Below are 143,303 nucleotides of genomic sequence, written 5' to 3'. Positions count from 1 at the left end.
ACCGGCAAACCACCCACAGAAACGCCGCCGAATCCGCGTGACCGCGGACCGCCCGCAGGCATGCCGCCGAAGCCCACCTGACTGCTGTGCTTGGGGCAGCAAAAAACATAGAGCCGCCCCTGGTTCCTTTCCATCGATACAACACAGAACCGGCTCAAGCCCCCACCCAGTAACCTGGGAAAATTACACACCACCCCTCAGCACCTCTGACAGGCAATACTTCCCCTCTCGCAAGCACAGAGTCTGAGTGTAGAAAAGAAACTTTTAATGAAAGGAGAGAAGTCACCCGACATTAATTGGGGAAAATGTCACAAGCAGGATTCATAAACATAAACCTGTGAGCTGGATGCCCACCCCAGAGTGTGTGGGGCAGAGCCTTCCGCCTCCTGTTCTTGAGTTCTACAATTAACAGTTCCTTTACTGTGCCCCCCTCTTCTCCTTCACCATACCCAGGGGTGAAAGTAATATTAAACACCTGTATGGGGGCCGAAGGCGGAAGGCACGGGGCTGGGGATCAGCCTCCCCCAGACAGCCCATCTGCACTGCCTGGCCCATGCCATCTGGGGCTCCGGCCGCTGTCGTGGTAGCAGCAGCCGGAAGCCCTGGGCCCTTTTAAATCACCGGCCCTGGGGCAGCTGCCCCTTTTGACCCCCGGTGACGGCGGCCCGGGGGGGGGGCAAAAGGGGCAATGACATTAAAGTGCTGCCACAGCAGCGCTTTAAGGAAGGTCCTTTGCTGTGGCAGCATGTTAACGTCGGCTGGGTACGGGCCGGTACGGGCTTTTTACCGGTATGCCATACCGGCCCATACTGGCCTACTTTCACCCCAACCATACCCACTCACAGTGATTGTCCTTGGTCAGTGAGGACTCAGGGTTCAGAGGTACATCTCTGTGCGTTCACCTCCCACCTGGGGAAGAAGACACCTGGCTTGCTCTGCCATCTAAGCACTTGCTCTGGCCAGCCGCTCCTGCCCATCAGTCACCTTCTGCTGCTACCTACCTCTCTGCTGGGGCCTCTACAGGTCAGTCTCTTTGTGATTTTTAGCTCTTTGCAGACTGGGTCCCACCACAAGTGATTTCAGCTCTGAGTGAACATTTAAAATAACAAAGAGGCTCCTAATAAAGCCTATTTAGCTCTTTCTTTGAATAGTGGGGAAAAACAAGTTAAACCAGACTGAGACACTTAAGGGCAATCCACACCTTCTGACTAGGCAGCATAGCCCAACCCATTCTCTGCTTGCCTACCTTTCCTAGGCCTCTGGCATTGGAGCCCCTGGCTTAATGAGGTCCTTTCAACTGAGGGCGACCACCTCATTTGGGACAGATTAAGCACAGTTCTGCTTCCCTTTATTCTTATAATAATGACAACAACACTGATAACAGCATTTCACTACCCCTGCATTCAGTACTAAAGTGATTTGTAATCCAACACCAGCCAAAGTTGAGCACTTTGAGCAGCACACTGCTCTATCTGCTGGATATCTAAGTACAGTAGGTGTGTTCATGTAAATACAGTTTGCTCCTGAAGTCTCTCCCCATCCCAGCTAGCTGTCAGGGGAGAATTCATTCAGACTGTGCTTACATCAACTAACTTCTGGCATGAATGTTTGTATAAATAACCATTCATCCTCAACTTTATAAAACATCCAAGTTTACAGACTTTATAAAACAGCTGGCAGTTGCCTGAATATGCCCAATTAATATGAAGATCCCATGGATACTAGTGTCTCATTTGCTCATATTCAAAGCCCTCCCTCCAGCTTTCTCACAACTCCTGTAAGACACACACAGGTATCCAGAGTAACTGCACCTTTTGCTGGGTGTTATCCCTTGCCTTGTTCATGGAGGACATGGAATAGAGATGGATTTTAAGGCGGAAGGGGCCATTTTGACCACCATAACACGGCCCAGCGAGAGAAACTCACCCAGTGAGGCCTAGACCCTTTGCTAGAACACTGATTCTCAACCTTTTGGGGCACAGGACTCATTTGTAAATGTTTATAGCCTGTTGTGGCCTAGTAAATAGTCTGGGGGTGGAAGGCTCTGGGGTGGTTTCAGTTAGGTCCTGCATCCCAGGAGGGTTGGGCTCTGCCTGGCATACACGGCTGGCTGGGCTTGGCTCTCTGCTCTGGGTGTTGCAACCTGTCTGAGCAGAGTTGTGACCTGGCTCATGGGCTCGCAGTGCCACTCCTGCAGGTTTGGCCTACCCAGACTCCCATCGTCCTGATGGCTGGGCCAAGCCTGAGTGGTGCTGGGACCATAGGCACTGACACAGTGGGTGGTCCGGGGCTGGAGCACCCATGGAAAAAAAATAGTGCGTGCTCAGCACCCACTGGCGGGCCCTGCCGATCAACTCCTCCCCTTCCCCCAGTGCCTCCTTCCTGCTGCCGATCAGCTGTTTAGCAGCAGGCAGGAGGCGCTGGGGGGAGAGAGAGGCACAAGGGCAGGAAGAGGCGAGGGAGGGAAGGGTCCGCTTGGGGGAGGGGGCAAAAGGTGGCGAGAAGAGGCAGGGCAGGCGTGTAGCTGGGGCAGGAGGAGGCAGGGTGGGGGTGGGTCCTTGGGGGAAGTGGTGGAGTGGGGGCAGCACTTTGGGCAGAGCGGGGGTTGAGTGCCCATAGGGAACCGCAGAGGTTGCAATTCCTGGGGCAGGGAAGGAGAGCCCAGCTGGCCCCAGGGGACAGGAGCTGTCAAGGGACCCTTTGAAACACCCCGGTATGCCAGGAGCCCAGCCCGAGACACACCCTGTCTCTGGCCGCCCATGGGCTGCACTGCAGCAGCTGGTGGCTCGCAACCCCAGGTGCCCAGCTGCGCGGAAGGCTGCGCGGACCGGACCCCGGTTGCGCGCATCGCCCTTTTAAGAGGCGGGCCGGGTCGCCACGTGCTGCGTGTGAGTGACGGCGCGACATAAACAGCAGCAGCCGGGAGCCGTGTTTGACCGATAATAACCTCCCCGCGCGGCGCTGCCGGGGCAGCTATAAAAGGAGCGGCGGGTTCGAGCCCCTCGTCTTGCAGCAGCGTCCGGGCGGCCGCGCAGCTCACCGCACTGCTGCGCGCACGGGGCCGGGGCTCCGCGCAGCGGGGAGACCGCAGTGGCAGCCAGGTAGGGCTCAGCTGGCGCTTGCTGTCCCGGGGGGAGGGGGGGTGTCTGTTTGAACTGGGGTTCTCCGCCCGCCCTATGCCCCGCGGCCAGCAAGGGGCTGTGTGGGGAGGTGCCAGGAGCTGGGCTGTGTCTGGAGCGGCGCGTCTACAGCTTTGTTTGCAGGGTCGCTTCTCTCCGCTCACCTCCCCCCCGTTGTGGGGCAGCCGCCCCAGTCTCTCCCCTCTCGCCCCGCACGGGACACGCTCCTTTGTGGCTTGCCCCGTTCCCCGCTTCTCCTCCTCGCCGGGATTTGTTCACTTCTAGTCACTGAAACGAAATGCCCCGGGTTTGCATTTCTTCTGCTGTCCTCACCGGCTCGAGCAATCGCTAACCAGGGCCAGTCTGACTGGGGCAGGGGGACCCCTCTTCACGCCCGCCCGGGGGGGGGCAAGTGGGGCAGTTTGCCCCGGGCCCTGAATTGCAACTTTTTTGTTATGGAAGGGGCCCCTGAAATTGCTTTGCCCCAGGCCCCCTGAATCCTCTGGGCGGCCCTGCCCCTCTTTGCCCAAGAACTGCTTTGCCCCCCCCCCACTTCCCCTACTGCTTTCTCAGAAGGGGCCTCAAGCTGGGGCTGCGGAGGCAGGAAGGGAGGGAAGCCCGAACAGACAGACTAGCTCGAATTGACCGAGAGTAACCCCAGGCGTGTGAGCTCTGGTTCCTTAGAAAAATAACAATTGAAGACCTCGTCCTGGCCAAGTTGTTTTTGCACACACCGGCCTCGCTTGGGGACCGGGCATTCGCTTCAAGGAGAAAAATGATTCTTGCAGGAGAGAAGCTAGCTCCAAGGAATGTGGTTTGCAAGAAAAAAAGGATTGAAGGGATCCAGCGAAAGAGAGGGGGAAATGGAAAAATAGCCTTGAGTTGATCAGCGGCTATCTTGTGAATTTCATGGTTTCCTGTTCCATTTCCCGCCTGGGAGGATGTTTGTGCAGAATAGAAAGAAGTGCTTGGGACGAGGGGAGTGCTTTTTATTTTTCTGAACAGCGTAGTTCACTTTATTTGGGTGTTCTTGTGGGGTACATATTTCATGCTCCCTGCATTTATTCCTCCATTGCGCGATGTGAAAGCCTAATGGGTCAGAATCTGATCTCCGCTACAGCAGTGTCAATCCATTAAAGTCAGTGGAATTACTCCAGACGCATACAAGATCAAAATCTGTCCCAGTACTTCTTTGAGTGACAGCAACTTTAAGGGAGTGTTACATCCTTTGTTTCTACATTATAGCGGATTACTCTAAATTGGTACACTATAACCCATTATCAGCCTATTATAAAAACTGATGTTTGATTTCTATGGAGTGTAAACATATATTTTTTTAAAGTATCAAAATAAAGCAACGAGATTTAAGTTGCAACTTGAAAACCGCTGATATTTTTCACCAAAAATTCCTTTTAGTTCTAGCACAGATAATGCATTAAAAATGCAAATGAACATTTCCCAATTCTTTTCTATGATAAAAACATAAATAAAAATAAAGACACAAAATATAGTTTTAACCTAAATACAATTTTTTTTTAACCTCAGGGAAACATTTAGGGCAGATTCTCCGGGGGGGGGGGGGGGGGTGAATCTGGTAAGCCAGTGTGTTTAAATGCTGGGTTGAATTGGGGCCTAAATGGAAACTGAGATTTCTTGAAAATCTGGCCACGTTAATAAATTAAAATACTAAAACCCAACCCGTGGATCCTATGTACAGCCCAACACTAGTCACAGTAGAAAACAGACGTGCTTTAATTTTCATGATGTTTCATTAATAACTGGTGTGATAAAGACCCTTGTGCAGTGCTTTATTAACTGCAAAGAAAGCATTGTTACAGCACAACCAAAATCCAGCTCCGTGAGGTTTAATAGGGATTATAGTGAGGGAAAAAGAAACTAAATGCAAACGTGCCTTGGGCCTAGCTCTTACTGCACATTTTGCATCTTTTAAGAAATCCGAATGGAGGTATGTGATGAGACATCCTGGAAACAGATGGATCATTGTGAGCTTCTGCGGTGCCCTTGCAGACTGTTATGCTAAATACATACTATCAGGGACTCTTGGTGTACTAGATTAATGACATGACAGATGTAACGGCACTTTCTGAGCCACTACAATCCATTGTCAATGGGAGCCTGAACGTATGCAAAAATAATGCTGTGCTATCTGTGCCTTGTATTGCACCTGCCTATAGTCACACTAAGTAGCCCCTTACTCCACAAATAGCCCAACTTCAGTGGGGCTCCATGGGAAATAAATTTCTACTCAACTGTTTGAGTCGTGCAGTAAAGTGCAATGCATAGCTGCAATGGGTAGCTAACCACTGGAACAGATTACGAAGGGGATAATATCGCTTGGAGTCTTCAACTTGAGATTGTGTGTCTTTTTTAAAAAGAGTTGCTCAGTTTTGACCCGATATTACTAGATTAGATGCAGGAATTGCTGGGTGAAATTCTCTGGCCTATGTTCTGCAGGTCAGGTTAGATTATCGCAGTGAGGTACAATCTCTGAGTCAATGTAAGTAAGCTGCCCCCAAATAGTCACTTAAAATTCTCCTTAAAAAAAACAAACTATTTAAAAAAAAAAAATTCAAATCCACTCATCTCCATTATGTTTGTGTTCTAAGTGTGAAATAAGCATCCTGAAATGCAGTTGAATCTCGACTTTTTTGCATTTGCAAAAGTTGTGATGGCCTAATATACATATTATAAAGTTCCCAAGTATGGCTCAATATTAAATAATGCAAACAAATATTTTAAAGTACAGAATGACCTCTTCATCGCAGATGCTAATTGTGCCATCTATCCGATAAATAGGTGTTTTTGGAAAAATCTCTAAATACCTATTTACAGCATAGACAGTAGAGATTTTATAGGATTAAAATCTAAACATTAATGGTGCCAATCACTGGCTGAATACTGTGGCCTATTTCTCATTTACATTAGGTCCTTCAGTATAAATTTCAACCCAGTCTTGTATGTTTTAGAAGTTGTTTCAACTCTCCAATATTTCCATAATAATTAAATTTCAGCCTGCTTATTCCAGCCTGCTCCCCTGAACAAAGAAACAAGCAAATGTGACATTCACAATGTCTTTAAAAAAACAACATCAGATCTAAGGGCCAATCCTGCAGTCTTTACTCAAGCAACATTCCTATTGACTTCCTTGCAGCAGGGTTTATGGAGTTTTTGTACTGAGGTTTTGTTCTCATTTACTGCAAGGTGAATCAGAAGTAACCTCACTGACCTCAGGGTAGAATCTAACCCGGAGTATGAGTGTGCAGGGTTCAGTCATAAATTAATCAAATGAGATGTGATTTCAAGGAAAGTCTTCTCTAAGGCTAGGTCTACACTACCCGCCTGAATCGGCGGGTAGAAATCGATCTCTCGGGGATCGAATTATCGCGTCTTGTCGGGATGCGACAATCGATCCCCGAATCGACGCTCTTACTCCACCAGCGGAGGTGGGAGTAAGCGCCGTCGACGGGGAGCCACGGAGGTCGATTTTTGCCGCCGTCCTCGCAGCGGGGTAAGTCGGCTCCGATACGTTGAATTCAGCTATGCTATTCGCGTAGCTGAATTTGCGTATCTTAAATCGACCCCCCCCCCCGTAGTGAAGACCTGCCCTAAGCTACACATGGGGTGCAATGCCATTGATGGAGAGTTCCCAGGTGTGTGAATGGTGGCAGAATTTGGCCCACAAAAGCATGGAAATACGGAGTTTTGCCTATAGGTCTATCATTTTAACCCATCCCACCATGTCTGAGTACTGCATTGCTTATAGGCTTTGGGCAGTGGGTAACATCGTTTACCACATGAGCTGCACTGCCTAGACACTGTTACCTAGGACTTACATGGGGACTTGTGTTGCACAGGGTTGGAATTTCACCCCCAAATGAGGAGTTAGGCACAAAGGGCATGATTGTGATCAAACTCCAGTGTAACTCCATTGACGTCCACGGTGTTATTTTTGATTTACCTTGGTATAAGTGAGAGCAGAATCAGTCCTAATCTTTTAATTTAACTCCAGATTTCCTTACTTTCCGTGGTGATGCGGGGGGCCAAATTTTCTCTTGGTGTAAATTGGCAGAGCTCCATCGACTTCAGCAGAGCTCTGCTAGCTTACTGAGAATTTGACCGTGGAACTTAAATATTATTTTAATCTATTTTTGTGTGACATATCCGGTGGGTGTAGTTGCGGAGTATGTCAAGAATATACATTAGATATGTATTATTGATCCTGCAAAAGAGAGAGGGATACTATAAAAATACATTCCAGACTTTAGCCATACTTCTAAACTTCAGTAGATTTTTCTGTCACACACAGTAAGTCATCTGAAAATGCTAGACATCAAGAGAGTGTTAATGTCACCATGTCCCGGTTATTGATGGAATATGTTAATAGATTTTTCCCCCCTGTGTTCTGTTATGGGTAGGTTTTATAAAGGGAAAAGGCTAGTTCTGCCTTTTTATTTATTTTTTTTAAGCATTTGTCATTGGACGAAGATGTGATCTCACCTCAAGGACTGTGGCAGAGAGGCAGAGTAGGATGGAAAACTGTTGATGCAGCTTTTCTGACAAAACAGCCTAACATTATGGACAGATAAAGAACACTCAGAGCACTTTATTCTTCTGAGCAGTAGGGTAAAAGGTTGATTAAAGATTATAATAGGAAAGAACATCAGAGCCTGTAGTTTAAACAGGATAAATATCCACAATCAAGCTGACTTCTTACGCCCGTTAGTTATTTTCTGTGGGAGTGCTGCTTAGAAGAATGCTAGCTTAATCCAATAAAGGACCATTTTGCATTATGTTAACTTCATTAGGGAACAATTGGCATTAGACAGGAAAAAAAGAAGAGTAGTTCCAAGACTGTACCAGTTTGGGCTAGACTGAAAGGTATATGCTCTGGGAATAAGCAAACAAAGCCTGGGACTCTGACCACAGAATCAAGAGAGCATTTCAAAGGAAATCTGATATTCTCTTTTAATTGGGAGACCAAGTTAGCAGTGCCATAGAAAAGATTTGTAAGTGACCAAAAGTTATTACCCTCAGATGGTCATTTGTCCCAAGTGAAATTACTTGTGGAATATCACCCCAAAAACCTCTCACTAAATTTTATACTAGTTAAGCCTGGGGGTTTGGGGTGCAGCAGGGGGTTTGGGGTACAGGAGGGGGTATGGGGTGCTGGCTCCAGAAGGGGGCTCAGGGCTGGGGGTTGGGGTGCATCCTCCCGCTGGGCAGCACTTACCTCCGGCAGCTCCCGGTCGGCGGCGGGTGCAGCTAGGCTAAGGCAGGCTCCTTGCCTACCCCAGCCCCACACCACTCCCGTTGGAAGGGGCCAACGTGCCCCTGGGGGTGGGGGGCACATGGCTCTGTGCACCGCCCCCACAGCTCTCCTGGCCAATGGGAGCTGCAGGGGTGGTGCTTGCAGGCAGGAGCAGCGGGAGTGGCTGGACATTTCTGGGAGTGGCGTGGGACTGGGGTAGGCAGGGAGCTTGCCTTAGTGGCAGCCACGTTGCGCCACCGGAGATCACAATTGACCGGTTGGTGACCACTGACTTAGAGACAGAGATTGAGTCTGCTCTACAGCCTTAGCTACGAGCCAGTTGGCTTTTAGCTCATGCACTAAGCTCCAGAAGTCCCTGGTTCAATCCCGCCCGCTGATATGTACAATGCTTAGCACGATGGCTGCTCAGTTTCAGGCTTCTGGCTGTCATAATACAAATACTAAAGTTAAGATGACACTGTGCCAGACACACATGAGAGCACAATCTTTCTCAGAACTGGGGGAACTGCATATCTCGGAGGGGGTATCTCCTTGAGGACAGTGGTCAGGGAGATCTTTGTGTCCGCGTCCTCTTGCTGAGTTTAAGGCCCAAGTTTTCCAAAAGGAACTCTGCTTTCACAGGTGCGGTGTGTGCCTGCACAAAGCTGCATCTGTATAGTTGTCTTCCGAACTCACTGTGGATGCAAATATTAATTAACTTCTTGCCTGGAATTTTCCAAAGCTCTCCGCATTGGCTTAGCTCTGCTCTCTCTGAAGTCAAGTTTCACCTGGTTGATTTCAGTGGGAGCAGAGTTAGGCCCAAACTCCCATCCCTACCTACCATTTGTTGTGGGAGCAACAGCTCTGGCCCCCCTATTTGTGGGTGCACAAATGAAGGCCATGTGGAAGCTGGTTGACAATCAAGCCCTAAACAGGTAGCTTGAAAAGGTCAAAGTGACCACTGTTTATTAAACAGAACTGACCTTGTCCTGTAGTTACATAACTCTACTTTTTAACCTAAAAACTGTTTCTTTGCGAGAAAAATGTTTCCCTTCCTGTTAACCAATTGTCTTCCTTTTAAATACTGTTTTTTTAATTATGATTTGCCTCATTAAACTGTGTTGGCAATTCTTGCTGTCTAGGAATTTTTTCCACTGACTTCAATGAGGTCAGGTTTCAGAGTAGCAGCCGTGTTAGTCTGTATCCGCAAAAATAACAGGAGTACTTGTGGCACCTTAGAGACTAACAAATTTATTAGAGCATAAGCTTTCGTGGGCTACAACCCACTTCTTCGGATGCATAAAGAGTGAACCATATATTGAGGAGATATATATACACACACATACAGAGAGCATGAACAGGTGGGAGTTGTCTTACCAACTCTGAGAGGCCAATTAAGTAAGAGAAAAAAAACTTTTGAAGTGATAATCAAGATGGTTCAGTACAGACAGTTTGATAAGAAGCAAGTGTGAAAATACTTACAAGGGGAGATAGATTCAATGTTTGCTTTGAACTTTAGGGTACAAATGTAGGGGCCTGCATGAAAACTGCTAAGCTTATCTACCAGCTTAGCTCTGGTCCCGCTGCCACCATTCTCGATGGATTCCCTCCCTGGGAAGCCTTGAGAAACCTTTCACCAATTCCCTGGTGAATACAGATCCAAACTGCTTGGATCTTAAACAAGGAGAGATTGACCCTTCCCCCCCTCCCTTTAATCCCTGTTTGCTTACAGGGGATGGACACCACCTCCTCTTTTCTTGATGTGTCTTCTGATTCCCTCAGACTGCCTCTTACTCTCCCTGAAGCCTTTTCCCCCCTTTCGTTTCCTGTCCTCTTGGTTCTTTTTTTTCTTTTTTCCAGAGCCTCCATCCCAGGTTCATGTCGTCATTTCACTGATGCTACATTCTAGACCCTTCTCCTCAGTCCCAGTCACACATGGTAAGGTCTGGATTTACTGCAGTATTCAGACACTTATAAGCCAGATCCTCAGCAGATACAGACCAGGTTAGCTCCTTTGACTTCAGTGGAGCATTGCGAACTCAACCAGCTAAGGATATCTTGCTCTCAGTATTTAAAAATGGATGGAGCCTATTTTTCTTTTGTGAAAACAAACAGCCTCCTTAACAACTTGGAAATGCTTGACTTTTATGTGTATTTTCATTTTTGAAGCCAGTTGTTCCCCGTTCTTTTATTCTTTCTTTTTATAAACTCCATCTGGTATTTTATACTGGTATTCTGTGCTGGATTTCCCTCCCTTTTGAACCTCACCGTCCTTCTGCATAGGCACAGAATTATGTAGGTGAAAAAGAAAGCAATAGTGAAGCAACACTGTTTTTAATTGACCAGACTTGGTCTTTTCACCTCTCTCTATATTTTTGTGTGTGAAAGTAAAACCCCAAACTCCAGAAATTGAAGTATGTGTCAGAAAAATGAGGTTATATCATGTATTAGATGTAAGAGGAATTTTATGTATTGTAAGTAAAACAAATTGTCCTGAGCCAGTGTTTAGGCTTTTAAGTTAATGGAGAAAATTCTGCTCTGTTCTGAATCTGAATCTTTCCTGTGCCATGAGATGTAGCTTAGGGCATGAACAAGGCTCCGCCATCCTTGTCTATCCTGGGCTACTCTTAGTAGGTCCTCTGTTAAGTCCCATAAGTTTTCCCTGTCTGGGTCTTGTTTGATGGAGGGATTCTTTCTGTTGGAGCCTTTTGCATGTTCCTCCAGCTGCCCAATGGCACACTTGTCATGGCAGATGTTCTGGCTTCATTCTTAATTGGTGTCCCAGATCTTTCCATCTTCTTTTCTGGATAACTTTAGAGATCATTCTTTAGAGATAAGGGGTTGTTGAACTCTGACAAATCTTGGCATTGGTTATAAATTCATTCAATTTAATACCTTGTAATTTCCTGAGCCATTTGCTTTTGAAGGCTGCTGGATTTCCAGCATTCACATCTATATGTTAAGGTAGAAATAACATTTGAGTTGAGTATCGGGGTAGCCATGTTAGTCTGTATCTACAAAAACAACAAGGAGTCCGGTGACACCTTAAAGACTAACCAATTTATTTGGGCATAAGCTTTTGTGGGTAAAAACCTCACTTCTTCGGATGCATAGAGTGAAAGTTACAGATGCAGGCAATATATAGTGACACATGGAGAGCAGGGAGTTACTTCGCAAGTGGAGAACCAGTGTTGACAGGGCCAATTCAATCAGGGTGGATGTAGTCCACTCCCAATAATAGATGAGGAGGTGTCAATTCCAGGAGAGGAAAAGCCGCTTCTGTAATGAGCCAGCCACTCCCAGTCCCTATTCAAGTCCAGATTAATGGTGTTAAATTTGCAAATGAATTTTAGTTCTGCTGTTTCTCTTTGAAGTCTGTTTCTGAAGTTTTTTTGTTCCATGATAGTGACTGTGACGGGTTGGATCACAGAAACCCCCTTGGGAGCTGCCACCCAATGTACCAAGACTATCTCTGCTCCTGTTTTCCCTGCCAGCTCAGGACTCCAGCACCCTGTCTTGCTGAGCCAGACACTCCAGTCTGCTCTAACACAGACCCAGGGTCTGAATCACTTGTCCCAAAGCTGCAAGTTTACCTGAAAACAGCTCACAGTAGTGTGCTTGTCTTTAGCACTCAGATGCCCAACTCCCAATGGGGTCTAAACCCAAATAAATCCGTTTTACCCTGCATAAAGCTTATGCAGGGCAAACTCCTAAATTGTTCGCCCTCTATAACACTGATAGAGAGATATGCGCAGTTGTTTGCTCCACCAGGTATTAATACATACTCTGAGTAAATTATTAAATAAAAAGTGATTTTATTAAATACAGACAGTAGGATTTAAGTGGTTCAAAGTAGTAACAGACAGAACAAAGTAAGTCACCAAGCAAAATAAAATAAAATGCGCAAATCTATGTCTAATCAAACTGAATACAGATAATCTCACCCTCAGAGATGCTTCAGTAAGTTTTTTCTCAGACTGGACACCTTCCAGGCCTGGGCACAATTCTTTCCCCTGGTACAGCTCTTGTTCCAGCTCAGGTGATAGCTAGGGGATTCTTCATGATGGCTCCTCTCCCCCTCTGTTCTCTTCCACCCCTTTATATATCTTTTGCATAAGGTGGGAACCCTTTGTCCCTCTCGGTTTCCACCCCCCCTCACTGGAAAAGCACCAGGTTAAAGATGGATTCCAGTTCAGGTGACATGATCACATGTCACTGCAAGACTTCATTACTCACTTGCCAGCACACACATATACAGGAAGACTCACAGGTAAACACAGTCATCTGCAGACAATGGTCCTTGTTAATGGGAGTCCTCAAGATTCCAAACCATCATTAATGGCCCACACTTTACATAATTACAATAGGCCCTCAGTTATGTTTTATATTTCTAGTTTTAGATACAAGAGTGGTACATTTCTACAAATAGGATGATCACACTCAGTAGATTATGAGCTTTGTAATGATACCTTACAAGAGACCTTTTGCACAAAGCATACCCCAGTTGCATTATATTCACTTATTGTCAAATTTTTCTAAAACTATCCCAGTTACATTATATTGACTTATTATCAAGTTTTTATAAAACCATATAGACTGCACAACGTCACAGTGACTTTTAAATCTGTAATAGAATGACCAGGGAGATTGAAGTGTTCACTTACTGGCTTATGTATGTTACCATTCCTGATGTCCGATTTGTGTCCATTTATTCTTTTGCGGAGGGACTGTCCGGTTTGGCCAATGTACATGGCAGAGGGGCATTGCTGGCACATGATGGCATATATAACATTAGTGGATGTGCAGGTGAATGAGCCCTTGATGGTGTGGCTGATGTGGTTGGGTCCTCTGATGGTGTCGCCAGAGTAGATATGGGGACAGAGTAGGCAACGAGGTTTGCTACAGGGATTGGTTCCTGGGTTGGTGTTTCTGTGGTGTGGTGTGTAGTTGCTGGTGAGTATTTGAGTTGAAGAGTCCTCGTTTTGATCTTTAAATTCTAGAATTTTTTTTGACCAAATCTTGTTTAAGCTGGTGAACACAGCTGCCCTTTTGTCAGTTCATTACTTAATTTCCTTTTGGATATCCCTATCGGCTTGCATGTTACTGCCAAAGTATGTGAATTCAGTTACCGCTTATATTTCTTTGCCTTCCAATGTAATGCTTGAGTTGGGAGTTGCTGGGATTTTCATTAGATTGTTTTTCTTAACAAATTATTAGCTCTGTCTTTTCTGTGGTGCTATAAAGCTTTCTGGTCTTTACTTTCATGTTGGTTGAGCAGTTAAAACTGCTATATTGTCAGCAAAATCTAGATCTTCTACTGTTCTGTTGTTGAGCCATGTGATGCCTGTGTTGTATTTGTCTACACTTTTTCTCATAATGAAGTCAATACCAATGCCAGACAGTAAAGGTGAGAGAATACATTGTTTGACGCCAGTGTCTCTTGAACTGTTTGCTCAAGCCTGCCGCAGTTTACTTCAACTGTGCAAGCTGCCCCTTGTAGAAAGCCTTGATGATAACTGTATTTGTTGGCATACCACTACGCTTCAGGTCGTTCCAGAGTGAATTGCCATGTTAAATGCTTTCTTGAAATCTGTGAAGTTTGATGAGTGGCTTTTTGCCATTGGATGCTCTCTTCAAAGATCATTCTTAGGAGGGAAATCTGGTTGATACATGATCTTCCGGGTCAAAATCTAGCCTGCTCTTCCCTCTAGTTTTGTCTCTACCACTTCCCCTATTCTGCTTAAGAGGATACTGCAAGGAGAAAGGAGTGTAGCACCTTCCAGTTGTTACGATCACTTAGGTCACCAGGCTTTGCTATTGTAACTATGATGCCATCTTTCCACTGCTCTCGAGCCATTTCTCACTGTTGATGAGTTCAGTGATTCTTATCAATGGTGACACCCCTGCGAGTGGACTGACCTAAATGGAATTGTGTGGGTGTGCTTAAGAGCAGAATGTATCCCCATAAATGTAACTGACAAATTATTAATAGTGCCAGTGAATCCCAAAAACACCACTAAAGAATTCCCTCTTCACCCAAAAACGACGTGGTGTTTCTGCTAGTTACCGCAGTTGACATATGATAGTTTATGGCATATTGGTCCCAGAGGGCAAAGCCCAAGACAAAAATGACTGATGTTTGAACTTCAGTGGGTGAAGCCTGCACCGAATACTGCAGTGTGATGTGCACCGTCAGTTAGAGGTCGGTTTTTATCAGGATTGTGCAGTAAAGATTTTTGTGAACGATACATTGGCTCTTTTAGGCTAGAGTTACTCGGAGATCAGTGCTGAGCCGAGTCCAAGCTTTGCGATTCTGGGCTCAGTAGGATGTGCACTACTATTTTCAGATCCTGCTACAGAGGCTAGCACATTCATTGACAGTAAAAAGAGAGATTTTCAGCTAATATGGACTCTGGATCTTTGGACACTGGCTGTGATTGACTATCTTATTTGCTTTTGTCTTTTGGACAGATTGGAACCTTGCTTTTCTTGTGTTTTATCTGGCACAGAGAATGAACTAGATTTTGGCCTTTGAGTTTAGGACAGCCAGGGACTTTCGTTTATAATAAGAGAGCTTCAGTATCTCAGCCAGTTATAGTCTTTCTAGTGGCTTTAGGAAAGTGCATGATCAGTTAATGAATTTCATTTGGGGTGTAATATTTTAAGTTCAATGATGTATGCAAGGGCAACTCCTTTGAGCCTATTGGAGCTGCACTTGTTTTCACCAGAGGAGGCAAATGTGGTCTTGGAGAATATATGTATGGATATCTTCTAGATGTACCTATATGTTGATAAAAGCTGGGCTGGTTTGCTGCTATCACATAATGAATGTAGGATCAGGTCCTAAGCCAGTAGGAGTGCTTCTCTTCAGTACATGAGGTAACGGGCATTATTGCATTGCAGAATTAGGAATTTGCTTGCTGCACTACATGCTGGGAGCAGAAGGTAGCTTGCTGAATTCATTAGGATATAGAAAGAAGGCCTGGTTCTCCATTGCATGTGCTGTGTGCAGTCATTCACGCTGGGGCAAAGTGGGTGTAAAATTCTATCAATCTGATTTGGTAGCACTTTGTACTCCCTTTGCACTCCCATCGCACCCATGTAAACACTGCACACGGTGCAGAATAGTGCCGAATCAGGCCCAGAATGTTGCACTGTACACATGTCCTATGTGCTCTGCTTTTTTACCTCTCCTCCAATTGTTTGTTATGCAGTGATCTTTCCTATGTGTTTCAGATGGAATCCTTTAAATGACGTTACGTTAAGTATGCCATTAAAGTGCAGCTATAAACAATAACTATAAAAATGATATTCTGGGGTCCCCTATTGATTCTGCCTCAGTGATTTCCAGCTCACATTTGCTCAATTTGTAAATCAAAAGATGGATTTTTTTTTCCCTAACTGCCACCACTGCAAGTTTAATCTGGGATCTGAAATGTCAAGCTGCTTCCTTCCTGTCTCTAATGAAGACTCTAGTAGGAGAATTTGCCTGACCATTTTCTTGATGCATGAGGCAAAACAGAACCTAGCTCTGCTTCTCAGAGCTAGATGGGCAACAGTGTGTCTTGCAGTTCCTATCTACAAGTCTGACCTAGTCTCCTTGTACATTCCCCATATAACTCTAGCACGCCTCTATCTCTGACCTCATCTCCTCATGCTTTCCCCATGCCACTAACACTCTCCTTTCTCTTTCTATCTCCTTCTCCCATGAACATTTGTGTCTTGGTCAGCACTAATCCCTTACATGTGCAAGATCTTGTCCAAAGACCTATGCACCAACTACCATCCTTGCTGCATTCAAATCCTGTTCATTTCTGCCACAAGCCAATACAACAGTGCCCCTGGTTTTGTCATCAGTGGGACTTGAACACCAATCTTGTGGCTCTAAAGCCATAAGGCTCTACTACTGAGCTAAAACCTCTGAACAGTCCAGCCACTAGAGGGAGTCAGAGTTCCCTGTGTTAGCACAGATTATGTTTACAAGAAACAATTTGATTAAATTTAAAAGATTAATCATCAAGAATTGTTAATCAACCAACTGTGGAACCATATGATCTTATTTATGTAACTCCGTCCTCCTTCTCCACATTATCTTTGTTCTCTCCTTCACTCGACTATGTCTTGTCTGAATTCTACATTGTAAACTCTTCAGGACAATGGCTTTTTGTTTGTTTATATATGTATTTTATTTAATCAATTTATGTTTTGTGGGCTGGGAGAGGTAGGTGGGGAAGGATCACTAGCCTACCAGTCAAGGCAGCCACCAGGAACCAAGCACCATCCTCTGGCCAAAGGAGACAGAGGAAAAGGCCTGGGAGCTCCCTGCTTAAGAGAAACCTGGTGACAGAAAACCAGAGAGCTTGTGGGGTTCCAACCTCACCAAACTTACATCTGCCCCACCGGGAGGAACCTGGGACCACAACAGGATGCCACCCAAGGTCCACAAGGGGGCATTACTAGCGACAAATCACCACAGGAACTTGGACTATAGGGGCCATGCCGCAAACTTAAAGGATGGCGGTAGGAAGTAGCCCAGGGCAGTGAAGGTAGACTCAATGCTGGGAGCATCCTTACTCAGGAGTTGATGTCCACAGGCTGGGACCTAGTGGAGAGGGAGGGTCTGGGTCCCCCTACAATCCCCCCCCCCCACCTTAAAGGCTGGGGCACATTTACCAAACAGAGGGCCGGAAATGAAGTGCTCCAGTCACTAGGCAACCTGGCCATCCAACCCCCAAAATAACCAGACCGCTCAGGGCAGGTGGGGATCTTCTGCCCAGGAGGGCAGCCTACTTACTGGAAGGAAAACTCTGATCTCAACCCCCCTGTGGAGTAAATGATGCTCGGTGCTGGGCAGCAGCGACACTGGTGCCTCCTGTAGGCGATCCACCGGGTCTGTGGCAACAAAGTAGGAAGAATGGGCATGTACCTAACTCAGCGGGGGGAAAGGCCCTCTCACTGCGGTGTATGTCAGGGACATCAACCAAAACTCGATAGTTCTTTGTGGGGTGAGGTGACTAAGTCAGTGCAAGCAGTCTCATCTTTTTGGTGAGTTACCCAGGGCAGTGGTAGATATTGTTAATGAGGAGGGGTGAGACTGGCCTGTATGCTTCTCCACCAGGGACTACTGCTAATGGCGAGAGGGCATCTCAGCCCTGTGCCAGAAGATCACCTGGCAGCCCCAGGCCAATAGGATTTCTAGCGGCCAGTGTCTGAGCTGTCAGAGTTGGCGAGACCAGTGGTCCGAGAGAAGAGTCTGATGAAAAGCAGTGACCTGTGCAGCCAAAGAAATCCCACATCATAAAAGCAGCAAGGCTGAATGTATCCAGTTTGGTAAAAGGCGTGGAAGTAGCTGATATGATGGTAGAGAGAGATTGATGTTCTGTGCCTACAGGAAATGTGATGGATGGGGGACACAGTGAAAGTGTTGGGCTTCGATTATAACTTTGTCTATGTAAACGACAAAAGGTGTGATAACGGAATCTGGCTGGTAATCAGAGGAGAGCTGAGGAAAAGGTGAGAAACTGCTATATAGCAATAAGGGCATCCTCAAAAGAAGACCTGGAGGTACTAGTAACCCAGTGGTTAGGGCTGCCAACTTTCTAATTGCACAAAACTGAACACCCTAGCCCTGCCCCTTCCCTGAGGCCCTGCCCCCCCTCTACATTCCCCCTCCCCCACCTCACTTTCATTGGGCATATGTATCCCAAGGGGTCCTATTTAAAGTGATTTGGGCATCAAGCCAAGGAGTTTTGTTTAGATCAGAGAGACTGAATCACTATGTGAACTGAGATTATTTAAGCAACTTCCTGTAATTTTGTCATTGTGCTTCACGTTGTAAACTTCCAGTCTGGTGAGAGGTAGGGATACAAGAAAGTTACCATACACACTGCAGGTTAGTGCAAAGCTTTCTTTCCTTTTTTAGTAGCCTACAGCCAATTTCAAGCTGCTTTCATTGTTTGACTTTCACAGCAATAAAAATGCATACTATTAAGACAGCAGGCAAATCACTTTAGTCTTGGTTAAAATGTGAATTTGTTTTTATTTTTAGGCATTAGAGAACAAGACTTGGATCTGTTTATTAACACACATTGGCCCAGATTGTTAGCTGGCATGAAATGATGTAAACTAGCTGAGGATCTTGCCCATAACTATCAACCAAGAGTAATTATTGTGTGATTAATCTCTTCCCTATTGCCTGCTGAGTCAGCAGTTCCCTGGTTGTGCTGCAAAAAGGAGAGTTGCAAATACAAACCAGTGATTTAAGCTGGACGGGAGCTCTTGCAGAATGAAGTTTTAAGGCTGTATAGGAAATTGGGGGGGGGGGGTTGCCTATTTGGAAAACCTAAGTGATATAGAAGCTAGTGTTTGGGAATTCTGAAAGAGCTGTTTCCAGTGACTGTCTGTTCAGTGGATAGCAGTCCTGTGCTGCAGCTAGAGGGTTGTAGGTTCGAAGCTCTTATCTACAGCTGATACTGTTATGCTGCTACAGTGCTTTCTAGCACTTAGGCCAGGAGACTGAGAATTGGGATCCGTTGATTGTATTCCCAGCTCTGCCTCTGGTTTACTGGGTGATCCTGGGTAAGTCACTTAACTTCTGTGTCTCAGTTTCCCAGTTTGTAAAATAAGGCTAGTGATGCTTTAACAACTCTCTGTAACTTGACTCTGCTTCATTAGAGGAAAGAGGTTCTAAAAGCACAAAGTATTTTTTTTATTGCCATCAAAGTACCATTGTTTGACTGACTTGTCAAACCGGGGTCCTGACTCCCTATCTCCACTGGCCCTCCACGTGGAAATTGACAATTCTGTGGCACTTCTAGAGAAGGGTTTTGGAGAAACCCAGTGCTCAGTCCAATTGAAAGCTGCACACTTCGGAAAGTTGTTCAAGAGTTTCCAAGTCTTTGTGGTGTTGAGCACATAATAGATACTGCCACTCAGAGCTCTCTATTTGTTGTCCCAAAGAATTTCACAAACACCTTTGCTATGGAATCCATTACTGTTTTAGCACCAGTACAAATGAAAGCTTACCTTGTGTACACATGCTGTTAGCGGTCCTTTCTCTCTTGACTTGAACAGAACTAAGTCTAAAGCTGTCTGCCTTAAGTCCATTGGTCCAATTAAAGTTGAGGAGTTTACTGTAACTATTAGAGTTTTAATAAGCTTTTCTCCAGATTTCTGCACCTTGATATGGTAACTTCTTGGAAGCTACCCTCAGTCATGTCCTGTTAAAGGCAGTGATCGCATGTGTAACTATGTAGAAAAATAACAGGAGTACTTGTGGCACCTTAGAGACTAACTAAGGTGCCACAAGTACTCCTGTTATTTTTGAGGATACAGACTAACACGGCTGCTACTCTGAAACCTATGTAGAAAAAGTTCTTCGTTGTAGCTGCTGGATCCCATTGTGCTGGGAGAAGCTGGAATTTGACATCGGATTTGAAGAGCTTTCAGGCAGATGGTAAAGGTTGAAGACAGTGATTTAGGAGAGCTGCATATAATTCCCAGGTCTGTGGCAGGCGCCTTATGTGACCTTGGGAAAGTCACTTAGGCCCAGATCCCCAGAGGTATTTAGGCACTTAACTCCTATGGACTCCAATGGGAGTTAGACACCTAAACACTTTTGAGGTTTAAGGCCTTAATCTCTCTGTGCCTCAGTTCTCCATCTGCAAAATAGGGATAAGAGCACTTCCTTTGACTTGTTTATTCGGAATGGTAACTCTTCATGGCAGGGATGGTCTCTTATTTGTGTGTACAGCACCTGGCACAGTGGGGCACCGATCTCAGCGGGGAGCTCTAGCATTACCACAATACTACAAGTAAGGGCTTTGCAATGCTAATCCTAGAACCATAGGGATAGAAGGGACCACAAGGGTCACCTAGTCTAACCCCCTGCCAAGATGCAGGATTTGTTGTGATAATTTATCAAATGCAGCCTGGAATTCCTTAAAGGAAAGTAAATAAAAGACATTTCATGCATTGAGTCAGAGTTTAAGGCCAAAAGGGACCTTTAGTTCAGTTAGTCGGTATCTGACAGGCCATTAAATTTCACCCAATTACCTTATGTTGAACCCAGTAACTTGTCTTTGGCTAAAGCATAACTTCCAGAAAGGCATCAGAGATGGAGACTCGACTGTTTCCCTTAGTAGCTTGTTCTAGTGGTTAATCACTATCACGGTTAAACTCAAATTGGAAATAAGGCACACATTTTTATCTGGCTTCAGCTTTCAGCCATTGATTCTTGTGCCTTTGCCTGCTAGATTAAAGAGCCCCTTAGCCTTTCTCTCTCCTGCTGATGATAGCTCATCTCAATTGATTGGCCTCTTACAGTTGGTATGGCTACTCCCACCTTTTCATGTTCTCTGTATGTATAAATATTTTCTTTCTGTGTGTTCCATTCTACGCATCCGATGAAGTGGGCTGTAGCCCACGAAAGCTTATGCTCAAATAAATTCGTTAGTCTCTAAGGTGCCACAAGTCCTCCTGTTCCCTTAGCCCTCAGTATCTTCTCCCCAGGAGAAGGGACTTGTACACTGTAGTCAAGTCACTTCTCAATCTTCTTCTTAATAAGTTAAACCGGCTGAGCTCTCTAAGTGTCTTGCTGCAAGGCGTTTTCTCCAGCTCTTGAATTGTTTTTATGGCTACTCTGGTTTGATTTGATAAGATTCATTTTAGAACCGGATCCAAAGTCCACGAAGTCAACCATTGATTTCAATAGGCTCTGCATTTGATCCTCACTGCCTCATGCAAGAGGCTGAATAGATAACTCAGGCGGCTCAGTCTCCTCAGGGACAGCACAAGCAGTGACAGTGCAAACCCATGCTGTCTGGCCAGCATGCTCAGGGCCGGTGCTACCATTTAGGCAAACTAGGCGGTTGCCGAGGGCGCCAAGATTTGGGGGTGCCAAAAAGCGGTGCCCCCAATTTTTTTTTTTTTTACAGCGTTCCTACACCCCCTCCCCGAGCGTGCAATCGCTGTTCCACTTCTCCCGCCTCCCAGGCTTGCAGCGCCAATCAGCTGTTTGGCGCCGCAAGCCTGGGAGGGGAGGAGAATTAGAGCGGGGGCGGTGTGCTCGGGGAGGAGGCGGAGCAGAGGTGAGCTGGGGTGGGGAGCTGCCGCACGGCTCCCTGGGCCGGGGGGGGTAGGAGGGGAGCTGCCACGGGGGGGTCGCCTCAGGGCGGAGGGGGGCCAGGGACCTGCTGCAGGACTGGGGGGAGGGGGCGCAAGGTGGCAGTTTCGCCTAGGGCGCCAAACTTCCTTGCACCGGCCCTGAGCATGCTTCAAACTTGCCCTGGTGGGTCCATATCAGTCTCCATGGCCCCTCAGTCCTTGGTCTCTGCAGAACTGCCAGCTGTAGTAGTTGCTTTTATGGTGTGGATTCTTGCCCACTAACAACTGGTCTGAGGCCACTGAAGTTATTTAACATGGGCCACTGAACTCTCATCAGCTGGTAACAGCTGTCAGTCACTGCTGACCAGGGCTGGTGATCTATAGGCTAAAGGCTCTGTAGCCCATTATCAATATTCTGAAACATCCGGATCCCCTGGGATTTGATTAGTTTGCTATGTTCCCTGTCTAAATAGTGATTTATTTTCTAGAGGAAAGGTCTTTCCCTGTCCTAGAGCAAACAGCTGCATTGTTTGCAGACCGATTCTTTTGAAGGCTGTTGTATGTTTGCTGAGTACAGACCCCAGGAATGGAAGGGGGGAGGGAAGAGAGGCAGGGATGGATTCTCTGCCACAGCAGCTTTTTTCGCTGTTTAAATTCTAAATCTGTAAAATCCAGCTTTCTGTTCGGACTGGGTCTGTCTTTGGGGACTCCTGGCTGACAGGGTTACAGGCACTTAGGAATACTCTGATTCTGAGCAGTGGAGAAGTGTTGTGCCAATAACAAATGGGGACTCGAAGCACACATTTTGCTGTCAATGCGCCTGCAGCACTTACGGCAAAGGTGGTCCACTGTGATAGTTTATTGCTAAAATTAACGATTTCTGCTGCACTGCAGGATCGTCCCTCAGATGGCATGTGCAGACGGGGGGGGGCCTCTGCTCTGAAATCTCTCCTGCCATCTGTAGGGTTGGAGAGCCACTCAGAAGAAAGAGGTATAGGCGACAAACTGGGGAAAAACAACAAGGAGTCCGGTGACACCTTAAAGACTAACCGATTTATTTGGGCATAAGCTTTCGTGGGTAAAAAACCCACTTCTTCAGGTGCAGGAAGTGGTTTTTTTACCCATGAAAGCTTATGCCCAAATAAATCTATTAGCCTTTAAGGTGTCACCGGACTCCTTGTTTTTGTGGATACAGACTAACACGGCTACCCCCTGAAACTGGGGAAAGGGCATGGACAGTTCTGTGGGCTGCACTGTGACAGATATGGCAATTTCCTGCAATATCCTTTGGAGACCTATTATTAAGCTACAAAAAGATGGGGTTTTCATAACTGCAGGAGGGGTATTTGCATTCACCGTCCCTTAGCCATTCCCCAGGCAACCCACTCTTTTTTTTGTTCCAAAAGTCCATTCTTATCTGGCACTTTAAGGGTGATTTCTGTATAAAGAAATAGGCTGATCTGCCCAGCCAGGGTTCTGTTTCTTAATCTGAAACAGTTATGAACTTGTAACCACAGAGAGAACCCTGTTGTGAGTTTGGAAGATCTCACACCTACCAGAGACCAAGGTTGAAGTTAGGGTGATCTCTGATAAGCTTTTTAGCATGCATGTAGGATTTTTTTTATAGTTTTTAATAGATTTTTCTCTCTAATGCTTTCATCTTAAGAATGTGGGCTTGCTTGTTAGAAAGGGCTGTGTAGTAACTTATAACTGTGGGCCATTATAGAGTCTGGAGGGAAAGTGAAGTGCAGACACTGGTTTAGGCAGGATAGCTTGCTCCAAATATCAGTGTAGGCAGGGAGCTGGGCAGCCTGGAAACTGGGGTCTCTACCCAAGAGTAGGTTTCAGAGTAGCAGCCGTGTTCGTCTGTATCCGCAAAAATAACAGGAGTACTTGTGGCACCTTAGAGACTAACAAATTTATTAGAGCATAAGCTTTCGTGGGCTACAACCCACTTCTGCATCCGAAGAAGTGGGTTGTAGCCCACGAAAGCTTATGCTCTAATAAATTTTAGTCTCTAAGGTGCCACAAGTACTCCTGTTACTTTTACCCAAGAGTAGTGATGAATGAGGAGCTGGGAGCCTGCAGTGTCCTGGGCAAGCCACAGAGGGAGAATACAAGTACAGTTGCCTGGAGCTGTGACATGAACCACTCACTCATTTGGTGATGGGGGGGGGGGGGTTAACACCCAATGGAATGATCTGGGGGATGCTGTGAGAGTGGGAAACTTACAAATTTCTCTCTCCTGTGGATTTTTTTGGTGGGTGTGGATGATATTCAGCCAATTGCTGATAGGGCAGACTGCACCCTGTACAGACAAGTGGCCAGAGATCTGTCTTCTCATCCTCACCTCGGCTAGTATCAGAACAGTGATGTGCACAGCCGAACCCATGGAGCTGTGCATGAGCTTAGGCAGAGTATTCTCCGCCAAATTTTTTGCATAAAATCCGATAAACACTTGTTTCTCTGTGAGGACAGAGAATAGCCTCCCCCACCAGAGTTCTGGATTGAGTCTTGTCGTGTTTTCCAGTGATCAAATGCAAAGGGGCCTCCTGACCATTGATTTGCTCTTGCTTGTTCTTTAGCAGAGACCTTAGATTGTACTCAACCCTCCCTTGCATCTACTAAGATGACTGGGCTCTGTGCAGAGAATGCTCTGTGCAGAAATAACGCTGCTCCAGATGTGCAATCACAGCCCAATTCCATGCTCCAAGTAGCAATCAGTTCTTTTTATTATTTGAATTCTGGTAGCACCTAAAGGCTCTAACTGCAATCAGAACTCTGTTATGCAAGGTGCTGTACAGCCACTTTAGTAAGAGACACGGTGTTTGTCCTGAAGGTCTTACAATCCTAAATAGGCAAGACCGCCAAAAGAAGAATGATTATCCCAATGTCTCATTGAGGGAACTGAAAGAGAAGTGACTTGCCCAAGGACATACAGGGAGCTTGTGACAGAGCTGGCAATTGAGCTTGTCTCTCTTGAGTGGGTATGAAAATGAAGGTTATGCAGATACATCACAGAATCTTTTCTACCGGCCTGTTCCTGTTCATTCTTGCACCTGGGAATAGCTGGATTACTTGCAGTAGTAAGCCCTGTGCATTGTGATGAGTGTATGCAGGACAGTTGTAGACAATAAAGCTCACTCCAGACCTCACCATCTGCCAGAGTTAAGGGACTTCTTGCTGTCTTGTTGGAGAATATGGGATATAGAAAAACGAATTATGCCATAGATTGAAAGGACCAAATTCTCTGTTGGTGTAAATGGGTGGCTATCCATTGACTTCAATAGAGTGGCCTCAATTTACACCGAGAGAATTTAACCTGTAGTAGTGAATGCATAGAACAAAAGTTTACTCACATGCCTCCAATCCTGCATTTAGTACTTTTAGGGTTCATGGTATGTACTAATGGCTCATGAAATGTTACTTGAAGTGGGGAGGCAGAGGGTTGAAACTGGCTGAACTCTGTTGTTGTAGCATTGCACTCAGGGCCGGTGGAAGGATGTTTCGCGCCCTAGGCGAAACTTCCACCTTGCGCCCCCCCCCCCCGCGGCAGCTCCCCCCCTCTGCCCTGAGGCACCCCCCCTGCGCCAGCTCACCCACCCCCTACCCTGAGGCACCCCCCCCTGCCCTAGCTCACCCCTGCCCCGCCTCCTCCCCGAGCACGCCATGGCTGCTTCACTTTGGCGCCACAAGCCTGGGAGGCGGGAGATCAGTTTAGGCGCTGCAAACCTGGGAGGTGGGAGAAGTGAAGCAGCCACGGCGTGCTCGGGGAGGAGGCGGGGCAGGGCTGAGCTGGGGCGGGGAGTTCCCCTGTGTGCCGCCCCCCCCACCCTTGCTGCAGGCGGCCCTCCCCACGCTCCACTGCCCCAGCTCCCTCTGCCTAAATGCCGGCGGGGACCGGGGCGGCCGAAGATCTGGCCGCCGCGGTCGCTGCCAAAGAAAATGGCGCCCCCCAAATCCTAGTGCCCTAGGTGACCGCCTAGGTCGCCTAAATGGTTGCACCGGCCCTGATTGCACTTCTCTATTGCAAGTCGGACTGGATTTTTACAGCTGTGCTGAAAGCCCATCAAAATAGGTGAGGGTGGAAATGCTGATGGACTTCAAACTCTAGCTGACCTAGTGGTGTCTGCTATAGCAAGGGTCTTCCCGCAGGTTGTGTTTTAATTCTCATCCTTTGACAGTTGGAAAAACAAGTGTCTGAAATATCTGAAGGAGGCTAAGGGGGGTCATTTTGCACAGAGATTCTTACCCACTAGGAATTTTCTGATGCATTAGTAGTGAATTTGGGGAGCTACCTAAGTTTTATGTCACAAATGAACCAGATCTGTCAGCCTCTCAAGTCCGTTAAAATCCGAGCCAGCTTTAAGCATGCACAGAAGTGTTTTGCCCAATCTCTGATGTCTGACAGATACTCAGGATGTCTCCCTGTATGTAGTCATCAGATTAGTAGTTGTAGATGGCTGAGAGGTGGACGTGAACAGGTTTGTACAGTTTGGAATAACACATGCAGCACCCAGTTTATCTGGCAAGTCCTGGCTTTGTCCATCCTATAGATTTTTGGCCCAAACTTCCCCCTGTTCAGTTTCACTCCGCTGAGTGAATCTCTCGCGCCTAATAACGTCAGTTCTTGCTGTTTTGCCTCCAGATTCCAAGCGCAGGGTTCTGGACAGTGGAGCATGGGCCCTGCCTGTTGCCCTGCTCCCATTCCAGGCCTCTGGTTTTCCACTGAAGTGGATTATCCCAACTACCTAGTGATTAGTTCTCAGCAGAAGCATCCCATAAATTACTGCTTGAATTTCCATACTGCCTCTGTTGTGGGACCTGTGAGTATTGGAGCCAACGAATCTGGGCTAAGCTCAGTTGTAAACTCTTGTTTACTTAATGGGTGCAAGATCGGGCCCTATGCAAGAAAGGGATGAATCCTTTTTGCTGTGCTTCTATGGTCATTAGGAAAGAGGGAATCATGGATTCCTGGCCCAGTGACTGTGTGGCAAATGCTTGGAAAAACGAGTGTTCCATCTAGTTGCTAGGACATTTCACTTGAGTCTACTTTGTACTGTTACTGATCACAGAGTCGGTGTCTGTTGCATTAAGATACCAGTCATGTTCCGATTGCTCACTGAGGCTTGGAAAGAATGCTTTCAGCTGCCCTGCAGCAGGAGCAGCGATGAGTGGGTCGAGGGGGTGGTAATGTTCCTACTTAATTCCTTTCTTTTCTGGATTGTTTTGTTACAGCTTGAAATATTTAACATTGATACTTAACAGAGCCACGCTGCAATCTCTCTGTGATCCAGCAGGAAAGTAAGCATGCTGTTGGTGGGAGGTGTTTGAGGGGAGTCCTTGGAGGCCAAAGCTTGTCCTTTGACCTCGTTGTCAGAGGCCAGATATTTCCTTTGGATGTTCTGCGGAGCCTGTCAGCACCTCGCTTTTAGGATGTCTCTGGTGAGTGCTACGAACCAGATGTATGTGCAGCTGGAACGTCAGAGGCAGCGTTGTCCAACCAGAGGGAATCTAGAGTGAGGCATTCCCTTTGCAGAGAGCACTGAGGCATTTTCTGATTATGGAGAGGGGCAGCTGTGGATGAAGAATATTTCTAGGTCCCGCGGAATCCAATGACTTAAATGGACCTATACTGACTATATACTTGAGGTGATTATGTGCTGACATTGATCACTTCTCTTAGATCCATGTTGTTTGTTGGTTCTTGTAGGGAGCCTCTTCTCTTGTTCTCCTGCTCATTTGCTAGTGTTAAGCAGCACTGTTGTCCTACAACAGCGTGATCATCCCAGGAATTTAATATAATAGCAGTTTGGTTTAATTCGTTTTGGTAGTTACATTATGAAAATGTCACTTTTCTCATCCAGGTTTTAATCTGAAGGTCACTGTGATGTGTAGCTTTTTGATAATGATGTTTAGTCTTTGCCGAGATTAAAAAGAACTGATTGGTCTGGATGTTTGTAGATTCAGATTTTTAAAGGCCAGATTATGATGATTTAGTCTGACCTCCTGCATAACACAGGCCAGAGAATTTCACCCAAGTTTTATGTTCCTATCTTGTTTATGAATTTTGGGAATGCTTTCACTGCACTTTGCAAGCAGGAATGCAATTTAGAATCACTCTGCTGAGGCACTGGTATGTCTGAAGATTATCAAAAGCATATGTGTGTGTTCTCCATGTAACTAATATCAAGGAGCGGTAGCTATAGCTCAGTGTGTTTATATAACCAGCTAAAGCTTTGATAACCTAGAAAATCCACCCTATTAACTTATTGTACTATTAATAAATTGACAGCAAAATAAATACTAGGGCTTTGATTCTGTATTATCCTGCACCTTGTGTAGTCACTTACACCAGTGCAAAGTGAGTGTGAAATGCTACAAGGTCAGAATGCACCATGCTCACAATTGCTATGTTGATTTGGGAGCATTTTACATTCAGCACCGCTGTGAATGACTATGCAAAGTGCAGAACATGGGTTGATCAGACCTCTGTGTTGAGGAAGGTGCATCAGTGGCATCTTAGCAGGCATAGCACTACACCTCCCTAGCAAGGTTGGGAAGAGATGCTTTTCTACTGCCTTCACCCATCAAGCGTAGATGCATTTGCTATTGCCTACGCCCTGGCCGGCTCCAGGGTTTTTGCCGCCCCAAGCAGTGCGTGCCAAAAAAGAAAAGCCACGGTCGCGATCAGCTCTGCTGCCGCTTCAGTCTTCGGCGGCAATTCGGCGACTGGTCCTTCGCTCCGAGAGGAAGTGAGGGACCCGCCGCCGAAGACCCGGACGTGCCGCCCCAATAGCGGCCGGAGTGCCGCCCCTCTCCGTTGGCCGCCTCAAGCACCTGCTGGCCCTGGTGCCTGGAGCTGGCCCTGGCCCTGACATGCCTATTGTGTGCCATACGGAGAAGTGCTCGACTGACCCAATGTTTTCCCCCACTATGGGCACTTCGGCCACTGATCAGTGCGTAGCGCTGCCTTTTGCGAGTGATGCAGCTGCCAGAGTCTGGAGCTTTTAAAATAGCAGAACTCCCATCCAAATGGCCAGGTTTTCACCATTATAAAGAAATGTGGAGGGGAACACACAAAGCCATTTTATGAGATCACTATAGGGTTTAACCTGAAACGAGAGATTCTCCAAAGCAGCTGTAAGTAACTAGAGCTTTGTCTCCTAGTTTTGTTTTGGTTTTCTTTCAGATGTGATGGGCAGGAAGCAGGGGAATTGCCCTCCTGGGGATGGTGGGGTTTTAGTTATTTATTTTAGTCTAGGAACACCATGGGTCAAAGGCCGCACTCATTTGCACCTATCACTGTCTGCAGGGTTGGACGGGGGTAGGATGGAACAATTTGGCAGCAGCCCTGGATTCAGCAGGGGTGCGTGGGTGCAAGTGAGATTAGAATGTGGTACTTGTTCATTTGCTTTTTGTTTACAACTTAGTTTTTCCTCTCCTAATTTTTGCTCTCCAGTGAATGCCCAGCCACAGTGTCCCTGCCGTGTCCTGCCGCTGCTGCACAGGGGGAGCTTCCGGGGCTTGCTGAAGGAAGATGGCTTTCTGGACACAGTTGGGATTGCTGCTATGGAAGAACTTCACGTACAGGAGAAGGCAGACAGTAAGTTCAAGCCATTCTTTTTGTTTGCCTGCCTAAGTTGTAGCCTCATAACCCACCAGACATAGAAGAAAGAGCAAGACACACTGGTTCAGGATGTATCATGTAAAAATGTCCATATTCATATAATGGTCAGATTTGAGGCCTCTGAAAGGCCCCAATCCTGCAAGGTGTTGAAGTGACCTTAGTGAGGCTAAGCTAACCTTAGCTTTTTCTGTCTGTCTCAGTGATGCCAAGCATGCTGATGAAGACAGGAAGTTCTGTGTAGTTGAGATTCTCCCACTTTATGCATTCTGCATCAGGTCCAATCATACGGAGCCTGCTCTTCTAGCCCATAGGTTCTCAACCTGCAGTTTAAAACCGGTGCCCGTCATGTATTGATAGATTGAGGGGGATCCTTCCATGGAAAAGGCTGAGAACACCTGCCCTAGACTTTGTCAGGGGTGGGAAAACTATGGCCCGGGGGCCGCATCCGGCCCTTCAGACGTTTTCATCCGGCCCTCGAGCTCCCTCTGGGGAGTGAGGTCTGGGGCTTGCCCCATTCCACATGTGCCGTGGCCATACACGGCTCCCGGAAGCAGCAGCATGTCCCCGCTCAGACTCCTACACGTAGGGGCAGCCAGGGAGCTCCGCACGTTGCCCTCGCCCCAGGTGCCACCCCCGCAGCTCCCATTGGCCAGGAACTGTGGCCAATGGGAGCTGCAGGGGCAGCGCCTATGGACGGGGCAGCATGCAGAGCCACCTGGCTGCGCCTCTGCGTTGGAGCTGGATGGGGGACATGCCGCTGCTTCCAGGAGCTGCTTGAGGTAAGTGCCACCTGGAGCCTGCACCCCGACCCCCTCCTACACCCCCAACCCCCAGCCCTGATCCCCCTCCCACCCTCTGAACCCCTCATCCCCAGCCCCACCTCAGAGTCCACACTCCCAGCTGGAGCCCCCCCCCACACACACACCCCAGCCCGGAGCCCCCTCCTGCACCCTGAACTCCTCATTTCTGGCCCCACCCCAGAGCTTGCACCTGCAGCTGGAGCCCTCTCTCCCTCCCGCACCCTAGCCCTCAATTTCTTGAGCATTCATGGCCCACCATATGATTTCTATACCCAGATGTGGCCCTTGGGCCAAAAAGTTTTCCCACCCCTGCCTTATGTGATTTCAGCAGAACTGCTCATATAAGTAGAGGGCTGCAGCGTGGCCAATAGTGCTATTCTGTCCATTCATCTCTATAGCCCTATTTCTCCTTCTTATGCAAAACATGTACAGGTCCAGATCCTCCCTTGGTGTAAATTGACGGAGCTTCATTGATGTCAGTGGAGCTATGCTGGTTTGCACTAGCTGAGGAATTGACCCCTGTATCTCAAGAATTTCTTATACCCAGGCCTTCCGAGAGTCATGCATTCTGAACAAAATAGAAGGTGGGTAAAGGAATTTAGTTTGCTTTAATCTGTATTGACCATGCAGAATAGACCAGTTTACTGGGCAACATGGATATAATTAGACATCTGGGGATACCACAAAAACTTAGTGACCTATATAGAAAATTAGTGAACCGTGTGACTGCCAATGAAAAAGGCCTTCTGGCTCTTCTCTTGGGCTGTGTTCTTGGTTGTCTTAATCCACGTTTTTTGGTACCGTCTGGATAGCTTTTGTGCTGTAGTTTTCCTGGTTAGTAGCCCATTGGATGAGAGAGTGCTAATTTGTTTAATGAAGAGTTAGCTTATAATGAAGGCCTCAAGCAGAGTAATTTTAGTGCCGTCTCTGGTGCCTGTCCCCAAGGCTTTTATCTTGCTAATGATCCAGCTGTGGGATCTGACTGGCAATACCAAGAGGGGAAAAATGTTACATGATAGAAACAAAAATGAGAGGAAAGGGCTCCCCATTGCACCACTTTCATGGCTAGCTTGAGAATTCTCTGTCTGTATTGGTGTTGGAGGCTAACGTAAATGAACATAGGCACATTGAAGTCATTTCTGATTTACACCAGCCAAAGATCTGACCCAGAAAAGAGTTTGTGGGGACACAGATTAAATATCCTTTTTACATCCCGCAAGAACTCCTGTAATGAGCCAGCACCGCCTACGTTTCCTATCACAACTCTCCTATCACAACGTCCAAGTTGGAGTGAGTTTGAGCTGCATTGCAAAGGCTGGGTTCAAAGCTCAGCCTGACGTGTGCAACTCAAGTGTTACGTTTGTGCTGTTGGAAGTTGTCCAGTACAAAGTATCCTGACTGCTCCCAGGGCAGGGGGAAGGAAAGGAAAACCAGGGGCAGGGGTCACAGTTGTGCAAAAACGCACTGTTCTGATTCAATTCCCCTTATTCAGCACCTCCTCCTGCTCCTCTATTCCTTTGCAAATAGCTAGCTAAAGATCAGACCGATGTATGCAGGCCTATACACCCTGCTAGATCTCACTATCTAACTGGCCCCTCATATTGAGTTAGATCCTCGGCTGGTGTCCAGCAATGCGAAAACGCCCACTGATTTCAGTGGGAGCAGAGTTAGACCCATGCTGGGAGTGTGCATGGCAATTCTGTCCCTGATGGAGTCTGGACTGGAGCTGAGGACGTGTGTTTAGAAGCTTTTCATTGCTATCTGCATGCCACGGGAGGCAACATCATCTAGTAGTTATCGCGGAGTCCTGGCTTCCAGTCTAGACTTCCTGTGTGACCTTGTGCCTCTGTCTTCATGTGTAAAGATGGGGTTATTTACCCACCTTCGTAAAGGGAACTATTGATGAAAAGTGATGCATGTAATTAGCAGCAGGGAGACCCACTGAGCTTTAGAAGCCAAAGGAGGATGTTTAGTTTTTTTTAGTTGATTGACGGGGAATGGAATGAAGCCAGCAACCAAAACCATCTTCTAAAACGCCATCCTAGGCATACGTTTATCTTCTGTGTATGCCTTTATTAAACAAGTATTTCAACGAAGTGGACGTTATCCATCCAGTCTGTGCTAGGCTTGGCAGACCAATGTTCCCTCTTCTTTTTCCCATGCATGTGCAGAATGAATTTTGTTAAGTGCACAATATGGAGGTGATGTGTGGTGGGACTGGGGATGAGAGGTTCAGGGTGGGGAGGGGGCTCAGGGCTGGGGCAGAGGGTTGGGGTGTAGGGGGGTGAGGGCTCTGGCTGGGGGTGTGGGCTCTGGTGGGGCCAGGGATGAGGGGGTTGGGATGCAGGCTGCCCCAGGGCCGTGGCGGGGGGAGAGGACTCTCCCCAGCCCTCTCCCCACAGCAGCTCTGGGGCGGGGGGGTGGGGGGAGAGGCACCTCTCCCTGGCCGCAGCCCTCCGCGCCTGTGCAGCCCTTGGTAGGCGGCTGTGCAGCCGTGCAGCTTAGAGGGAACTTGGGTGCAGACCCTCGGCTCCAGCCAAGCTCCATGGCTGCTGTGATAGAGCAGGACTTCGTTATAACGTGCTTCAGTGAACTGCAAGTTGGCCCATCAGCATCGATCGCCCCATTTTCAGACCGTTAAAAGCCTGGCACATTGCCCACCATGATGTGCACCATTACCTGTCTAATTCTGTCATTACCACAATTGCTTGTGCAAACGGAGGGTCTGTGAGTGACAATGGCAGCTTGATGCCATGGGGACAGGGCTAAGAAACAGACATCTTGTGCCAGCTGGGGGAGCTCTGTTTGACCCCTGGTCTGGCTCAGGTCTCTCGGTAGTGGGGATGCTGAGTGACTCCTGCTTCCTCCCCCTGGCTTCTGCTCATGCAAGTCCCGTTGCTGCAGGAGTGAAGGGAAGCTGGTTGGTAGCCTTCATCCTCAGCGAGGAGCTTCAGGAATAGCCACCCCCACCACTGTGCCCCAGTCGTCTTCAGCAGCGGGGAGCCCAGCCGCAGACGATAGTAGGGAGGAGAGGATAACCTAGTGCTACCCCTCCTGTTCCTTCTTGCAATGGAAAGTCCGACCTGCCCAGCAGCAGCAGGACCCAAGGAAAGGAAGCGAGAGGCAACTATGAACTTCCTAGCTCTGTTTCCGGGGATGCCTGAGTGGGACCATGGTGCGGCGTTGTGCTGCAGGAAGCATGTTCCCATTAGCGCCTCTGTCCCCCTGGCACTCGCTGACTTGTAAACCCAAGTAGCCCGAAAGGAGGCTCTGCCATATTTATAGGGGCTGGTGAGCTTCTCCTCCCTTTGCTTTGTAAAGGTGGAGCTCCAGGGTTACTGCCACGCCCTGTGAACGTCACTTCAGCAGTAAATAGGCACAGTGTGCTTGTGGCAAGTAGTGGTTAGGAAACAGTGCTGTTAGCCTGAGGCAAAGCCTCCTAAGAGACGTAGATTCCCAACTTCCATTAATTGTAATGGGAACTGGGCCTCCAGGGCCAGCTGTGGGAATCTCGGCCGGAATGGCTTCCCTGGCAGGTGCAGATAGCATTTGGGTTAATGCACCATTGCCTTAATGCACAGGGTGGGTTTAGCTTGAGTGATGGTAAATACCCTGACTCTGCCTGGAGTGTCCTGTATTGAATGGCAGGGGACTAATTTTGGTGGTTCATGATCTAGTATGTGGACACTGAGCAGTATGTGGGGTTCTACCTTGCAGTGTGATCCTGACCTTGTCCCACTGACTTGTGCACATGTGTAAGGACAGAACTGAAATCTTGCTTGAGGGGTTTAAGTGAGGGGTAAGGCCTGAGCCAACAAATGATCTCCATGTTTGCTGTAAAAGTGGGAGACGTTTGAAAAATGCAAAAGGAGAACAACTTTAAATTCTTCGTTTTGATCTTGCCTTAGGGCTAGCGTGTGTAGACAAGCTTTCTGGGCAGCAAAACTTAGGGGAGGAAGGAACTAGACAGGGACACTGACACTCTAGGTTCAATTTCTGGCTCCAGCACAGACATTCTGCATGACCTTGGGTAATTCTGTGCTTCAGTCCCCCATCCAGATAACACTATAGGGATAATACTCTCTTCTCCCACCCTTTGTCTGGTCCATGTAGATTGTTGCAAGCTCTTTGCATCAAGAACTCTCTCTCACTATGTGTATGTGTAACGCTGACAGACCCAGGTCGTCATCAGGTGGGATCAAACCTGGGACCTCTGAAGCCTAGTGCATGAGCCTCTACCGCAGGGGTAGGCAACCTATGGCACGTGTGCCAAAGGCAGCACGCGAGCTGATTTTCAGTGGCACTCACACTGCCCAGGTCCTGGCCACCGGTCCAGGAGCCTCTGCATTTTAATTTAATTGTAAATGAAGCGTCTTAAACATTTTAAAAACCTTATTTACTTTACATACAACAATAGTTTAGTTCTATATTATAGACTTATAGAAAGACCTTCTAAAAACGTTAAAATGTATTAATGGCACGCAAAACCTTAAATTAGAGTGAATAAATGAAGACTCGGCACACCACTTCTGAAAGGTTGCTGACCCCTGCTCTACCGCATGAGCTAAAAGCCAACTGCCTGTTAGCTAAGGCTGTAGAGCAGACTCATTTTCTCTCTGTCTCTAAGTGGTCTCAGTGGCACTAGATGGGACAGAACACCACACCCAGGAGGTGTGTGGGTTACATATGTACAGTGTCTAGCACAATGGGCCCCCAGTCTGCTGGGGGCCTGTAGGGACGAACAAGGTATAAATAATAATTTGTAGACTGAAAACGACAGTATGGGATCAATTGTGCCCTAATGTGTGCCATCAGTGGTGTTATTCGATACACCCCACTGTAACTAACAGCTGGAACTGAGTCCCTAGTTCTTGGGTAAAGGTTTAGGGCTTGGGGGGGGAACTCCACTTCTCAGCTAACCCTAACATAGGAGGCCAAACTTTCAGCTAGTTGGCTGTGAGATGCATTGGGGGTAAGCATCATTTCTTCGCCCAACAGACTGAAGTTAACAAGAATGAAAACCAACCAGAAGTAAGCCCTCTACGGTATGTTTTGCATAGTCAGTGTAAGTGGCACTTAACCCCAAAAGACTCTTGGAATACATAGCAAACAGAGTAGTCACTGACTCTCTGAGAGCACCTAGGCAGCGAGAGCCGGTGTGAAGCTTACAATATTTCTACTGACTTATACATGGATTGTATGGTGATCTCAGCTCCCTCGGTATTTTCAATATGAAATCCTAATACTTTGTCTCTTTTCTTTCCAGTTTCAGCTGCTGATTGAAGTTGCTTGGCCTCTCTTTATCTTTTTTATACTGATCTCCGTACGCCTTTCATATCCGCCCTACGAACAACATGAATGTAAGTAACAAATGAGGCTTCTGTACCAAGGGCGGTCGATTGTTTCATGGCTTGGAGGGAATGCAGTTTGACACACTGTGATCAAAGCTTAATCAGGGCTGTTTACCAACACCTTTCCTTCCCCCTCCAACTGCCACCATAGGGAATCTTGGGGGGTCATGCCACTTGGGGCCTGTTGCTCCAGCATTGTACCTAGCTGCTGCTTCTCTTGGGAGCATTTGCCATTTATATTATGTTGGCCTAAGCAGGTGCTGTATGAAAACATCTAGCTCAGGGATCGGCAACCTTTGGCATGTGGCTCGCCAGGGTAAGCCTCCTGGCGGGCCGGGCCGGTTTGTTTACCTGCCGCGTCTGCAGGTTCAGCCGATCGCAGCTCCCAGTGGCTGCAGTTCGCCGCTCCAGGCCAATGGGGGCTGCGGGAAGCAGCAGCCAGCACATCCCTCAGCCCGCGCCGCTTCCCACAGCCCCCCATTGGCCTGGAGCAGTGAACTGCGGCCAGTGGGAGCCGCGATCGGCTGAACCTGTGGACGTGGCAGGTAAACAAACCGGTCCGGCCCGCCAGGGGGCTTACCCTGGCGGGCCGTGTGCCAAAGGTTGCCGATCCCTGATCTAGCTTGTGGGAATCCTCTGGAAAGCCCCTCAGCCTTATTCTCCATCCTTGGTTGGTGAGTCTCCCTTCAACAAAAATAGACACATTCAGAGCAGCATGTGACTGGAGTGGCTTTAAGCAGTCTGGCTCCTGCTACGTGACAGAAAATAGTAACCTGGGTTCCAGTTGTAATATGGTAGTGCCCTAGCATGACTGATGTACGTTTTGGGACCAGTTGGTATAGCCCAGGTGTTAACCATGTTCCTAAGCAGTATAAAGGCCTGCAGTATGCTGTAGCACAGACGTTCAGGGGCGTGCTGAAAACATGGCTCAGTCTCCTCAGGCCACAGACTGACCCAAATTGTGCAAGGGCACTGCTGTGCTGTAACTGAGCCGAGCCCTCCCCCCCCCAGATGGGACTTTCACCTGCCCCTCTCCCAAATGGCAGACGTCAGCAGTTGGACTCTGCTGCCCCACAAGGCTGTCTGCAGGCAGTTCATATGGAGGAGCTTGCAGGGCTGAGCACTTCCTTGCAAGCTTGCTGACACAAGCAGAACCATCTTCCCCATGAAGCGTTCAGAATGCTGACTGTGTCAGCCTGTTGGGAAAGGGGACAGTGCAACTTCCAGCGAGGGTATGGGAAAGATAAGACCGTGTGGTCCAGTGGATAGGGCACAGGACATGGAATCTGGAAACCTGGGTTCTGTTTCTAGCTCTGCTGCTGTCCTGCAGTGTGATCCTGGGCAAGTCACTTCCCCTCTCTGTGCCTCCGTTTGCCCTCCCACCAGCTGGCTGTCTTGTCTAGTTAGATAAGATCTCTAGGGCAGGGGGGGCAGTTTTATATGTGACTGTACAGCGACCAGAACAGTGGGCCCTGATCTCAGCCGGGGCTAGGGCTACTGCAATATACATATTAAAGAATATAAAAACACCAGGGACTATGATAGTCAGCTTATCTTAGGGGCATTGCTTCCCATCTTGAATCACGCGCAGCTTTTTGTCTGGGGAAAACCGGTTTGCGTTGTCTTTTTAGATCATCTGTGGACATAGAGTAGTCCTCTTTAGCTTCCTCTTGCCTCTTTAAAAGACTTGCTATCCTCCCTTTAGTTCCAGTGACCTCTTCTTCAGTCCTCTGGGATGCTCCCTGTTTAGTGAGCCTGATTTGCTGGTCAGCACTGTGCCCAGTCTTCTCATGATAACCTCCGCTAGTCAGCTGTCTGGGGAAGGGCTCCTTGTTTATCTTTCCTTTACCGGATTACTCCTAGGTTAGGCCTAGTGTCCAAGTTAAGAGAATTTTGCTCTCCACAGAATGCACAGGGGAGTCCCAAGTGCTCGGTTTCTAAAATGCAATATAACAATGGATTATTATGAAAGAAGCTTTGCTGCATTAACACAATATTCCCACACGTGTGCCTGCTGTACAGAATGCACACTGCCTGGTAGAGCTTCAAGCCAGCTGGGAATCCCTTCACAGAGAAATACTTTATTCATGATCTGGCTTCCAGCAAAGCTGAAGTGCTGATGTTTGCAGTTTTCCATTATCCAGCAAACTCTGGACATAGTCAGCCTTGTGGGTTTTCTTTTTTGGCCTAACTAGCCTATTGCTGTCTTTAATGCTTGGCAGGCACCGGCAGTTTCCCTGGGTGAAATTTCATGCTTTTGCACTCCTTGAGACATTCCTACTGTCTTTCCTTACAGAGCCTTAGGATGGTGTTAGTGGAGACAATGGCATTAGGGCATCTGAAACTCAGGGAAAGCAGATGGGCTCGGTCAGCCAGAGCCTCAGTTGGTGTAAATCGATGTAGCTCAACTGATGCCCATTTACACCAGCTGAAGATCTGGTCCTGTGTGTAGCCTGAAAGCCAGAGGTATTTTCCCTGTTCAGACTTGCACTCAAATTTGCATATACTGCCCTAAATCCTTTCCTTTAACACCGCTGGCAGGAGCTGAATTTTAATCAGCCATTGTTTGATATGGAATCCTTCCCTTTTATTTAAGAACGTTTTATTTTTTGAGGCTTTTAGCAGGAAGTGTGGAGTGGCATCCGACAACTTTTAATTCACTCTTTGAGTTAACGTCTTTCCTTTCATTTAATAGCTTCCGAGAATAAGTAACTGGATTCTTTTTTTTAAGCCTCTCTAGTGCAGTTCAGTTTCATTGAACGTTCACTCATTTGCAAATAGACATGGATGAATCTTGTAAAGTGGAATGTTCTCTTGTTGAATCGGGAGCTGGGCTAGAGAGAAACCTTGAAATCAGGTCACAGTGAACTCTGTGGCAACTCTGCATATGTCTTTAGAGGAACCGAGTTATCTGCAGTGGTGATCCTGTACGGTGTATGAAATGACTTGCAGACAATTACAAATTATAATAGTAACTAGGCAATGTGAAAACACTTTCAAACTGAGAGATATTAAATATTTTATTGTGCTGAGCATGGTTAAAAACAAAAAATTGTCATCCGTCTAATCTTATCTGAAAAGGACAAGAATGTAACCAAGGGTTGAGTCATGTATTAGTCTAAGCCTTTGCCATTCAGGATTTTGATAATTTTTAACAGCCTTGACTGGTTGAAGCACTCTTATCTGATCTAGTCAGCAAGATTTCCCCCCCCCCCCCTTATATAAGTGATCGTTATGACTTCCACCATAGTCAAGTGATCGTTATGACTTCCACTATAGTCAAGCCAAACAGACCACTGCAAATGTAGCTCTGTGGTGAGATTGCTGTCTTTATCTTGTGGAAGCTTACTTTTTAAAAAATCTGCCTCCTGAGGATTTCAAAACATGTTGTGCTCAGAAAAAATCTGCATTACTTTAAACATTACTGAAAAAGAAGAGCAGTGTTTGCAGCTATGTCACTGAAGGGGAATGCTGGCATTCTGTGTGCTGCACTTCTAAATGTAGAGGATGCCTGCTTGCTTTGTGTTTTGGTTCACATGCAGAATGCAACAGAGTGAATCACAATGTACACGCCCTAGTGGACTTCGCATTTGTTCTTTCTTTGCTAATTTTCTTAATCTGAAATGGAAGTCAGAGCAAAATAAGTGTTTTGCTCTGTGTCTGGGGAAATTTAAAAAAGGAAACTGGTTTGGTTTAGTTTAAATTCCATCGTTGTTGCCAAAGAGCTCCGAGACGGTGAAGAAGCTTCCTGGTTTATAAAGAAGAAAATCTGAAAAAGTGAAAGTCCCACTCATGGGACTGTGGAAGGTTTTCAGTTTACTAGAAAGGGGTAAGAACTTGAATAATAGAATCCCAACCTTCAATAGTAATTTTATGCCAATACTATTAAAGATAACGGCAGGTGATGATCTCTTTTCCTAGCACTGGTGGGAAAAGTCATTTTGCCTTCTGTGTACTGTAAATGTCCCAGCATTTCCTTTCAGTTACATGGCCATAAGAAGGTAGCCTCTATCGTCCCATCATTGGTAGGAGAGAAGACTCAAGATATCCCTGTGAAACACTGTCATAAAGCTCAAAGCCATGAGTAATTTACATCATTGCCTTAATAGTTCTATATGAGGCAGTATGAAAAACTTGAGGGGTGATTTTTTCCCCCCCTTTGTCTAAAAAGACCCTCAGTAACAAGAGCTGGGGTTTGCAAAGGAGCCAAAAAGCTGGAAGCGAATGGGAGTTGGGTTTCTAACTCTTAGGGTACGTCTTCACTTACATCCGGGTCCGGATGTAAGCAATCGGTTTTCTGAGTTCGATTTATCGCGTCTGGTTAAGACGCGATAAATCGATCCCGGATCGATCCCGGAAGTGCCCCGGATCGATCGCTGGTACTCCAGCTCGGCGAGCGGAGTACGCAGCATCGACGGGGGAGCCTTCCTGCCGCGTCTGGACCGCGGTAACTTCGGACTAAGGTACTTCGAATTCAGCTACGTTATTAACGTAGCTGAATTTGCGTACCTTAGTCCGAAGTGGGGGGGTTAGTGTAGACCAGGCCTTTGGTGCCTTTGAAAACCCTGCCCTAGAGGTATTGCCCAGAAGCCAAGTCGTGGTGAGTTAGTAGTGACACGCCCACCTCACTGGTGGACCAGTGCAGAAACTCTCCTGCTTTCCTGGCATTGCAGTGGTATGGGCTGAGTTGAAAGTATCTTTAATAGATTCCCATTTTATTTTTTAGACAGTGGCCCGAATGTTGAATCCAAACACCCCTGAATGCTATAGGGGTTCAAAACCAAAACGCAAATTCAAATATTGCATGCAGCCCTGAGCCAAATTCTCCTCATTAACAGCAGGGTAAATCCAGAATGACTTCATTGGCTTCAAGAGACGTGTGTGCACACAGAGCTGCCAAGCTCTGTGAAGTTCTGTGTAGAGTCACTTATTTCCCTGCATGGCATGCCTGGAGTGACCGGATGAGGGCAGGGAGGAGTCTTTGGGTACATCTTCACTACGCGCCGTATCAGCGGGTAGCAATTGATTTGTCCGGGATCGATATAGCGCGTCTTGTTAAGATGCGATATATCGATCCCCGAACGCGCTCACCGTAGACTCTGGAACTCCACCAGAGCGAGCGGTGGTAGCGCAGTCGACGGGGGAGCTGCAGCCGTCAATCCCGCGCCGTCTGGACCCCAGGTAATTCGATCCAAGATACTTCGACTTCAGCTACGCTGTTCGCATAGCTGAAGTTGCGTATCTTGGATCGATTTCCCCCCCCCCCCCTCAGTGTAGACCAGCCCTTTACCTCAGACATGGCAGGAACAAGGGGTAGGAGGGACCCAGGGGCAACTTGAAAGGTGGAGGGAGCCAGGGCTGACTGGGGAGCCTGAAGAAGTTAGTCTGCCTCTAGTTCCTACTGTGGGGAAGAGCCCAACAACCTACTTTTGCCAAGGGGCAGAAAGGGGGGGAAGAGAGCAGTTTTGTTCCCTTCCCCTGCACAAAGTGCAGACCTTGCTTCTCGCCCCTTCTGGCTGCCTGCCAGCAGCAGTGGCTGCTCTTTTCTAGCCTGCAAGGGAAGCTGCTCCCTTCATCCATGCATCTGAAGGGAGAATTTACCCTGTGAGCTTTTCTTTGCTCTCCGACTGCTCTCTCTGTGTTAAAGCATCTGCTAGGACATGAGAAACCAGGGATTGATGAGGAGGGAATTTGGAGAACATTTTAGCTCCAAATTCGGGGCCAGGTCTTGCATTCCTTGTTCACTCCAAATGCCTGTCAATTCAGTGTTGCCAAGTCTTGATTATTTATTTTAAGTGTGTGTCACAATTTTTGGTGTTTTTCCCCCCCTGGAAGCTCCAGCTCCTGGAATCCTGTGATTAAGTGAGAATTTCCACTTTCAATCCAAAAAAAGAAGTTTCTAACCCTTATGGGAGACAAGCTTGAAAACAACCCAAATGCCCTCAAAAGGCTCAAACCTGAAGGCAAAGAAAAGGAGTCCCATATTTATTATTTTTAAAATCTCATAAGTTTTGGGGGCTGGACTCCTGATCTCTCAATGCTTGGGGTTGATGTATTGTTGACTTCAGTAAGAGGTTACCGTACATAATGAGCACGGATTGGGCCCTACGCTGTCGCACATCTCTCCCATTTCCTGGCTACGTTTCCAATTTTGCAAGTGTAGAAGGTTCGTGCCGGGGCTCAACCCTCCAGGGCAGGAGGGGAGCCACACTGACTCACTACCGGTGGGACAGCGGTACAATTCGCTGGGTCCGGGCTCAGGTCCTTTGGCACAGGAGCTGCGCACAATATAACAGTTTGGGGAAGCTCAGACCCTTTGGTGCAGGGGCTGAGCAACAGTACAACAGTTAGTTCAGAGGCTCAGGCTCTCAGGCAGGGGCTGAGCAAACAGAATAGGGGTCAGGGTAAGCCCAGAGCCCTATACCTGAGCGTTGGGTGAGGGGGAAGCCTGCCACCCGTGAGCGGGGTGGCAGGGGGGGGACGCAGGCCCACCCACTCCACTGCGTCCCAGCCCAGGGCCCTAGCAGCGGCCACTGCCGCTGCGGGTCAGTGGGGTGTCCTGACCGAAACACACTGACATCGGCTCACATGCGTCTACAGCCTGACCGGGGTCGGCTACCCCCGGGCTACTTCCAGGTTCCCCCTCAGGGCCTACCTCATCCGTGGCACCGGGCCCAGTCCAGTCCATCAGCATGGGTTCCTCCCAGCCGGGGCTGGGTGGCAGGTCCGGCAGCTCCTCAGGGAAGTCCGGTGTGGACTCAGGCGGCTCCTCCGGGTAACAGCAGGGGCGGAGGGGACCTGGTGGCGTCTCGCCTTCGGGGTTGGTGTGGGGGAATTCCACTGGCTCCTCCCAACGACGGGAGCGGGCGGGCTCCGGTGGCTCCTCCTCGTAGTGGGCTCGGGGCAGCTCCGGCCAGTTAGGGCAGCGGCCACGGGCCTCGGAGGTCTCCCGGCCGCGAGCTCCCCGCCGCACGTCTGCTCCCTGCGGTGGCTGGTTCCTCACTGAGCTCTGGCGGCCGGCTTTTATACTTCTTGTCCCGCCCCTTGACTTCTGGGGGGTGGGAACAGGTGGCGGAGGCTCTGCCCACTTGGGTGTCTGTAAGGGCACTCCCTCTGCGGGGCAGGAGGGGAGCCACACCGAGTCACTACAGCGACAAAGGTGTAACTTTTCCTAACATTTGCCCCTCTGTTCTAGGTCACTTTCCAAACAAGGCCATGCCTTCAGCGGGAACCTTGCCCTGGGTCCAAGGGATTATCTGTAATGCCAACAACCCTTGCTTCCGCTACCCAACGCCTGGGGAATCCCCAGGTGTCGTCGGAAACTTCAACAGGTCCATGTAAGTACAAGATCTTGCTTTTCCTTGTGACCGTTCTCAGGGGACAGCCAGTCAAGCATAAATTGAGAGTTGTGGGAATAGCAGCTGGGGGTTAGATTGGAATTCAGGGCTAGATTACTTCAGTCACCACCAAGTGCTGTGTTCTGTAATGGTGCTTTCCTGCAGCTGGACTCTGAAGGAACCATACAAAGAACCCATGGCTGCAGGACACAGCAAGTCATGTTATAGATAGCAAATGATTGTGCAAACCCAGTATAATGTATAGGAGCAAATCCTGCCTTCCTCACTCAGTATTTACTTGGGCAGAGCTCCCAGTGAAATAAGGAGTTTTGCCTGAGTAAGGAATGAATATAAACAGAGGTAGAATTTGGCCTATAGAGAGACGAGTCAGGCCTATTCCTTGACTGAGCAGCTGTTTAGTTTGGGAGATGCCAGGTTATGGACAGGGTGTGGCCTTTTCCCTGATTTCCCTGCTACAGATAAATCACTGGCCAGTTGTAACAAAGGCACTAAAAACCCCACCAAAGCTGTTGCATCTTGTACGTGTAAGGGCAGGAACAATAGTGGTGGTCTGGAACAATGGCCACTAAGGACTCCTGAGCAATGAGTGGGTGAGTGAGACGGAGGAGTGTGCACCTTCTGCTAGTCACCAAGGAAAATACACAGATCATACGTACGATGTGCTATGTATGTAACGTGAATAGCTTTCGAGTACAGCCTTATGTTAGGGGTTGGTGTGACTCTGCATTGCTCCCAGGGGAGCACTGGGAAGCATTGCTTCTCAGAGATACACCGTATTCCCTGGGTTCCCCAGTCTGTGGGGGAAATTCACAGCATATGGCACCATGGAGAAGCCTTGTCCAAGTGGTCCCAGTGGGATGACATGCCAAGGCAGATGTGCTCTGCTGAGTGCAGGGACTCCAGCTGTGGTTGGCATCCTTGTGCCCTTCCCTTACCATCTCACTGTGCCCACGGGATGGTCTGCCCCAATCTGTCCCTAAGACCACGGCTATAATTGCAGAACAATCGGAGTTCAGGGTCAGTTGACTTTGTCTACCTGGAAAAGAATTGTAAAGAAAAGGGGATGTATTTGTCGAGGTGCTCTACAAGCAGTGTTTACAAACAGCTGAGTGTTTTATCGTAGCAGAAAAAACAGACAAACCTACCAGAAGTACCTCACATCCCCCTCATCTTAAATAACTGCTTTCAAATAACTTGAAGGGTCCCAGTGCAGGTTTTTTTGTTTTTTTTGTTTTTTAAAAATCTTTCATTCAAGGCCATTTTTATTTACGCTTCCTCACTTTGGCCCCTGGAGGTCACTTAGCAAAGGTTTCACGGTACAGGAGAGGGTTGTCTTTGAATATAAACGAATTCAGACATAAAACTGAGCCTGTGGAAGTTGGTGCAGACGGCACCACATGGCTAATGATTGCATTGTTTGCTTTTTTATACTTGTCCTGCAGCATTTCCCGCTTGTTCTCTGATGCCAAGAGGTTACTCTTGTACAGCCAGAAGGACAGCAGCTTAAAGGATGCTCAGAAACTCCTGGGAAAACTGCAGAAGCTTGGGAACTCTGGCTCAGGTAACTCAATGGGGAAAAAGAACCTTGTACATTTGGCAGTAAAGTTTGCTGCTGCTGTTAGTTGGCACTTTTTAAAATGTGTATTATTTATTTTTGCAACGGGTGGAAAGGGCATAGTGTACGTTCATTGTCCTTGCTCATCAGAGCCCACCCTAAAAACATGTTTCTCCAGGATCAGTGTTCTGTGCTCTTTCAGTCTTTCTTTCTGGCCTACGGCAGCCAACTGCAGCAGCTGGTTTTTTTTTAATGTAAAATTGCCGTCCTCAGAGAGCTGAAGTGAGCCTCATTTGAGAAATTGCCAACGTTGTCGCCTGTTGCATGCATTTTTGGAAAATACAAGTTTGTTAGGGATTTCAAAGGCAAATGGCAAAATAGCAAAGCACGTTTTTCCAATACGGCTGGCTCTGGCAGGGAAAAAACCAAACAACAAATCAAAGATGCAAAAGAACATGGGTGTGAAACAGCTGAAGCTGAGCCATAGCATGCTAAATCAAAGCAGAATATTATCTAAAATTAATTACCCCACTTTCCTTCTAATGTCTATTTAGGGCACTTAATTATGATGTAGTCTAGAAGGAGTTAGCATTTTGTTTTGGAAACTGATCAATCTTAGGTACTTGTATGCCCTCCATTACTGTAGTATCTGAATGCCTTATAGTGTTTCATATATTTATCCTCACAACACACTGAGGGGGGAGGGAAGTGCTATTTTCCCCTTTCTCAGATGGGGAACCAAGGCACAGGGAGGTCAAGGGACTTGCCCAGGGTCACACAGAAGGCTATGGCAGAGCAGGGAACTGAACCAGAGTTTCACGCATCCCTGGTTAGTAACATCCTTCCTCTTGTCACTGTAAATGCCATCTAATTGGGCAGCCTTCATTAAGAGTTGTGTACTCCCTTTTAAAGGAATAAATATTTATTCTAGAGATTATTTTTCATATACTGCCTATGTTCTGCCTCTCCTATTAGAAATGGTGATGGGGGGCAGGGGTTGGTTTAAAAAGAAGTAACCTTCTAAAAACAAATGGAAGCATCAAGTTGTGGACATGCCTCTAGGCCTTGATCCTTCAGCTGCCTCTGCACAGCCAGGCTCCTGCACACGTGTGGAGCCCTTCTGAAGTCAGTGGGATTTAAGTAGATGCGTTAAGTTAAGCACATGCTTAAGTGCTTTGCAGAATCTGGGTCTTAATGAGGAACTGCATGATTTTATTACTGTGACATTTCTCCTACATGCACTATTTGGTGTCCGTTCACGGTTCTTGTTTAGGCCCCAGTCCTGCAAAGACGTACCTTGAGGCACTGCAAGTAGCTTATGTCAGAGTTAGACTCTATACTCTTTGGAGCAGGGCTTGTCTCTACTTCATTTCACATCCTTGAGCACTCACACAGGTGGGGGTATGCATTAGGACTCGATATATCCACTAATATATCCGGGGGCGGGTGACTAGAGTAGAACTGTGCACAAGGTTCATTTAGAGATTCAAAACACCCCAGATCAGGGCTCTGCAGCTTCTGGGCTCTAAGCAGACCAACAAACACCAGCCTAGGCCTACAACATTTCCAGCTTGTTTCCTTCCCTTCTGTCATAGGCCATGTCTGCACCCTTTTGCTTTACCTTTGTCTTTGGGGCACCAGTTGTTGAAACCCCTCCCTGTCAGGCTTGGTGCCCCTGCCTCAGGTTTCTAGGGGCCCTAAATGGCTGCTCCCCCTTGTTTCTCCTTTGGGGGCTGACCAATAGGGTCATTGTCTTGTGGATTTTGGGCGCCAGGTCTCTAGAGCACAAGGAAGCAGCTTGATTTGCTTGCTCAGAAGGAGAAACACACACTCCTTGCTTCTTCCCACCCCCGCCACACTAACTAGGGGGTCCCAAATCTTCATGCCCCAGGTGTGTTCAAGACAGCTGCTTTTGACAACTACCCAATGCCTCCTGCAGAGTGAGTCTATGCCCTCGTCCTACGTGCGTGTGCTTGGAGAGGAACTAAGCCCGAGACTTTCTAAAGTGATTTTTGGATGCTTCCATTTTTGGGTGCCTGACTTGAGACCCCTGAAAGGAGCTGGATTTTCCAGAGGGTGAGTGCTTAGCACTTTGTGAACATCAGCCCCCTTTTAAGGTGTCTCAAGTTGGTCACTGAAAATTTGAGGCACATAAAACTTTGGAAAAATCTTGTCTACATTTTACTGGTATGTCTTGTCCCCCTTGAAAATCAATGACTGAACTCCTGTTGCCTTCAGATGGTGCAGAAGCAAGCAGTGTCCTAACTGGGAAGAACAGTACTTGCCAAAACCATACCCAGAGGGCGTGCTTTGATATATTTTGTGTAGGGAAACTTGCAATGTGAATCCAGTTTGGACGTTTAAAGAAATCTAATCAGAGCCACAACGCTGAACTAGAGGCTGCTGGGAAGGCCAGAGGGAGGGGTTATACTCATGAGTGGCTCACATAGAGGAGCTCTGTCAGTACAAGTCAAAGCAAGGATGCTCCTATTGTGTGATTATAATGCTTGGTGAATTTATTGCAAAAACACAGCTCAGAGCAAGAACAGTAAAGCGCTTCTTTCTATAATAAACTAAGTGGGGGAAAAAAATCAACCAATTCAACTGTGTAAGTAAAACACCCAACAGATTAGCCATGATTCTGAATGTTTTGAACATGACAGACCCTCTATTGTTGGTGTGGCAGAGAGAACAAAGCCTGATTGTCCCTCCCATGTTACACTCACTTACAAACTCTTCATTAAAACAAGTCTGGAAGTTCCCTGTCAGCCCCTCCTGGGCCTGACCCTTTCTTCAGCCACATACAATAAAAGATCTTTCAGTTTTCTGACACGGATGACCATTTCTTGCAGGACCAAGAGGAGGATGAGAGATATAGGGGGTGCCCTACCAATCCCCGCTACCCACCATTGGCCTCTTTAATGGGGTTCACTGATTCTGTTTTGATCAAAGCTTCTTGTTAGAAATTTGTTGGGGTTTTATTTATTATTATTGATCAAAAAATTTCAAAGCTTTTATTAGTAGAAAAACTGGTCTTTTTGCATGGAAAACATGCAGAACACTTTCACCCTTGAGGTTTTTCATCTAAATAAAACATTTGTTTTAAAATCAAAGTGAATTTTTTCACTTTCTGATCAGTTCACGGTTTCTCTCCCTAGTTTAAAAAAAGGGAAAGGGGGAAAACCCTAAAAACTGAAGTTAAAACAAATTTGAATCAAAACGAATATTTGTATAAATTGAACATGTCCATGAAAAATTTGGAAAAAATGCAACCTTTTAGGAGAAAAATGAAAATACTTAGCGTTTTGACTAGTCCTCGTTTATTATGAATGATTAACACTTACCATAGTAATTAAAGGCCTGAGCCAGCTCTGGGCCCCATTGTGCGAGGTGTTGGACAAATATCTAGTATGGGGCAATATTGCATCATAAAGGTTTTTATGTCAGTTATAGGAAAGGGGTGAGGTCGCAGCTTATCCAGGAAAAATCCCCTACTCTCCCCTCTCACCCCCCAAATGGGGAACTATTTAAGGTTATTTTCTTCTTCCAGCCCCTTGAATTAAAACGTAATCACTATGGACCTGCCTCTATCTCTTGTACTAACATGGCCCTCTGTACTGTTGTGTGTGAGCACCACACAATCTTAAATAGCCACACAACATGCCTGTGAGATAAGGAAGTGCTGTAATATCCCCCTTTTACAGCTGGGGAACTGAGGCAGAAAGAGTGAGTGACATGCCCAAGATTATACAGGAAATCTGTGGCAGACCAAGGAACCGAACCTGGGTTTTACAACTGGACCAGCTTTCCTCTGCTTTGTCACGCACTGGATTTATACCACTGTAACTCCATTGACTTCAATGTATGCTTAGTCTAATAGAGAGGAGGAGCAGGCTCCATAGGTATGTTCCCTCTCTGTGTTGATGTTTTCTAAAGGACACACACACACACACACACACACACACACACACACACACACACACACACACCCACACACACACACCCCCCCCCCCTTAAGTCAGCAAGATCTACTTGTCTTAGTGTAAAGAAGAGAGAGCCACTGCTGTGAAATGGCATGGCAGGGTGACGGGGTATTTTTAACTACTGGCTGAAGAGGAAAAACAGTCCTCATGAGTGTTGTGTGGTGGTTTCTCCAGGATCATTTTGATGTTTGTCTCGTGTTACACTTAAGTAAATACACCATAACTCCACTTAGGTCAGTGGAGTTATGGAGGATTTACAGTGGTGTAGCTGAGGCCAAAACCTGGCCCTGTTGTCTTCTGCCCTCTTGCAGCGCATGGAACCAAATGCTCAAAGCACTTGCAGCTGTTTTCTGTGGCCCATTCAGCCTCATGCTTCTCTTTTCCTGGCTCAGCTGCTGGCACGGAGCCAAACCTAAGACTCTGGGGAGCACAAAGAGATATTGGTTATCACTTGTCTGCAAAACATAGAGGCTCATTAAAGATTTTTACATTATGGCATGAAACTTGTCAGAGAGAAGGACAAATGAGAGCTGCCCATGGAGCTCAGGCCAATCCTAACAGACTAAACGGCAGGAATTCTGGCACTCTGCTGGTTGCATCTCACGTATGAGCATCAAGTCCTCGACCTTGTAAAGGCATTTTGTTGGTTCTTGGCAGGATTTGGGGTGTTCTTAGGAAATAGACAAGAGGGTTAAAGGGAGGGAGTAGGCAGATATAGAAAGGGGTCATACGGCATTTTGGTTCTATTCAGCTTGCCAAGCGGGGCTCCCTGGCTATTGCACACTCATGACTAGAGCATGTCCTCACTTTCCAGAGCCCATGGGCCATCTGTGTTTCATTGGGTGTCAGATATCCACCGATAATCCAGGCACCTTTCCTCCTCTTGTGCAGCTGTGCCCCTTTCGTTCAGCACAAGCTGCGTCTGCACCAGCCAAAGGCAGGGCAGAGTCCAGAGGTTGCATCTGACCCTGGCTGACCCCTCTCAGCTCCTAGCAATATGCAGGACTCCATTGGCACAGCCACTGCCTCACAGCCGCCTTCACGTAGAGCAGGTGCTCGGCAGTGCACTTCTAGTAGCTGTTGCATCTTTATCAGCAGCTGTTCAGCTTTATCTTGCTGAAAAGACACACTGAGTTGGGAGTAAAGGGCTCCGTGCCCGGGAGTCATACTCTGAATGCGAGAACCAAAAGCTTGCCTGATAAACAAATGAAGCACCAGCTTCTAAATTCACTGTGTGGGTGTGGGCTGGGGTGGGGGGATGGCACCTTATTTAATCTGCCCTATCTTTTGTCTTTAAGGCTGGGGCTGCTCTCAGGCATCAGTAGTAGCTGGGCCTGTTGCCCACTGAGGCCACACAAAGTTAATTATTTAAAAGTTCTGTATTCCCCTCCCCGCTCCAAAAATGGTCCGAGGCAATGCCAATTGAAATCATGGGGGCGGGAGAGGGGCTTGCCTTTGCCTCCGCTGGGTTTTGGCGTAGGCCCTAAATCCATTTAATAACCTTCAGTTTTTTTAAAAAAAGGAAGCCCTGCCTCTTTTTTCTGTTTGCTCTATGAAGTGCACCCTGGGGTGTTTTCTGGCATTGCTAATGCTGTCTTTGTCTAAATCCGGGAGCTTGTATCAGCTATTGAGTCAGCATTTGCCAGAGTCCTTTGACTTTGGACCTCACAAGAAGTGAGCAAAGTGGGTCAGTTATATCATCATTGATCTGAAAGAGCCTTCGTGTCCAGGGCTCGCCCTGGGGGGGGGGGGGGGGAGGATGCCCCTAGAGTGAGGGATGGGGAAGGCCAGTTACCAGTGGTTGTGATCGTTCTGTTCCTTTTCCCCTGTCCACATCTTCCCCTCAGATTTTTTTAATCCAGATTTATTTAGAGCAACCGAGCCCTTCCACTGGCTGCCATCAGTCTGTCTCTCTCCTCCTAGTCCGCGGGTCCATTCCTGCCACCCCAGCTCCTGGGGTAGTGCTTACTGCTGGGAGTTGTCCCGTTGCTCCCAACGACAGTAATTAAGCATTGCGGTTCTGTTCATTTTAAGCACGTGCTTAGCTTTAGGGGTGTGAGAATGTCACTGAAGTGGGCCTGCTTGCATCTTAAAGCCAGCCCTGTGCATGAGCCGAACCAGGGCTACCTCTGGAGCATGCGGCCTCATGCTTTCGCACTTAACCTAGAAGGTACTGAGCACCTACTGCAAGGCACGCTGCAGCCTGAATGCCTTTTGTCCTCAGGGAGAGGGGAGGGTACTCAGCACTTCACAGGGTTGGGCCCATTCTCCAGAAGTTATGGAAGCAGCTCTCCTCCCCCCTCCCCCTGCTGCAGGGGAAGGGAGAAACGAGTGTGATCCGCTGGAGAGCGCACGGCTTCATTTTACAGCCCAGCCAAAGCTCTTTGCACAGATACATTGTCTCATTACAAAGTTGAATGCTACAGAAGGCTTTCAAATGCTGCTTAAAGTCCCTGGTAGCGAGTGGGCCATCAATCACCAACAGCTGCAAATCAGTCAGCAGTTGATAGTCAACTCATGGCTTCCACGGTCTAGGGACACCAGACTGACCGTCTGCTTTTTCACTATGCATTCTGTTCACTTCTTACAAAAACAACAGGGCAATGAACCAGACAGACCCACAGAAATATCCCCCTCAAGATGTACGTATACCTCAGGCTTTCATTGTGGGCTGCAACTTGCCAGACAAGGTTTCAGCATGGACTGCCCTTAAAGTCTTGCCCTCCCCTTTCCATATGGAATCACTTGCTCAATTAACATTACTTAGTAATAATAGAGGCCTCTACTGAGATCAGTGCCCCATTGTGTGAGGTGCTGCATGTGACAGTCCCTACCCCAAAGTGCTTAAAATGTAAATAGACAAGGGCAATACTATCTTCTTCATTTTGCAGGGGGAGAACTAAAGCATAGAGAGAGGAAGTGATTTGCCCTAGGTCACACAGTATGACTGTAGCAGAGGCAGAAAATGAAGCCACGTCTCCTGAGGTCTACGTTAGTGCCTTCCTGTATTCTCAGTACTGCCCAAAAGAGCAGCTTTTGATTGTTTTTGGAAGTGGAGGTTCCTCTAGCATCTCACTTTTCTCCATCTTCTATCCACTTGCTTCAGAGGTCACATTTTTGGTGACCCACTGGCTAAGGGAAGGGTTGGATCTGACTCCTTCCAGAGCCCACAAAAACTGGTCCGATTTAGAACAAGGGTGGGCCTAACCTCCACTGGCTCAGGAAGCAAGCTGGCAACCTGAACGTAGAACCTCCCCACCTCAGCATCCGAGGCTCAGTCCTGCAAGGTGCTGCGTGCCCACAATCCCCATATGCTAGCCGGCAATGAGGATGCTCAGAACTTCACCTCATCAGGCCAGTTTTACAACTACTTGATAAAAATGGGCCCAGTAAATTTGAATTAAAAATGGAGATGAGGCAAGTGGTTGGTTGGTTTGTAGTAGAGACAGCTTATTATTTGTTGTTTATTTTCTCAGGGTAGAAAACAAGTGTCCCATATCCATGTGCCACAATCCCAGTACTTGATATGGGGATGGAGGGACTTGTTATGTTTTCTGAGTAGTTCACATCTCGGTTCTGCTTTGGCACCACAGATGGAATGACTTCAAATTCTAAATAATGCACTGATTGAAGAGGTATATAAGTAGGCAATTAAATGATAAACCAGGTGGATTCAATGAGACTTGAAAACAGAACAGAACTGCACACCTTCTGAGAGCATGAAAGCAGAGAGATGTTATATCCTTTAGTGGGCTAGATGCTTGCCCACATTTTTCCAATGTTTAATATTTCTTTGGATTTAAAGAAGAATTACCCCCCACCCACCCACACAAAGCTTTAGGCATTCTAATGATTAGGCTTACAAAACTGATGACCATCTAGCAATGAAAATAATTATATAAATAGTGAATTATTTGTATTGCAATAATGCCTGAAATGAAATGATGGAGATATCCTATCTCTTAGAACTGGAAAGGACCTTGAAAGGTCATCAAGTCCAACCCCCTGCCTTCACTAGCAGGACCAAGTACTGATTTTGCCCCAGATCCCTAAGTGGCCCCCTCAAGGATTGAGCTCACAACCCTGGGTTTAGCAGGCCAATGCTCAAACCACTGAGCTATCCCTGGTCCAATTGCAGTAGAATTTATAATTAATTGATACATTGGATATACTGATTCATACTTTTTGTTTACAAGTGTAACAAGGGTTGTCTACATAGAGTTTGAATAGAGCAATGATGCTAATTACCCAGACCTCCATGAGCCTGGGTAGTTGCATTTAGGAATGTCTGAGCCCATCCATAGAGTATTAAATAACTGAAAAATCTATAAACAAAATAGTAAGTAACATTATGAAATTTGCATTAAAACAACATCAGAAACACACACTTCAATTATATCATCTGTAACTTTCACTCCATGCATCTGAAGAAGTGGGTTTTTTACCCATGAAAGCTTATGCCCAAATAAATCTGCTAGTCTTTAAGGTGCCACCGGACTCCTCGTTGTTTTTGTGGATACAGACTAACACGGCTACCCCCTGATACTCGATGCTTCAATTGACTTACCTTAAAAGGGCTGCACCTTTTTGCTTTGCAAATCCCAATTTAGCACTCTCTACCAACCCATTTTATCAGAGCCCCTTTATACAGGTTTCAACATCAGGCATGCTTAACTATGTTGCCTATGCAATTTTGGTGCAGCTGAGAGCATGGATCTGGTCCGGCATCTACTGCAAGCCAGAGGAGTTTTTGCATTGACTTCAGTGGACACTGAATCGACATCACATTATGGCAATAGCATAGCCTCACAAGAAACTTTGGTGGCCCCAGAGTGTGGCCACCAACTCTTGCTGGTGATTGCACTGAAGCTTTTTACTAAAATACTTAATTAACTTTAGGAAAAACAAATATGCCTGTAAATATGCACAGATACACGTCCAAATCATTGTAATTTATTTATGTGGGTTTTTTTTTGCAGACTCAGTAATAAAAAGAAGGCTGTGAAAAGAGATATTTGTATGTGCATTAATATCACTGTTCCCAGCACCCTTAGTAGCTAGCTGGAGGGCTGTGATAAGTGATATTAGCTAACATGGAAGTATCACTTATCACAGCCTCCCAGCTAGCTAGTAAGTCTGCTGGGAAAAGTGATAGTTGCATGTTTGTCAATATTACTTTTCTCAGCAAGCCCCAAGACAAATTAAGCCCGGATGGGGGGATTATAAGGTAGTGGCAGATGGGGCCTGGGGCAATGGGGGGATGGATGTGGGGTCAGGGGGAGGCAGCGGGGGCCTGGGGTGATGGGGGGGGGTGAGCTTGCATGGCTGGAGCCAGGGGTCAGAGCCTGCTGCTGTGCGGTCAGAGCGAGGGGCCGCGCGGCTGGAGCCAGGGGTCAGTGCCTGCTGCTGTGCGGTCAGAGCGAGGGGCCGCGCGGCTGGAGCCGGGGGTCAGTGCCTGCTGCTGTGCGGTCAGAGCGAGGGGCCGCGCGGCTGGAGCCGGGGGTCAGAGCCTGCTGCTGTGCGGTCAGAGCGAGGGGCCGCGCGGCTGGAGCCGGGGGTCAGTGGCTGCTGCTGTGCGGTCAGAGCGAGGGGCCGCGCGGCTGGAGCCGGGGGTCAGAGCCCGCTGCTGTGCGGTCAGAGCGAGGGGCCGCGCGGCTGGAGCCGGGGGTCAGTGGCTGCTGCTGTGCGGTCAGAGCGAGGGGCCGCGCGGCTGGAGCCGGGGGTCAGAGCCTGCTGCTGTGCGGTCAGAGCTGGGGGCCGCGCGGCTGGAGCCGGGGGGTCAGAGCCTGCTGCTGTGCGGTCAGAGCGAGGGGCCGCGCGGCTGGAGCCGGGGGTCAGTGCCTGCTGCTGTGCGGTCAGAGCGAGGGGCCGCGCGGCTGGAGCCGGGGGTCAGTGCCTGCTGCTGTGCGGTCAGAGCGAGGGGCCGCGCGGCTGGAGCCGGGGGTCAGAGCCTGCTGCTGTGCGGTCAGAGCGAGGGGCCGCGCGGCTGGAGCCGGGGGTCAGTGCCTGCTGCTGTGCGGTCAGAGCGAGGGGCCGCGCGGCTGGAGCCGGGGGTCAGAGCCTGCTGCTGTGCGGTCAGAGCGAGGGGCCGCGCGGCTGGAGCCGGGGGTCAGTGCCTGCTGCTGTGCGGTCAGAGCTGGGGGCCGCGCGGCTGGAGCCGGGGGTCAGTGCCTGCTGCTGTGTGGATGGGGCCGGGGTCAGCACTCAGAGCTGGCTGCCGCCGCCGCCACACAGCTGGAGCATGGGACCAGAGCCGGGGACCAGGGGCTGGTGCCAGGGGCCAGAACCCAATGCCAGGACCACATGGCTGGAGCTGGGGATTGGCACCTGAATTCCTGTGGCCAGGCTCCTGACGTCGCACCAGTGGAGCCTGCTGCCCAACCACCCCAAGCCCCTCCCCTCCTTGAGAACTCCCCTTGCTTCTGCAGCAGTGTGCCCCGCCTGTCTCCAGAGGCAATGCAGGGTGGCACATCCAGGAGCAACAGGAGGGGCGGAGGCTGATACTTTGCCCCCTTCCATTACCCCTCAGGAGGGTGTAGTGGCTGCACGAAAAGCCCGTGGTGGCGCGTTTGAGAAACACTGGGTAGGAGACAGGGTTTTAGACTCACAGAAATATGGGCAAGAGAAAGGGCAGGGAGACACCAAGAGACTACTGAAAGAAACGGGTTTTAACCGAAGAGCTCATTCAAAGAAATACATTAACAAAGTGTCTGTAGTGATAGCTGTATGAAATAGTCACCCCCCCGTCACGTCATCAAACCCACATTTAAGGACTGACACAGCTGCCTTCAAACCCCACTGTTCGTGCTCAAGTCTAACCAACCCTTCATCCTGACCTGATGAGGCCAGAAACCAGCATTATAAATCCTTGGCTCCACTCTCTTTTGGTTTCAGCTAATCAGCCCCCTCCACCTTTTCTCTCTCTCTCTCTCTCTCTCTTTTTTTTAATGTGTATCTTTTCCTCCTCTCTTCCTTAAAACACTTTCCTTTCTCACTTTGCCCTGGAAGGGACCACCACCAAAAACCAAACAAATCAGAATGAGAACAAAGCAAGCAACAAATATATGTAGCATTTTCCCACTCTTCAGTGGGGAGCTGCCTGCCCAACACCACATGGGGCTATGTAAAGGTGTAAATAGCAGCACTCACCTGAGGACCCAAAATGGAGTCTAGCAGTCCCATCATGCAGTTTGGCTTCTCTTGGTTCTAGAGAACATTTTTGCTGCCCAACACACTGCTCTCAGGCATGAAAGGATAGATCTGTGCTCTGGGATAAGGCAACTGAAAGTAGTTAACTCTGCTGTGTGCACTTTCCATATCACTCAGGGCTGGTCTACACTGCCGCGCTAGTTCGGCGGCTGGGGATCGAAGTTCCGAGTTCGATTTATCGCGTCTGGTCTGGACGCGATAAATCGAACCAGGAAGTGCTCGCCGTCGACTGCGGTACTCCAGCTCGGCGAGAGGAGTACCGCGGAGTCGACGGGGAGCCTGCCTGCCGCGTGTGGACCGCGTCTGAACCGCGGTAAGTTCGAAGTAAGGTATGTCGAATTCAGCTACGTTATTCACGTAGCTGAATTTGCGTACCTTACTTCGACTTGGGGGGCAAGTGTAGACCAAGCCTCAGTGGGAGGTTTCCATACAGTTAATCCCATTGTGTGCTTTGCTTTACCTACCAAAACGAACACCTTGGTGACCAATTCAAGCAGTTTTTAGAAATACACTGCCTGTCTCAGTCCCAGTGGTTGAGGTTTTCAGAGCAGTCAAGGGTATTGAGACATACAGGGTGGAAGTTTCAAAAGCAGTCCATGTGGGCTAAAACTCTGCTCCTGTTGAAAGCATGGGGAGCAGAGTTAGGCGAATGCTGAGCGCTTTTGAAAGTCTCGCTCAATTTTTCTGTTAAAATGACTGGAAGTTGAGTCTGAATCCCTGGGACTGCTTTAAAAATCCCAGGCAGTGCTTGCATGTTCGCCTTTGTGGTGGCATGTCTCTGGGACCCCCTCCCACAGGCAGTGGACCCAGAATCTAAATGAATCCTGTTGTTTTTCTGTTTTATACCAAAACAAGACACCCTGCCAGAAAATGCAAGTATGAAGCCTGCAAGTGAAAGGTTTCTTAGGTATGTCTACATTGCAAATAAAAAGGTGGGTTCTTAACTCAGGTTAAAATAGCAGTGAAGACATGTCCGTTCAGCTTTTAACTTGAGTTAGCAGCTTGAGTTAAAGTTTATAGGGGAGTCTGAGGTTGAATGCAAACTGCTATCTAAGTTAAAAGCCAAGTTGCTGTGTCTTCATTGCTATTTTAACCTGAGTTAACTAACCCAAGTTAAAAACATCCCTTTTTTCCAGTGTAGATAGACCCTTAGTATGATATTGGTAGAACTGTGTGTGTTGGGGATTAAATATATAGCTCCTTTAGCTAGCCTTTATTGTATATACTGAATTCCCCATGTTCCATGCTGAGAATTTATCCCTTTAAATGTAATTAACTTCTGCTTTCCCCTTTTATTTTTCCAAGTCAATGGTAGGATTTGTGTAGGAAATTATCTCTGCAGCAGTTTGGATACAAAGGTCTGGTGAAGCGTTAAATCTCTTTTCCCCATGGAGCGCTCTGTGGGTCAGGATGCCCCTGAACTTTCAAAGCATCTGTTTTCTTTAACAGCATAATTACATGATCCACAATCAGAGGTGGAGCTTGGCAACACGGCACAGGGTGGTACAGTACAATGTGCACTGTACTCATGCGATTCTAGCAGAACTGGACTCAGATGTGTAGTTCAGATCTGAACTTCCCGAGCAGCTCAAGGGGGCCCCCTATTGATTAGTATGTGTTGTGGGAGCGGGGGGAGGCAAAATATTCCTACTTAAGGCCCCTCATGGGCTAGCACCGGACTGCGTGTGTGTGTTAGCAGAACGGAGAGTCTTAAGTGTAATACTATTCGCCGGTATTGGCTGGCAATTCTGTTACCTTCTTCAGTATGTTCTGCATTGCCAACTTACTGATTGGCTCCAGGCCCAGGAAAACTGATAGTTTTTGTTTTTTTTAATGATAGCACTTACAATACATAACAGTATTATTCCAGTAGGCAACAAAATACTGTATCTTAAGGACACTGTTTTTATCTTTCCATTAGCTTGTCTTTACTGCCTGGATACAGCCATAATAATAGAGAAAACAAGCACTTCCCAGTTCTGATGTTAGTCAGTGTAACTAGTATCTGCCTGCATAAGACACTGCTGGGGTTGTTTCTGAAAGCTCTGTGCGGCTTTGCTTTTAGTCAACTAAAGTACCTGCTGTAGCCTTATCTGTAAATACAGATTCTATCTGGAACTGAGAAGTAAAAATTGTACTGAGTAAACAATAGAACTTCCGTGGTTTCCCATTATCTATATAAACTTGACAGCATAGTTTATTACACACTGGTATTGTGTAATCAGAAATATATGCACATGGTTATCTTCAGTGTGCAGTTATTTTCTCTCTTCAGGCTGTGTTGACAGAATTTCTGGGTTTGTTTCTAGTAACTTGTAACCCCCCAAATGTTGAAATGTAAACACTGGCTAATTTGCTGAATGTTGCATTTGGCTTCAGCTGAGTAACTAGAGCTTGGACCTGGGCTAGGGTTCATGGTTTCGGTTTGACCCATGGCTTTGATTCCAGTGTGGGTTTGATAGCACCACTGTCTTGTGACATTTCTGCCAAAAATGGTGAGAAAGTGACCGTGGGAAGCTTATGACATTTTGAATGATGGACAGATCAGCTGTTTTGGGGAGACTTCCACCATCTGGAACAGAAAACTTGTGCAAATGGTTGTTTTTGAGAGATCGCAGCCACCTGGCTAGAACATAGGTCCCTTCCACGTTTGCATCTCACCTGGAACCAAATCCGTAGGGAGGGATTTGGTTTTGAGGCCCTACCGCCCCAGATTCAGTGTTCAGATTTGGGAACTTCGCCATTCAGAGCACTTTCCATCTTCTAAGTGCTCTACAGACATTCACTAATCAATGTTTACAATATCCCTAGGAGCGAAGTAACAGCTGCCAAGGGACTTGAGTCCTCACTCCAAAATACAGGGTGCAGTGGCATGGATTTTAGTGTAACAGTGGGGCAGTAAAAGACTGATGTGTTGGAAATATGATCTGTGTTGAATCAAAGGTCAGCTTTAGCCAGGCAGGGACGTGGAGCATACTTTAACCAAAACATCTATGAAATCCATGGAAAATAGATTTTTGCAGGCTGCTTCTTCATGGAAATCAAATGCCTTACCTTTTTAAATGTTATTGGTAATATAAATAGGGGAGTGTTAACCCCAGGGTTCCGGCTAAAATCCAATATGTGTAATTACGTTCTGCCTCCTGTTGCTAAATGCCCTTGCAGTTTCAGCTAGCTACAGCATTCTTCCTGACTTCTTGGTCTAAACTGTTGTCTGTTGTGTTGTTGCGTGTTAAGCAGTGGTTGTATTTCACCCCAGAGGTAGCTGCATTTTAGTGAAGTGATTCCTCCATGTACTGTAGCCTGTATATTGAGTCACATTTCCAAAGAACTATGGACTAATTTGAGATGAAAGAGTACTATAGACATGCAGTATATTGTAAATCAGCTGAATGCATGCAACTTGCCTGCATGTGGTGGGTTAGAGCCTCAGCTGGTGTAAAACTGTGATAACTCTTGAAGTCAACATAGCTGTGCTGATTTACACCAGCTGAGGATCTGGCCCGTGGAGTGTGTACTGTACATTGGCAGCTATGAAGGGGATACTGTTGTGCAGATTAAATTACAGGCTGATCTGGGAATTAGAAATCCTCCAGTGCTTTGGGAACCAAAACATCCAGTTTCCAACCAGCATTTGCCCTCTTGTGCTTGATTTTAAAGGACATATGGTAGGAGTGTCTTTCCCTGCTTAAACGAGCATTGCCTACTTCTGTCTTGCTTTTTTTCAGAACCTTACTGTTCCTTTAAAGTAGTTTTTAAGGCAGTGTGATAATGGGAACTATTGCGCAACCCTAAAAATAGATGATGCTACCAGCCCTGCCTATAATAATAATAATTAATAAATACTAACTTTAGGATGCACGCAGGTAGTTCTTGTTGATGTTAGTAGCAGCTTTGCGTGTGCATCTGAAGGCAGGACTTACAGTGGACCTTCCCCTTATGAATCTCTGTGTGTTGTTGTTAACAGGACCTTCTCAGATGATGGCTGAACACAGGCATGTGCCAGAAGTGGGTTCATTCCTGGGGCAAGACTAGCAAAGGCTTTGAGCTTGGCTGAGTAGTGTTTTCCTAGCTGAGTCTCAGTGCTTGCCCTGTCTGTGCCATCCAGCTGCCATAACCCAGACCTTTCCAACACTACAGATGCAGTTCTCTATGCGTTTTGTGGGCTGCATCCACACAATATATATATTACATGTATGGCCCTGAGGATGTCACATGGGCCGCAGCTGTGTGCTGATTGGGCTGCGGGGTGAGAACCACTGCACTTGAAAGTGACATAACAAGCCCTGGAATGATTAGACATTCTAGGCAGCAGGGGGCAGTGGCATGAAGACACAGGGTATGTCTACACAGCAAAGAAAAACCTGTGCATAGTCCACAAGCCCAAGTTGGCTGGCATGGGTCAGCCGTGGGGTTTTCTTTGCTGTGTGGACATACCCACACTTTCCAGTATGTTCTAAACAGCGTACTACTAGTGCTGAACTCCAGCGTGTTCTGCTCTGATTACAAAGTTGTGCTCCGCAGTGGGATAATCCTGATTTGAATGGTGATACCTTTTCATGCAGTTAGTGCATATTTGCCCTGGTTTTCATCAGGACTCCCAGGAAATTGTCAGGAACATAGAAATTGCTGTATCATCAGATCAGACCAGTAGTTTTTCTGGTCCAGTATACCGTCTCCAATGATGACTGGTATCAATTACTTCAGAAGAAGTTGCAAGAGCCGTTGCAGTAGGCAGTTTATGCAATAACTTGTCCTGGAGAAATTTCCCTTCTGACTCCCAATAATCAGAGGTTGGCTTAAAAGCCTAAAGCATAAGTGTTAAAAGTGGTTGATTTTGGGGGGGGACAGGTAGTCGGGGGAGACAAGCAATGGCTTTTCAACCAAAACAAACAATTTTGGGGGGAATTTTCATTTTAGTTTAAATTTTCTGCCCACCGGGGCTTGTACCGTATTTACACACACTCTCTCTCTGTTACTTCCCAGTACCTCATAAGCCTGGTGTTTTTTTTTTAAATCGTATCAAGTTTAATACTCTGTTAGAAGCTTGAAAATACGTTTTTCTCTTTGTTTTAGTCTCCATTTGGCAAACCTTGTTTTACCCTTGTTTGTACTAATCACAGAATCTGGTCCAGGGTGGAAGAAGAGATAATAGAGCATTTGTCACTTTCCCTGCTTGTCTGCAGTATCTAAATAAGGAGAATGTTCTCTAGTGGGTCGGATGCAGGACTGACAATCTGCAGACCTGGCTTCTAATCTCAGCTCTGCCATTGACCTGCTGAGTGACCTTGGACAAGTCACTTCACCTCTCTGTGCCTCTGTTTCCCCTCCTGCCCTTTGTAAGCTGTTTGGGGCAGGGACTGTCTGTGACTATATGTATAACCACTGGGGACCCAAGGTACTACCAGCAGAAAAAAATAATTTGTTTCTATGGATTGGTCTGGCGGCTCTATGCCAGATTCTCCACTGGTGTAAATTGGTGTTGCTCCACTGAAGCCAACAGAGCTACACCAGTTCATACTATTTGAGGATCCGGCCTGTGGTGTGCAATCGTTCGTGAGGAGCTCGTGCTCGCTGTGGGAAATGAGGAACTCAGAGGGAAGAGGTGGATAACATTTTGCAGTTTGCCTCTCACTAATGCTGTGGCTCTATTAGTCCCGTGAGGTGCTCCAGGATTGCCTGGCTCACACTCTGTAGCGTGGAACTGCCCGTCTGACTGAAACCTTCCCAGCATGACCTCCAAAAGAGGAGGAGGAGGAGTGAGCCATTCTCCAGAGTTCCTGTGGAGAAAGGGTGAGGAGTCTGCACATAACCTTTCCCCCCTCTCTCAGAAGAAACTTAGCAGTCAGACAAGTAAATGAAACAGACAGGAGAAAGGGAACTGCTTGAATCCTTCTTAAACTCAGACTCATAGAAATGTAGGCCTGGAAGGGACTTGTAGAAGTCATCAAGTCCAGTCTCCTGGGCTGAGACAGGGCCAAATAAACCAACACCATCCCTGCCAGGTGTTTGTCCAACCTGTTCTTAAAAAACCTCCAGTGATGGGGATCCCACAACCTCCCACAGTAGCCTGTTTTCCAAAAAGGAAGATGTGTGAAGGTTCTGGATGGGCCTTAACGTAACTGGTTGTCTCCCCTGACAACAGGCTGAGGCACTTTATGGCTTGAGAGCAGATAGGCCTACCACCTCCCACAGCAAACGGACAATACGTTTACATGGGAAAGGGACAACTGTTGGCAGATTAGTCTGGCGTGTTGATGCTAGCAGATCTTGCACCACAGGCCTTCCGAGCTGCTCAATTTCCTGTCAGCAAATCAAGGTAATGTTGTGTAACATGTTCCTATGACTGTTTTAGCTCCTGTCGGCATCAGCTAGGAAGAGATTTAGCTGTGAGAGCTATACCACCTGTACAAGGGAAGGATGCCATGTGGAGGGAAGAAAAAATGAAAAGCCAAATGAGCCCATAAAGGAGGCTTGTGTGACGCTCCAGCACGCTGCATGGATGTGTTGCCAAAAGTTTAATCATGGGAATATAACACGGGCAAATGAAAATTGCCCAGCACTGGCTGATGACTGGGAATCAAAAGGTTTTGTTTGTAGCATAACAGAGCTGGGTCACTGGATCAGTAGGTCCTTTGCTAATATAGTCTCCAACATTACTGTGATTGCTGTTTCCTCTGGATAAGCAAGAGACGCTGAGAGCTCACAGGTCCTGAGTTCTATTCCCAAATCTGACATTGGTAATTTACTAGCCTGTCTTAGGGTTTCATGTTGCTGTCCATCACCATCATATCTAAATGCCTTCCTCAGAAAATAGATTATCATTAGTGAAGTCGCTATTCTTCTCTCTTTTCTAGGTAGAAGAATTCTGATTGGGGTAGGATTATTTTGTTTGTTTGGGTTGTTTATTTCAGGTCTTTATTTTTGTGGGGGCTGATGGAAGGAGTGGGTGCTCAGCTCTGTGATGGAGAAGTTTCACCAAAGAGAATGTTATCTCGATTTTATATGCAGGGAAATTGAGGGTAAGAGACTTGCTCAGTAAATCAATGGATGATCCAGGCTGAGAACACGATGCCTCCTGGATCGCAGTCCTATGCCATGTCCCACTGGGTCAGACTGTCTACCGGACAGGTCAATGCACTTTTGTGTCTCTGGTTTTCCATTTGTGTAACGGGGAAGGTAAAACGCTGCAGCGCCGCTTACCCTATGGCCATCTTGCGTGATGCAGAAGTGGTCCTTAAAATACATTTTCATTTGCTGGGTTGGGGATCTGTGTGGGAAGAGACAGCTCACCTTGCAACAAACAGGTGGACCAGACGGCTGATGCTGTCTGTATTGGTGCAGTGCAAGGGGCAGCTGTGGGGGGAGAGAACTTGTTGGGGAGGGCAGGGATCCAGAAGGATGGTACGCAATGCAAGTGCACTTTGGTTGCTCCCGGCTTTTGGAACAGCTCCTTAAGGTCTTTGGCAGCCTGGAGTATGATAGACCAGTCCTGTCACTGCTCTGACTTATAAATGGGCTTAGCCCCAGTATACCAAGAGGTGCAAAGGTGTCCCCCTCCTCACTCCAGTTTCTGTATCAAGTGCAGCTCACCCAGAGCTGGGAATCAGGCCCCATAAGTCTGAACCCTACCTAGTGGGTATCTTTGTGCCTTGCAGCCTCTTCTCAATCACATCACAAGGAAAGAAACATCCACTGATCGTTCCCATGGATTTCTCAATCTTGCATTGCCGCTTTCGTTAATTGAGAGAGGCAGGCGTGTGATTGCTTTGTGCCGGGAAAGGAATCCGCTCGCCTGCAGGCACTTACAAGAATCTGCCGATGCTAAGGAGCAAAGTAAAGGCTTCCATAACTCGTCTGGTCTTGCCACTTGATCTTGCAGTGATGCCTTAATGCTGTTTTTATGGCAACACAATCACTTTTCTATTAGCAGCCTCTGAGATAATAAATAAAGGGTTATGACTGCACTTCAGGATCAAGGGAAAGGAGTGGCTGAGCTGGGAGAAATGGAAGTTCAGCCAAAAGCTGATCAATCCAGTAATAGCAAAGGAAGTGCAGGAAATAACATAATTGTTTTCTGTCTTGAATGTCCCACTAGACAGCTGAAGAAGTGGGTTTTTTACCCACGAAAGCTTATGCCCAAAGAAATCTGTTAGTCTTTAAGGTGCCACCGGACTCCTTGTTGTTTTTGTGCATACAGACTAACACGGCTACCCCCTGATACTTGACACCACTAGAAGAGTATCTGCAGTTGCTGAAGGTGCAGTCATGGCACATGGACTGACTGGCTGCCTTGTTTTCTTCAGACCTTTTAATTAACAAAGAGCAGCAGAGAGCAAGCCTCCAGTCCTGAGCTCAGCACAGCTCCTTGCAAGATCCAGGCCTTAGTGTGGGTAGACTGGGAATTAAAGAGCAAAGCTGGCTGTACAGTAGGGAGAGGAGCTCCTTTCACATGTTAGGTTAGATCCTCAGCTGGTGTAAATCAGCAAAGCTCTATTGACTTCAGTGGTGCTAAATTGATTTACACCAGCTGAGCCTGCACCCAAACTCAGATCCAAGTTTCATGATTAGGGCTCATCTCTAACTTTATTTATTTTATACGTTTCAACCTTGAAGGGCCTGATCTGCTGCCTCGTTTGTCAGAAGCACAAGCCGTACTCTGGTACTGAACTCGACTGGCTCTGTTGGCAGCAAAGGGCGGGACGAAGGGGGTGAGCTGTTCCATCGCAGTAGAACATAGATCATCCCAACAGGGGGTGAAGAATTTCTTTAATGGCAGGGATGCATTTTGGTGATTACGCTGTAATTCCAGCACCTTAAGTGCTCCCATTACTTAGTATGTTGTTAGCGCATTCAGGAACTATGACTGTGTTGTTTGCGGGCATTGTGGCAGTTTTGAACTAACAATCTTGCATTGTTTGCATCGGTTGTGTTATGCTCTGGTGGGTAAATAGCCTTGGACAGAATGATGGGTGTTTTGAAAGGGACGCCTTTAAAAAAGCCTCGTCTTCTAAGGCTATGTCTACGCTAGCACTTTCGTCAGTATAATTTATGTCGCTCAGATGTGTGGAAAAAAACACACCCCTGAGCGACGTAAGTTACACCGACAGAAATGCCAGTGTGGACAGCTCTGTCAGCTACCGCCGCTCATTGGGAATTGTGTAGTTATGTCAACGGGAGAGTTCTGTCCCTTTGGCACAGAGCAGCTACACGGGAGATCTTACAGCGGCACAACTGCGTCAGTATAGCTGTGCCGCTGTAAGGTCTGTAGTGTAGACATACACTTTGACTGTGCAGTGCTGGAGTTTAGATTGATTGCATTGCTCTGCTCCCCTCCCCACCTGTGACTGGCTTCAGGGGCAAGTCAGTGTGTGGGCCTCCGTGATTTGAAGAGCGGGGACTCTGTGGGGTGGCTCAGTCTGTCCTGATGGAAAGAGGACCAGAGGCGGGGTGAGCTCACCAAGAAGGAGGTTGGCCTTTTGGTTCAGGCACTGGACTTGAGGTCAAGACAAGTCATTGCTTTGCTACAGGCTTTCTGTGGGACCTCAGGCATGTCAGCACAGTTGCTTGTGGGAGAAAGATTAATGTCGCACCAACCTGAAACAAAATGTTTTGGAATTTCTGAATCAACATTTTTTTGAATTTTCCGTTTGGTGAAAAACTTTGACTCTTTGTCAGGAATCGGGATGAAAACAAATGTAGAAATATGCCTGGGATGGGAATTTCAGCCAGCACTGTGTACTTTTGAAAATGCTGGCTGATAATGAGGAAAGAAAACACCCGAGGGACATTGTGTTAGTTAATTTATAGACAAGTAAGAAGACAAGGTTCCTTCGCAGTCCACATCATCTTTACAGACAGGGCAGTGGGAATCCAAAAATAGCTTCTTTACATTCTGTAATAAGATGCACGTTGCTTTGCTGCAGTTGTCCAAACACTTTGAATTAGACAAACTAAAGAGAATGTTCCTAACTAACAAAGATCCAGTTTCCGAGCAGCAATCAAGAACAAAGGAGGAGGAAATACAGGAAGAGCAGGAGAATTGTTGTTCAATAACATTTTATTAAAAGAGCAACTAGAAAAATAGACTCTATTTAGAATTGGGCTAAATGAAAAAGCTTGCAAATGTCTGATCTTTAAATGCCACTGTGGCCTGGTCTACACTACCCGCCTGAATCGGCGGGTAGAAATCGACCTCTCGGGGATCGATTTATCGCGTCCCGTCAGGACGCGACAATCGATCCCCGAATCGACGCTCTTACTCCTCCAGCGAAGGTGGGAGTAAGAGCCGTCGATGGGAAGCCGCGGAGGTCGATTTTGCCGCCGTCCTCACAGCGGGGTAAGTCGGCTGCGATACGTCGAATTCAGCTACGCTATTCGCGTAGCTGAATTTGCGTATCGTAAATCGACCCCCCCCTGTAGTGTAGATGTAGCCATAGTCTTTGTCCAGCTAATCTCTTTGTCCATTTGAGTTTCAGTGCTGTTGATGATCTCACCAAAACCCAAACATACCGAGTAATTCTTTAGCCAATGCAGTGCAGTTAGGAAGTAGCCAGAAATCAGGAGGAAGGAGATTTTTGAATCAGAGTAATTTTGGGGGGCAAAGCCCTCAGCTGGTGTGAATCAGTGTAAATGGCTTATGCTGATTTGCACCAGCTGAGGATCTGGCCCACTTTTCTTAGTGCCAGTCTTGGCTGAAAAGAAAACTAGGCCTGTTTGTTTGCACGAGCCTGTTATGTTTTTTTTCACAGTATGATCAATGGGCAGGTTATTAAATCATCCTGCCTGGGAGTGGGGAATAAAGCTTTCACCCTGAAGTAACCTCCTGTCAACGTTAGCTCCAGCTTTCCTCAGCCTAGCTGATGGTGGCGATTATTTTTCATGTAGAACAAAAAGGCTACAGGGAACTTGTAACCAGAGATGTAGGCTAGAGAGCAATGACCGACAGTAACCCCGGCGTGCTCGTGCTGCAAGGAGAATGGGGAGTGTTGCTTTTCCTCCTCCGCTCTCGCCTCATAATTCTTATACCAGACTGGTGTCCTGCCAAGTCGAGACAAAAGAAACCCTGAGAGGCATACAGAGAGTGGGACTCCATGTTCTTGGGACCAGTGGCCGCCCTGGCGTGCTCCCCATCCCCTCCCAGCGCTGTGGAGATTTGCAGCAGGCTCTCTCCGGTGCCTTCTCAGAACGGCACTGAGTGTTTCTTGTAAGCAGTCAAGCTGATTAAAACAAGAACGAGAGCCCTGTGCCACAGTGGCTGCTGCTCCCTCTGGGATGAGCAGTGCAGCCGTGAGGGAATACAAGCTATTAGGAGTCCATTGCATTAGGGCTTGGCACGTGGGTTTTTCTCCCTCTTTGCCATCAATTACCAATTTGTTTTGTGCCTCTGCTCTTCCTTAAGTAGAAAAGGCATCAGGATATCTACCTAATCAGCTTAGCCTATGCCTATGAATCTTCTCTAGAGTCAACCATGTCAATTCTCTTCATAAGAACATAAAAGCGGCAGGGCGGGTGCAAGGATGTTTAACTCCCTAGGCGAAACTTCCACCTTGCCCCCCCCCCCCAGCCCTGTGGCAGCTCTCCGCCCCCCCTCCGCCCTAAGGCACCCCCCCGTGGCAGCTCCCCCCCCCCCCCGCCCTGAGGCGCCCCCCCCCCCCCGCAGCAGCTCCCCCCGGCCCAGGGAGCCGTGCGGCAGCTCCCCACCCCAGCTCACCTCTGCTCCACCCCCTCCCCGAGCCCTGCGGCAGCTCCCCACCCCCCCGGGGAGCCGTGTGGCAGCTCCCCACCACAGCTTACCTCTGCTCCGCCTCCTCCCCAAGCACGCCGTCGCTGCTCCACTTCTCCCGCCTCCCAGGCTTGCGGCGCCAATCAGCTGTTTGGCGCCGCAAGCCTGGCAGGGAGAGAAGCAGAGCGGGGCGGCGTGCTCATGGGAGGAGGCGGAGCAGAGGTGAGCTGGGGTGGGAAGTTCCCCTGCATGCCGCCCCCCCCCCTTACTTGCTGCAGGCAGCCCTCCCCGCGCCCCCCTGCCCCAGCTCCCTCCGCCTAAATGCCGACGACGACCGGGGCGGCCGAAGATCCGGCCGCCGCAGTCGCCGCCAAAGGACCCGAAATGCCGCCCCCCAAATGCTAGCGCCCTAGGCGACCACCTAGGTCGCCTAATGGGTTGCACCGGCCCTGAAAAGCAGCCATACCGGGTCAGACCAAAGGTCCACCTGGCCCAGTGTCCTGTCTACCGACAGTGGCTAATGCCAAGTGCTTCAGAGGGAATGAACAGAACAGTTAATTATCAAGTGATCCATCCCTGTCACTTATTCACAGCTTCTGGCAAACAGAAGCTAGGGACACCATCCCTGCCCATCCTGGCAAATAGCCATTGATGGACCTATCCTCCATGAACTTATCTCCTTCTTTTTTGAACCCTATTATAGTTTTGGCCTTCACAACATCCTCTGGCAAAGAGTTCCACAGGTGGACTGTGCGTTGTGTGAAGAAATACTTCCGTTTGTTTTAAACCTGTTGCTTATTAATTTAATTTGGTGATCCCTGGTTCTTGTGTTATGAGAAGGAGTATACAACACTTCCTTGTTTACTTTCTCCACACCAGTCATGATTTTATAGGCCTCTATCATATCTCCCCTTAGTCATCTCTTTTCCAAGCTGAAAAGTCCCAGTCTTATTAATCTCTCCTCATATGGAAGCTGTTCCATACCCCTAATCATTTTTGTTGTCCTTTTCTATACCTTTTTTCTATACCAACATATCTTTTTTGAGATGGGGCGGCCAGATCTGCACACAGTATTCAAAATGCAGGCATACCGTGGATTTATATAGAGGCAATATGATATTTTCTGTCTTACTAGCTGTCCCTTTCCTAATGATTCCCAACATTCTGTTAGCTTTTTTGACTGCCACTGCACGTTGTGTGGATGTTTTCAGAGAACTATCCACAATGACTCCCAAGATCTCTTTCTTCCCTCAACTCCCCACTGCTTAGCGTTTGCACCTTTCATCTCAACTGCATTCCTTTGTATTGCCAACATCAAGCATTCAAAAGCCCTGGAGTCAGGCCCCCCAAATCATGTGATTGGTTTAAAAATCATGAGTTTTTTAAAAAAAAAAATCAGTGTTGGGGTTCTGTTCTTTACTCTCTGGTTTCTAAGACTTCAGGGTACAACATTTTCCAGCGTTTCGCCTCAACCATGAAGATTCTGCTTTAAAAAGAAAAAGAAAAAAGCTGAGATTCTCATATAATCACATGATTCCAGGAACTGGGGCTTTTAGAAAAACACTAAATATCATAAGACTTACCAAAAAAAAATGTGAGAGATGGCAAGACTACTTCCTAGATCTATCTGTGCTATCTGTATAAAGTAACCTCTGGCTCCAGGCACACTTGTGTCTGCCTGTGCTTGGCCTGGAAATGTCTTGTGGTAGGTTACAATGATGGTGATTATTAGTAGTACTCGTATTATTAATGATCAAACATTTTATATAAGATTTAGTAAGTTTCTTATTGCCCTGTACACCAGTTCAGTTCTGCTTAAGCGTACAAAATAGAGTTCAAGTGGAAACCTGAACCTCTTGTGCCTAGCTTTCTGCACTGGAGTGAATTTCCCCAAAACTGAAGAGCAATTTATTCTGAACCATTGAGCTCCCCTTGCATCTCATGTGCCTGGCAGCTGATTAAATGCAACAAATCAGGTGTTAGTGAAGGGGTTGGAGGGAGGTTGTTTTCAAAGATTCTATTTTTGGTGTAAAAACATGGCAGGTCCAATGTATCTCTGCAAGCTGCTGTATTTCAGAGCACATTGCCAGCAGCTACTGTTTTCCTTTTGTGTTCTGCATTGTCATCGTCCCTTCCCCTTCCCCCCAACCAGGTTTTGCTATTTTAGTTTGAAGATTTCACATTCTTTCTCCTTTTTGGATTTGCACTAAATAAAACCGAGTGATGCTTGCTTCTCACCTAACAGGTTTGAAACTTCGGGATTTCCTGGTCGACAACGAGACCTTCTCAGACTTTCTCCATCATAATGTTTCCGTGCCATCGTTTGCTGTGGATGAGATACTGAATGCAGAGGTCAACCTCAAGCGGGTGAGGAACTCTTTCAAGCATTATTATTATTATTGTGGTAGCATCTAGGAGCCCTGCCCCATTGTGCTGGTTGCTGTACCAATGCAGAAAGATGGTCCCTGCCCAAAGAGCTTACAATCTCATCTTGGTTGGTTTGCAGCAAGGTGTAAGAGGACTTGAAAATCCATGTAGAGAGTCTGGAAATGCCTAAAAGGCACAGAACACTTGAAAAGCCAAAGAGAATTTCTCAAGTCCTGCTTTCCAATGAAAATGCATGGCCAAGCAGTGTTGTTTGGACTGTTTTACTTTTCTTTCTCAATGACAAAGAAAAGATGGCCTTGTGGGTAAGTCACAGGAATGGGACTCAGGAGCTCTGCTGCAGACTGCCAGAGTGACCTTGGGCAAATCACTTAATTTCTCCATGCCTCAGTTCCCCGTCTGTCCGATGGGGAAGAAGAAGGTTCCTTTTCCCCACCCTTTGTCTGTCTTTTGTTTAGATTGTCAGCTCTTTGTGATAGGGACAGCGTGCTTGTACAGAACATAGTGGAACTAAGAGAATAATTGACTTTTTTTCAAAGGATCTGAAGAAAAATTGATTCAGTTTGACCCCAAATGATTTTTTTTTTGACATTTCATTTTGGTTAATTTTGGGGTGCTTTTTACCCTTTGTTATGGTTTAAAAAATTAGCCAAATTTCTAAACAGAATGCTGTTTTGAAAAGAAAAGTCAAAACATGTTGTTTTGAAATGGTCAAAATGAAACATTTTGATTTTTGTGGGAAAAAATCAGTTTTTTTTTTTTGGCTGAAACTATTCACCAAATCGGACCCAAATTCGTAATGGTGCCTGGTACAATGGTGATCTGATTTTGGCTGAGATGTGTGAAAGCTACTGCACATAATACAGGAAGGTGCAAATACTGGAGTCCTTGACATAATTGTTTTCTTTGTCAAACTCAGAACATTGGGCTTACTACGCTGCAAAAGCCCAATGGCCCACCTAGCTCATGTTTCTCTTTCTGACATTGGCCAGGGCTGGTTGCTTCCGATGTCAGAGGACGACGTATGCTCACAGTAAAGCAAGTGCCCATGCAGTTGTCTAGCATAGAGGGAAAATTCTTCCTCTTTCTCAGCCCTGTTCTTGATCAGTTTATATCCTGAAGGATGGTGACTTAACCCTTTTAAACTTTGATCCTTCTTAATTTCGGATGCTGGTCTCATTCATACAAATGTTTGATGCTTTCTAGAATTTGACAAAGCCATCTGCTTTGGATAGTTAATCCTATAAGTTAATACATTACTCTAAAAAAATTCTTTGTATCTATTTTAAGGAATCTGTCTGCAGCCCTAATTTTTCTGAAGCTCAATATAGAATCAAAGAGAAGCACATAGTAGATGTGAACATGGGACACCTAATCAGAGAACTTTAACAACGTGTGTAGTGCTGAGTATTGGGAATGTAGAGACAGCTTTTAAAGAGATTAATAATTAAAAGATAAATGAAATAAAACTAACTGGCGCCCAGTCTTTTGACAAACTTGAACTTGATTTGGTAGCCACAGTAGCCATTAGGAAGGCAGTAGAAGTGAGAGGGAAAGTAATACTTTTAGCAGACCAACATATTAGAGCTACTCTGGTGACACTAGAGGGGAAAACTGCTAGCTAGGTTTCTCTTGAATCACTTTAACTTACACCTTGATCTTGTCAATAGAAGAACACGTTTTGTGTGGACTCTGTCAGTATTGTTGAATGATGTTTTCCAGCCCCATAATATTTTCCATTGAAGTACAGTAGTAGCCATAAACCAAAATCAACAAGTTGTACCGTCGCCCAGTGGGACTCCGGAGCTTGGTAGGGGGCTTCAGGGACTACCGTAATATAAATAATGAATCAAAGCAGACGTCTTTCTTCCTGGAAAACTTCATGATCTGACTTGTGACTCAGAAAAAGCATAAAATGTTCCCAAGTGATTTTGCTGGAGAGTCGTGTGAGAGGCCTGACTTTACCGCTGGATTGAATATTGATTGTGAGGGGAAGGTTTGTTAGGTTTTGGTGGGTAGGAATGGAGAAGTAGAGGGGAGGATCTCTGCAGAGAGAATTAGTGCCCACTGCAGGTATACAGTCCTCTCCCCGCTCTGTATTGAAGTTAGGACTCTGTATCCCCCTGTGTGAGATCTGGGATTATTTCCAGGTGCTGCTTTCTCTTTCATTCGCCTCAGAAAGGTAGGAGCTGGCAGTGCCAAGGGGACATTATTGGTATATAGTTAAAGCTCCAACCAGGATTGTGTACTCTATAGGTACTGTACAGATACAAGTGATGAGATACAAGGTCTCTGCCTTGAAGAGCAGTCTAGTCAGCTCTTGGGGAAAGACGACACCAACTCAGATCACTCTATAGCACTTCTCAGACCAATTAGGCTGGGATTTTCAAAGGAGTGTTGATTAGTGCCGAAGAGATAGCCACCCCGACCTCCTCAGCCAGAAGCTGGAGATTTGAGCCCTGAAAACATAGAAAGCTGTAAAACCACTTAGACTGCAGGTTTGTGGGGCAGGGACCGTCTCTATGTTCTGCATTTGTACAGCACCTAGCACAATGGGTCTTGGCCCATGACTGGGGCTCCTGGGTGCTACCACAGTGTAACTAACAATAGGACTGAACAATTGCACTTAGGTCACCTAAGCCACTTCTGATTGACTGTACAAATCTACGGAACAAATCTCCCAATTTTACATACCTGGTGCTTAGTGGACAGGAGAGAAAGGATACTGTGATCCATGAGCCTGAAATAAAGTGACCTGTGTCTTGTTTTTCAGATACAGTCCCAACGTCTACAAAAATGATCTTGACATTTTAAGACTCCTTGGGGGAATTAGCCTGTCATTTATAATTTATGCTTCTACCTGAAGTCACCACAATTTCAGACCGATTGTAATTTTCATGAAGTTGTGACTTCATGTGTCTGGGAGGTTTTTTTTGGTCCTGTCTGCTTGTTATTTTTGTTTAATACAGATATTTTTGTTGTTATAAGTGTTGTGCCCCAAGTCGCACAGGAAATCTGTGCCAGAATTGGAAACTAAACCCAGATCTCCTGAATCCCATGAGGTCCGCTGCCTTTAACCACAAGACCATCCTTCTCTGATATTGCTGTGGTGCTGGTGGTAATGATTTTGTGAAGTGCCACCATTACAGATCACAAAACACATCCCATTTACTCAACAGAGAACAAAGCTTGGATTCATCCTGTTTCTGGAGTGCAGATGTAGGCAGAAGTTAAGGTTCTATAACTCTGAGTCCATTTGCATCCTTCCTTAGATAGGCATCTCTCCACTGGATGGTTGACATGTTTTTGCCTTGAAAAATATGAAAGTTCTTGTACTTCGTTGGCTCAACATGATACAAGAGATTTTAGTGAGACTCTGTCACAGTGTGGCTGGCCCCAAAGAGACCAGGTTACTGGAGGAGTCCTGGAAGGAAGCTGAAGTTGGTTCCTTAGAGAAGGCTGAAGGTAGGAGGGCATCAAGAGAGGTTTGCTGACTGGTGTCCCCAAACCAGAGAGCCAGGGCTGGAGAGGGCTGAAGGCAGGAGGAGCAGCAGCAGAGGGAGTTGCGTGCTTGGGAGTCTGCAGAAGGGAAACTGAGACAAGCATTGCTTGTTGTGCCACAGCCTGCCGCAAGAGGATGCTCTGAGCAGGGGTCGCCCTCTGACCGACTCCTAGTGATCACCTTTGATTCAGACTGACGTCCGGTCCAGGCATACTAGCGGTTGCAAACCAAGAGAAGCAGAAATGGAGAGAAACGCTATTGTTAGTTGTGTAAATCTGGTTGCCCTGCCACTATTCACAAAGTAAACCATGACATTCCAAATAGAGTCACAGAGCTTCTCTTGTTTATCACCTGTATTAAGCATTTACCATTGCACATTCAAAGGACTCTAGTGCCATAATGACCTGTTAAAGGGATTTGGAGATTAGTCCCATGAGAGACCCAGGTATTAGATAATTGATCAGAGGTTTTCATTCCTGTTTAATATCTGTAAAGGAAATGAATCCTTAACTTAAAGTACGAGGTGTTTGTGGACAGGAGTTAGGGATCTGGTCTTATGTCCATTGAAGTCAGTGGCAATGTTCCCATTGACTTCAGTAGCTCAGGATCAGTTCCAAACATTGCAAAATTACAAGCGCCAGGCTGTGGCCACTCCTTTGTGAGCGTGTCAGGAAGAGAGAGGGAGGAACCAACCTCCTCCCATCTCATGACCTTTGCCAACTGGTGTGGATAGGCCACACACACACACCCACACCTTTGTGCTCAGAGGTCTTGATGCAAAGCCCATTGAAGTCTGTGGGAGTCTTTCCATTAACTTTGGTGGGCTTTGGATCGGGCCAAGGAGCACAAATGGCAGGATTCTTGTGCTCTCAACTCTCGGCCTTGCACACCTGTGTGTGAGGCAAGAGGAATCTGATTGCAAATAATTGTAGGCTAGAGAATGTGCCTTACGGATGATATATCTCAGGAGTTTAGGCTTTGGGTCTTTCTTCCTTGCTTTTGCCACACTTCTTAGGTTTGACCACAAACCTTAACTTGTTAGAGGGGCTCAGGTCCCAAACAAATATATTTTGAGGTTGGTGTAGAGTAGGGAGTCTACTACTATATGGATCTGCATGGAGTGGTGGAGATATCTCAGCCGTAGGACTCTCCTATAGAATTCAGTGGGGCCACATACTTTTGTCATAATCAGAGTAATGCATGGTTAAGAACCATGAAATCCATAGGGAGAAATACCCTCTCCCTTCTAACCTTGAATGTTATGAATTATGATGTAGCTAAATGATCATTTCTGACTCAGTGATACTAGCTTAGTGCCAAGAATGATTTATTGATGGCATTTTGTATCATTTCACAACTGTTCCCAGGTCATCCTGTCCGGCTATCGAATGCAGCTGAGAGATCTGTGCAATGCGTCAGAGCTGTCTGAATTTGTTACAATCCACAACCCGATAGTCGCGGTGGTCAGCGAAGCCTTCCTTTGCACCATGCCTAAGGAAAAACTCCACGCGGCAGAGCAAGCCTTTCGTGCTAATATAGACCTTTTGAAGCCTATACTGGTGAGTGCACTGGCTTTACAGTGATTCCTAAGGGAGAGCATCAGTGCTGGGAATTAGTGCTTTATGAAGGGCATGATATAATGCTTGGTTGTACAAGCTTTCGGGAAATATGGGGATGGGGTGTTCAAGAATACACGAGCCTTTATTTTTTGGAATAGACTGTTTAATGCCAATAAGGAAAATGGAAGAGGGTTCTGAGTCCCCCAAGTTAATCATATAGTTTTCTCCTGCCATACTGCTGCTTTCTGTTGATTAAATGTTAAATGAGGACATTGCCTGTGAACATGCGTCTCTGCATTGATTTGTCAGGAGAAAAATATTTATGTTGTATGGTAACAAATGGGCCATTCATTGTTCCTGTATTTTGATCAGATGTTGCGTCTCAGCTGGAATGAACCCACAGATGTCGGACAGAAACCTATTTAGCATTAGAGCTTTCATATGTTTGCAACATGAGGAAGCTTGTAGCCAATGGCAACCCAAACTCTTTGAGTAGCTTTAACACACGTGCACGCACATGAGATTTTAGGTCCAGATCCAAAGACCACTGAAGTGAAGGGGAATCTTTCCACTGACTTTAATAGATTTTGGATCAGTACCTAAATATTTTAGCTCCATGCAGTTTGCAATTATTTAAGTAAACTTAAAGTGCTTGGTGAAGATATTTGCAACAGACATGCTTGTTTATTTTGGAACCCAGGCGACTCTTTGTGTACCTACAGTGTCTGGGTAGCATACAAAGAACTTGATTAAGTTGATACTGGAAACAGCAGCACAGAGAAGAAAGGGCCTATGGAACCCACTTTGTTGTCCAATAAAACAAATACTCTACTGTCTGCATAGAGGAATTCAGCACTCTTGCTCTGTGGGTATCCAGATTTGATATGCCTCATAGGACAGATAGTCAAGCATCAGTTGCTTGGAGTTTTCCCAATCAAAGAGGCTGATTATTAAGCACTGGAATCAGATTACCTTTCAGCCCTGACTTTACTGTAATTCATGTTCTGTTTTGCACATGTCTTCCATGTGCATTTTGTCCTTACCTAGAGAGGCTACTACCGAGAATGACATAATAATGAATACATAGAGATGAAGTAACAGCAGACAGAGGAAAGAGAGCACAAAAATTGTTCCTCTAGAGAAATGAACTATTTTGAAAAGGACTCTGGGAAGGAAAGCATTTCAGAGCAGGCTGGGGACAGGAGAGGTTGAGTTGAGGTTATCTTCAGTTATTTAGAGTGTTCATAATAAGTGAAATTTGCATTTTGTGGGGTTGAATGGGACTGAAGTGGTTTATAGGCCTTTTACTGGCCCTCTGCCGTGTAAACATTCACATGGCTGCAGCCCAGCCTCTCTCTACCTGGGCAGTTTACACTTCCCAAATCTCCAGACACACTCACTTTGAGCCCAGAGATTTTCAGATGCCAGTCTGAGTACGTGCCTCTAACTGCCCAGTTTACACCCAGTCAGGTAGGTGAGGGTACAAGTACTGAGATTTGCACCCACAATCCAATTGCAGATGCAAAATACAGGAGCAAATTACTTGAGAATAAACTGGGCCCTGAAAAAGGAGGCCACCCATTGGAAATGTTGGCCTGTAGGTTTTCTTCCTCGTTAAATGAATTCTGGTTCTGGCCAAACTCGCTCAGTACAGGCCCAACTTCCTCATTTTCCACCATCCTCGGTTATAGAATTTGCTTTCTGTAATGACAAGCTTATGAATATTCTCGCAGCGAAGATCGTAAAAGGATAAAAGTGAGAACATCGCCAACAAGTAGGGTAAGTGTAGACATACCCTCAGTAAAGTCTGAATTCTTTAGCCCAGCAGAAACAAAAACACTGGCCATATCTAAGCCTATGTTTCTGATCAGTAAAAGAGCAGCCATAAGTCATTATGCTCCTGCCACTGGGCAAGAACAATATAGATATTGGGTGCAGTATTGAGAAGTCTGCTTCTGATCTCGACTTCAGAGGAAAGCTCTGTGCTTCTGAAGAGAATCTTGAATCCAGCAATTCTGAACCTGATGAGCATTCGGCCAACCTTACTTAGGAGCACAAAGCATAATTTTTCCAAAGGAAAATGGTGAAGGTTGCTGTAATGCCTGAATCAGTTAAACGAAATACATGTGCTCTATGTGGCCATGTGGACTGAATAAATTAATCTAGGAATTGGTCATCACACATTTGAAACACTCTGGCTTAATGGCTAAACAGTCCCTTGACCTACAATAACATCCTTGGAAAAGGAGGTAACGTTCTGCCACTCTTGAACAAAGGAGTCTGTTCACTTGCAGTGTATCAATAAAAGCAGCATTTTCCTAAGGGTGAAATCTTGGAAACAAGTTCTGCTCTGCTTCTTATACAAAGCTCATAAACCCGTGTTGAAAAGCTCATTGGCCAAGTAAATGACATTTTTAAAAATGCCCCGGAGGTCTTTGTTTAATGGCATTTTAGTAACTAAAAGCTCTCTCTGGCTGTAATGCAAGTATAACAGAAACTCTAGGCCATGTTTTCAACTGGCGTAAACAGACATGGCTCAATTGGCTACAAGTTTTCATCATTTTCTTTTCGGAGACCCCTGAAGAAGAAGAAGAAGAAGGGTCCATGAGTTTGCAGCTCTATTTAGGGTAAATTTCACCTCAGGGACTTTGTGAAAAACTCAAGCTCCCATTTAAGCCCCACATTAAGGGCTCGAGTGAGACATTGGTCTTTCTGCATTGGAGAGTGTGTTCAGCTCTACATAAAAGAGAAGAATTAATGTTACAAAGGAAATCAGTGTGGTACAAAGTGCAATGAATTGGCTGGTGAGATTTCAGCACAATTAAGAAGAAGAAAGCCACATAGAAAAACGGTGCTCATTTTTACCATACTTCATATTCACAAATTTTTCCATATAGAGAACTTCCCAAATAATTGTCCAAGCCTGGGGACAGAGGAATAGAGGGAGGCAGTTGTGGTTAAAACCCTGGACTGAGATCCAGGTTGCCATCTTTGCCACTGCCCTGCTGTGACCTTGATTCTGGGCATGTCTCTGCGGCATCTGGGAGTGAGCCCGGGTCCTAAAAATAGCAGTGTAGACATTGTGGCTCGGGCTGGGCACATGCTCTGAAGCCTGGGGCCAGGAGTGGGCTTGAGAGCCCAAGCTCCAGCCCAAGCCGCAACGTCAAAGCACCGTCTACAGAGCTATTTCTAGAGCACCAACGTGAGCCCCGTGAGCGGGCGTCTGCGGGCCCCAGCTGGGGGCTTGCTCCCGGATGGAGTGTAGACATGCCTCGAATGTCTCTGTACCTCAGCTGCACACCTATAAAATGGCGATCATGGGGTTTCCTAACCTCACAGAGGATAAATTAAATGCGCTTAGTTATACTTTGGCTTATATAAGCACTTAGACAGGCAAATCGGTTTAGACAGGACTGCAGAAGGGACTCTGGGAGGGATCATCAAAAAGCCCAAAATTATGGCTGGATGGATGGCAAAAAGCCATTGTTGAATGGATGTTCATTGTCCAAGGAAAGCAACACACCTGGGCATAATGCAGTACCAATCGCTGAACTGCAGATTCAGTCGAGATCTATGTAAGCCTTTCCCATTCGATAGGCTCTTTGGGGTGATGGATGAGACCTGCCACATGCAGTATTAGACGCTCTGCGTTGAGCCTGCCCTGCAGGGTAGCTGTTGTTAATTCTGTATTTGAGTAGTGCCCACAGTGTGCAGAGAGTTTGCAGTGCTTTAGGCAGGGCTGGCTCAAAAACGGGGGGGGCGGAGGGGCCATTTCTGGATTTTATTTTCTGTTTCCTTCAAACTTTTCTCTAGTGTTGAGCCTGCTGCTGACTGAGTAAAGAAGAGCGATGCCAATCAGGGACTGCAGGCAGCCAGGGCGGGGGAGGGGGAATCTAGTGCCCTTGCCCTCAGTTAATCCCCTGAGATCAGTGCTGGAGGGATACCCCTGCCACTTAAATGTGGGACCAACCCTCCTTCGCTTGACAGAATGAGACGCAATCTCTGTGAGCGGGTTTTCCCCATGAGACCATAAACCACACAAGTTAAAATGGGGCCTTCCCACGTAGGGAAGAACTTTGCTCTGTGTAGATCTTTCCAGTGCTAATATTCAGCATGGAGAGGCAGCTTGTGTGGGTGTTAAGTAACGGGTTTGAACTCTGCAGCGTTGGGGCATCCCAGAAAACATCTCCAGGTTTGGCAGTGAGCTGTAGCTCTGCCGTGATTCACATGTTGCACGAGGCCATGAGGGAGCTGTGTAGGATGACCAGACAGCAAATGTGAAAAATCGGGACGGGGGTGGGGGGTAATAGGAGCCTATATAAGAAAAAGACCCCAAAATCGGGACTGTCCCTATAAAATTGGGACATCTGGTCACCCTAGAGCTGTGAGGGCTACAAAAAGCAATTGTGTTTGTCTCTCTTAATGACATGGGTGGCATTTTGTCATTGCTCTGGCCCAAACAGAACACTGAATAATACATACATTCCAATTACTTGAACACAGCGAGCAAAGTTGCCTATGAAAAGAAGGTTTTCTTTAATATAAATACAAGCGTCATTTGAACCTCTGGCTTGGTGTGTCCTTTTTAGTGTGCTGGGATGAAGCCACATGAGATCACCCTTCCCTTAAACAATAGGGCCGGGATCCTGTTAGGCAGTAATAACAGAAATTCCAAATGCGTGATTTGTCTACCACTGCCTGGTTGAAATAGTGTTTATGACAAATATTGTTTCCCATTGCAAAGTAAATATGACTCAGATGCCATATTTACTTACCAGAAGCAATCATTGAAGTATCATGTGGCAGGGCGAGGTGACATATACGCGAACATTGTGTCCCTTGAAAAAATGCTGACATCTCTTATTGCATATTGTGCAGAAATTATTTTTTAAAATCTCACGATTCAGCCTGTGAATTGTCCATTCTCATCCTTCATGGGAGAAATGTCAAAAGCACATGACCAGCGCCTGCATCTCTTACTCAGGGCTTGTCTTCACAGCAAAGTTAACTTGAGTGTTGCCCCTAACTCAAGTCCTATCCACACATACCCTTCACTGAAGCATGGGATTCTTCACTAATGGCTGTTCTCCTCACCCCAGCCTGTGAGGAAGGGAATCATAGAATATCAGGGTTGGAAGGGACCTCAGGAGATCATCTAGTCCAACCCCCTGCTTAGAGTAGGACCAATCCCCAGACAGATTTTTGCCCCAGATCCCTAAGTGGCCCCCTCAAGGATTGAACTCACAACCCTGGGTTTAGCAGGCTAATGCTCATTACCCCCCTTGATGGATGAAGAGCTGAGACACGGGGCAGATTAAGAAGCTTGCCAAAGGTTGCACAGAGGGAGTCTGTGGCTGAGCTGGGAATTGACTCAGGTCTCCTGAGTCCCTGTCCACTAAACCCGACTCGGAATCTGAATGTTCCTGAGGGTTTGCGTTTCCCTGTTGGTTTTTTTTTTTTTTTGGTGATCCCAAGTTTCTATTTCTCTTTCCTCTTACAGAAAGGAATCGCCTCCAATTCCTCCTTACACGATCTGTCAGGAACCATGGAGACCTTGGTGGAGAGTCTTGGGAAGCTCGTTAAAGAGGTAAGTTGCTCCTTCCTGCATTGGGAGGGAGAACTTCTCTTTGCCATCACCGTTTCTAGCCTGAAATTGACTTCCCCAAAGCACAAAGCTGCTCAGTAACCTGCACCTGCCTTCCAGCTTTTTTCCCTGTAATAAAGAAAGGCCCTACTTTGTAGCATCTTTGTGCCCAGTACTCCGAGGGAAGTCAGTGGGAGTCCTTTGAGCCGTGCAGCTACAGATTTGGTCTTCTGAGGGACATGAAGGAAGAACTCTGAAATATCTGTGATATGCACCGTGTCCTACATTTGCTTTTCAGAGCCAGCTTTTCCAAGGCAGGAACAATCATTGCACTGGCAAAATAAACAGAATGCTTGCTGTGCCCTGGACGGGGGCCGTGGGCGCGAGCCGGTGTAATGAGTTTTGCTCACAGATGTGAGCAGTGGTGGAGGTGATATAAGTTGGTTTCAGCAGCTGGTCTCAGGGAGAGACAAGGAGTTATGAGAGGGGGAAACTAGGTTGATGTTGTAATTTACTAGCTCTGGACTTTTGGACAGTTACGTATTTGTTGCTTGTCTCATCTATATTTGTGAAGCATCTAGCATAGTGGGAACCTGATCCTGCTTGGGGCCCTCCAGGCTCTGTCAGAATATAAATACAAATAATAATGTGACAAATTTGCACGTGTAAATGACAATTTTATGGATGAAAAAAAACATTTTTGTAGGTGAAATGGTGAAAAATCAGCCCTAAGTGCTTAGTGCTGGACCAGCCCCCGGCTATACTTTTAGAGCTAGCTCCTTGGAGCAGGGACTGCCTTTGTTCTGTATTTGTACGGTACGGCACAGTGGGGCCCTGTTCCAGGACTGGCCCTCTGAGAATATAAATAGCAAGAAGAAGTGAGCTATCTTACTTTAGCTCAGATTGTGCTGACTGTGACAGGCTTTTTATTATTCTAACATGTGTTTTCTCTCTTGGAGAAGTCGCCATTTAAGCTAAACAATACCATCCCCCTCCTCCCCATTATTCTTCATCGGGGAAAGAGAGCCCTACAGCCATGAACTGGAGTAACCTCTTAGAGCCTGAGAAAGCTGAGGTCACCTCAGGTTACTGAGCCATAGAGGGGAGGGCGTTAGAAGCTGGCACGTGCCCACCAACTCTTCCTTGGACATGTTCCCTGCCCAATCCTAGGACTGGCAGCGGTTCCCATTTACGATGAAATGAACAAGAAGATTCCAAGATCAGCGTCAGTTTGGAATCAAGGCAAAGCTGTAGCCGTTAGCAGAAGAGGCTCTCCTAAGAGCCTGGCTTCGGGGGCTGGTTACAGCTGTTTCCTGTTACAGCACTCAGGCCTCTTTTTATTTTTTTTGCCTGGGGTAAAAATAATTGAAACCATGTGATGTTCTCTTTGCTGATGTGGCTGAAAACTCCCTGAGTAACGTGCCTTTTGCTTGACAGCTCTCCTGGGTAGGAGTACCTTTCTTTCCCCCTATTCCAGTGCAAACAACGGCAGCCTTTTCTCTGCAGCGCCTGTCGCATTAGCCTCCCACACTGCCTGACCGAAAGTTACATTTCATTGTTTGGGGTGCTGACTGCTGTGTGACAAATGGGGAAGGAGGATTCATTCCCTTGTTGATCTAGCAGCAGGCATTGGGGAAAGGAGAAAACTATTATTTGCATCACATCCCCTAGTCTTTCTGGCAAAGGGACTGAACTAGATCCCTGGCTCTGAACATGGGGGCAATCCCGATCCGTCTTCGGACAAGTTTCCAATTCAACCTACATGCTGAATCTTTCCTAGCCTGAACCTGTTGGTGAGAGACTCCCAGGCTGCAGTGGAGAACGAGCCGAGTATTCTGAAAAATATGCATGGGCCAGATCCTCAGCGGTTATAAATCGACATAACTCCTCACACGGCTACTATTTGAAATTTCACAGTCCTAAAGACTGAACCAAGCTGCTCGCACAAATGATTTTTGTTTTTTAATGGCAGGGTCTGATAGATTGAATTACTATTTATTTGTATTATGATAGCTTGTAAGGGTATGTCTACACTGCAATTAAACACCTGCAGCTGGCCTCACACTGTGGGGCTATAAAATTACGGTGTAGCTGTTTGGAGCCCAGGCTCTGGGTCCCTCCCAGCTTGTTGGGTCCCAAAACCCAGGCTCCAGCTTGAGCCTGGACATCTACACCACAATTTTATAGCCCCCAAACCCACGTCAGCGGACATGGGCCAGCCGCAGAGGTGTTGCAGTGTTAAACATACCCTATAGGCCCCATCTGAGCTCGGGTGTTTTATGCACACGTAGTAAGAGACAGTTCTTGTCACAAAAAGCTTGCAGTCTAAACAGACGTATAGGGTAGGAGGAGATTAGAACCATCCCTTACTGCTATCGTAATGTAGCCTTCAATGTTGAATGCAGTGGAGCGGTCAGCTAGCCATATGAAATCTTAATGATAGGTGATACACGGCAGCCAGCTTCTTACCTGTTATGCCTTCAGGCGTCTCCAGTGCTTAACAGAGGCCTATTGAGATGCAGGGTTTGTGACTATCACAGCGTGTTTCTGTACGTCCCCAGGCCAATGGGGGGAGTAGTTTCGCTCTCGAGTGTTCTGTAGTTTGCCCACTGCGGTTTTGTCAGAAATAAGCGACAGGAGACATTTAGAAAGGAAATACAAACTACAAGGAGCTATAAAGAGTAGAGTAGAGTCTGTCTGTTTTATTCATCTCATCTCTCTCTTTACCAATCAGTGAGTCATCCCAGACTGCTAGATCAATATACCCCTGTGTATGTGTATGTCCAAGATAGTCAGAAGCGACTAGTGGTTTTTGGGTGTCCAGCTCGAGCCAAAGCGGGCTGATTTCAGACAATGGGTGCCCAGAACTTTCAGAAAGGCCCTTCTCTAAGGTCAAGTCTACACTGGGCTTTACCACTATAGCTATACCACTATGCTACGTTGGCAAAGAGCTCCTAGTGTGGACGTAACTCAGACAGGCAAAGCTGTGCTTTTTCCAGTATAGCTTATTCCAGCCACCCAGAGCAAAACAAGCTATACTGGGAAAAGCACAGTTTTGCAAGGATAGCTGCATCTACACTAGAGGCTTCTATCAGTCACAGATCTCACCTCATTACACCCTTGACTCAGCATACGGTAGTGGAGCTGGTAAATTTTGTAGTTTAGGCCTGGCCTAACTCTTAGCCGAAGGTTGGAAGTTGGACAGGTATAACTGTCAGTTAGGGGGGTGATTTTGTTTTTTAACCAATATAGTTATACCGGTAAAAGCCCTATTGTGAATACAGTTATACTGGTACATAGTTATTCTCCTTTGCATATGAGAACAGCTGTACAGGTATAAAGCACCTTTATATGGCTATACTGTGTCCACATTAGGGGTGTGGGGGGAAGAGGATCATACTGCTTTAACTAGCTTAGTGGAATGGGTGAATTTTCTAGTGTAGATGAGGCCTTTGAGTTGGGCACTGAAAATCATGAGTCTCTTTTGAAAATCTTGGCCATATATGTCCAATTCTTATTTTTAAGAGTCAACCAGAGCAAAATTAAAGTTAGCCATTTTGAAACCTAAAATTACTGATGTATACCTAAGGTTATTTCCATTGTATCACATGGTGTCTGCTTCCCCCAAGCTGTGTTGAGCACAATGACACCAGATATGGTGGGGTGGGATGCAGACCAAGACAACAAATGGGCAGTGGAGAAATTTAAAATATGCCTAAGGCATTAACATTAGGCAAATATGGAAGAAACCCCAAGGCTTTGCTTGTTGTCTCATCTGTCTCCCATCATATCGATAAAAATAAACAAACTTCTTGTGTGTGACATGGGAGTGGCTCTTGATCAGCATCAGCTGAATTTTTGCCAAGTCATTGGAACACGTCTAAAACATCCACAATTCTGTGAATAAACTCAACAGCCACGCTCATCCCCAGCGTAACTCCACTGACTTCAGTGGTGTAACCTCCGGGGTGAATTTGGTTTGCTCTGGTCCAGGGCTTTGTCATTTTTGACTGTGTCAAAATCAAGCGGCACAGTACATCAGAACTAGCAGGCCAGCTACACTCTGATTGACTTTGTGTCACGGTCCATGGAAATAAAGTGATGGCCCAGGAAGTATCTGTAATGTTAAAATCTCCCTTAGCATTCTTGTGTGAATCTCATAAAGGGATGGCTGTTGTGTGTTATATTACAAATATATGGGCTAGAAAGACACCAGTGTTATGTCTAGCTAAAACATGCCTGGTATTCTGGGTGCTGACTTTGGGCAGGATGCATCCATTCCACTTATGCTAGTTGACGGGAGCAAAAGCCAAGAGAAGTTGTGGAAGAGTGGGTCACAGAATTGCAACAGCTCTGCGGTATGTTTCCTTTCCCTCCTGCTCTTGGAACCCCCTGGGCAGCCATTCCCCTGTGCCTCTGTGTTATACTTAGGCTTGGCAGAATTAGAGTTTTATTTCTTTATTACGTTGATGGATAATATCAATGTTTTTAAAGCATTTTTTTAGATGTTTATCAATTTAAATTTTCACAACTGTGGGAAATTGGGGGGCAGAGGCCAGACAATTCTCCAACAACAGTAGTCGTTGTGATTCAAAAATCTAAAGGTTAAACTGTTAACACAGATTGTCAACATCACATGTCAAAATATACATAATAAATATCCTTTAATAAACAAACCATACCTGTTTACTCTTCGTTCGCTAGTCCATTTGTAACCAGTCCAATTCAAGAGTCTAAATCACTGGATTTTGAGTAAGAAGTTTTTAAGCAGCATTTTTCTTACTTTATCTGTCTGTAAATTTTGATTATTAACAATGGAAATATTTTTGTCGGTTTGCGTGGATATGGGGCAGCTCCAGGCACCAGCGCACCAAGCGCGTGCCTGGGGCGGCAAGCTGTGGGGGGCGGCCTGCCGGTCGCTGTGAGGGCGGCAGTCAGGTGGCCTTCGGCGGCGTGCCTGTGGGAGGTGCGCCGGTCCCGCGGATTCGGTGGCAATTCGGCAGCGGATACGCCGAAGCCGCGTGACCAGCAGATCACCCGCAGAAACACCGCCGAATCCGCATGACCGCGGACCGCTCGCAGGTGCGCCACCAAAGGCCGCCTGACTGCCGTGCTTGGGGCGGCAAAAAACATAGAGCCGCCCCTGGCGTGGATACAGAGAAATCAACATTTACCAATAAAAATCTGATTCTTCCAAGCCTAGAAATGCCCCACTCAGGACCCTTGGAGCTCAGGAAGGAACTCTAGGTCCAGTGGGGAGGGAGAGGCTGATTAGCTGTCTTGAGAGCCCAGCTCCCCAGGCTGTCCCGGGATTCCTGGGGTGAACCCTCTTTCCTTTGCAGGTGCCTAGGCTCTTCAGGATCTCCAGGTTTCACTGCTTCCGGCCCCTGTGTTTGTATCAAAGCTTTGTGAAGCAGTGGGGTGTGCAGTATAGATCAGGAGAGGGGGCAGGGAAGAAGGGAACAAGATGATCAGGGTAGCATACTGGCTAGCAATGCAGAACATGAGAGCAGCTTCAGGTTTATAGGTCTGGGGTTGGGAATGGGAGGCATTTTGGTAGCAATACTGTAGTGCCTTCTAGTTATTACAGAGACAAGGTGGGTGAGGTAATCTCTTTTATTGGACCAAATTCTGTTGGTGAAAGAGATGAGCCTTCGAGCTACACAAAGCTCTTCATCACTCTCCTACGTGTAACTCAAAAGCTCGTCTCTTGGACCAGGAGACGCTGGTCCAGTAAAAGATATTACCTCGCCCACCTTGTGTCTCTCATATCCTGGGACCAACACTTCTCGCTACTGTGTAATTTAGTTTCTTCCTGATAGATTTCAGAAAGCCCTTCTACACATTGCTAGTGAAGCAGTTCAGCTCACCAATACTAACGTGCGTCGTTGTTGTTACAATAGGTGGCGAATATAGCAACACCTCTAGTTAAGGTGGCCTGATATTTTCCAAAGGTGTCCATCGTGCCCAGCTCCAGTTGAAGTTAATGGGAGCTGCAGCTCTGAAAATAATGCTCTGAAGCATTACAGGCTAGATTGTGAGCTGGTATAAATGGACATCAGTGGAGACGTGCCATTTTACACACTCTGGGTATCTGGCCTTCTCTCTTAAAGCACAGTATATTACTGTAGTGTCATAGGCCGGTCCTGTGGTAGTTTTATTCACATCACTTTGTAAGTGAGTGGACACGGATGCTAATGTCAGAGTGATGGAGACTGTTTCTGGTGGAGGATAGACTCTTCCTAGCCAATCTGTAGTGTTAATGCCCCTGCGCCTTGTGTTAGGGAAGATGCCAAGGGAGGCGCCTTGTAATGTTTGGCTGGTTTTAATGGTTGCGGAGGCAATGAAGATCCCTGTTGTGACCCTGAAGTTTAGCTGCAGCTGGACTTGCCTCATGACCATCAAGGATTTTCTGGGAATGCCATTGATAAAGGGAGGGTGGGAGGAAAGTGATATCTGACCTCATGGGCCAAATTCTCTACCGGTGTAAATTGGCACAAGCCCATTGACTTCAGCGAAGCTATGCCAGTTTACACTAGTAGAGAATTGGGTCCCGTATCTCAGCCTCTGAATGTTGCAAAGCTGCATCTGATTAGTTTGACTCACTCTTTATTATTTGCCTGCCTCTCCTTCTGGCTCACTCCCCCCCACCCCCATTCTGTCGCCAAATGAGGGGACCCTGCTGGAATGGGAATGGGGTGCAGCCATGAGAAGGAATGGAGTTCACGGGAGGGCAGGGGCTAAGGATTTTCTCTGCGATGTCATTGAAAAACGCAGAATAAAGGAGATGGCACAACAGAAGCCAGCCCCCACCCCCCTGCATACATGGGACATTTCCTGAGTGCAAGGTCCCCCCACTGATCGTGCCCTTTTGCTTTTCCAAGGTCTGTTTCACGTAGCTGGTTTATTAAATTAGATCCGGTGTTTGTGGAGACAAATGCTTTGATATCAAAACATCTGCTCCATGCAAATGAAATAAGCAAGCCCTTTGTCCCCGTGCATTGCAGCTAGTGAGCATGAAGAGCTGGAGTGACATGAGGCAGGAGGTGATGTTTCTGACCAATGTGAACTCCACAAGCTCCTCTACCCAGATCTACCAGGCGGTGTCGCGGATCGTGTGTGGCCATCCGGAGGGGGGAGGGTTAAAAATCAAATCTCTCAACTGGTACGAGGACAACAACTACAAAGCCCTGTTTGGAGGCAACAGCACGGAGGAGGATGCAGCTAATTTCTATGATAATTCTACAAGTAAGTGAGACCCGGTCCTGGCCAACGTGCCTATTCATGTTACGAGTGTGTGAATCGTTAGAGGCCTCCGCTTCCTCTAGACTGTCCCACAGGGTGACAGGATAGCCAGATAATGACTCAAGGCGTGTGTGTATTTACATGCTCATATACTGCGTGATAGGCTAGCGGAGACCGTTCCATGTGATGTGAGATGTTCTTATAATGGCAGTGTAAGGACCTGACCCAGAGCCCACTGAAGGCTCCCACTGACTAATCTAGGCTTTGGGTTGGGCCTTGGGAGTGCTACCATGGGTTGGATTTGCAAAGTGCTCTGCCCTGGGGGTGCACATGGGGTGCTGAGCTCTGCTGCCGATCTGGCTATTGACCCTTTGAAAATTGGGCCTTTGATGTGCTCTTTGGATTGAACTGTGCTTTGTAATCAGTGAGCAGCGCTCGCTTTGCACGGGGGCCTGGTTTTCACGATGGATGCTGCGCAGATGCCCCTTTGTGACTTTCAGAGCTCCAGACCCAGTGAGAGGCATTGGGTTTCTGGTCAAGCTGTGCAGCTCAGGGTGGGTTCTTTTTAACTCCAACCCTCTTGGCTCAGATATTTCTGTTTTTAAAATGCACACGTGTGTGACACACTTGCCCATGAGTAAGTGCCTTTGAGCTGTTCGATACCGTGTCTCTAGCTTAGCTCATGCATGTTCTCTCCCTGTTTAGCACCCTATTGCAATGAGCTGCTGAAGAATCTTGAATCCAGTCCGCTTTCCCGAATTATTTGGAGGGCTCTGAAGCCTTTGCTTATTGGGAAGATCCTGTACACTCCTGACACCCCGGTCACGAGGCGGGTCATGACTGAGGTAGGCTATGGAACCCTGTCCCCTATATAAGCAGCACAGAAGAGATGGGGCCAGACCCATCTGTGCAGTTCACAGCTTTGTTCTGCGGAGATGGTTTAATTTGGCCCTACTGCTGGTGTAACCAGCCCAGGGAACACCCCTCAAGTATAAAGGTTATTGTCCTGTAGCGCAGAGCTGATCTATGTTCTCTGCTGAAGCCTCACAGAGAAAAGGGGGCTGGAAGACAGGAGGGGTGGCTGGGGGATACCCATGCTGCGTCTCCTTCCCACCTCCTTTGGGGAGACACTCACTTCTGGGAGCACTGGGAAGCAGCAGTCCTAGTGCTTTCCTGAATGGCCCTGACATGAAAAGTGGGAGGGGGGGGGGCAGGCTTTTTGTACGCTGCTCCCCGTGCACACTCATGAAAGAGCCAGACATAATTCAGCCCTTTAAAGTGGCCTACAAAGGCATTGAGATCCTGGGCACACAAATGTACTAGCTTGTGATATTTTTATTTTCAAACACATGTGATTTTTCTCCTTGCTGTAGCTACCACGTTACCAATAAAACTTGGGCAGCGCAGTGCCTAGTTTTGCACTCTGCCTACCTGGCCTGCTGCTGCTCCGACCTGCAATGCTGAAATTTTGGAATAATCCTTCCCCTTTGCTGGCAGGTGAACAGGACTTTCCAGGAGCTGGGTGTGTTCCGGGACCTAGGAGGGATGTGGGAGGAGATAAGCCCGAAGATTTGGACGTTCATGGAAAGCAGCCAGGAAATGGATCTGATCCGGGTCAGTATGCCGTCACTGTGGGTATGTCTGCACTGCAATGAAACCCCTGCGGCTGGCCCATGTCAGCTGACTCAGACTAAGGGACTGTTCAATTGTGGTGTAGACATTCTGACACGTGCTGGAGCTTGGGCTCTAGGACACTGAGGTAGGAGTGTCCCAGAGCACCCGAGTCTACACTGCAATTAAACAGCCCCTTAGGCTGACCCCGAGCCAGCTAGCATGGGCCAACCAGAGGGGGTTAATTGCAGTGTAGACATACCTTACATTTCTCAGATAACTTTGTCCTTGCCTAAAGTGTTTATTTTGGGGATGTGACTGGCACTTCAGTCCTGAGCTGTATGCACAACACTACGTGGCCATTCCTTGAGACAAGTTCTCTTCCATGGCAGCTCCTGTCAGTACAGTGCTGCAGCAGCATTCGAGAAGGAAGGTTTTAGCCTTGTCTGAAACGGTGTGTACGGGAAATGAGACTTGAATAATGAACTAGACACAACTGGGTCAGTTCCTCCACTGGTGTACATCAGCAGAGCTCCACTGACTTCACTGGAGTTGCACCAGTTTACATCAGTTGAGGATCTGGCCCATCTGAGTTGAGAACAAGGGATTTTTAAGTACAGTATGTGACATATGAGCGCCCTGTAATCATGTCACACAGTGCCGTGAACTGAAGCAGAGCATGATTAACCACTGCTTTCCATCTGCCTTGCCTGGGATCCGCTCTTTCTTCTTCACTGCTGACTATTACATGTGTATAACCTGGAGAGCAGGTTCCCGACACATTGAACTTGCTATGCTGTGTTCTCCTTCGTAACAGCAAATGCCCGTAAGTACCAGGGCAACTGCTGTCTTGGTGTTAGCATGAGGTAGACCTTGTAGAAAGCAGTCACAAACCAAGGACTGATCCTGGGAGGTGTCAAGCACCCTCAGATCCCATTGAGTGCCATGGGAACTGGGGGCTGAAGTGAGGCATCTGGCAGGATAGGGCTCATTTTGAATTGCATGGTATGCTTACATTTGGGGAAGAGCAAATGTTGCCGTGCTGACTTACCTGAAGGAGCAGTGAGTCTGAATATGATCTCCCACCTTTGTTATAAATCCCTTGGCTTCAGCGGAGTAACTCCTGGTTTACACCCATGTAAGCAAGAAGAGAATCAGGCCTAACGTATAAAATAAATATCAGGGGCCTGGTTTGCTGCTGCATTACTGGGCTTACATGCTGGCATAGCTCCATTGATCGGGTGGACTCCAAGTCAGACCATCGGCACCTTCCCCACGGGAGTTACACCGAGGGAAAACTGGAGTGGCGCAGTGATGAATCAGGCCCTTTAGAACAGTCCAAGCCAGCATTACTGCTGTCTCCCCAGTAAAGCTAGACAAATATCCCCACTGAATGGAAGTGTAAAGTATTCTCTGCCCCTCCACCCCCCCGCTGCATTCTCCCCATGGCCTGAAAATGCTGGAGATGATTGGGCAGGACTCCGATCACTCTAATGGAGGTGCTGGCTTGATGGGAGTTACTCTTGATTACGCTGGTCTGACTAAGGTCAGAATCAGGCCCAGAAACTGTAAAGGGAGCTGCACAGCCCTGCCGCAGGGCCAGCCTTTGGATACTGGTTTGCAATCAGATGTCCCTTGAAAAGCGAGTGGTGCGTTTTGAAGCGAGATCCACAAACCAAGCGAGCTGGTATTTTATACGTGTTGTTAATCGTCTCCATTCTAGCAGAGGCTTCCTGAGGTTCCTAAGAGTTCCAGTCCCCTGCTTTGTTTTAACAAATACCATTCTAGCTCAATTTTCAAGGCATCACTCGCTTTCCCCATCACCTATCCCAATGCGTGTGCATGGGGTCTTTTATTGTGAGTGTCGGGCAAAGTCATGCCATCAGCGTTCTGTTCAATTTAGAGCTGGAACAAAGATCAGTTACATACTTATCAGGCCAAAACACAAGACCTTCCAGCTGGGGCCACTGTCATGGTAGGTCAGTTCTTTGGCCTAATGACCTTGCTGGCTGTTTGTTTAAACCCAATGACATGCCTTCTGTGAGACAGGCAGACGATGGTGTTACCAAGTGGTTAGATTCCGAGTTCCAGCCCTGCAGGTCACTGTATGTTTATGTCAAGCTCCTTGCAGCTGAAGGGGCACTGAAAGGAGAAATGTTTTTCTACCTCTTGTTTGACATTTGGGGCTGGATCCTACTTCTGGTGGGGGTGTATGACAACACCCCCATTGACTTGAAAGGAGCAGGAGCAATTGCTCAGAGAACAGTGCGTGTTTGCTTTTAACATGAACAACGTGAATACAAATAGTGTGCGTCTGCTGGCTGCTGTAAGGAGTGTTTGGATGAGCGGACCTTAAGGAGACAAAATATAGACACAGAAGGGACAGGAGAAAGCGCTGGAGCACAGTCACCCTCTTTCCATTTCTGTTTTTCTTTCCTGTGTTCTCCTTCACCAGCCCGGCGTATTCTGCCCTTTTTTCCTGCTTTGCCATGTTATTTTTTTAATCTCGTTCCCATTTGCACTGTCTGTGTGTCTGAAACAGCTATTCAGGTTAAATTCTTTACCTTTCTTTAGTCTGAAGTATGCTCAAAAGTCAATTTCCTATTTGTATAGTTTGTAACCATTCCTTAGATTTGTTGTTCTTCTGCTTAGCCATATCCTTTGCAGTGAATGCTTCCCTCTTTTCTACTGATCCTTATATGGTACGTAATGTTACATGTGGTAGAGTTGTATAGGAGACAATCTTACTTCCAGCATAAACAGTCAAAGGAAGTACATTTCCATTTTACAGACGGGGAACTAAGACACAAGATTACATGACTTGCCCAAGATCACCCCAGGGTCCGTGGCACAGATGGGAACTGAACCCAGATCTCCTGGCTCCCAGTTCAGTGCCTTTAGTCCCAAGATTAGCCTTCCTCTAACATCCCTCCTCCATAGATTCTTTCATTAAGTATTTTAGTATTTGTCCTACATATTTGGGATGTCCCTTCCCTTTAACGTTGTTACCCACTCTGTCTGTGAGATAGATGGTTCAGCCAGCAGTTCCTCCTTGTGTAACCTCTTTGCTTCCAGAGCAACAGTGGGCTGTAACTTATAATAAATACATGTCGGAGGAGGCAGGGTCAGCCTTGCTGCACTGATATTTACGCTTAGCACCTTGGGAATTGAATTCCCGGTTACACTCGATCACCCCTTCGGCTCTGCTCAAAGCAAAGAATTGTTTGGAAGGTGTCAGCAGCATGTAGCAACCACCAATTAGCTGAAAAATCTCCTCCTTCCTTTGTGCTTCTCTGCTTTCCAAGGATGGCTTTTTGTTTGGTTGCGGGGCGGGAGGTGTTTTGCAACTCTTCCCACTTTCCCAGAGACCGGAACAAGGCTGCCACCTGCTGGAGAGTTGTTATCAAATGTGCCTCTGAGGCTGGGAGTGTATTTACTGTGTCATTGGGCAGGCTCTGAGTGTCCAAAGTGTGTGGTTCTCTGCTGCCCTCCACCTGCAGTAGAGAGAACAGTCCAGAGTCAACTCTCAGCCTGCAAGGCAGGACATACAGTGTTGGGCACCCTGTGAATACCTCAGATAGAGGGATTTAGATAGATCTGGAGATTCCTATTTGTATTCCAGTTCAGCCTAGGCTAAGATCATGATGCCACTGTGCTAGGACCACTGTGCACACTCATTGGGACAGATAGTCCCAGCCCTGCATAGTTTAAATGGACAGGACAGACAAAGTGTGGGAGGGGAAACTGAGACACAGAGCGACGAAGTGACTTGCCCAAAGTCGCACAATAGGCCAGTGACGGAACAGGGATTAGAATCCCGGCCTGCCGAGTCTCAGTCCTGTGGCCTACCCACCAGACCATGCTGCCTCTACCAGATAGCTAGACCATGATGTAGGTGGCCAATCTGTGCTGGGATTTGTGTTCTCTAAGAGTAGCTGCAACGTGTTTATTGTCATGCGAACTGGGAGTAGCCTTCAGTCATCTAGCAAGCTGCCAAACGAGGCCCCTCGGTCAGGCAACTTGGGCACCCCATTTGACACTGCCAATTCTGCGTCTCCCCTGAATGTTATTTTCCCCTGGGAATTTTCATTTTGTCACACTGCAGTTAATGTGATGCTGCACTCTGGGAACCTGGGCTTCTCTGATGGAAGTCCCGTGCGTTGGCAGAATTAGCAACACGGCATGCTGAAGAGCATTCATGTGCTCAGTAAACTCTCCATTCTCGGTCCTTGTCCGGAGCTGGACTTCCAGGTCCAAGGGGAAAGAGTCATGGTAGCATGGTACAAGCTCTGCCTTGCTGGGGGGAATCCAAACCTGAGCCTAACGGTCATTATTTCCCCCGGCACCATAATTGCAGACACTGCTGAAAAGCAAAGGCCTCTGGGACACTCACTTGAGCAGCTCAACGTGGACGGTTCAAGATGTTTCCCTGTTCTTGGCAAAGTCCTCAGAGGACATTCAGCCAGTGAATGGCTCCACATACACCTGGATGGATGCCTTCAATGAGACTGACCAGGCCGTCCAAACCATCTCCCGCTTCATGGAGGTGAGCTTGCTGCTGCTGTTAGGTAACGTTTGCTCAGGCATGTCCTCCGGTACAAGGCCAAGCCATGCTCTCTGCAAGGGGTCCTGGAGAGTCATAGTGTAAAAAGCTCAGCGCTTATGAGTGGTAGTTTGGTGTCTGGGTTTGCAGGGTCATGGTTCGCACCATCAGTGCTCCTAGGAGATTTGCATCAAGAAAGCAATAAAACATTGCAGCCAAGATTTAAAATCTGAAACGATTGTTCCTAAGCCCACATTTAGGCATCTAAGTGTCCTAGCCTCAGGGGGAGCTGCTGGGTGGTCAGCACTTCTGAAACTCAGGCTGCTCGCTTAGGTGCCAAAATACGGACAGAAGAGCCTAACTTTAGGCCCCCATCTTTGAAAAAAGCTTATCCTGCATGTTCCATGTGGTTTCCAGTGACAGTCCTGCCCCACCATTATGGGCAGCTGATAATGGCTGATCTCATCACTGCCCTGGATGCTTGTTTTTCTGCATCTGGTATTACTCAGTGACTGCAGGAGAAACTGCAGTGGTTTTAAAGCTCTAGGCGTAATTGAACTCATTGGATTCCACCTCTATAAATGAATGACCGTCTGTTCCAGCACAGTGTAGCTTTGCCTCATCTTTTAGGTGAAGGTGTTAGCATCTCCGGGTCCCTCTTGTTTCACAGGCTTGACTGTGTTCTATCACTGTAGCTACCAACATATATCCCTATGTAATAAACTCTGCCCATGGACTTACAAATCTTTCTCCATTTAGTGTGTCAACCTGGACAAGCTGGAGCCCGTGGCCACAGAAGTGCGGCTCATAAACAGGTCCATGGAGCTCCTGGAGGAGAGGAAGTTCTGGGCTGGCATTGTCTTCCCGGAAATCACCCCAACCAGTGTAGAGCTGCCTCCTCACATCAAGTACAAGATACGGATGGACATAGACAATGTGGAAAGGACAAACAAGATTAAGGATGGGTGAGTGCTCCCCAGCTGCCTTCTCAAGAGAGGCGTTGGGAGACTCTAGGCCTGTAAGGATTTCTAACAGGTGATCTTTGTTCCCTTGGCTTAGGTACTGGGACCCCGGTCCTCGTGCTGACCCCTTTGAAGACATGCGGTATGTCTGGGGCGGCTTTGTGTACTTGCAGGATGTTGTGGAGCAGGCGATCATCAGGGCGCTGACGGGCACAGAGAAGAAGACTGGTGTCTACGTGCAGCAGATGCCCTACCCCTGTTACGTGGATGATATGTAAGTTATGCAGTAGGTCGACCAGATAGCAGGGTCCGTGTCTGATCCTGAGTCACTGGGAGTGTGGCCACTGGCATTGACGGGCAGGGTTGGGCCTTCTGTTACCCTGCTGATTTGGTCTAGTGGTACCTGTGCATTCCTATACTGGTGCATGAACCTGGCTCCTTAATGTGGGATTGAGTGGATGGCTCTGTGCAGGTACCCAAAGCGTTTCTGGCTCCAGGATGGCTCCTGAGGCCCTGCCCCAGGAGAGCTCTGTGAAGGATGGTGCCTCCCAACTGCAGAGTGGGGCGGGGTGGGAGAGTGCATTATTGGGACAGTATTGTATCACCCTCTCTTGGTGCCTGGCCAGGCCTCTGGCTGGAGTGGCAGGGGTCAGCAATGGAGGGGGCAGGGAGTGTAGCTGTGATTGGTCCCTGGGTGCTCTCCTCCACCCAGGCTTGTGCAGTTGCAGTCTGGCCTGGAAGTGGCTGGGGACTAGTCTAGAAAGGTCATAAAGCATTGCCCTGCTAATAGAGCAGCAGCGCAGGCTTGTGAGTCGCTCACTCCCCCAGTGACTTCCAGGGAGCGACACCGATTTACACCAGGTGAGGACCTGGCCCTGTGTGCATGCTTCGCTTTGCACAATGGAGCCCTGGCCCCAACAGGGACCTCTCGGCAGTACTGTGATCCTCCTCCTCTGCACCTGTAGGGTACCCTGCAGCCCTTGGTGACGCTCTCTAAAGCAAATAACCACAACAATCTTTCCCCTGGCTCTTTCCCTTCCTGCCACCAGATTCCTGCGTGTCATGGGCCGTTCCATGCCCCTCTTCATGACTCTGGCTTGGATCTACTCGGTGGCTGTAATAATCAAGGGGATTGTGTACGAGAAGGAAGCCCGGCTGAAGGAGACCATGAGAATCATGGGCCTGGACAATGGTATCCTCTGGTTCAGCTGGTTCATCAGCAGCCTCATCCCCCTCCTCATGAGCGCTGGGCTTCTGGTGCTGATCCTGAAGGTGAGGCTGGCACCATCACAGTTTCTCTCTTTCCCCTTCTCAGCAATGTTGATTTCCTGTGGGGCGGCATAACGCGGGACCCTGCTGACAATCAGCCTGATAACGAATGATCTGGGGTTAATTAATATTCTAGGAACTTGGATCAGGCAGTGACTCACTGGGAAGGGGCTCTTGGTTCCAAAACGAGGCTGAGTGATTTAAAAAAGTGGCTCTCAACCTTTCCAGATGACTGTACCCCTTTAAAGAGTGTGATTTGTCTTGCATACCCCCAAGTTACACCTCACTTAACTACTTGCTTACAAAATCAGACATAAACATACAAAAGGGTCACAGCACGCTGTTACTGACAAAGTGTTGACTTTCTCATTTTTACCATATAATTATAAAATAAATCAACTGGAATATAAATGTTGTACCTACATTTCAGTGTATAGTATATAGAGCACCATAAACAAGCCACTGTCTGTATGAAATTTTAGTTTTTACTGCCTTCGCTAGTGCTTCTTATGTAGCCTGTTGTAAAACTAGGCAAATATCTAGATGAGTAAATGTATGGCCAGGGGTACGATTTAAAACAATAGGGGTGCTTCAGTTAATTGTTTCAATGCATCCCAGTGTGCAGAGTACCATGCCTAGGGCAAAATGCACCTCTGGCACGGTCACAATCCCTCCTGCTTACAGGACCAGGCAGCTAAAGCAGTTAAAAGGTAGTTCTGTTCTGAATAGCGATTCTGCAAGTGGGCCCTGTTGATTGCTTCTTAATGAGCCCTGTTTGCCTTGTGAGACATGTATCTCCTCCTTGCCCAGATGGGAAACCTGCTGCCCTATAGCGACCCCAGCGTGGTGTTTGTCTTCCTCTCCGTCTTTGCCGTGGTGACCATCTTGCAGTGCTTCCTCATCAGCACCATGTTCTCCAGGGCCAACCTGGCAACAGCCTGTGGTGGGATCATCTATTTCACCCTCTACCTGCCCTACGTGCTGTGCGTCGCCTGGCAGGACTACGTGAGCGTCTCGCTGAAAATGTTCGCGGTGAGTCGCGGCGGGCTTGGCGCGGAGGAGCTGTATTGAATATCATGCCGTGGCCAGCAAAGCGCTCGGTGGCTCTTTAGCGTGTGGGGCTGTGGGGTGCAGGAGGCCATTGTTTTCCACTGTACCCAGGGCAAAGGGCTATCAGAGCAGGCACTGATGAAGAACTTTCTGGGTTTGATAGTGATCAGGGAGCCTGGGAGTGGGGAAGGGATCTCTGGGCATGCTCTTCATGGAGTACTGAGATTCCCCCATCTGCTGCTGTGAGGCCTAATGCTGCCCTGGTGCAGTTCGTGTAGTAGTGCCCATTTGTGACAGGATCAGACCTTTAAGCTGCCCTCCCCCAGAGGCCTGTCCATCTGAGAGCCTCCCTTTAGAGACTCTCCACAGCATTCCTTAACTCGCTGGGGGGTGGCTGTGTACAACACTCCCTCCCTTCCCCCATACTGCGGTCTAGTCATCTGGGGAGCAAGAGAAGGGGGAAACAAACCAAACCCCAGTCTTCAGCATAGCAGCATGAAGAATACCACTGGGGCACTGCCTAGCCACATAATAGCACAGAGTTCAAACCTTGGGCTCAGGGCCAGGAGCATTGGGTGGAATTCCACAGATCGTGTTATGCAGGAGTTCAGACTAAATGATCATGATGGTCACTTCTGGCCGTAAAATCTGTGACTCTCTGAACACTTCAGTGATCCCAATGCAGATAGGGATGGGTGACCATCATGCAGTTTGAGATTTTGAGAACTTCTCAGGCTAGTACAAGGACCAAAAATGTGCCACAATGACTAAACAGCAAAGTAAAAGAATCGGTTAGAGGCAAAACGGCATCCTTTAAAAATTGGAAGTCAAATCCTACTGAGGACAATAGCGCATAAACTCCAGCAAATCAAGTGTAAAAAGATAAGCAGGCAGGCCAAAAAAGAATCCGAAGAGCAAATAGCGAAAGACTCAAAAACTAACAGCAAAAAATATTTAAGTACATCAGAAGCAGAAAGCCTGCCAAACAATCAGTGGGGCCCCTGGACGATCGAGGTGCTAAAGGAGCACTTTCAAGGAAGATAAGGCCATTCTGTAGAAGCTAGATGAATTCTTTCAATTGGTCTTCACTGCAGAGGATGTGAGGGAGAGTACCACACCTGAGCTATTCTTTTTAGGTGACAAATCTTAGGAACTGTCCCAGATTGAGGTATCTATAGAGGAGGTTTTGGAACAAATTGATAAATTAAACAGTAATAAGTCACCAGGATCACCCAAGAGTTCGGAAGGAACTCAAATATGAAATTGCAGAACTACTAACTGTGGCATGTGACCTATCATTTAAATCAGCGTCTGTACCAGATGATTGGAGGATAATTAATGTGACACCAATTTTTAAAAAAGGCTCCAGAGGTTATCCCAGCAATTACAGGCTGGTAAGCCTGACTTCAGTACCAGGCAAATTGGTTGAAACTATAGTAAGGAATAGAATTATTGGACACATAGATGAACATGATTTGTTAGGGAAGAGTCAACATGGCTTTTGTAAAGGGAAATCATGCCTCACCAAACCATTAGAATTCTTTGAGGAGTTAACAAACCTCTGGACAACGGCGATCCAATGGATATAGTGTACTTGGGCTTTCAGAAAGCCTTTGACAAGGTACCTCACCAAAGGCTCTTAAGCAAAGTAAGCAGTCATGGGAAAGAGGGAAGTTCATCTCACGGATCAATAACTAGTTAAAAGACAAGAAAACAAAGGGTTGGAATAAATGGTCAGTTTTCAGAATGGAGAGAGTTAATAGCGGGTTCTTCCAGGGATCTGTACTGGGACAAGTGCTGTTCAACATATTCATAAATGATCTGGAAAAAGGAGTAAACAGTGAGGTGGCAAAATTTGCAGATGATACAAAATTACACAGGATAGTTAAGTCCATAGCTACTGCAATGACTTACAAAAGGATCTCATTAAACTGGGTGATTAGGCAACAAAATGGCAGATGAAACTGAATATTGATAAGTGCAAAGTAATGTACATTGTAAAGCATAATCCCAATTATACATACAAAATGATGGGGTCTAAATTAGCTTTTACCACTCAAGAAAGAGATCTTGGAGTCACTGTGGATAGTTCTCTGAAAACATCTGCTCAATGTGCAGCAGCAGTCTAGAAAGCAAACAGAATGATAGGAACCACTAGGAAAGGGATAGGAATAAGACATCATAATGCCACTATATAAATCCATGGTATGCCCACACCTTCAATATTGCGTGCAGTTGTGGTCACACCATCTCAAAAAAGATCTATTAGAATTGCAAAAGGTACAGAGAAGGGGAACAAAAATCTTTAAGGTTATGGAACAGCTTCTGTATGGAGAAAGATTAAAAAACCTGGGACTTTCAGCTTGGAAAAGAGACGACTAAGGGGGGATATGATAGCGGTCTATAAAATCGTGACTGGTGTAGAGAAAGTGAATAAGGAAGTGTTATTCACCCCTTTATGTAACACAGGAACCCCAGGTATCACCCAATGAAATTAATAGGCAGCAGGTTTAAAACAAACAAAAGGAAGTTATACTTCACACAACACATAGTAATCCTGTGGGATTTGTTGCCAGGGGATGTTGTGAAGGCCAAAACTATAATGGGGTTTAAAAAACAATTAGATAAGTTCATGGAGGATAGGTCCATCTATGGTTATTAGCCAAGATAGTCAGGGACACAACCCCATGCCCGGGCGGTCCCTAGCCTCTGACTGCCAGAAGCTGGGAGTAGATGACAGGGGATGGATCACTCAATGGTTGCCTGTTCTATTCATTCCCTCTGAAGCACCTGGCATTGGCCACTGCTGGGAGACAGGATATTGGGCTAGATGGACCATTGGTCTGACCCAGTATGGCCATTCTTATGTTCTTACTTTTGAGGTGGTTGCAGAACTATTTTGGGTTTCCAATTGCGCCCCCGCCCCCGGGAATTTAAACCTGGGTTTTCTTCCCAGGGTGACTCAATAAAAACAAACAAGGACAACATGTTTCTGTAGCTAAAAGGAAGTCCTTGCTGGTTACTAGGGGTAGAGAATCCCCTCATTTTACTTATATGTGTACACACACACACACACACACACTCTTATTCTACTGCATCATTCTCTCTACCTCTGCTCCTTGTTTCAGTCTCTTCTAAGAGCATCACGAACCCCATCACGTTTGAGTAGGAGTCAAGCTTTCCAACTCAGGAGGGCTATGCAAGCACAAAACTAGGCAATGGGAGCTTGCTGAGCCCTAAGTGAAAATCCTGGCCCCACTGGGAGTTTTGCCATTGACTTCAGTAGGGTCCAGATTCCACCCTTTGTGTTTTGAGTCATGACACTAGCATGAGGGCTGAGCAGTCCCCTCTCCATTTATTTTTAAAGATGAAGAGATGAGTTTGTGAATGGTCTCAAGAGTGTAAACATCTTGCTCTTCTAGAGCCTGCTGTCCCCGGTCGCCTTTGGGTTTGGCTGCGAGTACTTTGCATTGTTTGAGGAGCAGGGAGTTGGCGTGCAGTGGGACAACCTCTTTGAAAGCCCCCTTGAAGAAGATGGCTTCAACCTCACCACATCTGCCTTCATGATGTTGTTTGATACGTTCCTCTATGGGGTCATGACCTGGTACATTGAGTCTGTCTTCCCAGGTGAGCCTTTACTGTTGCCTAGAGACATGGTGTTCTGCTCTTTGTGGGTCCTGCGTATTCCTGCCCATTCGTCAAGAGCGTTTCACGTTCCAGGCAGCACATGTTACAGAAGGGGGCAACCCCGCACCATCAATATTATCACATCAAAGCCACTGAGCAAACTCCTGGACAATTTCCAAGTTCCCCCACATACAGAGAAACTAGGCTCAGTCCAGCCAGGTGCTAGCACCTCCTATGAGATTCTCAGCCTCTTCAATTCCCATTGGCTTTGCCAGGAGTTGAGGACATCTGATACCTGACACAGGGTGGTTAGCACCTCCCACAATCGGGCCTTTAACTATTAGAGTAAAGTGGGATTTGGGAAGATTGGTTGTAACATTTTGAAATAGTCTAATATTCCCCACCTGGCTAAAATCTCTCTCTCAATCTGTCGCCAATTTCCATTCTAGAAGGGGGATTTTCACCTTCTCGTATATGTGCTGCTCTTCTCCAAGGCCCGACAGCTGGAGATACGATGCTTCAGTACTTGCCCTCTGTCTTTAAATAGAGACATTATGGTGGATGTTGCTGGGCTCACGTGAATTCTTTCCTCCCCGTTTAGGCCAGTATGGAATTCCCAGGCCTTGGTACTTCCCCTTTACAAAGTCCTATTGGTTCGGTGAGGAATCTGAGGAGAGGCGGCACGCTCGTTCTGATCACAAAGGGCCATCGGAAAGTAAGTGTCTGGCCCACGCTGGGCCAGAAGGCAGGTGCTTAGGTTTAAATGAATGAAGTTGGGGACTTGCCCTGGGTAAGGACTGTGTGAAAGGATGTCCGGATTTAGCATCATGAAATTAAAGCTGCTCCTGTCCTACTCACTATTCATTCCCCTGATAACTAACAGAATGTGAGCATGATTGTGCAGTCCTTATTCCAATAAAACTCCCACATACATCACTGGAAATCTTGCCCAAATAAGGCAGGCAGGACTGGGCTCTCCTTTGGCACTGAGGCATGAACTTGTGAGCTGTGGCATTCCCTCCACTTCCATTGATTTCAGTGGAGGGTGCTCAGTATCTCACAGGACTGGGTCCTCTCTGACATGGGGCCTGATGTGGTCAGTGGATACGTATCCACTGACTACAGCTGGCATTGGATTAGGCCCTTACAGCTGGCCTCCAAAGAACTAATTAGTGCCAAGCTAAAGTGAACCTCCATGGAGGGATAACACCCTGGGAAGGGAGATTAGGAAGCTTCCTAGATGCCCCACTTCACTGCGGGTTCTCATTGGCCAAGGAAAGATGTGTATTAATATTATTGGTGCTGTGTCTATTCTACGCTGCCTTGCTGATTACTTATTCTTCTCGCAGACTGCATGGAGGAGGAACCCACTCATCTTAGCCTGGGGGTCTCCATTCAGAACCTGGTGAAGATTTACCGTGATGGCAAGAAGGTTGCTGTGGATGGGCTCACACTGAATTTCTTTGAAGGGCAGATCACATCCTTTCTGGGACACAATGGAGCTGGGAAAACCACAACCATGTAAGGACAGTATTTTTAAGGGTGGGGGAGGCGCTCTTGTTAGAGTGGTTCTGAAACCTAGTGTTTTGTCTAAACGTGACAATATAATATGTGCATGTGGATAGGTGTATAGATTAAATATGCAAGGCCAGAGACTCAGCAGGTGTAAATCAGTGTATCTCCGCTGACTTCAGTAGAGCTTTGCTGATTTAAATCTGCTGAGAATCTGGCCCATGAAATACACCGATATTGGGGAATGGAACATTTTGATGCCAGTGAATTGTCACCGTTCCAGATCAAGACTGTGGCTGACTTGGTACAGTGTCAGCAGCACTTTTTAATAACCCTCTTTGTGACCCTGCTTTATCAGAATAAGGAAATGAATTCTGAAAGCATTAATAGCTTTTAGGGAGTGGGGAGGATATTTTTCTCTCGCAGAACCATTAGCATGTGGTTCAGTCCAGCTCCCATTAAAACTGAAAGCTCACGTGCGAGATGTTTCTCTGATTGTTTTCCTTTGGTGAATAATCACGTGATATGGAATATCAGCAAGACTCTGTCCTAGCCATTGTCCTTTCATTCCCTAGTGCATGTGGAACAAGCCCCCTCTTGATTTGGATTGTGCTGTGACGTTTTGGAGCTCACTTACTATTTACTGCATTTGTCATTCAGGTCCATTTTAACTGGCTTATTTCCTCCGACCTCGGGCACGGCCTTCATCCTGGGCAAAGATATCCGCTCCGAGCTCAGCACCATCAGGCAGAACTTGGGTGTCTGTCCCCAGCACAATGTCCTCTTTGACTTGTGAGTAGCAGCCAAGAAGCACAATGATGGGGTCTGTAGCACAAAACAAAAATGTGTGTGTGCTTATTTAAAATTACAGAGGATTCCTTTTCTCATTTTCTGACATTACCACCCTCTATGGCTCTAGGCCCACTTCTGGTCTCTCTCTTGCTTGTGTAAGTCCAGAGTAACTCCACGGGACAGTGGTTAGCAAATGTGTGTATAGAGGTAGATGTAACTGGCATATCATTTGCAAGGGCTGCTGTTTAAAGGCAGTTGAACAATGAAGTAGTGTTGAAGTAGTATCAATATATTGGTAAATGGGAGTGAACCAAGAATCAGGATGTTAAAATGTACCATATTTGGCCAAATCCTCAGTGGTGTAATTCAGCATAGCTCAATTGAAGTGAGTGAATTGGTTACACCAGCTGCGGATCTGGAACATAATATTCAATGGAAGCTGAGGGTCATTGGTGTCAACATGGGAGACATTGCACCTCATGGGCTGAAACCAGCAAATAGTGGCTTATGCTAGGGGTTACTTCCCACCCAGGAGGTGCTATTCTGAGTTGTATATGTGGCCTGGGATAGTTCAGTGGTGGAGGTGTTAAGAATCTGTAGCTGGACAGAAGTAGGTTCTGTTTGATTGTTAGAGGTATCTGTGGTCAGCAATGCCTTGCACATCCATCAAGACCATTTTTCCTGTTTTTCTTTTAGAAAACGGTTTCTTCCATTGAAAAAAAATAGGCCAAAATTTTCCACAGTGACTAATGATTTGGGGTACCTCAGTGTTTGGGAGTCCAACCTGCGGCACCTTAATATGGCCTGGTTTTCAGATAGCACTGAGCATCTGCCCTCTGGAAATCAGGCCCTTCTAAGGTGTCCCAGGTTGAGTCCTGAAAATCATTAGTCACTTCCAAAAATCTTAGCCCTGTATAATATTTTCCTGCCTCAATAAGTATGGGTTTTGTAACTAATTTAAAAAAAGGTTCATGGGATGAGTCTGAGCCTGACTGAGACATAGTGCCTTGCTGCTTCTGCTCCCTACCCCTTAGGCTGACTGTAGAAGAGCACATCTGGTTCTACGCTCGTCTGAAAGGGCTGTCAGAAAAAAAGGTGAAAGAAGAGATGCAGCAGATGGTGATGGATGTCGGCCTGCCTCACAAACTCAAAGCTAGAACCAGCAAACTCTCTGGTAGGTCCAATTCTTCAGCCCTTTGCATGTCTCATCTCAGCCGCTCAGAAGGCTTTGAGAAGGGCACTGTAGTTCCCTAATATTGAGAGGCAAAGCAAGATACTACAGTGTAACCTGCCACTCGGTGTGTGTTAAGTATCCACCTCTATGCCTGATCTACAACAGAGGTGGGTCTGCTACAGCGAATAGCTTGGGAACGTAGTCCTGTAGCTCAAGCTGAGGAGACTTACGCTCTTAGTTCTGGAGCTGCCAAGGTTCAATCCCTGTTGACATAGGTGCCGATTCCGTGGATGCTCTGGGGCTGGAGCACCCATGGAAAAAAAATAGTGGGTGCTCAGCACCCACTGGCGGCCCCGCGGATCAGCATCTTCCCCCCCCCCCCCCGAGCCTCCCACCTGCCAGCAGCCCCGCCAATCAGCTCCTCCCCCTCTCCACAGTGCCTCCCGCCCGCTGCAGATCACCTGCTCAGCGGCGTGCAGGAGGCGCTGGGGGTGGGGGGCAAGGGGCAGGAAGAGGCAGAGCAGGGGAAGGAGTGGAGTGGAGGCAGGGCTTGGGGCAGACCGGGATCTGAGTAAGTCAGCGCCTATGCCTGTTGACCACAAAGACTGGGTGCTTATCTGAGATTCAAATGGCTAGGGGCCTGAGGTGTTCGGTTTGAGCTTCCTCTGCCTAGGGCAAGTATGTAAACCAAGGCTGAGTGTGCATTACCCACCCCTCTCTGTGCCTGACCCACAGAAGATGTGAATCTTCTATACCCGACTTAATCTTTTAGCACAAGCTCATGCTTTAGTTCTGGAGGTCCCAGCTTCAATCCAAGATGACAGTCATTACAAAAGCTCTCATAGTAAATATGCTATTGAATTTATTAGCACCCAGTATCCAAAAATCTCTAGACATCTTAATAAAATGTAAACTAAAACAGTATGCCTGGTACCCCGGGCAGTGACTGGAGCAAGTTAGACAAAAGCAAAGTGGTTAAAGCCACTGTCTGTATTCTCCAGTCTGCTCTGTTCACTTTGTCCCACTCAGGCAATGCCAGGTGTGTGGATTCTGGCCCCAAACAGCTAACTGAGAATCCCCCTTGTGTAGGAGAACACTCCACTGGTGTAAGGCTCCTGCACCAGCCGCCTCACTCCCAGTGTAGGGGCATGGTGGGATGGTGTGGTGCTCCACTCTGCCAATTCTCCATTGGCAGTAAGGTACTTCGCAAGTTTACACCAGTCAAATAAGTTAGATCAGCTTCTCAGCTGCTCTAATGCTGATGCTGAGCAACGCAAGATCCAGGAGCAACAACCAGCTCCTTAAGGGCCCCCTCCACTTGTTCCCTGGCACGGTGCAGAACTCTGTCATGGGGGGAGGATGGAGCCTAGAGTCATTTAACTTTATCTGTGTGCACACATGGCTTCAGAAGGCATTTGTGTGCAGGGGGTGGGGAATCTGGTTCTAGCCATCTCCACCACAGCACCTTACGGCACAGATCTCTGCTTCGTTGTTCACACCTCCAGCCTGAATTCTTCTCTCGCTTCGCAGGTGGCATGCAGAGAAAGCTGTCGGTGGCCTTGGCCTTTGTGGGTGGATCAAAGGTGGTCATTTTGGACGAGCCAACAGCTGGGGTGGATCCTTATTCTCGCCGAGGGATATGGGAACTGCTTCTGAAGTATCGCCAAGGTATCTGTTCTTTCACCCAGTTATAGTTGGAAGTAAAAGGGCATCAGTGGCTTGTGGCTTAGATAAAATACATTGTTCTACCTTTGCTGATTGTATGGGGGAATTGTTACTAATGCATCATTGCAAATCCCTTGGTGCCCCGGTAGAAACTGGCAACAAACAGCCCTAGCCCTGGGCTCAGGGCACCCAGACACCTGCATTCCCTATTAATGAGACCCTTTTTGCAGTCTCGTTATAACAAGCCCCTTCTCTTTAATTGGTGGGACTGCATTTCAGTGCTCAAGAGAAAGCCATGTTCTACGTTCACTACCCACTGAGGGAAGAGGATAGGAGGGCAGATTCTGATTTCATTACCTCAGGTGTAAATCTGGAGTAACTCCAGTGGATTCATATGGACGTAGCTCAGTTCAGAAGCTGACTCTTGGTGTCTGCATTAGGGTAAAGCCCTCTGGTGTTAAGTGGGCCTACTTGTTGGTATGAAACCCCTTTCATTGGTGTACCCTGAAATCACAACCCTTGCTCCAGTTGAGCAGGACCTGGTGAATCAGGAATTCAGGTGCACCACAACTTACACTGCTCAGATCACTGTGTGTCCACTCACTGCTGGGTGTGGCTTGTTCTGTTTCCATAGCTAGCACTGTAAATGCCTACCAAGACGAGTGGCAAAATACAAACAGGATGGGGACTGGGTCAGGAAGGAGAGGAGAGAATCCACCTGAGCTAGTTGTTAACTTCTTCCATACCATTCCCCCCTCATACCAAAGACCCACCTCCCCATTTAGCAGGATGGGGGAGGCAGGGTGCTTGCATCCCCCATGACCTAGGGACATTGATATTGTTGATTTACTGGCAAACTCCTTGATGTTTTTCTTACCTTCTTTATTTACAGGCCGCACCATCATTCTGTCCACACACCACATGGATGAGGCAGACATCCTAGGGGACAGGATCGCCATCATTTCTAACGGCAAACTGTGCTGCGTTGGCTCTTCCCTGTTCCTGAAGAACCAGCTGGGAACAGGCTATTACCTGACCCTGGTCAAGAAGGACGTGGACTCTTCTCTGAGCTCCTGCAGAAACAGCAGCAGTACGGTGTCGTACCTGAAAAAGGTACAGTTCCCATAGCAGCTGTCCACTTCCTTTCTCCTTCCGTCTTTATCCTTCTTACACCAAAACTGAAGGCTGCCAAGAAGCAACAGTTAAAATGTAATGGAGTAAATGGGTTGAAAAGAAATCCCTTAGCACGGCACAGAAGCATTACCTACCTTGGTACAGCCCTGAGATCAGATCTGGTTAAACCACTGCATTGGAAGCTTGCATCCATTACAACCTCTTTGCATGATGTCTTTAATGCCTGTGTTTTCGGCCTGACAATGGATGCTGCAGCTTTGCGATTTGGCTGCTTGCCTGAATAGATTAAATACATTGCTACTGATATTAGCTTCTGCTCTTACATCCTCTTACAGTACTATTTATCTCAACCTTTTGTTACAATAAACGACATTAAGATCCTTTGTGCTATAGCCCCTTCCTAGAGCATCCGGATTGCTGGGCCTCTCTGGATGGTGTTATAAGGAGAGTGCAGCATACAGCTGGCTGCCTTTTGATGCAATTAACGTATGCTCATCCTTTCATATGTACCTAGGATGACAGTGTCTCCCAGAGCAGCTCGGATGCTGGGCTTGGCAGCGACCATGAAAGTGACACCTTGACAGTAGGTAAGGACTGAAAAAGGCACGCATGAGATTGAATCTCACCGCTGTGGTCTTGAGCAACTCACTTAACCTCTCTGCTTCTGTTCCCCCATCTGTAAAATCAGGATAACAGCACTGCCCTACCTGGGGTTTTGAGGAACATTTAATACTTGCAAAGCATAATGAATGCAAAGTGCTGAATAGTATGAAATTTCACCTAATGATCAAACGAGACCAGAATTTAAGGGCCATTAAAGCCAATGTGCTTGCCAATATGTTAGCACTGCACAGAGTTCACTTATGTAGCGTGGCTTGCAGGGCTGTTGATTGTGTCTGGTTTTCAAAGGTCCTCAGAAATGCTGCAAATAGTAATAGCTGCTGGGATCTGCAGCTAGGGTTTTAGCTCCATTGAAGTCAATCCTTCACTGGGTTGTGTTTTACCCCAGCTGAGGATGTGTCCCAGCAAGATTCCTGAGTCTCTGCAGTCTTTGTTACCGGTGACTCACAGAGTAACAGGGCAGGCATCTTGTATTTTGGTTCCTCCAGACGTCTCTGTTATCTCCAACCTCATTATGAAGCACGTTCCTGAGGCCAGGCTGGTAGAGGAGATTGGCCATGAGTTAACCTACGTCTTGCCGTATGAAGCTGCTAGAGAGGGAGCTTTTGTGGAGCTGTTCCATGAGATCGACGACCGTCTCTCTGACCTGGGCATTTCAAGTTACGGCATCTCGGAGACTACCCTTGAGGAAGTATGTGAGCTGAAGCTCATCTGATGGTTTAGACAATGCCAAACAAATAATTGCAGACCCCAGAGCAAAATCCCCTGTATATCCATGGGAAGCCTGTCTACCAGGGAACTGGTCTGGCCCTGAGTTCATAATCCACGGAAGTGTGAAAATAATTCTCTCTTCCTGTCCAATTTAAGTGTGCCCACAAGGGAAACGTGCATTAAAAATTGAGGGTCAGGTCCTCAGCTGGTGTGAGTGGGCACAGCTCTGTTATAGACAGTACAGCTCCCCATTTTCACCAGCTGGGGGTCTGGCCCGAACTATTTTCTAACGATCAGGTTTTTAAACTTACCCTGCCAAGTACTTTCAGACATCTTGGGGCTGCACCTGGTTCCAAGAGTCTCCATGGGGCCATTCCAAGCAGCCAGGGATTGCTGGATTTCAGCAACATTTTGGTCGTGTCCCCTGCCCAGACTCTCCTCCACCTAGGGATTCCACTTTCACTAGGGTACACTGGCTTTCCTGTAGCTTTCCGTCATCAGAGCAGCACAAAGAGCCTGTCCCCTTGAAGCCCTGTCTATTGTATTCTCCAACACCTTCTGAAACACATTTGGCATCATGATTTCCTCTTTGGGGGGGAGGGATAGCTCAGTGGTTTGAGCATTGGCCTGCTAAACCCAGGGTTGTGAGTTCAATCTTTGAGGGGGGCACTTAGGGATCTGGGGCAAAAATCTGTCTGGAGATTAGTCCTGCTTTGAGCAGGGGGTTGGACTAGATGACCTCCTGAGGTCCCTTCCAACCCTGATAGTCTATGATTTAACTGGTTGGAGGAAAACCTGATTCTTCCAGCAGCTTCTAGAACATTGTTGTTGTCTAATGTGTTTGAAAACTTGGCCCTTCCTGTATAGGAAATCACAGGGGAAAGCATATCCCATCATAGCTGGGAATGTTGTTCCTTCTTGATTAGAAGGCAGGTGGACTTCCACCAGTTTAATACCAAGCCTCATATCTGCATCTTCATTGGAAAGGGATGAAGGTTACAACAAGTGCTTACTCTGCATCATGATTCTGTATTGTTAATGACTGCTCCATCCTGGGAATAGTGCGCGGATAAAAAAATGTCCCATGCCATTCTTAGTTGGAGCTAATAGAACATGTGTGCTGTCCCCCCTTCTCCTCCCCCCCCAAAAAAACTGTCCCAACCTCAGCAATCAAAATCATAGGGGTGCATTTGGCTGCCAAGTCCTCAGGTGTCACACTGGTTATGTTCTAAGTTGCTCTAGGCCAGTGGCTCTCAACTTTTCCAGACTACTGTACCCCTTTAAAGAGGCTGATTTGTCTTATGTACCCACAAGTTTCACCTCACTTAAAAACCTATAAAATCAGACATAAAAATCAGACAAAAAAAGTGTCACAGACACACAATGGCGTACTTTCTCATTTTTACCATATAAAATAAATCAACTGTAATATAAATATTGTACTTACATTTCAGTGTATCTAGTATACGGAGCAGTATAAACAAATCATTGACTATGACACTTTACTTTGTACTGTCTTCGCTGGTGCTTTTTATGTTTCCTGTTGTAAAACTAGGCAAATATCTAGATGAGTTGATGTACCCCCTGGAAGACCTCTGAGTACCCCCAGGGGTACACGTACCACTGGTCAAGAACCACTGCTCTAGGCAAGGGATAGTCCAGATAGCCCCGCATGTTGAAATGATGCACTCTGTACTGGAATCATTGGATCGCCCATGTTACATCAAACAGCACATTATTGCTGAATTAGACCAATTCTGATTTTCTTTTTAACCTCTCTTTGCCTGTCAGATCTTTCTCAAAGTGGCTGAAGATAATGGGGTGGATGCAGAGACCTCAGGTGAGTGCAATCGTTTCAGGGCTGCACTGTCAAAGGAGCTTCTATCTGTACAGCTTTGTACATGGAATTTGCATGCATCATCCCTTGTGCACACAACTGACAGAGCGTTAAATTCTCAACTGATATAAATTCCCATTGAAGGAATTAAGCCATTGGGCAAGTAGAATCAATCATCTAGTGGTTAGAGCAAGGGGGTGGAATTTAGCAGATATGAGTTCTGTTTCCCACTTTGCCACTTACACATTCTATAGTTTTGGGCAAATCTGTTGGCCTCTCTGGGTGTCAACTTTTCCATCTGTAAAATGATGGTTCTTGCCCTGGTGTAGAAGCCACAAGTGAAAGAAGCTACAAAAATTGTTTTCAAAATCAGAAACGGGAACACTTTTGTGGTGACTTTTTTAAAGTCACAAAATAGCCATGCAAAAAATAGCCATTACTGAGTGTCAAGACACATGCACGTATTTCTTGGAATGGAGGATTTTTTCCAGTAACTTAGTGTCCGAATGAGTTTATCATGAAACATTGAATAAGTGTCATTAAGTAAGTTTCTGAGCAAATGATCAGTCTGACAGTGTCTATGTTCAGTTGATTTTTCTCTTCACTCCAAATGCTGCTCTTCGCACCACAAATTTGTTCCAGTAGTCTTTGTTCCTGGGAAACACAGAGCAAATTCTGCTTGATGTAACAATACGTCTTGAAGTAACATTTTAGGATTATCCCCCTGCCCCACAAATTTTAATTGATAAATGGGGGAAGGGATAGCTCAGTGGTTTGCACATTGGCCTGCTAAACCCAGGGTTGTGAGTTCAATCCTTGAGGGGGACCATTGAGGGAACTGGGGTAAAAATCTGTCTGGGGATTGGTCCTGCTTTGAGCAGGGGGTTGGACTAGATGACCTCCTGAGGTCCCTTCTAACCCTGATATTCTATGATTCTATGAAATGAAAAACCTGGTTCCAAGAGTCTCCATGGGGCCATTCGAAGCAGCCAGGGACTGCTGGATTTCAGCAACATTTTGGTCATGTCCCCTACCCAGACTCCCATGTCCCCTGCCCTTAAAAGTAAGATCCTTGGACACCATATGAAAAACTGGCTCCTGGGTTCACTTTACAGATCAATGCAAAGGTGTGTGGTGGCTTTTCCCAGCACTGGTGCTAAGTCAGCAGCAGCTCAGAGGCAGTCCACAGCAGTTCAGTCTGCATCTGGGAACTTCTTAAAAGTTGAAAGCAAATATTCAGTGAAGATTTCTATACAGTAGCTTGCTGGTAATACTTCAGTTCCCAGTGCTTGGGGCTCATAGAAGAATAGGGTTGTTCATTGTCTTTGTTAACTTGAGCAAATCAGCTAACATGTGCTGTCCTCTTCAGATGGCACATTACCTGCAAGAAGGAACAGGCGTGTCTTTGGAGACAGACAGAGCTGTCTTCATCCATTCACAGAAGATGATGCTTTCGACCCTAATGATTCAGACATAGATCCAGGTAAAGATGGAAGGAGCTGTAGTGCAATAATCTCAACTGTCTGTCTGTGCCTCATTACTAATCTACAGTTCTAAAATATTAATGTTTTAAAGAAATGTGTTCATTGTCCATGTTCTTGGGTGAATCACAATGCGAGAAATACTAGATTTTATGAGGGCATTGAAACAAACTAATTAGTACACCTTCGAAGAGTTTTGGATGCTATTTAAATTCCTTCCAGCAAATGTCCTATTAGTTTCTCCTGCATTTGTTGAAGTATGTTAGAATTCTTGACATACTTAACCTTGGATGCTCCATCCTCATGCAGGATGTTTATTAATCTCTGCTTCCCTGCATGGGCCAAGGCAAGAGGAACAAGGTTTGTTTATGCATCAGCGCTAGATATCCCAACTCATTCTGGGGCCCTGCAGAAGCTAATGTGTGAATATGCATGAAACAGTCTGTCCAAAGGGGACAGATTTAGGGCCTGACCCAAAACCCAGAAAGTCAACTGGGAGCTTTTTCAGTGATTTCCGTGGGCACTGCGTCAGGTCATTTTATAGTATAGAGGTGCCCCTAGTGACATCTAGACTATGGAAATGTGACCTAGCCACAATAACTCAAGCAGGGGCTTTCTGTGTCCAGATGTTGCTGGATCTCAGCTGTTATATTAACATTCCCCTGCCCTTTGAAATGAATCTACCCTTCCCTAAGGCCAAGTTAATACTCTTATTCCTTGGAATAAATATATAAAGCACCATTTTGTGTTATGGGACACCTTATAATGAAAGGTGGACCTAAGCTGAAAAGTTCCACTCTAGAGTGGAACTTTCCCCAATGTTTGGGGATGTTCAGAGCTGGCATTTCTGGTCTGGCCCACCTCTGCTTCCGAGAGGGGTTTAATGAACAGATAGTATAGACCAGGGGTTCTCAAACTTCATTGCACCATGACCCCCTTCTGACAACAAAAATTACTACATGACCCCAGGAGGGGGGACCGAAGCCTAAGCCCACCCAAGCCCCACTGCCTGGGGAGGGGGAGGAGCAAAGCCCGAGCCCCATCGCTCCGGGCAGGGGTGCCAAAGCTGAAGCTCAAGGCCTTCGGCCTCTAGTCAGGGGGCCTGGAACCTGAGCCCTGCCACCCAGGGCTGAAGCCCCTGGGCTTTGGCTTCGGCCCTGGGCAGTGAGGCTCGGGCTTCAGCCCTGGGCCCCAGCAAGGCTAAGCCAGCCCTGGCAACCCCATTCAAAGGGGGTCGTGACCCACAGTTTGAGAACTCCTGGTATAGACTGTAAGGCTGAGGTTTCCAACAGTGCCTCGTAGATTTGGATGCCCAGTTCCCTTTGGAAATGAATGGCAGCTAGATCTGAAGGTAGTCTCAGCCTCGGTGATGCAGAAAGATAAACACTTAGATGCATAAAGCAACAAAGAGTCCTGTGGCACCTTAAAGACTAACAGATGCATATTCATGAGAGCTCATTTCCCCTTGCCCTACTGCACGCCATACGCCTTTGTGCTCAGAGCGGGTCTAGGAGACTGGGCAGCCAGCAGGGTCCTGTCTGCACAAGCAGGAGCAGCCTGTGAAGGAGAAGGGAATCTGCTTTTGTTTGTTTGTTTGTGGGTGAGAGTCCTGTATCATTTGTTGTCAGCAGAATCCAGAGAGACAGACCTGCTCAGTGGGATGGATGGCAAAGGCTCCTACCAGATGAAGGGCTGGAAGCTCATCCAGCAGCAGTTTGTAGCTCTGCTGTGGAAGAGGCTGCTCATTGCCAAGCGCAGCAGGAAGGGTTTCTTCGCCCAGGTGAGACCAGGCAGCAACTCCTGCAGAGGTCACTGGAACATGGCCCAGTTCTACCAGTGTCTCCGAGTGGCTTACATGCATCACTCGGGGTGGCTAATGCCTGTGGGGACACTTCTTTTAAAGGTGGCTCTGCCGCTTCCCTTGTGATTTCAGATCGTACTGCCCGCCGTGTTTGTGTGCATTGCTCTCATGTTCAGCCTGATCGTACCTCCCTTCGGGAAATACCCCAGCCTGGAACTGCAGCCCTGGATGTATGAGGAGCAGTATACCTTTATCAGGTACCTTGCAAATGACTAGAAAACATTAAATCAGTGTCTTTAGAACTGGTTCTGCTTTCTCTATTCACCATTACAGTCTCCTCACCTCACAGTTTGCATTTGTGTGCGTAACTCCAAAGTACAGGGTAAAGAAAAGACACCATTTTGCCTGTTTGTAGCTTTAACAAGGCAAGCTCCAAATAAGAGTGAGTTTGAATGGTAGGAGGAATATAATACTATTTGGCACTTTTCTTCCTCAGATCTCAATTCACTTTGTTCTCAGATGCTAAATCACACAGAAAAGAAGCTAAAAGTATCCCAAACTCTTTCCAAATGTTACAGTACTTTTTGTGTGAGAGACAGAGAGAGAGAGAACACACACATGCCACAAAGGAAAATTTCCACCCAGTTCCTTTTCCTACCCTCTTACCTGTGTCTCGGCCCTGCCATGTTGCTGGTTTTGCTGCACATGCCTTATCTTGGTGCCCTGAATGTGTCTCTTTGATGCCCCCCATAGCAATGACGCGCCAGACGATGCAGGCACTCAGAAGCTTGTGAACACTCTTCTCAATGAACCCGGCTTTGGGACCCGCTGTGTGGAAGGACACTCCATTCCGTAAGTAGAACCCGAGCAAGGGCAGGCACAAGGGGTACCTCTGTCATTTCTAAGCCACTTCACTTCACGTTGCTGCTGCTTTGAGGTCCTGGTGGATGCTGTTAACGTGTGTCACATAACTCTCAGCTGCCATTGCCACCAGCCTCAATCAGCTTTCAGGGGTTGTAACGTCAACATGATGGGTGTGGTGTTTGTATTATCGCAATGGCAGTGGTTAATTAGAAGCAGCTGTAGTGATCAGCTTAGGGAAATATCAAGCAGAAGGCCTGATCCCAGCGGCCTGGACTCGTACGAAAGCTCTTCCTTCAGAGGTGCAGGCCCCTTGCCTCCTATGTTGTATGAAAGTATTCATTTGTGATTGCATCCTTTGTTGGCACTGCCACTCAGATAAGCAAGGGTTGCAGGCTCAGGCCTACCTTTTCCTTCCCCTTGCTCACTGAGAGTATTGAGCCAGACTTTAGTGGGAGCTACTCGCTCCGCAGGGCAGAAGGGAGCACACAAGGGTGCAGGCGTGTACTGTGAAAATGACCTCTTTCCTTCTCTCTTCAAGAACCCGCCCCCCAGGGGTGCCCAGACCATTGCTAGTGCTCCGTGCAGGCAGCATGCTGGGAACTGCCATTGACCGGGATAGAGACGCAAGGGTGTTCCCCAAGTTACTTGCAGTGGGGGTCTGGCTTTGAAAAGAAAAGCCAAACTGGCCACATGGCTGTGTATCGTTGGCTTGGTCTAGTTGTTTTGCTCCCACAGTTCTCTGCTTCATGTTCTGTAGGATTTCTTTGTGTGTGTGGCTTCCACAAGTGTGCTTTCGTGGCTAGCAGGCAGGATGGGAGGCCTGGAGACCTCTGCCACGGACTTGCTGCGTGGCTTTGGGCAAGTCATTTATGGCCAGATTGTGCCTGGAAGGAAGGCACAAAGGAGAACCCCCCCACCTTCCTCCCCACCACCAACCCTTGTGTGATCTGTATACAGGCCACCCAGAACTGAAGTCACTGCGCCAAACTGGGTAGGGAGGTGATGGGCCATAGCTCCGTGCCCCACACATCAGGCAATGGGGTAGGCCGCTTGGTTGGGGGGGAATTATCTGCACCTGCGAAGTTGTACAGTGGCAGGCACACTCGCCCTGCAGGAATGGGAGCTCCAAGACATTCTGCCTCCTGGTGCTACCCTGGGGCAGTGCAGCTCCATGCCCGCTCCAAAGGCCACCCAAGCCCCTAAACATCTCTGCATGTCAGCATCCCCCCGCCACAAAGTGGCTCTATTGGGGGTTGTGAGGCGGAGTTAAATAAAGCACTTTAAGCTCCCCAGAAAGGGATGATAATGGTGGGTGGGATTCTCCAAAGTGCCTGGCGTCAGCCTGACTCTGCTCCCATTGATGTTAATGAGAGCCTTCCCTTTGCCTTTCACAGGCGCCAGGCTAGGCCAGTGGGAGTTTGACTGTTGATTTCAGTGGGAGCAGAGCTAGGCCCAAGCTGAGCGCTTCGGAAAACTCCCTCGTGTGTGTTGACCAGCATTGATTATTTACCTAATTTAGCAAACTGACCTGTCTTTATAAAAAGTTGCATTTGCCTTGGCTCTGGCCTCATGCAGAGACACTCCTTGCCTGGTCGGAGAGGATAAATGGACCACCGCCTCTGTCCCCGACACGGTCCTGGACATCTTCCTGAACGGCAACTGGACCATGGAGAACCCCTCCCCGGCCTGTGAATGCAGCAATGAGAAGATCAAGAAAATGCTCCCTGTGTGCCCTCCTGGCGCAGGGGGGCTGCCTCCTCCACAGGTAGGAGAGGTCTGTTCTGTAGCCCCAGAGCAGCATGGGGATGTGCGTGGAGAACGGGCGGCTGGGTTGGGTCTTTTGGGGGGATATGCATGAAGCCGAGGAAAACATACTCGATTCCAAGTCTCTGCTTTTCCCATGGCACCAGAGAGAACAGAACACTGGCGACATCCTGCAGAACCTGACGGGCCGGAACATATCGGACTATCTGGTGAAGACCTACGCACAGATCATTGGGAAAAGGTGCCTATTACACACATTGTTCCCTAGTGATTGCTGCTACCCCTGTGCAGAGACCTGTGCACCACATAACTCCCATGGGGTGAATCTGACCCATGGAGAGCTTTAAACTCTAGGCTGTCTGCAGAGGTGAGACTATGCAAGGCTCAGTGAGTCTAATTTGCGCTTTCTCTTGGCCCACCCCAGCTTAGGCTCTTTTAGACCCACCAGCACCACCTGTGCATAGCTAATAGTCCCTTCCCGATCGCCTTGGAGGGACTGATGCAAAGGAGAGGCTTTACATTGACTTCAATGGGCTTTGGATCAGACCCTAAGTTTCGAACTCACTTTGATTGTTCTCTCAATGGCTGGTGCAAGTCAGCACAAATCAGCAGGAAGTATTTCTAGCAAAGTACTCAACTAGCTGAAATGTTTCTTCCTGAAGTAAAACACGAGGCTTTTAAAAACGTGGTCTGAAACTGCTGGATCCCTTCCTGTTTTAGATTTATAGACTACAGGGCCTGAAGGGTCCATTGTGATCATCTAGCCTGACCTCCTGTGTAACACAGGCCAGAGAACTTCCCCAAAATAATCCCAGAGCAGAGCTTTTAGAAAAACACCCACTCTTGATTTAAAACTTGTCAGTGATGGAGAATCCACCACGACCCTGGGTATATTTTCTAAGCAGCTTCCAATTTTCCCATTCTTTTGCGATGCAATGGGCTCTGCCCAAAACTTCAGCCAAGTCCAGAAGTGTCTCTGACTCCAGTTCCAGCTCAGGTCCCTCTCTGCTTTATCCCGTGGGCCAAGGCAGTGCAGTGCAGTGAGCCCGGGAGCTGCTATATCAATGTAAAGCATCAGGGCAAACTCCTCTGCCAGGTGACACAACTGAACTCCCTGGAGTTACACACAGCATTAATCTGGCCCCGGCCATTAATGCACTTCTGTCTCATTATGGTCTGTGCCCATATGGCTGGAGGGTAGGTCTGATTAATGGCCCATCTCATAAATAACAGACTTGTTTCTTCTCTTTGCCTTCCCAGTTTAAGGAACAAGATCTGGGTGAATGAGTTCAGGTAAGTTACTGTCCTTTCTTTAGGTTGCTTGGGGCTCATTAACCGATTGAGTGCCATGCTCTGTGGGCGGCTGTCTGGTCAAATTTGCCCCTAAATTTAATTTTTGTAAAACGAAGCTTTTTTCAAAATCTAAACCCACCAGAAATATTTCAATGAAACGATTGTTTTTAGCATTGCAGTAGAAATAGTATCCACAATTACTGAGCCTTTCCCTAGTCACCGCGCTTTGTGAGCAGACAAACTGAAAAGAGCCTGCTTACCACAACGCCTGCTACTGTGAGTAGTTCCAGTTAGCAGGATGCTCATTAGCAAGCCCTTGCAAGATCAGGCCCTTAGACTGGTTACAAGCAATTGCACCATCCTAAGAGGGGCCGGGAGCACTGTGGGGGAGCATTGCTCTCAGAGAGAGGACCCCACTCTGCTGTCAGCAGTGGAATGGTAGCTGCTCTCCGCCTTGCTTCCCCTTCCTTTAACCCCTGCGTGATGAAAGGACAGCAAGCTGAAAGGTTGGGCTGCAGTGTGGAAAGGCCACAGGTTAGTTTTGTAAACAGTCAGCTCTAATTTTGTTTGGGGGAATTAACCAGAAATCTAGCACAGCTCCTGGGAGGAATAAGCCTGAATGTCCTGCTATCACCTCTGAGAGCTCAGCGAGTTGGAGTCCTGTTTGGTTCAGCGCCTGCTGTTATGAGAGTTCGGGCATGTCTACATGGCAGGCTCGCTGCTGTGGGCTGTGTGGACACCCCTAGAGGCTCCTGTTGAATGGAAGCTTAACAAACAAATGTCAACTTCAAGTTGTCACTGAAGGCCTAACTTTGCGGCATTGGATCCCAGCACAGAGCAGCTAAAAGCCCCAGGGGATGAAAAAGGGCCTTTTGTGGAGGACACTGTAGGGTCAGTCTGTGTTTCACTGTCTCGTCTGGCTGTGCTTTCAGGTACGGTGGGTTTTCAGTGGGCGCCAGCAGCTCCCTCCTGCTTCCTCCCAGCGATGAAGTCAGTGATGCCATCAAGCAAGTGAAGAAAATCTTGGAGGTAGCCAAGGTGAAGAGCAATTTCATATGGGCTCAGAATGTGCTGATGTCATAGTACACCCCGGGGGGGGGGGGGGGGGGGGAGGGAGTGTGGCCAGCAGGGACTGAACCCCGGGACCTTTGGGTCTAAAAATATGAGTTTCCTCTGCTTGAGATAAAGGACCATGTGCTGAGCCACATTATGCTAGCATGGGTTGTAACAGAACTGCATTTGTGGGCGGAGTCGTCATTGTTCAAATTCAGAAGAACCATTTGGTAACTATGGTCTCGGAATACCTGATCATATAAACCCAAAGTGGAGTCAGGAAGCTGACTTAAAGAGGACTAAGTCCTGAAGCCCTTATTCTGATTTTACTCCTTTTTCACTCCAGTAAGCTTCCATTGATGTCAGTGGGAGTCAGTGACCCCAGTTACTATCGGCTAGCACAGCTCAGAATCTGAGAGAGAGCAGGTTGGGTGTCTCAGAAACCACAACATGAGAACTGGGGGGGAAAATCAAGCCTGATATTCTCATTCATTCTGGCCTCTCTGTGCCACTCTGCTGTTACAGAGCAGCCAGACAGCAGCTGGATCTAGCTAGCTCAGAGCTCCCCTACTCTCAGATGGCACAGAGCAGGAGTAGAGGGCCCCTATGCCCCATCCAGCCCGATTGCCACTTGGTGTAAATTAGAGCAGCCTCTCAGCTGCTCTAACCTGTGCCAGGGAAGTGCAAATTGCTTCAGAGAATCAGTGAGCCTCGGCCTACCCCTCTGCACTTAATGGATCTTGGCACAGGAAGGAATCTAGGCTATTGATTTTTTTGGGAGGGCGAGTATTTGTGACACAGTGTCTCTGAGAGCTGCTATAATAGGAAAGTTCTGTGTGGGATTGTGCTGGTTAGTTGCTACCACACAAAAGACAGTTCTGGAGTTCCCTGGGGCTTTCTCAACTTCCTGCCCACTTTGGAGTCGTCCCAGAAGAATAGTGAGGGACTCTGAGCCCTGGGACTGCAGTTCAGGGGAAGTGTGAGGCTGGAGCACCTTCCCATTCCCCAATCTGTGGCAAAGCAAACAGTATAAGTAAGGTATCCGCTGCACTGTCTATAATGAATGAAGCAAATGGGCCATTGTGTGCTGTTCACAGGGGAGTTCTGGAGATCAGTTTCTTCACAGCTTGGAAAGCTTCATGAAAGGGATGGACACAAAAAACAACGTGAAGGTAAATCCTGCCCACCCACTGCTGTGCCTGATATTCGGAGCCAGAACCTTGCATTTTAAACCCCAGCTCTGCTTCTAATTGGCAATGCCCTAGCGATCTGTATGCAGCATGTGTTCAGAACAGGGGGCACTGCGCCTGAATCATTTGCCAACAGAACCAAAACTGCCACATCCCTGTGTGGTGTTTTCCAGGAGAGAGTGGCCTCTTGGACCCCAGTCCAAAGCCCATTGACTCCAAAGGGTGTTGGATCAGGGTCTTGGAAATCAGTAGATTGTGGCACTTACCTGCTCCCAGCATAGGAACCATGGATTGTGCTTTCCCAGTGCACATGGGCCATATGCCTCCATTCACCCATGCTTAGGATCTCATGAACATCCCAGGTTCCTCATGTGAACTGAAGTGATGCTACCACCTTTATTCAGGAGACCAGGGGGCATATAACTGCCCTTGTCAAATTGTATATTGTGCCACTGAGGTGGCTGACAATAGTTTGCAAAAAGGCAGGAAGAATCAGTACAACTTCCCACCACCACCCAAGTGGCTGTAGACCTCTGAACCCCTTGGCTATGGACCAGGGGAGCCTGTAGGCATGGCTGGCAACCCTATTGATGCTGGCATGTTGCTTTTCAGGTTTGGTTCAATAACAAAGGCTGGCATGCCATTGGCTCCTTCCTGAATGTGATCAACAATGCCATCCTCCGGGCCAATCTTCAGGACGGCGAGAACCCCAGCACCTACGGGATCACTGCGTTCAACCACCCGCTCAACCTCACCAAGCAGCAGCTCTCCGAGGTCGCCTTGTACGTCCTAGTATGAATGTTATCCGTGGCCTGCTGGAGACGAGGGGCTACGGGGAATGGAAGGGAGGGAAGAAGAAAGTTCCTTGGAATTAAGGAAGCTGCAAGAAATGGGTGTTGGGGGAGGGGAGCGGGTAAATAAAAGAACGAGGATTCCTTAGCAGACCAGAGCCATGCTGGATTAACGTGGCCAGTTGTAGTCACCAGTTGAGGATCTGGCCAGGGATTTTGCAGCACTCCAGGCTGAGATTTCCAAAACCACCACTTGGGTGTCCAAATCCCCTAAGCAGCTTTGCAAATCTCAGTCTCTGACTCTCCCAACTGCATTATACTGAAACTTGTTAACGCTAGAAAAGTGCTGGGCAGAGCTTTGCTCTCATGTGCCAGTACCCTACACATATAAATCTTTGGTGGAGTAAAGATCAGATGTAAATCCCTACATTTTCCCTTGTGGTTAGACACATGTGAAAGACCTCTCATCATTATCCAGCCTAACAATGCCCTTTCAATGAACATACTTGCAACAGAGCTTAACCTGAGGGCCCAGTTCTACCACCTGTATTCCCATTGTGTGGGGAGGGTGGCCGAACTGGGCCCCAGTTCAGGTTCTAGTGCTAACGTGCGCTGGCACAGTATGGAGGGAGACTCTGGCAATAATTTATCGCCACTCTGATTTCCCTTTGCCCAGGATGACCACGTCGGTGGACGTTTTAGTCTCCATCTGTGTGATCTTCGCCATGTCCTTCGTCCCCGCCAGCTTTGCGGTTTTCTTGATCCAGGAGCGAGTCAGCAAGGCCAAGCACCTGCAGTTCATCAGTGGGGTGAAGCCGGTGATCTACTGGCTGGCGAACTTCGTCTGGGACATGGTAAGATTGCCTCCCGGGAGCTCATCCTTTAGAGCAGGTTACAATGTGTAATAACACCCATCGCTGCAAAACGAAGGCCAGCTTGTGCTGGTTAGGCTCGGGGCAGTGCAGAGCTCGCTAGGATGAAGGCGTGTGCGTTCTTCTCCATGCCCTAACGGGAGGCATGTGATGAGTGTTCTGGTGCCTGGTCGTTCTGACAAGCTGCTCCTGCCCCTGCTCCACCCACCTGGCTCTCCCTGCACGGCTGGCCATCCCTGGTAGAAGCTGGTGTGGTTACGGAGTTCTGGCTGGGCTGAATTTGGCCCTTGTGCATGCGTGTGCGCACACAGACATGTGCATATGGTCACAAACCTACTGAAAGGGCATGGTGAACTCCCACTTCCAGGGGAATTTACTGACATTAGCTAGTGCTGAAGAGTATGGGGTGATCAGGGCACTGCGCGGGGACTCAGCAGCCCTGGGTTTGATTCCCAGCTCTGCTGCTGGCTGGCCTGTTCTGTGACCTTGGGCAAGTCACTTCCCCTTTCCACACCTCTGTTTCCCTTCCCACCTTTTATCTTGTCTTTTAATCCATTGCTAGCTCTTCAGGGCGGGGCATGTCCAGAACCTCCCATCACTATCCGGCTACTGTAATACAAATCGTGACAATAATGAACACCTTGACTTATTCCTCTTCATTTATTTTAACATCTGGGCACTGCGATTCACCCTAGGACGAGTACACAGTACGTTTCCGGTGCTGGACTAAGGAAGATGTGGAGTGGCTGGCAAGCTCTCCAATCACCATGTATAATGTGCTAGCTTATTTTCTGAGCAGATAGCATCATTATTTTCAATTCTATTCCCATATTTTTACCCTGTTTTCCTCCACTTCATAGAATCATAGAATATCAGGGTTGGAAGGGACCTCAGGAGGTCATCTAGTCCAACCCCCTGCTCAAAGCAGGACCAATCCCCAACTAAATCATCCCAGCCAGGGCTTTGTCAAGCCGGGCCTTAAAAACCTCTAAGGATGGAGATTCCACCACCTCCCTCGGTAACCCATTCCAGTACTTCACCACCCTCCTAGTGAAATAGTGTTTCCTAATATTCAACCTAAACCTCCCCCACCGCAACTTGAGACCATTACTCCTTGTTCTGTCATCTGCTACCACTGAGAACAATCTAGATCCAGCCTCTTTGGAACCCCCCCTTCAGGTAGTTGAAAGCAGCTATCAAATCCCCCCTCACTCTTCTCTTCTGCAGACTAAATAATCCCAGTTCCCTCAGCCTCTCCTCATAAGTCATGTGCTCCAGACCCCTAATCATTTTTGTTTCCCTCCGCTGGACTCTTTCCAATTTTTCCACATCCTTCTTGTAGTGTGGGGCCCAAAACTGGACACAGTACTCCAGATGAGGCCTCACCAATGTCGAATAGAGGGGAATGATCACGTCCCTCGATCTGCTGGCAATGCTCCTACTTATAAAGCCCAAAATGCCGTTAGCCTTCTTGGCAACAAGGGCACACTGTGGACTCATATCCAGCTTCTCGTCCAATGTAACCTCTAGGTCCTTTTCTGCAGAACTGCTGCCTACCCATTCGGTCCCTAGTCTGTAGCAGTGCATGGGATTCTTCCGTCCTAAGTGCAGGACTCTGCACTTGTCCTTGTTGAACCTCATCAGATTTCTTTTGGCCCAATCCTCTAATTTGTCTAGGTCCCTCTGTATGCTATCCCTACCCTCCAGCGTATCAACCACTCCTCCCAGTTTAGTGTCATTTGCATACTTGCTGAGGGTGCAGTCCACGCCATCCTCCAGATCATTAATTAAGATATTGAACAAAAACAAATGTAGAGCATTAAGATGCTTTTGATTTTATTTTGCAAGTAACCTGGAGCTATTTCTTCCTCCTTCCAGTGCAACTACGTAGTTCCAGCCACCTTGGTCATCATCATCTTCATCTGCTTCCAACAGAAGTCCTACGTGTCCTCTTCCAACCTGCCCGCACTGGCCCTTCTCCTCCTGCTCTATGGGTAAGGCTGCATCTCTCAAGGAGAGCCGTGAGGCCCCAGTGGACTTTGTGCTGTGAATGAGCGTGTCTTACACTGTGTCTTTCTGCTCACCAGGTGGTCTATAACACCACTCATGTACCCAGCTTCCTTTGTGTTCAAGATCCCCAGCACAGCCTACGTGGTGCTGACCAGCGTGAATCTCTTCATTGGCATAAATGGCAGCGTGGCCACTTTCGTCCTCGAGCTCTTCACCAACAACGTATGTTCCCACTGATGCATCGCTGACCACCCCACTGCTTTACATTGCCCTTAGGAACTAGCGAGTGCGTGGTGCCCATTCTGTATCTCCTGGTGTGCAGGGGAGTGGTAGGGAAGGCTAGGTCAGGTGGTCAGAATAGGGAATGGTGGAGCAAGTGGGGCATGTTGCCCAGAAGACCCCAGTTCAGCAAGGTACGTAAGCACGTGTGTAACTTTAAGCACACGAGTAGCCCCTTTGACATCAGCGGCACTACTCACATGCTTACGTACCTTGCTGAAAGGGGCTTAAAACTCTTCAGCTGTTTCTAATCAATAGTCAAAGGGAAAGAAGAGTTTGATAGCTACTGAGTGCTGTGTGGAGAAGCTAAGCTCTGTATTCACTTGGAGGTGGGAGTGAAAGCTGAGATAAGAATACCAGTCCCCTGCCCTCTGAAGACCTGGGGGAATGGGGTATCCCAAGCCTGCTTGGCATTAGTTCAGCTGATGGTAATCTGTGACTGAGACAGTGCAGGGCAACCCCATCTCTCTGCTGTTGCCTCGACCCCAGCCCTATTTGTTCACCTCAAGCATATTATCTAAATCTTGGACTGTGAGCTCTCTGGGCCGGACTATCTTTGTGGTGTTGGTACATACAGTGCTTAGTACATGGGGTCCCGGGGCACAATTATAATCATGTCCGGAGGGTTCCCCCATTATTTGTCAAGTTTGTTTGTCTAATCTGTGCTGTCAGAGGGTGGTGGAGTGGTTGTTTCTACCCATTGGGAAGCAAATTTACAGGACAGTCACCCTCAGCAAGCTAAACCTCCCTGCTTTTTGGTTCTCGCCCTGAGACGCTGCTCAAGTGGCTGATTTGTGCTTGGCTTTTGTTCCGTTAGAAGCTGAACAATATCAATGAAATCCTGAAGTCTGTGTTCCTCATCTTCCCCCACTTCTGCCTGGGGCGGGGACTGATCGACATGGTGAAAAATCAGGCCATGGCCGACGCTTTGGAAAGGTTTGGTAAGTGACCTCACACAATGTGGGATCCACAACGTCAGCTGGACACCTAGGGCATGAGCCGGGGAGGTGCTGACTGCCTTCCACTCCCATTGAAATCACCAGGAACTAAGGGGCCTTGGCTCCCAGGGCCTGGCAGGATTAGTGCCTAGCTAACAGTAGTGAAAACAGTACAGAGGTCGGCTCTGAACTGACCAGAGCCTGTAGACAGCCATCCGATTCCTTACCAGGACAAGCGAGCAAATGGGTCTCAGCTGTTAGGGAGCTTGAGTTATTAGGGAGTCAGTTGATTCTTTAAAAATACAAAAATGTAGTTGTATGAAATGCAGCCTCAAGTTGAGAGGAAGGATGGTCGTGTGGTTAAGGCACTGGGGCTGGGAGTCAGGAGAGTGGGGTTCAACTCCCGACATCGCCACAGACTTTCTGTGTGCCCTTGGGCAAGTCACTTCATCTCTCTGTGACTCAGTTCCCCCTCTGTAAAATGGGGATAATGCTTCCTTTCACTGTCTTGTCTGTTTAGACTGTAAGCTCTTCAGGGCAGGGCCTATATATTACTATAGCTATGTGCAGCACCTAGCACAATGAACATCTGAAAATCACTATTAGAAAAGTACTACGTGCACAAGCCAAAACTGGGTCACCACGTGATCTTATTATCTTTGTCCTCTCTTTCCCCTTAGCGTCACCCTCTCATTGCATCTTGTCTAAAATTAGTCTGTAAGCTCTCTCAGGGCAAGAGCCTTTCATCTTTGTATCGGTCTCGCCAGCCGCTGTGCAAAGTTGACTGTGCTTTGGCTTTTCCAAACAGGGGAGAACCGTTTTGTGTCCCCTCTGTCCTGGGATCTGGTGGGACGGAACCTCTTTGCCATGGCTGTGGAAGGGGCAGTCTTCTTCCTGATCACAGTGCTCATCCAGTACAGGTTCTTCATCAAACCGAGGTAAGCTCGCTCTGCATCATGCGTCCGTGTTGTGGGCTGGGGCTGGGGAGATGCACGGAAGCCTGAGGTGTGCGCTTGGCTCTGACATACAGGACAGTGGCAGATAGGATTCAGCTGGCCCGGTCATACTGCAAAAGCCCCATGCTACAACTTAGACAATCAGCGAGGTCAAATCACAGTTAGCAACCTTGTGTTAATGATGATGCTTGTGCAGCCAGCCATTGTACCACCTCATTGTCAATTCACAATGGGAAATTATTGTGCAGCCAGAGCCTGTATGTCGTTTTTCCATTTACCTGAGTGGCAGCAGGAATGGGCCCAAAGTTTGCATCACTAGTACAGCTTTAAAATTCTAGTTCAAACCCATCTCCCAGCCTGAGAAAAGCTGTGGGAGGCATCTCGAAGAAAGAACATTTTGGTCCTTGGCAGTATTTTGAACTTGAGCAAACATTAGTTGGTGTGAAATTGGTTTTGTCTGGAGGACGCTATGTGTACACGGCAATAATCCGTAGCCCAAGAGTGTGCTGGAGGCCTGAGGAGTCATGTGCCTGGATTTAACAGCGAGACATTTATAGAATCTCTGACACCAAACAGATCAGCATTCGCTATGGGTGAAGTTCCCCTGCGTGCACAGGGTCAGCACATGGCCTGTGCACTGAAGCCTCGCTTTGAAGGCCTAAGTGGGACGGAAGCAGCTTGCTAGCCTTCTGCACAGGGTTGAATTGCAAACACAGAAGGGCTTCCCCGGGTGTGTTCTGTTTGGATGCTGGTGCATGATTGACATCTGTCTCACCCTCTCTTTCATTTGTAATGCATTCACCTTGGATGCTTTCTTCTCTTCCTTTTCACGTTGACTTGTTCCTCTTGGAAGGCCTGTCAGTGCCAAGTTGCCTCCTGTGAATGATGAAGATGAGGATGTGACCAGGGAGAGGCAGAGGATAATTAGTGGCGGCGGACAGAGTGACATCCTTGAAATCAAAGAGCTGACCAAGGTGTGAGAGAGAGGGCTGCTCATGCTTACCTAGATAGGTTGGGGCTGGGGCAGTCCCTCACCAGTACCACACAGCTTACCCAGGACCTGATCCAGAGCCCACGGGAGTCAAGGGGAAGACTCTCACTGATTTCAGTGGACTTTGAGTCAGGGCCCAGATACATTCTATTCACAGGCTTAAAAGGCAGTTCACTTCCAGCAGGTAAAATGTGTTGGATGTCAGCAGTGCATCTGCATCCAGAATGCACGCATCTCTGGCACAAGTCTCGCATGTCTGGGGCACTGTCTGGCGCATTACAGTTTCTTTCCCAATCAGATATTGGGCCAGACCCTCCACTGAAGTCAACAGAACTATGCCAATTAACCCCAGCCGAGGATATGGCCCTGTACGCCTGAGTGCAGACCCCAGAATCAGCTCCCCTGATTATCTCGACCACCAGTTACCTCCGGGATTATGGCTAGTATGATTTGATGTGGTAGTAAAAAGCCTAATCCTGTCCCACTGAAGTCCAATGAGAATTTAGCCATCAAGTCCAGGGGGATCAGGACTGGAGCCTTAAGGATGTCTTGGGAAGTACGTGGGGCTCAGAGTCTCTCTCTTCTCCCACCCTCCCACGTTGCTTATTCTCATTAATTTGTATTTCCTGGTTTCAGATTTATAGAATGAAGAGAAAACCAGCTGTTGACCGGATCTGTGTTGGAATCCCTCCTGGGGAGGTAACGACCAATCTGTCATCTAGATCTGTGTTTGTTTTTACTGAACTATTTAGGAGCAGTAGAAGGCAGTGAGTAGGATAAGAGCTGAAATCCTTGAGGTTTTCATTGTAATGAAGAGGAGACATGGTCTTGTGCTTAAGACAATTCCCTGCTCTGCCACAGACTCTGGGTGTGACCTTGGACAAATCACTAAATCCCTCAGGATAACAAGGATAATCGCACTCACTTGGGGTGGCAGGATAAATACATTAGTGTTTGGTATGCAGTCTGAGGCTATTCCTCTAGATAAAATGCTTTTGTTCCCTTCTCCCTTCCAAATGATTTCAGTTGGAAATAAAAGTTCAGAAACTTCCTATGAAAATGTGGTATTACACTGAAGAGCAGCTGTCAGAATGGGGGGAGCCATCGTTAGTCTGTCTTGCTAATTCCAGATCAAATTTGCTCACATTTATACATAAAAAGATGTTTTTTTTCCTATAGACCCTCACTCTCACCCTGAGCTCTGAGAGTCCAGGGACTTCTTCCTGCCTTATGCCTGTCATTGTCAGTAATAAAAGATTCTGCAGGTCAAATCATGCACTCAAATACACATGGGCTCATATGCTCTTTAATGTTTTCAGTGCTTTGGCCTCCTGGGAGTGAATGGCGCTGGCAAGTCGTCAACTTTCAAGATGCTAACTGGAGATACAGATGTGACGGGAGGAGAAGCTTATCTGAAGGGAAACAGGTGAGCAGAAGACACTTCCCTCTGCTTTACACCAAAGAAAATCCTCTGCTTCTCTCTCCTTCCTGTGTGTTCAAATTCCCAAGCAGCTGTAACTCCACTGACTTTGCTAGACTGGCCCCTGCTTGCACCAGGGCTAAACCTGCCTAACTTTAAGCATGTGCTCTGCTGAGTCAAGGTCATAGGGTAACATTTTCAAATGTACCTAAATCCTGAGTCACTTTTAAAAATGGGGCTTAGGGCTTGTCCACGCAGCACGTTACTGTGCAGCAAGCCACAGTGTGAAACTCCAGCACATCAGCTTGCTGCACAGTAATGCCCCATGTGGACACTGCTCGAGCACAGTCAAAGTCCCATTACTGCTGGCACCCCAGGACTTTCACTGTGCTGTAGCAGTCCAGGCTTGCCACGCAGTAACTTGCCATGTAGACATGCCCATAGGCTCTTAAGTTACGTAGGCGTTTTTGACAATGGTACCCATCGTGATTAACAGTCACATTTTAAAAGAAATTACTGTGACCCCCAATTGCTTTTGAGATCCAGTCACAGCTTTGCCTAAGCCACTGGTTATACTTTCAGAATGATGACTGGTCAAATCCCTGTTCTGTGTTCCCTACCTGAAAAGGCAATGGATGTTGCACAACCCTAACTATGGATCTTCTCTTGCTTTACAGTATCTTGTCTAACATCCAAGGAGTCCATCAGAACATGGGCTATTGCCCTCAGTTTGATGCTATTAATGAGCTGCTGACAGGGAGAGAACATCTGGAGTTCTTTGCACTTTTACGGGGTGTTCCTGAGAAAGAAGTCTGCCAGGTACGCAAAACAGAAAGCACAGACCCAGGCTGAACTGTTTACACTTTTTTGCTGGCATGCATTCCACTGCCCACTTTAATCCGCCGGTTTGGACAGGATAGCGAAATTGTCATCTGCTGTATTTGTTCAGTACCAAACAAGTGTTCTGCTCATTCACTCCTACCTAGGACAACTGTGTCCTGCACAGAGCAGCTGATATTACCAATCAACCTGGGTTTCAAGTCAGTTAAACCCTCCCCAGGCTTTTCCTACTGGTCACCATTACTCCTAGATTGATCGGTTGCCTTAAGGAATGCTTATTTAGGGATAAATGGTGGAGTCCTTATTCCTGTTGCTGATCATTTACTCTGAGGAGTAGTCCCATTGAGTTCATTGAGAATAAATGCTCACCAATTTAAGGGCTTCCCAGTCTGGCCACTCATAGTTTATAGGGACTAAATTTTCATTATTTGAACACTGACATTTGGGTGTTCCCAGTGCTGGAGCAGTCAGTCAGGCCACTCCCTCTCTGCTGTTTATTTCTCATGCTGTCAGCAACATACGCCATCTACATCCCAAATGCGGTAGATCTTGATAGAGTGATGGTCTGGAAATACTAATGGGCCATATCTGTGTAAAGGAGCTGTGCCCGTTTACAGCAGCTGAGGATCTTCCCCAATCAGTTTAAGGGCCTTCTTCTGCAGTGGTGGTGTGTAGTAACTGCAAGCACCTTGAGGAATCTTGGGCCATTTCCTATGAGCGCACAATGAGTCATGTTACTGCAAGCCCTAGGAAACAGTAGCTTGCCACCAAGAGAATGGGCACTGAGCATTATCCAAAGAGGGTGCTGTATAACAGGGTCTATTTTTATTGGGGCCATCAAGCAATTAAAAAAATTAATCACGCTGTTAAACAATAGAATACCATTTATTTTAAATATTTTTGGATGTTTTCTACATTTTCAAATATATTAATTTAAATTACAACACAGAATACAAAGTGTACAGTGCTAGGGTTACCAGATTTCCACAAGCAAAAAAGAGGACACTGGGGGGGAGGAGCCCTGCTCTAGCCCTGCCCCGCCCCCATCCACTCCCTCCCACTTCCCACCCCCTGATTGCCCCCCTCAGAACCCCCAACCCCCCCCCCCGCTCCTTGTCCCCTGACTGCCCCCTCCTGGAACCCCTGCCACTAACTGCCCCCTAGGACCCCACCCCCTATCTAAGCCGCCCTGCTTCTTGTCCCCTGACTGCCCCCTCCTGAGAACCTCCCACCCTCACTGCCCCCCTACAACACTACCTGTCCCCTGACTGCCCCAACCCTTATCCACACCCCCACCCCATATTCACACCCCCGTCCCCAGACAGACCCCCGGGGACTCCCATGCCCTATCCAACTGCTCCCTGCCCCCTGACAGGACCCCCAGAACTCCCGACCCATCCAACCCCCCTGCTACCTGCCTGCCTTGACCCCTCTCCACACCCCTGTCCCCCTGACAGCCCCCCCAGAACCCCCGACCTATCTAACCCCCCCCGCTCCGTCCCTGACTGTCCCAACCCCTCTCCACACCCCTGCTCCCCTGACAGCCCCCCCCCCCAACTCCCGACCCATCCAACCCCCCCCCCCGACCAGGGCCGGCTTTAAAGAGCCCAGGAATCGGGCTGCGCTCCGGCCGGAGCTCCGGCCGGGGCTGGGCCGGCGCGCTCGGCCAGAGCTGGGGCCGGCGCTGCTGGGGCCCGAGCCGGGCCGGGGGTGCTCGGCCGGTGCCGGGCTGGAGCGCTCGGCCGGAACCGGGGCCGCCGCCCTGGGGCCGGAACTGGGGCTGGGGCCCGAGCCGGGCCGGAGCCGCTGGGCGCCGCTCGGCCCGGGCCGGAGGGAGCCGCTCGGCCTATGGGCCGCGCCTCCCTGGAGCTCTCCTCCTCGCGCCCCCCGCCCCAGCTTACCTGCTGCTGCCTCCCGCTTGCCCCTGCTTCTTTTCAGACTTCCCGCGAAGATCTGATTCGCGGGAAGCAGGGGAGGGGGAGGAGCAGGTGGGCGGAGCATTCAGGGGAGTGGAGGAGGGGGAAGACAGCTGCGGGGCCGGACAGCGTGGTAAGGCTGCAGGGGATGGGGGGAGCCGGGAAGGGGCTTTGGGTGCCCAGCGGCGCTTGGCCGCCGCTTTTGTCTATAAATAGCCGACCGGGGGGAAATCCCGGACATTTTTAGATTTTTAAAAATCCCCCCGGACGGCTATTTATAGACTGAAAAGCCGGACATGTCCGGGGAAATCCGGACATATGGTAGCCCTATACAGTGCTCACTTTATATTTATTTTTATTACAAATATATGCACTGTAAAAAAAACAAAAGAAATAGTATTTTTCAATTCACCTCATACAAGTACTGTAGTGCAATCTCTTTACCATGAAAGTTGAACTTACAAATATAGAATTATGTAAAAAAAAAAAACCTACATTCAAAAATAAAACAATGTAAAACTTTAGTGCCTACAAGTCCACTCAGTCCTACTTCTTGGTCAGACAATCACTCAGACAAACAAGGTTGGTTACAATTTGCAGGAGATGATGCTGCCTGCTTCTTGTTTGCAATGTCACCTGAAAGTGAAAACAGGCGTTCGCATGGCACTGTTGTAGCTGGCGTGCAGATGCCACCAGCTGAAGGTTGATTTTCTTTTTTGGTGGTTTGGGCTCTGTAGTTTCTGCATCAGAGTGTTGCTCTTTAAGACTTCTGAAGGCTCCACACCTCGTCCCTCTCAGATTTTGGACGGCACTTCGGATTCTTAAACCTTGGGTCGAGTGCTGTAGCTATTTTTAGAAATCTCACATCGGTACCTTCTTTGCGTTTTGTCAAATCTACTGTGAAAGTGTTCTTAAAACGAACATGTGCTGGGTCATCATCCAAGACTGCTATAACAACATGAAATATATGCAGAATGTGGGTAAAACAGAGCAGGAGACATACAATTCTCCCCCCAAGGAGGACAGTCACAAATTTAATTGACGCATTATTTTTTTAACGCGCATCATCAGCATGGAAGCATGACCTCTGGAATGGTGGCCGAAGCATGAAGGGGCATATGAATGTTTAGCATATCTGGCATGTAAATACCTTGCAACGCCGGCTACAAAAGTGCCATGCGAACGCCTGTTCTCACTTTCAGGTGACGCTGTAAACAAGAAGCAGGCAGCATTATCTCCTGTAAATGCAAACAAACTTTTTGTCTTAGTGATTGGCTGAACAAGAAGTAGGACTGAGTGGACTTGTAGGCTCTAAAGTTTTACACTGTTTTGTTTTTCAATGCAGTTATGTAATCAAAAAAAAATCTGCATTTGGAAGTTACACTTTCATGATTGAGACTGTTCTTCATACTTGTATGAGGTGAATTGAAAAATACTATTTCTTTTATCATTTTACAGTGCGTATATTTGTAATAAAATAATATAAAGTGAGCACTGTATACTTTGTATTCTGTGTTGTAATTGAAGTCAATATTGAAAATGTAGAAAAACATCCAAAAATATTTAATAAATTTCAATTGATATTATAAGTGTGATTAATTGCGATTAATTTTTTTTTAGTTAATCACGTGAGTTAACTGCGATTAACTGACAGCCCTAATTTTTATAAATATTTTTCTATTTCCCAAAGACTCTTTACCTTCCAGTGCAGTAGTTCCCACCCATAGATATTGATTCAGAAGGTCATGTTGCCCTCTCTTCCTGTAGGTTGGCGAATGGGCAATTCGTAAACTGGGCCTTGTGAAGTATGGAGAAAAATATGCTGGGAACTACAGTGGAGGGAACAGACGCAAGCTCTCCACTGCGATTGCCCTGATTGGGAGCCCTCCGGTGGTGTTCCTGGTGAGTTCACGACTCTTCATGTATTAACATTTTTTTCCATTAAAAAATAACTAGGTCTCAATGCTGTTCCCGTTGAAGTCTGTGAAGTTTTACCATTTGGCAATGAAGTACACATTTAAATGCATAACATGTCATTTGTATGTGCAAAGGGCCAACTTATATGTGAACATGATGTAGTTATATGTACAAATACAGGGCAAAATAGAGGCCTGAAGCTCATGCTATATATTTTTGGAAATTTGTTCCAGAGAGTTGTTTCCGATTACTTTGGCAATGACCGTCTAGATTTGGATACTCACTAAGAATTAAGGCTGATAGCCTGCCACTGCTTTATATACAAAACTCCCTTAACTTCAAGGGAGTTCTGTGCATAGATGGATGATCAGATCCAGCTCTTTATGTGTGAACAGTTTGAGAAAAGAATAGACAAGAAAGCAATGGTTTTCTCTTTCCTTTTGTGAATTCTTGAAAAAGAGCTACTAAAATCCATAGTATGTGATGAGTGAAAGCTACACGTTCTATTTAAACTAGAGCTCATTAATTTTTTCCAATATTGAAATTGATGACCAAATTTTTTAATTAGAGAAAAAAATGTACAACATTCACAAAATTTGTTCTCCACATTTTGACCAACAATAGAGCTGATCAAATTTTTACTAAGTTAAAATTTCTGGGGAAAAATCATATTTTAAATTTTGGAAAAAAAAAAATTTCTTCTTTTAAACTTTTCCAGTAAAAATCATTTGGATGGGTGTGGTTTTCACTCTTCACAGTTAAATATTGTCATTGTATACGAAATAGTGTGTCAGTAGCATGTTATAGTATAACATGGTTTACTAAATGTAATTTTCAGGATGAGCCAACCACGGGAATGGATCCCAAAGCACGCCGTTTCTTATGGAACTGTGCTCTGAGCATCATCAAGGAGGGGAGATCAGTGGTGCTTACATCTCACAGGCATGTCGTGTTCATTATAGTTGGGTATATACTGCATTGTATTTCCCCAGTCTGATTGAATTGGGGGTGGATTTTGAAATCCAAACATTCAGCTCAGCTGCTTCCTTTCTGTAAATGCAGGTTGGTGCGGTGTAGCGGTGGTGATTTCAGAAAATGCAGGCTTTTTGCAGGGTTAAATGTTTTTTTGTTTGCCCCCATAGCATGGAAGAATGCGAAGCCCTGTGCACTCGAATGGCAATAATGGTCAACGGGCGGTTCAGGTGTCTTGGCAGCGTCCAGCATCTGAAGAACAGGTGAGCGCTTTCAATTTGCTCAGGCCGTAGACTTGTCAGTGGGCCTGCATTTTTAGGGCTGCCAACCAGTTCAATCTGAGCTGCCGGGATATTGACGTGAGTGCTTTTTTTTCTCCTTCTTCAGCTCTTCTTATGTGGCTTTCTTGTTGCTCTTTAAGCTACAGGAAATGGCTGTGTATTTTAAATGACACCCCTTTTTCAAAGAGACTCACCTAAACTCCTCTGCTTGCTGCTGTTTGCAGGTTTGGAGATGGTTATACAATAGTAGTGCGAATAGCGGGGGCAAACCCTAACCTGAAGCCCGTTCAGGAATTCTTCGGGCTTGCCTTTCCTGGCAGCGTCCTGAAGGAGAAGCATCGGAACATGCTTCAGTACCAGCTCCCATCCTCGCCATCCTCTCTGGCTAGGATATTTAGCATCCTCTCCCAGAACAAAAAAAGACTCCACATAGAAGACTACTCCGTTTCTCAGACTACACTTGACCAAGTAAGTTTCTAGTGTGCTGTGAGCCCAATTCTCCTCTCTTTACATAGCTGGGAAACCCTGAGTAACTCCACTGACTTCAGTGGACCTCCAGAGTGTAACTGGGAGCAGAGTTTGACCATTTGTCTTCAGCTGAGTATTTCCTATGTAGAGATTGTAACATGTCAATGAATCTCACCTTTGTAGAAAGGCAAATGGGATATTTATGTGGGGCCTAGTGGATAGAGCACTCAGGAGACCTGGCTTCCATTCCCAACTCTGCAACTAGCTTGGGCATCACTTCACTGCTCTGTGCCTCAGTTTCCCCATCTGTAAAATGTGGATAATGCTGCTGACCTCCTTTTGTACAGCACTTTTAGATCTACTAATGAAAAGGGCTACATAAGAGCTAGGTATTATCATCATTGGCTTACCACTGCATCTTTTTCTCCTTACTCTGAACCAAGCCTGCAGGCTAAATGTGACATAAAAGCTAAGAGAAACACATTTGAGGGACAAAGTATAGTCTTGCAATTGTACAGAACTGAACGTTAGGATACGTGGTTTCTGTTCCTGTTCCACAGATATCCTGTGTGACTGTGGGTAAAGTCATTAACCCTCTGTGTGGGTGTTTCTTCATCTGTAAAATGGGGTTCAGAATGCCTACAGTGGTCTTGTGAGGCGAAATTCATGTTTATAAAAGCCTTTGAAATCCTCAGATGAGAGGCACCATAGTAGTGCAAGGTAATACTTTCCAGTGCAAGGTATATAGCACGCAGTAAACACATGCGGTATTTATAAATGCAAGGTACATAGCAGTGTAAAAATACATGGCACCTTCCAGGAGACTTCAAAAGGCAGGGCCTTTGCTTCAAAGAGTTGATAATCTAGCACTGGCACTATGCAGTACAGAAGTAGGAAAAGGTGTGGCGCTACCATTGCTGAAGAGATCTGTGTTGGAAGGGTTTTGCAGAGGATGCTTGGCACAGAGGTCCCACTCTGGGGATAGTGGAAAAGGAGTCTGAAAGCAAGAGTGATCAGAAGCAAAGGGTGGGAGAAGGATGTAGAGGGAGGGAGGATAAAATGAGGGTTGTGAGCAGGAAGAAATTGATGAATAGGATGTTGAGCTCAATGCAGTGACCAGCGAAGCTAGTGCAATGAAGAGGGGTGCAGTAGCCTTTGGATAATGCTGCTTCCTGTGTGGCAGATTTTTTATTTTTCCACCTGGGCTTTTCTTCTGTAACTCTATTGTAATTGACAAATAGTAGATACTGGACTTAATCCTACTGCCATTGAAGCCAGTGGGAAATTTGTCATTGGTTTCAATAGGGAGCAGGGTTGAATCCATGGTAAACAAACAGTTCGTAGAGGAAAACGTCCTGCATTAAGCAGAGCCCAAAGTGACTAAAGATTCCATGACCCTTTTCTCTTGTAGGTATTTGTAAACTTTGCCAAGGACCAAAGTGATGATGACCACACAAAGGACATGTCATTGCACAAAAACCAGACTGTTGTGGACATTGCAATCCTTACTTCTTTTCTGCAAGATGAGAAGGTGAAAGAAAGTTGCGTGTGAGCTACTCTAGGCAAGGACATGGTGTTGAGCAGAAGGACGAGACAGCACACCTTCCTTTGCATGGAATGGGATATTCCCAAAGGGGAAAGCTAGAGGATACAGAGGGAAAGACGTAAACTGGACACTCTACTGATAACCATTCAATGCAATGCAATTCAATGCAATGAAAACAAAATTCCATTACAGAGGCAGTGCCTCTTGGAGTCATTGCCTTGTTGTACTGTTCTCAAGTGACTGACTTGAATCTAGTTCATTACAGTATAACTCTGTGAAACTGTAGTATGGAACCCATTGGACACTGTGGGCTTTCAGCCATACTGTATTTTGTTCCTACACCGTATACTTTTCCTAGGGTTGCAACAATCGTTTATTGCGGAATCATGGCCAGTGATTATTTATTGATATTTTAAAGGTGTGCACGTTCGTACTCTTTAAATTTTTTCATATTGGGAGTGGAATTTCCCTGGTGCTACATGCATTGCCGGCAGTGAATGCACCGAAACAGTCAGTGCCAACCAGTTACCAAAAGGCACAGTGTTGTGGCCTTATTTTGTGTGTGTGTGTGGGGGGGGGGGGGCGGGGAGAACCACCTGACCGGCTACTCTGTAAAGATCTTTATAGACTGGTGGAGGTCAATCGGTAATAATCCTAAACTACGAAGCATACCATACGTAGATGGTACACAGAGATTTGATAACCTATCTCATCATCCGCTGCAGGGATGGCAGTGTGCACAACTGAACCTTGCAAATGTATGGGACTGTCCCACTAGCATTGTGACCAATCATCTGCTCCCTAACGAGCCTTTATGTAGTTAAGTACTTTGCTGCTCCTCTGGCGATACCACAGTAGTGCCACTTGGAAGGCTGCGCAAGGACTGAGTAGAGAGCAGTGGATGAGAAGCAAAACTAGGGATCAGACTAGAGCAGCACACTCATTGGTTGTATATGCTGCTAATGCCAAGAGTAACTTATAACACACGAGACAGTCATTCTGCTATGTAATGCCTATTCTTGAATTCCTGTTTGGCAGCAGAAAGGTAACCAGCATCTGAAATTCGCTATTGCTTAGCTCAAATGTGGTGTCATTTCTGGCTTTGTCACTTAAACTGAAAACCTGAAGAGATGTAGATTTTTTTCAACAATATTATTTATATGTCCTTAAAAAGGCAGCAGTTAGGGTATGGAAATACTTCAATTAGATCTTTAGCCATAGTGTAATTTATTACATTATGTCGGCATTGTCATGCTCTATTTTCAGTGATAACTTTGTTACAGGCATGTAATATGGTCTGTGCAAATCCCAGATTATGTGTTCAAACAAGTACCACCAGCCCTGGCTTCAGCTACAACAATTTGCCTGAAACTCTCCTACATGGAAATTGATATATGGTTAGATTAATGTGCTGTAGTTTATTAGGTGAACCCTAACTGCAGAATATACTTTTGTTCGTGTAGGAAACCACCTCATCTAAGTTCCCCTTGGAAACAACTAGGCGCATAAGCCCCAACACCCCAGTGACAGCAATCCGTAATCTAAAATTCAAAACTTTACCATGATGAGAATTACTGACACCTCTCTCGTCTGGCTGTGTCATGGGAGCACATCTGTACTAATGTTCCTTGGGCACCCCAGCTGTGCTTCAACCCTTAGACCCAGCCTCAGCTCTAAGCACATGAGCAGCCCCACTGACGTCAACAGGGCTACTGGTGCTTTATGCCCCTTGCTGAACCGGGCCTCTAAAAGTTATTTATTACCTCTGGATACTCCTCCATCATGATTTGATTTTTTTCAGTAAATGCCCCGAAGTCTTACACTAATAAATACAGAAAGTGCCATGAACTGATCACTTTAGCAGCATTAGGCAATGTGATGATTATTTATATACTTCCAGGCATCTTGGCATTGATAAATTCAGCATTTTATTAAATGAAACACTGTGCAAAGGGTTAAGTCTACCAGTCCTGACTGTATTTCTGCATTGGGATAAAGTAAACTAATCTACAGCTATGCTGAAGTGCCTTTTACATACTATATTCATAATTTAATCCACAGAATACTGTTGTAGAGGGGAAAGGACAGAAGAAGGGGTTAGTATACCTCATTTCTTAAAGCATATCTGTACTGTACTTACAAGAACTCAGACTTCCCTACAATATCCTCACCAAATGATTAATAGATTAACAGTATACATTATATTTCCAGGAGCCGAGCTGTTATAAATATTGGGGCCAATCCTGCAGCTGTAACTCACATGATACCAAGGGCTATGATATGATTTTCAGAGTCAATGAACACACTGAACATTTAATACCTCTGAAAATCAACACCACAAGTGGCACTAATTCACAATCTCAACAGAGAGACTACAGCTATAGACTCAATCCTGCAATGCACAGAACCAGTCAGTATAATAGGAATGTGAGGTGTGCAAGTTTGAGCCCACTGCAATGGGGTTTATTTTAAACCCATACCGATGGTTGCAGTTTTTTTGATGGATGATTTCATTTGCAGTGGGTAGACACTGTACTCACAATGTGCTAATTTCTCCTAACCCTGCCAAAGAAGAAAGCCTTGAAGAGTGTTAATGCACAATCTGGCTTCTATGATAAAAAGAAAAGTTACACTAGATGTTGAAGGTAAAAGGAATATTTCACACCTCTTCAGTCCCTGGAGAAATCTGACTCTTGTACATTTTTTTAATCTGTATGGAATCCAGCCTGTGCCATATAGTTCTCACATACCGCTCTCTCACTCGCTGAAATGATTTCCAACTACTTCTTTCTGCCCTTGGAGTTGGATGTCAGGCAAAATTATCCAAGTGCCACACGTGTTACAATTGTGAACCACTCTGATAACAGAACTGCATTTAGGGCATTTATGTATTTGAAACAATGTTACCACTTACTGTATGCTATTAAATTGTTGCAACCCTTTTTGTAGTATATTTGTATTTCAATAAGGACTATACCTGTTGTTTTTTCCCTCAAGATAAAGTGCTTCTCCCCTTCCTCATACCCCCACCCCGCCCCAAAAAAATACAGTTGGTCCTTCATTCCAAGCACTTTATGCTATCTGTAATGGGATCTATTTTTGCACTGGAATATCTGTTAACTTTGCAAAATCTAGAGATTTCACAACAAAACTTAAGTTAAATCTTTCAATGGACATTTTCATTAAAAATAAATATATATATTTGTATTTGCTAATAACTGTTTGTGAAGTATTAGGCATTTTAATTGCCTTGTATTAAGTCAAAAATAAAGCTGTAACAGCACTGTTCATCTACAAAAATTTGCTGTTATGCATTTACTGTTTAGAGCAGTGCTATTAATCTGTGACACGCAGGAGGACCTTGTTTATGTTTGGTTTGTGATGTGAACTTCCACACATTAAGTGGAAAATTGTTTTACACCTTTCCCATGAACTGATTGTTTTAGTCCTTTAATGCAAAAAATATTAATGTAAGTTTTATTTCTGCAGTCCACTACGGTAGAGGGTAAATCTCAGTGTCCTGTGCCACGTAACACATGGTTATTAAAACTTAGTCCAGGTTAAGGTCAGAGATATTCAAAATTGATATTAGCAGCATAATAAATCAGATTCAAGTTCAAAGACCTAATTCTAGCGCTTTAAAAAAAAAAAAAAAAATCAAAGATAGGAAAAACTGATCTCTGAAGAAGTCAGTCTCCACTGAGTCTGACGTTGGTCCTATCATCCTGAGGATAGTGCACGTGTCCTCTGTCATGCAGTGTACAGCTAAGGGGGCTATTATAGTTGACAACTTCAATCAGAGCCTATCTACACTGCATACACTTGTCTTTACAAATGTTAAGTTGCATCCCATGGGCAATATTTTCCCCATTTACATTTGCTTTTATTTATAAACTAGGCTTTAGTCATAAGTCTTCATACACTGAATATCTCAACTTGTGTATAAAGTAACTGAATTAATATCTTGGGGCAATGCTTTGTAAACTAGACCAAGATTTGATTTTTAGTCCCAGACAGATGGGCAACATGCATCTACACACTCAGTGACTCCCTCCAGCAAGTTAAGGAGCAAGATTACTGGCTCTAAAGGAACTATTATCTAGGCTGCTGGAACCAACATGTAGAACCTTCAGACTGCTGCATTTATAGAAGTATTATAGCCTCTTGGTTGAAAGGACAGGAACAGTTTTAGGCAAGTAATATGGCTATATACAAGATGCAGAACAATAATCAATGCTTTTATTAGGCTTTAAGCTTTACAGTCTGGCAAAGCTTTCTCCAAGTATAGGCATATGTACTTTAGTGGACCAGTTAATATGATACAATTCATAAAGAAACTCTCAGAATTAATCAATTCATTCATAATCAGTTTCAGCACAATAAACAAGTATTTGCATGGAGATGTGATCCATGTAACTTACTGTTCAGTCATAATTGAATAAAGGGCTGTGACACACAATAGAAAGAATTTAAGTGAATTGCAATACAGTAATTCAAGTAAAAAAGATACTCCTGATACTTAAGCTGAGTTCCCTATATCACCACTTAACCAATTTTACTGCAACATTTCTCATACCTAATTCCAACCTCATTAAAAATAATAAATACAAGCAGACACACCAGTGAGATGTATGGTCAGCATGCAAAACCTAGGTTAGGATTCCTGCTTTTTAGGGCAACAAGTAGTAACTGGGAAGATGTGACCTTCTCAGGAGATAGCAAAGTACATTATACAGATAACAGCTCTCCGATCATCCTTCCACTGGTACAGCTGTGAGCTTTGGAAAGGGCCTTTTGCCTTTTTGTACCAGTTATAGAATACTTCTGCATGGATGCATCTTCAAGTGGCGATACGATGAGAAATTCATGGCTAATATGAAGCATTTGCAGAGTTCACGGCATGGTGGGCAGGCCTTGAACTCTTATTGTGGCACAGAGTGCAGAGGACTACGGCTAAGATTAAGCATGTGGATTTAGGTTTTATCCACATACAGTAAATTGAAGAATATTTGGCTAGATTATATTGGTATTGACAGAGACCCATATGACCGTTCAGGATAAAAATGCCGTATGAAAGTTGTGTTGTCTGCCATTACATCAGTCGGTAGAAAACTATTTCAATGGTGAACAAGGCATAGGAATCAGAAGCATATTTTGCTGGGACTCCAGGAATCTAACACTCTCCCGCACTGAAATTAAATACACAGAATTAGGTAAAACAAGACAGCATTCTTAAATGAATGGTATGCTGACTTTTCAGTATACATGCTGAAAAGACACAGCCTGCTTGCTTACCAGCTGCTACTACCCTGGCGTCCTCATGGGCATAATGCCTCCCTGCTGCACGGCTGTCAGGGTTCTCATTCCACCAGAGCACATGAACTGTGACAACAAGAGCATAACAAATTGAAGAGTGAAACCGTAGCTAAATTACAGTACGAAATATCCTACAGGTCCTTTGCTCTGTTCGGAAATCCTCCACCCAAAAGCAGCAATTCCTCAAACAAGACACTCCTTCTGCAGAGTGTTTCTCATGCTGATTTTTAACCCTGCATTTTCTAATCCTTTTAAGCCACAACTCTAGTTTCAGCAAACTGTCTTTAGACCCCATGTCAAGCTGAATTCAGGGAGACAGTGTACAGGATTCCAGGGCAAAAGAAACACTGGATCTGACTAGGTAGACAGTTGTGTATGTCCATATGCATCACCCGTGATACTAGCGGGGCTATCCTGGTGCATGTGTAACCTTCCATGCACTTACAGTGCTATCAGAACTAGTGCCAAGATGCTGTTCCTTTTCCCCTGGCAAGAGGGAGTAATTTGGCTGTATTTGAGAGGAGGAAGTGATCCATAAGCAAGCATGAGCCAGACTTATTTATACATTTAAATCCTTTCAATGATTCAGGGCTTGCTTATTGGCATGATGTGTATCTATGGAGTTTCAATTCCCCACAGGGCTAGTGCTGGCACTGGTTTCTAGCACGCTTACAGTGAGACAAGCACCCCATTTATCATAATACCAGTGCTTGGTGCTAGCACCATGGCTGCTGACTCTGGGAAAGTACAGTTATGGTGACAGAAATAAGACACCACCGTTTTTGATTAGCTAAAGCCATACAAGAGGCCCAGGATCCAAAATGCAGCCTCCAAAGTTGTAGTGACATTAATCAGGAGTCTGAACACTCTCATAAGTATTGCTGATTTGCACCTTTGCCCCTCTGTGCCCATGACTGTACTGACAACTGACTAGTACTGTACCTCTGTTAAGTAATCCATATTCTGTGTGGAAAACACCAATCAGCTTCGTGTAGCCTGTATTGAGATGAGCATTGATTGCAGCTCTGAACGACTGGCCCCACAGAGCCGGCCCACCAGGCTTCATCTGAAAAGTAACCATCTCATACACCCCTAATGGAAAAAGAATACAGCAGTACAAGCCATGAAATGTCAAACTAGTCATCTGATTCTCTAAAAGGTATGAAAATCTTACAAGCCATCCTCACATTTATTGTGATTCAGTTAGAGCAGTAACTTCCAACTCTTTGGGGTTAGTAGACCAAAACATTGCTCCAAAGGATCCCAAGATCCACCACGTCACACAGGAATACGGGTCACAGAAAAGAAAACAATGAAAAGTTCACTGAACGACCCTGCACAGATGGAGCCATTTCAAAGATAAAGAGAAGTGAAGCCATTTCAGGTGAACACCAGTCTCTTTTCTCCAGGATCTACGAATTCAGCATTCAGATGACTAGAGACAACAAAATCTCCTGAGGCTATAGAAAGATGAACAATGTGAACTAGCCCAGATCCTACTAGCCTTTCTGAAACTGACAGTGTCCTTGGTGGTCAATGTTATTTATGACATCATAACCACTACATGAATCTTGGCAGCACCCATCACAGCAAGAGGTGTCCTGAGACCAAAGCAGCAATCACTGACCAGACACCTGGGACAAACGTATCAGCTCTATCCTTCAAGGGTCTTTCCTGTTCGAGGAGGAACTACAGAAACAACAAGGTTTACAGAGAAGCCTCCAAGCTTGCTGCAAGACATGCCACCTTTAACATTGACATTCCAGGGATTACTCGGTACTGACACCAATGTATGAATGATGCATATTTACCTCATAGAAGGTAGGTTTTTAAAATCATGATTGTGACAAAACAAGAAAAAAAAACAGTTCCTAAACAGAGAGAAAAGTGAATGAATTTGTGAAAAATCTGAGTGTCATCTGCTAATCTGATCTTGTGGGTGAAATCACACTAAAACCTAAATTTGTTAGTCTCTAAGGTGCCACAAGTACTCCTGTTCTTTTTACTAAAACCTGTGACAATCTTATTTTCTTTTATACTGTAAAACATGAATTCTGCAAGTGAGAAGGGATACTGGATTGTCTTAATATTTCTAGAAATGCATTCCCATACATTGAGCAAATAAGCAAGTTAAGAGAAAAATATTCAGAGCATTGCTGTAGGAGGAACAGATTGCTCATCTTAGCTGTTCATCCATCCAATTTTCCAATTCATTCCCAACCATACTGCACAGGGCTTTAGCCACCAACTCATGAAAGTACAAGTACAAACACACGCGCACGCACACACACACACACACACACAGGTATGCTGTGCCCTACCCTAACTTACATATTCCTGTAAAAGAAAGCCACTGTTGAACTTTTCCCTAGCCTTTTACACAACATAGCTTTATGTTTTAACCAAACGATATTTCTTATCGAATCCACATGGATAGCTTTAATCAATACAAAGACAG

The 143,303-nt window shown here is 46.9% G+C and overlaps 2 protein-coding genes across 2 annotated transcripts in view; one reads left to right on the top strand and one right to left on the bottom strand.

The window, feature by feature from the left end:
- Positions 1-26,757: 26,757 nt before the first annotated feature.
- Positions 26,758-135,878, top strand: ABCA1 (ATP binding cassette subfamily A member 1). The gene is made up of 50 exons (XM_065406810.1): positions 26,758-27,144; positions 28,955-29,098; positions 35,189-35,282; positions 42,469-42,610; positions 44,074-44,192; positions 69,349-69,470; positions 74,358-74,549; positions 80,050-80,136; positions 87,141-87,381; positions 88,084-88,223; positions 88,876-88,992; positions 93,347-93,535; positions 94,292-94,497; positions 94,592-94,768; positions 95,544-95,766; positions 96,574-96,795; positions 100,236-100,440; positions 101,042-101,155; positions 101,790-101,961; positions 102,613-102,744; positions 103,779-103,918; positions 105,449-105,586; positions 106,476-106,696; positions 107,232-107,304; positions 107,827-108,029; positions 109,841-109,889; positions 111,256-111,369; positions 112,999-113,147; positions 113,301-113,425; positions 113,922-114,020; positions 115,608-115,797; positions 115,943-116,037; positions 117,057-117,089; positions 118,022-118,127; positions 119,240-119,314; positions 119,945-120,114; positions 120,800-120,977; positions 122,874-122,989; positions 123,083-123,227; positions 124,102-124,225; positions 125,031-125,160; positions 126,032-126,152; positions 126,806-126,868; positions 127,489-127,595; positions 128,267-128,408; positions 132,113-132,247; positions 133,101-133,204; positions 133,405-133,497; positions 133,740-133,983; positions 135,395-135,878. Exons 2-50 carry the CDS (start codon positions 29,033-29,035, stop codon positions 135,533-135,535), a joined length of 6,783 nt encoding a protein of 2,260 aa, XP_065262882.1. The 5' UTR covers positions 26,758-27,144; positions 28,955-29,032; the 3' UTR covers positions 135,536-135,878.
- A 3,868-nt stretch (positions 135,879-139,746) lies between these two features.
- LOC135880163 (protein NipSnap homolog 3A-like) overlaps positions 139,747-143,303 on the bottom strand; it is a 10,885-nt gene continuing 7,328 nt past the window's right edge. The window contains exons 4-6 of the mRNA XM_065406320.1: positions 141,788-141,937; positions 140,825-140,911; positions 139,747-140,718 (exon numbers count right to left, since the gene is read on the bottom strand). Of these exons, the coding sequence (XP_065262392.1) occupies positions 140,642-140,718; positions 140,825-140,911; positions 141,788-141,937 (314 nt within the window). The 3' untranslated portion in view covers positions 139,747-140,641. The remainder of the gene's footprint in view (positions 140,719-140,824; positions 140,912-141,787; positions 141,938-143,303) is intronic.

This window comes from Emys orbicularis, chromosome 6 (assembly GCF_028017835.1).
Source record: "Emys orbicularis isolate rEmyOrb1 chromosome 6, rEmyOrb1.hap1, whole genome shotgun sequence".
In the NCBI taxonomy this organism is placed as follows: Eukaryota; Metazoa; Chordata; order Testudines; family Emydidae; genus Emys; species Emys orbicularis.
Note: the sequence above shows the minus strand (reverse complement) of the source record. Positions and strands in the feature narration are given on the sequence as shown.

What these genes read in the sequence shown, in the direction of transcription:
- ABCA1 (XM_065406810.1), top strand. Translation starts at nt 29,033, where the DNA reads ATGGCTTTCTGGACACAGTTGGGATTGCTGCTATGGAAGAACTTCACG. An exon ending in CATTGAGTCTGTCTTCCCAG is followed by an intron (nt 100,441 to 101,041) that starts GTGAGCCTTTAC and finishes CTCCCCGTTTAG; the next exon opens with GCCAGTATGGAATTCCCAGG. An exon ending in GCTTATCTGAAGGGAAACAG is followed by an intron (nt 127,596 to 128,266) that starts GTGAGCAGAAGA and finishes CTTGCTTTACAG; the next exon opens with TATCTTGTCTAACATCCAAG.